The sequence below is a fragment of the Cyrtonyx montezumae genome, unplaced genomic scaffold (assembly GCF_038088225.1).
Source record: "Cyrtonyx montezumae isolate F1298 unplaced genomic scaffold, pur_monq_1.0 scaffold_8, whole genome shotgun sequence".
In the NCBI taxonomy this organism is placed as follows: Eukaryota; Metazoa; Chordata; class Aves; order Galliformes; family Odontophoridae; genus Cyrtonyx; species Cyrtonyx montezumae.
In genome coordinates this window covers 62,208,425-62,352,603 of record NW_027072089.1, presented here as the reverse complement: position 1 = coordinate 62,352,603, position 144,179 = coordinate 62,208,425, and the positions used below count along the sequence as shown (strand labels likewise).

General features: G+C 40.1%; 1 protein-coding gene across 2 annotated transcripts; it reads right to left on the bottom strand.

The window, feature by feature from the left end:
- Positions 1-45,110: 45,110 nt before the first annotated feature.
- On the bottom strand, positions 45,111-121,700 carry GALNT1 (polypeptide N-acetylgalactosaminyltransferase 1). 2 transcript variants are annotated; one of them, XM_065752860.1, is made up of 13 exons: positions 121,523-121,700; positions 102,587-102,758; positions 88,417-88,647; positions 83,521-83,695; positions 69,713-69,879; positions 64,330-64,537; positions 62,272-62,442; positions 60,230-60,347; positions 59,152-59,332; positions 51,520-51,659; positions 49,814-49,912; positions 48,897-49,031; positions 45,111-46,763 (listed from the first exon to the last, which is right to left on the bottom strand). In XM_065752860.1, exons 3-13 carry the CDS (start codon positions 88,553-88,555, stop codon positions 46,617-46,619), a joined length of 1,680 nt encoding a protein of 559 aa, XP_065608932.1. In that variant the 5' UTR covers positions 88,556-88,647; positions 102,587-102,758; positions 121,523-121,700; the 3' UTR covers positions 45,111-46,616. The 2 variants fall into 2 exon arrangements, with proteins under 2 accessions (XP_065608932.1, XP_065608933.1); XM_065752861.1 differs by having other exon boundaries at positions 102,587-102,753.
- Between the last annotated feature and the right edge of the window lie 22,479 nt (positions 121,701-144,179).

Sequence of the window (144,179 nt, the reverse complement as noted above, 5' to 3'; positions counted from 1 at the left end):
AACAGCTGCAGCAATTACAGTACAAGCATACCTGCGGGCATGCCTCGGCACCACGTTACTAGAGCTGAGCAAACAAATGTTTTACTTCTCTTTCTGTGTTGCAGTTTATGTTTTACCACTGGAAAAACTCAGTCTCCAAATGCTGTTCTGAGCTAAAAGCATTAAAACATTTTCTGGAAGAAAAAGTATACTAAAAAAAAACAGCTTTAGACTTTTGAATAATCTTCTTTTTTCTTCCAAATTTGACCCAAATTCACAACGCAACTTTGACTGAATGGAGTCTCATTTTTCAGCTAATGAATCATTTGAGGGCTTTCTTAACAACAACTAACAACAACTACTTGGAGGTAAAACTCGGAAAGGTACTAATTATGATTAATAAACATTACAGGTAAGACAAAATTAGGCAATGGCTAGTACAAAAGTAGAAGAATATAAGATAAAGAGAAAAAATAGTAAATGGGAAGAGTCGCAAACAAACAAAGCAAAGGGGTTCACCACTCCTTGATCCAGCGATGTCTTGGCGTCAGCTGCTGACCTTCAGTAATGATGGATCATTGGAGGTTGTGTTGGTCAGTTGACAGCTAATGATGACAGTACAAACTGTTACTTATAGTCTAAAGAGGCCAAGCTGGGTCTTCTGGAGTGACTGCTTCTGGCTTCAGGATCTCAGAAAAAACTCCTTTGTTCCCCTCTTCCAGGACCTGCAAATTTATGTCAGCAGATAAGAGGAAGCAGGGAGATAACAGCTTGTATCTTGCTTACACAGTATACTATGGTATCATCTCCCAGTCTCCTGTATCAAACTGTTTTCATTTGCTCCCAGGTCAACTCTTAAGCCAGCAAACACTCCTGGGCCCTTCCTTTTGAAGGCAAACAACTCCAAAGAGATGCTTTCAAACGTAAAATTGTCCACAAAGTTATGTTGATTGACTCATGTTGGTTTGACAGGCACTCCTTACCAGTTTCAGAAAACACAATGAGCAAGTTCAGAGTACACATGGCCAGAGATCCACCTGTCTCCATGCACTCACAGTGGATGGGAGCCATTCTAACGCACAGCAGCTTCTTGTCATAGCAAGGCTAAGGACCACTACAAGACCCACAGCATTGTTTTCCTTGTGACTGATATCATGCTGTCTCCCAGGTAATTTGGTGTAAGTATACTCCGTGCCTCATGTAGATATTCCCAGCAGAGTAGTACTTGAGTATAGTTATTTTTTAGTGGCTACAGTCACAGATCTTGACTCTTTCAGGTCATGACTCTTTCAGCTCCTGACTTTTTCAGATGTCATGTTGCATGACATCCCCCTTCTCTGCCCCTCCAGGTCCACAGATTCATTCCCTCTCTCACTCAGATGAAATAGCAGCTGCCTGGCTCATCCTGCCACAAAACCTGCTCTGCAATTTAGGCCAGTCTTCATGGTTGCTGTGCACCATGTTTCTGCAGACTTGAGGGAATCACTGCCAGCTTTCTATGCCTGCGGAGACACTTCCAGGAACTCACACTAAATCCTGCACTGACAACCCAGGCGTGAGAGTACCTTTCAGCAGCTCTTGATGGGTGCTGAAGCCAGCTCCCTTCTCTGCTGTGCACCACCTCAAGGTGGAGTGCGTGCTTTCATGAAGGAACCACCTCTTAGAGTGCAATGCCTGCATCATTTCTACATGTCTTTAATGCCAATTTTGCTGCCTACCATGATGTCATGACACAAAGAGGGGAAAAGATCTACCGCAGATTGGAGATGTGAGCTGCAGAGGAACAATAACACATTGAGAAGTGTTATTACTTCTGAGAAAGTCTCCTTAGAGTCTTCCTCTTTCAGCAAGAGAGGAGCGAGAAAGATAGAGAATATTTAATATTCCAGTTGTGTTCTGAAATGACTGTAATATGTCCTTTTTTCTAATAGTAGGATGTATGAAGTCATTATTGAATTTGAAAATATGAGATGTTCACTGAAAAAGCCTCAGATTTTAGGCAAAACCACAGATTAAATAATTGGAAGGATACTAAGATAGAGTTTGAATGTTTATAGGTTTTTGTATGGGTATTTGGGATTGGGAGGAGTGTGGTTGTTAGTACTTTTTGTTATAGTTTAGGGAAACAAACATCCCTTTCTTTTAATTGGAAAAATAAAAGAGTTAACCAAGTGATGAAAAGCTCATGGGTTCCTTTAGGGCACTTACTGTCCTACATAGGCTATTCTGAATGCTTAAATCCAAGGTGGAAAAAATCTGTTATTAAATAAATACACAGAATTAAATACACTGTACTAAAGTATTTTATTACGTTATTAACAGCAAAGAAAATGCATCTGGCCCCACAACAAAAATGTTTGGAGAGCTGTCATGTTCTTGCCTTTTACTGATGCCTGGTTGGCCGCTGGAGGCCATTGCCAGATGTCATCACAGGTTACAGTGTGACTAACACCTTTGTTCTGACCTAAGATGTTCCTTTAAGTGCATAACCTCAGGAGAAACTAAAATTCTGAATGTGAGTGAGGTAAGCATCACTCTTGGAACAATCTGTTTTCTCAAAGGTGTTTACCACCAGCCCCATGTTTTTGCACACCAGTTGCTGCTGCTCCTCTAGGCAGTAAGTCACTTCTCTGCCCTCCAAACACTACTTATTACTGACTTGTTCTCAACGTGATTCAATTAAGAAGTCAGAAAAGCAGCCACGTTTCTCACAAGGCAGTAAAGAATTTCTTTTGCAGTACAGTTTGCCATGTGTTCTTCTATCCTGTATGTAACGGAAATAATAGGATGCAGTAAACTACATCAGGCAATAAACATCTGTTACAATTATTTAAATGCCTTTGATCGGCTTCCTTGTTTAATTGCCTGCAAAGAAAGCTATTTAATACCCTTATATATTCTTTCCCTGCCAGAAACTCTATCCCTTAAACGGAAGATAAAGCATTTCAAAATGCAAACATTTCTTATGATCCTGCGTTACAGCTGCCATGCTGTAAAGTATATCCCACCATCAGGTTCCTGCGTTCAACATCATTACCTCCTGCAACTACACAGCACTGTGGCCATGGATGGTACAGCAGTGGGGCTGTGTGGGGTGGCCGTCTTGGCTTCCTCATCACACTGTACTCCCTGCAAAAAAATTATATCACAGCCCACTCCAGGAGCCATGAGATTCAGAGACGAGGCAGGGGGCCTCCAATGCCCAGTCACAGATGTCAGAAGGACTTATGGCCAACCAAAGCTTGCTGGCCCACACGTGGTGTGCCATCAAGGTGGCAACAGAAGAAGGGAGGGAAAAGAATATAAGAGTGATGAGATGAAGGAGAGGATTTTGTCCAGTGAAGTGCACCTGCTTCAGAGCAAGATGTTTGTTTTCAGTGCACTGGTAAGCTTGTGCTGTGGAAGTTATTGCATGCCATTACATACCCAGCAACATCTGAAAAGCTACATGTTAAAGCAGAAACCTGGTGACAAAGACATTAGAGCTTAAAGCCACCCACACAGCTCCCTTACTTCAGCTTATTCAAGTTACAATGTAGGCTTTATAAAATTGTAGACTATATTTTTACACAAAGTCCTTGTCTTCCTCAGTGAATGGCTAAATATTTCTGTTTATTTTTAGCCTGCTGCTATAATACACATTGCTTGTCCTTATTTACTTCATGTCTTCCAAATTCTGCCTCCTCAAGAATAAAATTTGTGTTTTCCTCATAGCTATTTCCACTGCAACAACTTGTGCTCCAAAAATATTAAAGATTCCTCTATAGTTTGGCTAGGACACCTAGGAATTATTGCCCTCATGTTGCACACAAAGTACCAACACAGAGGAAATTTCAGTATAGTCCTATGAAAAATGTATATGAATTTTTAATAACTAGGCTTAAATCCTGGTTCATTTTGTAGAGCATTGAGCTTTTTTATATCTTATAACATAGGCAAAGTTGTGGTCACTTCAGCTACAGGTAATGCCTCTCTTGAACAATAGTCCTATCTGCCTTACCTTGGATATACAATGGGAAGCTGAGAAGCATGCACGTTGTGGTTTTCTGTTCAAGAGATAGGAATCAAGTCTGTGGCCAAGCAAGATACAGAACCTACCTCCCCACAGAGGCGTCAAACATGCCCTCTGAGACCGTTTTATGACTTTCTGGAGTATCCTGTTTCATTCATTATGCATTTCCAGCCTTCTCCATCAAGCAAAGCCAGAGTCCTCCAGACAACAAACACTTCCACTATACAGCCCTGCTTCATTCCATTAGTTTATACTGCCTTTCTCTTGGGCACCCACTGAGGCAGCAATCTGAAGAAAAAAGAATAACAGAATGTGAAATTTTTAATTAAATTATACATTGCTAGGCACAGAAAAGACAAAATTTTAGTTATTCTGTATTGCTCTGCTCTTACTCTGGGAGACAAGGCTTGAGCCCAAAGCAGTCTTTCTGAGTCTTCTCTCATCCTAAGCTAAAGGATTTTCAAGTTTCAAAAAGACAGAAAATGAGGTTGTACAGGAGTGTATCAGAACATGTGTGGCCCTTCAGCCTACAAGAAGATGATCTGCACTGAGGGGATTTTGTACTCTGGGGCTGGGGAGTAGTTCTGCCCTAGTACCAGATTTGGATTATATGGTGTCCTACTAGAAGGAAATCACCCATGTGCAGAAGCTTCAAGTGGATTCCAGATGCATTTGCTGTCAATAACATGAGACCAAGAAAGGGATAAACCTATGTACATGTGTAAATATATGATAATTTGTCAAGAGCATTGAAAAACTGCAATGGTGGGAAGCAAGCTGGCAATTTAAGTTAGTAGATGAGCAACTACATAGTCCTGGAACTGCTGTGATATTCTATGACAATTCAGCAATGTTTTAACTGTCATTACCTTCACATACACAGCCCCATAACCCACAGAAAACCTCTTCCTCGGCCATCAACCAGTTGGCTTACTTTCTCTGTCATGAACACTTCATGGCAGAGGGGAGCTAGATGAAATATGCAGGGGAGGGAGAGGGGGGGGGAAACTGGTAGAATAAAGAAGCAGTACCAATCAGAATTTTGTTGTTTTTTTTTTTTGAGGGAAAAAAAAACACAACAAAAGCAGTTCAGCTAAGTACTCAAATAGCTTTCTGGGCAGCAAAAAATGTTTTATCCCTTGGATATGTCAGATGTCCCATAAAATGTCTTCTCCTATGTGCAGTAACTCCCACTGCCTACTCTCATTTGTCTTTGACAGCACCAGGAAGGAAAAATATGTGTGGTGGTCAATCTGAAAATATTCGTAAGCGGGTTGGCAAGCCAACACACAACCCAAGGCCCTGCCAGTTGCTGACAAGGAGATTCAGTGAGACCTGATACATGGGGTTTAAGTGGGGAATTTACTTTTCCAGAACTTATGTCCCTTTCAATTGATGTGGAAACTAGCCAACAGACAGGGCAGTTGATCAGAGACTGATGTCATATAACCTTGGGAAGGCAGACTAAAAAACTGGGCAGCTCTCAGTTCCCAGATGGCATTCCTTCAGTTCAATACCATGTGTGGTACCCGCATGGCTTAATCAGGGAAATACTGACATTATAACTATTAATGTCTACATAAAATTAATAAACCAGGTTAATTCCCTTGTCTTCTTGATGATAAACTTAGCTCAGCACAACACACTTGGAAACAATAACCCTTAATGCTGGATTTGTGCTATAATTGGAACTTGCATTTCAGGCAACAGACATTTTCAGGGGAGCAGTCTCCAAACATTTTGTGTGTATGTGGCACAGGTGCCACATCTAAAGATGCACAAAGGACTTTGCATCACTCTTTAGTCTGACTGCCTTTGGATCTCACCTAGGCATCAGGATTGGCTTCGTTGCTGATTGGGTCTCATGCTTTTCATCATAGCCCTAAGAAGCCTTGGGCTTTCAGGAAGAGGAGGCTCAAAGAGATTTCTCCACATTGCAGGACCTTGGCAGCCATGCAAGAGCCATAATCAGAGCTTGCCTGACAGTGCAATCAATAGCTCAAAAGCACACATTAGAGGCAGACTCAAATCAGAAAGAAAATAACTTGTCAACCAAAGCAAACTCTGTGAAAGCTACTGCTTGTGAAAACACAGAGGAACTACTGCTGTGATCCCCATCTGGTAGAAACGATAAATCAATAGATATTCAATTTGCCCTGAAAAAGGAAAGAGAAAGGTTTCCAGCATGAGCATGTCTATTATTTCATCAGCTATTTTGTTTGCACATTTCAGACGGAAACTTGGCGGGAGCAGTCTGGAGCTCTGAGTACTGTCAGTTTTGCTAGAGTGCATTTATCCACACACAAAAAAAAACCCTGATGAAGCAGGATCCTAGTCAGCTAATTAAATCAAGTTGCCATGTTTAGAATAGCTGCAGCCCCCCAAATGAGCAAAACCACATTCAGACAGACAGAGGCTCTAGACCAAATGTTGTTTTTCTTTCCCATCTGTTAAAAATAAAACCTACAAAATGACATGCCAGTTCATAAAAGTCCACCCCGCTGGAATATTAATCAGTACATTGCATCTGATATTTATCTCCCTATAAACATTGCCTGCCTTTGTGCATTTTCTGCTGCTGGAAGAACTCTAACTTCGCTATTTCATCACCTTCTTGAAAAAATAATCTTTGTTCCTTCTAAACAAACAGAACTTTATAGGTTTGCAATGGTTTCAGGCAATATGGTCTCTGCTCCTAAATGGAATACGGTGGATGTTTCACATCTGTGGTTAAACTGACCATGAAGAAAGGGAAGGATGCATAAAAGAAGAAAGCAAGCCACATTTGACTGTGGAGAGAGTAGAACAGCTCTGCCTATTTATTCACTAGGATTTGAACGAAGGGGAGAGAAAACAGAGCAGATTGCATCCTATTGGGAGATAAAAGGAATGGGAAATAAGGAAGGATGCAGAGAAAGAGAACACTGTGCATTTAGGGAAAGGGATTTGATTACTCATGAAGAAGCAGCAGAATAAAACTAAGGAAGTGCAGTGGCAGCACACAGAGGCAGGAGTTTGAATTTTTGCTAGCAGCAGGGGTCTTTGATATGCCACAAGTGGCCAAAGCAACAAGGAGAGATCAGGGCAGGGAACATCAGCTGAGCAAAAAGCACAGAGGTTGACTCAATCCAAGCTGGAATACGTGGTGATGTGAGCAGCAGAGAGGAGAGGGAGACTTCAGAAACTTAGGATAAAAAGTAGAACACCTCAATGAGTTTCAGTGGTATAAAATGGGGAACTGTTTATGTTCATCATCATGAAACCTCAGCAACAGGGAGAGCAATATATTTGTCAGTGGCCATGGGAAGAGATGTTAGAGGAGTGTGGGGATACCACATTATCCCATTATTCAGCCTTCCCCCCAAAGCCCTGCTGCAGATAAGAGGAAATGGTGGCAGAGGGCAGAGTGGGGAGAGATGCCAATGCCTCAGTGGTACAGCTGAGATGGTGCAGGAACCCACCAGAAGAGCACTTACCTACAGAAAACTGCACAGAACTCAGCACCTCCATCTGTGGTCTGGCTTATGATTGCCAGTTTTCCCACACCATGATCGTATTCCCTGGAGTAATTTTAATAACATGGTAATAGTTTAATCAAGATAGATAGCTACAATGACGTTAAGGCCCGAATTGGCCATTTGCCTGCTTTGCACATCTTCGCAACACACATACAAGAATTTCATTTGTATGTTACCATACCACATTGGCCAATATGTCACCAGGGAAAATTCACAAAGTAAGAGCAAACTAATGACCTTCACTAAATTTTAATGAGAGTTGGTCGTCTTACCTGAGTGCTTATTTCCTTGGTCAGGCATGGGTTGCCAAACACTTAGAGCTGGCTTGAAGCCTGTATTATGCCTGTAAATATTCAATCACCAGCCTAAGATTATCCATACTTCCTCATCACACTCCTAAAACATTCAACATATAAATTAGTTTAACAGAAAGCTTGGTCAGAATTTTGATTAGGAATAAAAGAAAGACATAAAAAGTCAATTGCCAAATAACAAAACAAAACAAAAAAAAAAGAGCAGATTGGTACCGAAGCTGCATGAAATGAAAAATAGAGGAAGGGAATAAGACTGTCAGAAATGCCTGTGGTTTCTGAGTATTTGACACACTTAAGACACTTACTTTCATTCTAAATCCGTGGTAACTGATCCCACCAGACCAGAGTCTTCCTCAGTGACATCATTCACCTCATCCAGTGGTGCCAATACATTTCAGCGCACAGCAGCTGGGGAAGGTTTTCTTCCTCACCCATAGAAGGAAGAATGGGGAAAGGAAGTCAAACCCTCTCTGGCAGGCCCCTAGCACACAGATGGGGCAGTGCTGACTCCCAGCTGCCAGCGAGGCGAGGGTCACAGCCTGCCCTGCTATGCTCTCAAGTGTTCAGCCCTCGTGGGGCAGGCTATGAGTCACTGGTGTTTAACAGAGTTCATAAATCTTGAGCAGACACCACCAGGTTAGAGACAAGATAGCATTTGTCCAGCCCTGTGCGAGATGCTGAGCACCAGCAGTTTTAATAAAGAAGCACTAGGTGGGAGTAAAACATCAAGCTAAGTCTACCTGAGGAGCAACAGCAAGGCACTCCCAGCCACGGCAAGCAAGTAGAAGGTGCTGCTGGGAAGAAGCATCTTATTCTGATGCACCTCCAGAGTTGTCTCAGTTAACTTTAAATAAATATGTCTGGAAGAGCAGTAAATAAAGCTGGGTGCACAGAAAAATAAGCAGAACTCTGACGTGATGCTGGGGGTTGGCCATCTGTCCAACACACAATTGCTGCAATTACAGGGAAATGCAGGGGTTATTTTGTGTACTGAACGTATTCCTTCCTTCAGTGTCTAGATGATGGTTGATGGTGCTGGTCCCCAGCTGCAGGTGGTACCTGTCACGTAGCCAGCATTAGAAATCACTGAGCAGAAGTCATACAGGGAAGGGCAGGAGGTTAGAATGCCAGCTGTGTTAGAATTTTGCAGGTTTTGTCTTAAATGAAGCACTTACCAAGCAGGAAGGTGCTTAAGGAAGGATTTGTTTAGGGAACCTACACCTCCTGGGCAGACTGCCCCTGACTAGCAGTGCTGCTGCCTCCTCCTCCTCCAAGCCCATTACCAAGAGAGAGCAGTGCTTTTCCACTTTCCTGAAATGACTAAACAGTTTTCTAATGAACCCTCCCAGATCCCAGGTGCACAGGAGAGGATGATCTCATCCCTAAGCTATGTTAATGCTGTTTGTAACACTCCCCCTCTCCTTTTCCCCTTCCTTCTTGCTGTGTTCAGAAGGAAGCTGTGTTTCCCCAGTGCACACAGCTGTCCAAAGGATATGAGAACACGTCACATACCATTACACATCACTACTTTCAAAATAATTTGCCACAAGGCCAAATACAGCAAGTGCTGGCAAGGAGACTTTATATCTGCTTCAATTTGTCAGGATTTTTTTTCCTAGTAAACCAAATCTTAGCAACTTTAGTGCTGTTGATGTGTCCCTAGAGTTGAAGAGAAGTACCCAGGACAGATTTTTGACAGAGAAACGCCGCAGCTCCCAGCAGCTTAGTCTTTATCTGTGTGGAGGTGCTCTCCTCCAAGGACTAACAATCGAGTACAAAACCCCAGAGTTTGTCCAACCTCTGAGCAGTTCATTAGCCAGGAGATAAAGCAGAAGGGTACTGTGGGTGCTTCAGCATCCTAACCCTTTTTCCTCACTATTTCATCACAGCAGGTGTCTTCCCTTGGGTGTGTGGCTACACAGACCATCCCATTAGTTCTCCTGGTGGACTTATTGGGGAGTACAAAAGACCACCACTACCCGCAGCTTTCCCTTCTGGTTCTCTCTCTCTCCCTGAGCACATTTTCATCTCTTCTTCTCCTTCTCTTTGCTGACAATTCTCTCTTGCACCAAGTCTCTTTCCCCACAGGCTATCCCCCTCGGCTCTGGCCTAGGGGCAGCCTGCTTGTGCCATGACGTGGGAGAACCACCCAGCCACAGAAAATGGCTCCAAGTCCCTTCCTCTTCCCTGAAATAAAAATAAGCCCTCCTTTGCATGAAAGCCAGCTGATGCTTAACCAACATCTCCTGTAGTATTTGATAGTTGGGACCCCACCAGCTGATGGACAACACTGAGAGGCAGTATTGGACAAAGGGTGGGGAGGAGACAAAGCAGTAATCCACCAAAAGCAGCAGCCCACAGGATACAGAACCCAAAATGCTAAATAAACATGCCTCCAACATCAGAAACAACCATTGTGTTTTTATTAACCCTAGGGCCAGACTTTCCAAAGAAGATGGGCAGGTAGGTAATTCGCTCTGTTTACTCTAAGTTCCATTGTCTTCCACCAGTGATAAATACCTATTTAGTTTCTCAGGGCATAAATGATGGTATGTACTGGCACAAAGCAGTGACACTAAAAGCTAGATCCATTAACTGATGCTTTGTGGGGAGGCGGAGGATGCTACCATGTATCTCACATTATCTTATAATGTAGGAAATAGAGAGGAAATGGCCTCTTCAATTCTCCAAAGCACGCAATTTGACAATTCTCAGCAGTCTTATCTTGCACAGAGATTAGAACCAGGCAAATAAATCAAAGCAGTGAAATCAATGAATGCATTCCGTTTTCCTGTTTGCAGAGAGGGGAGGGAGGCTGGGATAGCACCAGGCGGTCAGGTTAATGCATGCATTCACAGACCAGAATAACTAAATGAGTATTTGTGCACGCACGTATACCGAGCTATTGATTATACATAAGCCTATTTGCAATGATGGTTCCTTGGAATAGTTTGTACTACTGATCAGACATCAGACCTATGAGGTTAACTGTGCGGACCTGGATTAAAAATATTTGCAGCAGCCTGGCCCGCTGAGTTTCTTGACTGCATGAAAATTCCCCCACTGTAGAATACTGAGTATGTTCATAGGTCAGTGCTCACCTTGATACACAGTGGCTGCTGAACACAGGTAGCTCTGTTCTGCTGTCTGCCTGGTGCTGTAGCTCCATGAGAATGCAAGACCCCACCTGAAATCCCAACAGATTGCTCTCGGTCAAGAAATCAATCATAAAAACACAGGGGAAAAGTCTAATGGGTGGGAAAATGGGCACTACTCATGCAAAGATTCCAGATGAACGTCTGCTGGTGTGCATGTTAGGAAGTCATACCATGAAATTATAGCCCCCCTGACTTGCATTCCATGATAAACAAGGTGTGATAAACGCAAAGGGTGAGGCCATTGGCCTTGCTGCTCCTTGCTGGCTGCAGCTTCCTCAAGTTGACTCCTGGTCTGAAATAAAGGCTTTGCTCTTGCCATGGGTAAATACTTCTTCAGCAGGAGTGTACGGCAGCTGAATCTTATTGTCTTGCGCAGTGATCCTGGAGAACCTCGCAAACTTCAGCATATTCAAGGTATTGCACCTGGATCATGGCACAAAAAGACTGAACACAGCCCTGCCAAAAAAAGACTTTGGAGTACTGGTGGATGGGAAGCTGGACATGAGCCAACAATGTGCCCTCACAGCCCAGAAAGCCAACTGTATTCTGGGCTGCATCAAAAGAAGCACGGCCAGCAGGGTGAGGCAGGCTCTGCGCTGGTGAGGCCTCACCTGCAGTACTGCATTCAGATGTGGAGTCCTCAGTACAGGAGAGATGTGGACATATTGGAGTGCATCCAGAGAAGGGCCACAAAAATTATCCAAGGGATGGAGTACCTCTCCTATGAGGACAAGCTGAGAGCCAGGAGAAGAGAAGGCTTCAGGGAGACCTGAGAGTGGCCTTTCAGTATCTAAAGGGGGCTGTAAGGAGGGGACAGACTCTGTATCATGGTCTGTTGTGACAGGACAAGGGGAGGTGATTTCAAACTATAAGGGGAATGGTTTTGATTGGACACAAGGAGGAATTTTTTCACAATAAGGGTAGTGAAGCACTGGAACATGCTGCTTAGAGAAGTGGTAGGTGTCTCATCCCTGGAGACACTCAAAGTCAGGCTGGGCGGGCCCCCGAGCACCCTGATCTGCTGTAGGTGTCTGTTCCTTGCAGGGGACTAGAGGTCCATAATTATTTTGCCATCAATGGTCCCTTCCAACTCAAACAATTCTATGATCTTTTGAATAGAAAAAGGAAATCAGAATCACACCCCAGTGCAGTCACAATGGCATCAAGAACAGCTCATATTTGTGAGATGTAAAATAAAGTCTGTCAAATCCTTTGCAAGGAAATTATTTTAGGGAAAGCTGCTAAATGCCAAATAACAGCAGCACTGGTGTTTAACTTGAATTCAGAGTAGATGTTTTGTCCATTGAATCTCAGATCAGCCAACAAGCAGCCATCCCTGCCATGGCTGCACACTGGAGCATGCAGGGAAAACCTCAGTTGGCTGTTCACAGACACAGCCCTCCTTGAGGAAGAAGAGCTTTACAGTGTCACTGGATCTTTACTGGAGCAGGCAGTCTCCAATTAATAAGGCGTCACCCAAAAGAATGTTAGCTACTGGAAGCTACTAGGTAATAATTTTACCTAGTTCTAAAAGCCCTAACACATCCAAGGTCTGCATCTGCAAGCTCCTGGAGCCATGGGCGAAACAGTAGAGTGGTGTGATAAGGAGGATGCTGGTGGCAAAGCAGCACTCATTCACTGCTGAACAATAAAACTGGACTCAAATTTACCCACCTCATGCTTCCTTCTGAATGGAGGAGAGGGCTGGGAGAAACACACGGGAGCAGAATCCTGCTGAGGAGATGCACGAGGCTGTCTGCTGATGCTGACTTGCACCACGTTTTTGTTTTTTTTCCCCTAGTACAGTCTTCGCTGAATAAACTATTTCTTTAGATCTTTTACATGTGAAATCACTCCTCAGCACCTTTAGACTGGGTATCTCTTTTTGGGAACCAAGTATCCACACTAAGCACAGAACATCCCAAGCTGGAAGGGACCCACAGGGATCATCAAGATAACTCTGCTCCTCACAGCTCCAACCAAAAGTCATAGAACGGTTTGGGATGGAAGGGACCATTAAGATCACCCAGTTCCAATCCCTCTGCTGTAGGCAGGGACACCTTCCACCAAAACGGGTTGCTTAAAGCCCCATCCAGCCTGGCCTTGAATGCAGGAAAGGGACAACCACAACCTTGCTGGTCAATCTCTTCCAGTGTCTCATCATCCAAACAATCCTTATGTCTGAGAGAGTTGTCCAGACACTTTCTGAGCTCCGGCAGCTTGGTGCCATGCCCACTACTCTGGGAAGCCTGTTCCAGGCCCAGAGCCTGTTCTTCACCCTCCACCTGTTCCAAGCCTGTTCTTCACCCTCTGGTGAAGAACCTTTTCCTAATCCCCAGTCTGATTCTCCTCTGATGTAATAATGACAGACCAATTCACCTCCAATACCTAATCCATCTCCCTCTGACCACCTCCCTCTCTGACACTGCAGCTGGAAATTACAGCTTGGGTTTAACCATGCAGAATGCTCCACCACACTTGCTTTGAGGCTGTATATATACCCTGACTGCTACATAAAACAGCACCAGCAGCTAAGTACAGAACCGTGTCCACCTGTCATCCTGTGCTTTCACATGCTTTTCGTGGTGACTGTGTTCCTGTTCACAGACCACACTTCTCTGACTAGGAATAGCCATTAAATGTTCTAGATAGATAGATACAAAACAAACAGAAAAACATATTCAAAGGCAGAGTTTGGAGATACCAGCCAGAAATCTAAGATCTTACTATGGGGCCTCAGGCTCTATAACTCACAGCAATATAGTGGGTTTTTTTTTTCCTTCTTTTAGAGCTAGGAAGCGTCTCCATGGTCCACATGAGAAGCCATGCAGATGAGGCAAAAATGCAAGAGGGCTTTGAATGTTTTGTTCTTTAACTGTGATCTTCCAAAGCAGGATTTTTCTTAAACGTACTGCACATGAAGCATTGTCTTGAGAAATAAATTGGTAAATAATCAAAGACACTGTGGTTTATATATAGATAGAAATGGGAAAGTCTATTCCAACTCTTTAAAATGTTTGCCAAAAGAGTTTCCTATAAAATCACCTAAATGTGATGGGTATGTAACAATGTTTGGACTGTCACTATGATTTTTATATATATTTCTGATAACTCACTTTTTTACAGTACTGTCTTGAGATATCTTTTCCCCCAGAAAGCCCCAGCAGCAAAGCCAAGGGAGAGCCATCTTTCCCTCTAAGATGCTGGTGGCTGCAGATATGAGAAAGAGACCACTGACAAATCCTAACTAAAATCTGAACCTTTTTTGTGCCTTCTCAATCACAAACCTCATGACTTCCTCCAAAGAATTCTCATCTTCTCCCTTTACAAGAATGGAAGAATTCTCATGTGAGTGAAGCTCAGAGTAAATCTAATCAATGCCTTCCTCCCTTCCCAAACTCAGAGGTTTCAGTGACAGCTCTGGTCCCTATGCAACAGATGAGAGGTGGCGGTCCTGTTCAGATTGGATATTAGGAAAAGTTCCTTCTCAGAAAGAGTAGTGAGGCAGTGGTACAGGCTGCCCAGGGAGGTGCTGGTGTCACCATCCCTGGAGCTGTTCAAGAAATGTGTAGATGTGGTACACAGGAACATGGTTTATTGGGTAATATTGGTGGTAAGTGGATGGTTGGACTAAATGATCTTAGTGGTCCTTTCTAGTCTTAATGATTCTATTTCAATGTGTAGCGGGCAGTTTCTCAGCATTTAGTGCAAGCACTAAAGGCTTGCACTAAATCGAAGAGACCAAGAACCCACAGGACATCCAAATGGAAATACCTCATGGTGCTCTCCAGTCGTGATGGTGCTTCCAGGAGGACAAGTTTCCAAAGAAAGACAGGCAGGGAATTTAGAGAAAAAGAAGAAAACAATAAACAAATACAAGTAATACTGGTGGGAAATCTCCCCAGTATTTAGAAATACACTTCAAATATTAAAAGAAGTAAAATAAAAAAAACAATATTTGAACTGGAAGGTCATTACAGACAGACAGAGATCCATGATGTGGACATCAACTCCACATCAAACTGGGGAAACTCAGGTCTGCCACAAGCCCTGCCAGTGCTTCCCCACATTGGCACATTTGTTACTTTCCAGGTGAAGGAACAGAGTTGCTGCACTCATTTCCTCAGCAGCTATTTTCCTGGAACTCAGCAGAGTATTTCTTTCTGTTTTTCTCCCCAACAGAAAAGCATGTGATGTTATTTAATGTGACAAGCCAGCTTTCCCGTCATTTTAATTTCTTCTGCGGAGAACCACCCTGCACAGAAGTACACAATGCTGCACAATAGCATGTCAAAGGGTCTAAGTGGGGAGCAGGGAACTCTTTCAGAGCGTGCCTAAGAGGGTGACATGTAATGCAGCGTTTTCATCATTTTCTTTTATTTCCAGCTCCTTGTGAGGCTTCCAGCAAGTGACATTTTGTTTGATATTCACATCATTTCCCAATTATAGTTCTTCTAAAATTCTTGTGAACAGCTGAATAATTCCTGGCATGGCTTTGTTACAGCTCATTTCACTGCATTAGCTTCCACTACCCCTCCTCTTTAGAGGCTGAATCTGAAGATTTTGTTCAGATCTCCTTCTCTCTTGCAGCCCTTCCTCTACCCTTTTTCTTTTACTTCCATTTTGCAGTGTTTCTGTTGCAATCCAGTTCACTCTAATTCTCACAGCACACGATAGCTAAACGACAGGTTAAAACACAGGCTCATAACACAATTACCACAGCTGTTCAAGACTGCTTACCTGAGGCACACCTGAATAGAGAGAGTCCTTGGGAACGAGTAGAATGACTCTAAGCTCAAGCACACATTCACAACTGAAGAGCAATACACGTGGGGTAAGATATCCAAAAGCAATAAAAAATCCATTTTTTATCTATCTTCAAGAAGATGGATACTTGTTAAACATTGCCTCTGAAAACATTCGTATTCACCACTTACTTCATACATGCCTTGCATCCCATTGAACTCCACAGAACCCCTCTCTCAGTTCAGGCTTTTCACATTAATTCTTGTCCCCAGAGCAACAGAGTTTATTATCCTAAGCTGGAGCCCTGGTTCTACAGACAAATTGCTTATCAATAGGATTTATCTCCCATACCTCACTACAAATTTAGAAAGCAAATTGTGGGCAAAAGCAAAGTGGAAAATGATAAGCTCATGAAGAAGCGTGTTGTCATGAATTAATTCACTATCATTAGATCCAACAAATTTTGCACTATCGTGGAAACTGTTTCTACTGCAAGTGAAGACCAGTTTTGCATGCCAGGATGTCATCGGTGTTCAGTGGAGTGGAGCTTCCTGGATCACTTGCAGTTTATTTATTGTAGCTCATGGCATTGAAGCAGACCAAGGAAGCAAAGATGAAAGCTATCTAACACATAGTCCCTCAATCTCATCTCACGAGAAAGGGATGCTAGGAAGCAAATCTCAGGGCGTAGCCCCTGAAGGTCTCACCTCCCTATAGAACTTTGAAGACAAGTTGCAGTGATGCCTCCCCAGTCCCTGATAATATCCAAAAAGCAGTAACACATGCAATAAAGAACAGAAATGAGAGCAGAGCATGCAGGACAGAGCTGGTTTTTAGCTACTTGCTTGGGTTATTTTGTGCATTTTCATTCCAGTCTGATCCTAGCCCATCTGTGTGATCTGCAGAAGCACTAAAGATCTTATGTCAGGCCCCTTCCCTCTGAAGCTCCATTACCTGTGTGCAACACAGATACTAGGCCAGGCTACCAACGTCTGCACTTGAGTGATTTGAGTTTTCCTGAGGAGACTGTGGGCAGTGCTTATGCGTTGCCACCTGGACCCAAGAGGAAATAGCACCAGGTTTGTGAATCAGGAGCCCTCAGCTGCTCCCTTGGCTATGCCACTGCTCCTCAGCAGTGATGAGCAAACAGGATCCTGAATCTGCAAGCTAGATGCAACACTGAAGCTCACACCAGCCCTTCCCTCTCTCACTGCCCTCAGAAAATGAGATCCTCCTCCTGGAGGCTATGGCCCAGCTGCCACCTGAGCTGAGAAGTGGGGAGCTCCTTCCTTTCCCTGGCCAAAAGCTAGGCAAAGTTTATCCTGAGGTCACCTTTGCAGCAGGAGGCATATTTCTGAGAATGCTCCTGACCACAGAGTCCCCACCGTGCTTTGCTTCTGCTGAGTTGAGCCAAGAGCCTATAGATTTCTTGCTCTTAAAATACATTAATGTAATAAAAGTCAGAATTACGCAGGCTGGTGTTTGTGATTTACAGCCCTAGGCTAAACACAAAAAGAAATAAGAACATCCTGTGGCAACTCAAACAATCCAAGTCTGTTATGCAGGGGTTGAACTTTTTACCTTCAGTGGAAGAGAAGAACTATCAAGTCTATTAGAACCAAAACAAAGTTGACAGAGAAACATCTGCAGTACTTTTTTTCTTTTTTAGAGCAAATAGATCAACATTACTAATGGCTGGCCTCAGCAGCTGTCCTGTTTAATTACCAGCTGCTCTCGGGCATTATTGTCTAGTATTAATACTAATGAAATCCTTATTACATTCAGCATATCATGATGTCATGTCTGGCTTCTAGTCTGTCTTCTCTAGGTCTGCACCTAGAGCATTATCAGACCCTGTTTCCAGACTGAGCTGAGGATGTTTTTCAGAAAAGCTCCCTGTACTGCAGTTTTTACTCTATTATCAGCTTTATTCTGTCCAGAGCCTCTATTTTATTATTATTTCACATCCCCCCAACCCAAAGACACACAACAGTATTTAATATTTATACACAAGAACTATACCTGTGACCAGCTGAATTTTAATTTTAATCGGTTTTGGCCTGCAGATGGTTCTCATTGGCACTTACTGGAAGATTTAGGTGAACAGTCAACTCTAGCACCCAGGTGCCTTACCTTTAAGCACTCAGGAAAAATAACCCAGGTACAAGACAATAGCCTTTCATATCTACATATAAAAGACAGAGCTGTCCTTTTCTGCTAGCTTCAGAAAGTGAAAACGGGAGAGTGCCTCATCGCATTTAGATGAATGACTAAGAGCATTTCTGAGGGGAGACCTAGGAGCAGTCCAGTTCAGAAAGATGTCTTAGGCTAAGGATTATAATGTACTATTTATTTAAGATGCAAAAACACCAGGGAACAGTGTACTGGGATGCTAACTAAGGGTCTGCATACTCTCATGAGGGCAGTGTAGACTGTAAGTATCACATTAACATCACAGAAAACTGAGTATTGCACTAATCACTAGATTAAACAAAAAGGATACAACAGGAGCTTGCTTTTTCTTACTAGCATGTTTCAGCAGTCACCTATCCAGAGAAACTCTCCTGTGGGGATGAGAGAGGAGCCAGGTCTTATCTCTGAGGCTGAGACATTTTGTGTTGAAGTCCTCATAAAGATCTAAGAAATAAGCCCTGTTTTCAAAAGGGTAGTTATAAAAGGGGTCACTTGGCTTGCTGCCGTTGCTCTTGAGGTTTTTCTTAGAGAGATGGCCCGCCGCTGCATCCCTTTTTTCTCACCACCTTGATCCCCTTCCTCATGCTAGCAGCAGCTGCATAACTTCAAAAGGTGTTTCTTCCCCAGGGTGCAAACTGCATGACCCCACCCTGTCCTACAGGGCCGTGTCAGTCATGGAAGGTGCTTCCAGGAAGTCAACGTCAGGAAACGGAAGCAGACATTGGCGCTTTACACAGAAAGCATCCCTTCTTATAAGGATCTCCCTGCTTTTCAATTAAACAGGATTCAGAAGTAGTACTGATCACAGATACAATCTGCCACCGCTATAAGAACAGGTAAAAACATCACTTTGATGCTTACATTATGTGGTATGACCATAAAAGCAAAAGAGTGAATTCCTAGGAGTAAGAAATCAGGGAAAGGTGGCAAGAAGCCTGTGTGTAAGAGCAAGGAACTCATGTATAAACTGAAAGGAAAGAAGAAAGTCCACAAAATGTGGAAAATATATGCATCTGGGAAGAACATAGGAATGTTGACGGGGCCTGTAGGAATGCAACAATGAAGGCTAAGGCTCTCTTGGAATTAAACCTTGCAAAGGAAGTAAAAGATAAGAAGAAAGGTGTTTTTTAGGTATGTCATCAGTAAAAGGAAGACTAAGGAAAATGTGGACCCCTACTAAATGAGATGTGTGTCTTGGTAATGGGGAACACTGAGAAGGTAGAGATTCTGAATGCCTTCTTTGCTTCAGTTTTTATTGAAAAGATTAGCATTCAAGAATCTCAGATCCTAGAGGTAAGAGAGAGAGTCTGGGTAAAGGAAGACATTCCACTGGTCAAGGTGGATCTGATCAGAGAGGATCTAGCTGAAATCAATGCACACAAATCCATGGGCCTCAATGGGATACACCTATGTGTGCTGAGTGATCTGGCAGAGGTTTTTGTTAAGCTGCTTTCTATCATCTTTGTATGGTCCTAGGAAACAGGATTGGTGCCTGAAAACTGGAGGCTAGCCAGAGTCACTCCAGTCTTCAAAAAGGGCAAGAAGGAGGATCTGGGAAACTGCAGGCCAATCAGCCTCATCTCTGTCCCTGGAGAGGTGATGGAACAACTTGTTCTGGATGCCATCTCCAAGCAACTGAAAGAGAACGTTATCAGGAGTAGTCAACATGGATTCACCAAGGGGAAATCATGTCTGACCAACTCAATAGCCTTCTATGATGTCAGTGCTGTCTGGGTAGATGGGGAAGAACAGTGGATGTTGCATACCTTGACTTCAGCAAGGCATTTGACACTGTCTTCCACAACATCCTTTTATGAAACTTAGAAAATGTGGGATAGATGAGTGGAAAGTGAGGTGGATTGAGAACTGGCTGACTGGCAGAGCTCAGAGGATTGTCATCAGTGGTACAGAGTCTGGTTGGAGGCCCGTAACAAGCAGTGCTCCCCAGGGATCAGTTCTGGGTCTAGCCTTATTCAAAATCTTAACCAACAACCTAGATGAAGGGATAGAGTCCCCCCTTCAGCAAGTTTGCTGATGATATTGGCTGACACACCTGAAGGTTATGCTTGCATTCAGCAAGAACTGGACAGATTGGAGAGCTGGGCAGAGAAGAACTTGATGAGGCTTAACAAGAGCAGGTGTAGAGTCTTGCACCTGAAGAGGAATAACCACATACATCAGTACAGGTTAGGGAATGACCTGCTGGAGAGGATGTCAGCAGAGAAGGACCTGGGTGTCCTGGTGGACAATAAGTTGGCCATGAGCCAGCAGTGTACCCTTGTAGAAGGCCAATGGCATCCTGGGGCACATTTAAAAGAGAGTGGCCAGCAGGTCAAGGGAGGTAATCTTTTCCCTCCACTCTGCCCTGGTGAGACCACATTTAGACTACTGTGTCCTGTTCTGGGCTCCCCAGTTCAAAACAGACGGGTCTCCTAGAAGAAGTCCAGCAGAGGGCCACAGAAATGATTAAGGAACTGAAGCATCACCCATATGAGAAACGGCTGAGAGACCTAGCTCTGTTCAGCCTGGGGAAAAGAAGTCTGAGAGGGGATCTGATAAATGTTTATATATACCTAAAGGGAGGTGGGAGGCAAATGGATGAGGCCAAGCTCTTCTCAGTGGTGTGTAGCAACAGAAAAATGGCCTAAAACTTGAACATTGGATGTTCTGTACTAACATGGGGCAGAACTTTACAGTAAAGGTGATAGGAGCATTGGAGCAGGTTGCCCAGAGAGGCTGTAGGATGTCCTTCTCTGGACATATTTAAGACCTGTCTGGATGACTACCTGTGCAGCATATTGTATTGTACCTGTTTTAGCAGAGGAGTTTGCCCCTTCCAACCCCTGCAATTCTGTGAAACTGCATCATTGGCAATTCTAGGAGTTCATAAAAAGTATGGATGCTGATTACTGGGCCATGATTTACTTTTCTGAAGGAAAGAGGCTAAATTAGGGTAGAACACTAAAGATTTTATGATTTGCAAAGTGAAATTGAGTCCTCTACAGAATCAAAAGGAAAATTTGTGCCAGAATGAGACTATAACAGCATTTGAAACAAAACTTAAATTACAGCAAACTCAAGTTATGACAAATAATTTTTTGCATTTTGAGATATTAGCTAAACACAGTCCTATGAACAGCAAAAAATAAACAGCCTTGCTTTCTGTTTAGATGAAGGGATTTGAGAGCAGGTTTCAAGATTAAAAAGAAATCATCAATTATTTTTGGTATGTTTGTGGCTCTATTTCCAGATGACGTAAAAACATTACCTACAAGTTTTCAAATGGAATGTATATAGTTGCAATCATACATTCAACTCAAAGTAAAATTTGATCATGTCTTGTTACCAGACCTTTGTAAGCCCTATCTTACCAGAAAGAATATCCCTCTCTTCATAATCATGTCTTATTCATATAATCACTTTTGGCAGTACATGCAGTTGTGAACAGTTATTGTCAAGGATGAAGCACAGGAATAGTAATGTTTCATCAAAAGTCTCTGATGAACACCATGAGAACTCACTAAGAATTGCAACCACTGTCATAGAACCACATACATTTGTTTCATAAAAACAAGGTCAAATAAGTCTAATGACTTTGTTGCTCTGTTTTTCAAGCTTCAATAAAAAATTAATTAATTAATTAATTAAAGACTGCTCTCTGACGTACATTAACCAAATTATGTACCCTATACTGCCCAAGACAATTCCGGTTTGCTCAATGCAGCCTAAGCAAGTCAAAAGGTTTGTACACACATGAAGATCATTTGACAACTATTTTCCCACTGTAACTTTTGTTCTTTAACCAGCATTAAATCATAAAATCAATCACAGAGTCACAGAATGGCAGAGGAGTTCTAAGGGACCTCAAAGACCATCTAGTTCCTAATTCCTATGGCATGGGCAGGGTTGCCAACCACTAGATCAGTCTGTCCAAGAACCAATCAAGTCTTGCCTTGAACACCTCCCGGGTTGGAGCATCCACAACCTCTCTGGGCAGCCTGTTCCAGTGTCTCACCACCCTCTGAGTGAAGAATTTCTTCCTAATATCTAACCTGAACCTCCCCCTCTTTCAGTTTAAATCCATTCTCACTCGTCCTTTCATTATCTAGGTGCATAAAAATTATCTGCTTTGTAACCTCCTTTCAAGTGTTGGAAGACAACAATGAGCCTTCTCTTCCCCAAGCTAAACAATCTCAACTCTCTCATAGGTGGGGGAGGAAGAAATAATTTACTTGTTAAATTAAAGAAAGAACAATTTTCCTTTTCCTCTTCAGTGCAAGTGACAAGAAGTAGGATATTTACAGTTTCTAACACAATTACATTATTTGTATTTATAAGTGGATTAAGAAGTTATGAGCAATGACCACTGATTAGGACTGATCAAAGAGTATATGTGCAACTGGTTCTGCTTCCCTTAGTTGTGTTTTGTACTTACACAATAAGCACTAAGATTCCCATCTACAACATAAACAACAAATTACAGGCATTATGGAAACAAAAATAGGGAAGAGAAATAGAAGAACATTTGGTATCAATTCTCGTATTTTATCTCTCTCAGTAAACACAATCCCCCAGAAAACAGAAGATAAAGGTTTTCACAGTATTTGGCTCTATTTTCTGAAGTATAGTACCCAGACAAAAATTGCTAAATGACAGAGAAAGAAAAAAAAGTGAAGCTGGCAGCAACTGTAAAGTGCAACAAACCTGGTGAGGGCTTCAGCTGGGGAAAACTCAAATGGAACTAAATAGCATGAATCTGGAGCCTGCTGCATCTCCAGCTAGCATATAGCAGCAGCGTGGATTTCCATGTTCTCCCTGGTCCTGCATCTCTGATGTCACTATTGTAGCACCCTGCCTTGGTTCACTCACGCTCTCTTGTTAGTTCATAGTTTTCCATGCTTCTTTTTGAGAAGATGTGCTTTTTAATGTTTGCAGCTATGGAAGAAGTTGCAGGAGTAATAAATGGCTATTTATCTTGCTTTTTCCAGTGAGATAGGATTTTCTTTACATTTCTAAGGTCAGGAGAGCAGTTTTGATAATTATTTTTGTTTTTGAAGAACAGAGTCGAACACCTCTGCAATTACTTCAGACCCCATCACTTGTATTTTGCAGATTTCAGCCCACCAGTTCTGATCAGGTGGATGTTCTTGCTGTTTTCTTGGGACCTGTACACTCACGCTCTTGTAAGAAGTCTCACAACACTGCAGCACTCCTCAGCTGGCTGCTTATTTTTCCTGTGATAAAAGTGCAATTGATGTGAGCATCAACAAAGCTGTTCTCAGTCCACCTGTGAGGAAGAACTTATTTTCTCATTGGAATGCTGAGGTGACATCAGGTAAGATATGAAAATAAGACAGACAGGGAGGCCAAGAGGTCCTCAATTGAAGAACTCCAAAACAGATCGGTTTTGTTGCCTCCTTTCAGCATGAGCCCCAGCTGTGCCTTGCTCATCGGAGATAGAGCTTGCCAGCAGCAAGGAATCAGATGCCAAGGTGGGATCTGTAACTTCATCCTACAAGCCCAGCCAACTCTGACCGAGGCCTTATGGCCATCTGGTCTCAGATGGTGAGGCCTGAGGAGCAATGCTGCTTTTCTTCCCTACGGCTTCTGTGCAGGCTGGTAATCCTCCCCTGCAAACTTCTGCATTTGCTTCTGATAGCCATGAGGGAAATCTGTGCAGGTGGAGCTAGTTATGGCAGGCAGTGGGGCTAGGGCATCAACAATTTTCTGTCTTTGCGAATCAGGAAACCTTCCAAGGTCAATCTAGCAAAAAGGCCATGAATACAGCTCATCTCGGCCACATGGTAACAGGCCAAGAACCACAGCCCCTTCACAGTGGTTGAGTTTGCCGTTTTCATCACAGCTACCAGACCTGGAAGGTACAGCACTGTTGTCCAGGTGGACTAGAAAGCATAAAGCTTAAGTCTCACCAGCCTGGGGAGGGAGAGCAGATCCTTCCAGATCTAAGTGTCAAGCTGACCTCCCTTCTGCCTCAAAAAAACAACAACATCATTATGGCATGAGGGAAGCATCCTTTCCCCCACACAGTACTGCAGGTGTCTCTTTTGTTGTTATTCTCAGTATTAGTTCCCTGTATTAAGCCACCACATGAAACACCAAATGAGATCATAAAAAGCAGCCATGTGTGTGCAGCACAGTTAAAGGTCACTACTGTGTGCGAATTTACTTTTAAAAATAATTAATTGAACAACAGCCTGACATTTACCCTGTAAGGGGATTTTTGAGAGTTTGCTTGCTGAAGCCTGATGTTCACAGGCTGCAATGTTTACTGCTGGGGGAGTGGAAGATCATTGTTATTCTAGAACAAATAAAATGAAAATTGATCAAATTCAACTCTGAGTAAAGGAAAAATGCCCTATAGGCAAACCTTTCATCAGATTCATTCTGCTTTGCTCTTTTTCCCCTCTGTTCCATAGGACTGGTGACTACCATTAAGGCTGAACAAACATTTCCAACACAAAAAGTAATTTCCATTTGCATAGAACATCTTTCCTCGGTGCTGAAGTTTCACACACCATTTCTTACCTTAAAAATGTTTTCATTAATGCCATTTGCAGGAATATGAGCCTAGATAATGGTCAGGTAGTTTTTTCAAGGATAGAGAAGAAGGAGGAATAGAAGAAAGGAAATCACATGCTCCTCCTTACTTCATTTTAATTGGTATCTCAGTTTTAAGGGCCTCATTCCCCTGTTTCACAGTTGGGCCGAACTGAGAGACCTGTCACTGGCCGTTTATCCCTTTTATACACGTGGCTGCTGCACATCCATGGGCAACCAATTTCCTGCAGACATTGCACACCATTTCAGACCCTGTGAGGAACACACAACAGACAGTACTGATGACAGAACACAGCAGTTGCTCCATCAGAATTGTACTCAGGACAACTTTCATTAAGGATTTTGTCACAAAGGGAAGAAAAATCGTGTATTTTCAATGCGGACTTGGACCAGACTCCACTCCATTTTCAAAGCATATACTTGGCATTCACATTTCAGATATCAGATCATTTCATTCTCTGGATAGCTTTTAGTACATCACAAAAATAAACAAAATTTTTTCTTCTACAGTAACTTAGTTTCTTTAGCAATTCTCTAGTGCAGTGCTGTTTTGAAACCCCCATGTCCCTCTCTACCAGACCCTCCTTATCCACATACCTAATGGAACCACATGAGATTTTAGGAGAAGTCAGCCAAGCTGGTTGCTTCCCACAGGCTCTGTTTATGTCTACATGCCCAGTGCTCTTTTACTATCAGACCTATCATCTTACCACTGCTGGGAATCAGATGCACTGCTCTGTAGTTCACAGGATGCCCTCTAGAACCTCTTTTATAAGGGGAATTTACAGTAGGGATTTTAACATTCCTTTAAAGAAAGAAGCTCTTCATGTGCACTGAAACTAATCTTATGTTTTGGCAATGAAAACATCCATTCTGGTGTATGTTCTTATACTCATCAAGTTTGTGATTCTCAGCATTACAGCAATTGCCAGCCAAAGCTTAATTTTTCTTTATCATGTATCTCACCCAATCACCTGACTGTTGAGTAACATTCAGTTTAAAAGGAAATTCATACGCAGATTATCACATTGTAGCAGCTGGCATTATAGAGAGAGACAACACCTATGATCTCAATGTAAGACATTTTTCTTCAAACAGCATATGATATATTTGACATTTTTGCAAGATTAGCTTTTGTACAATTCACCACAGTCACAGCTTCAGTCTGCTTTCTGAACACATGTCAATATACACTGTGTCACACTGCAGGTCATGCGATGAAAAGATTCTGGCTTAGGTATCATTTAGTTAGAAGGGATGATCACAGAGGTACTGCTGAGCCTGAGTGGACCCTGCAGTCACATAAGACTGACTAGGAAATTGACCTTATGAGTTCTTAACGAGCTCTGAAAGTAATGGTACAGTTCTTACTACAGCCTTACAGGCCATTCTTAAGAAACAGATGGGTTGAAGGAAAAAAAAGTCATTTACATTCCCTAGAGACATATTATGAAGCCAGTTCAGCTAATGACTAGTTGGCCAGATGTGGCCTGGGACCACCAGCACATCTTGATTTTGGATACTCTGTCTGCTGGCCACAGCCATTTGTGCTTGGCCTCCATACAGGTGACACTCTGGGTACGGAGCCCAGCCATCAGGACTGGGGTTCTTCACCAGCCATTTGCTTCTCAAGTGCAGCTGGAGCACAGACATAGCTGGCAGGTTTCTCAGCCTCCAGAACCTGGATTTTACAAGCCCTTTATCTACAGATTTCCTCCTCTTGTTTACAGACTTTGATCAATCAAGTCAAGTTAAGTTTAATTCCACACATTTCTTATCCTTCGTTGCTCTGACGATGCTGTTTTGAATGCCATCTGGCTGCTTCTACTCAGCAGAACAAAATGCAGCATTGACATTCTGGTGCTAGAAAGGACTGCACGGACTTCATGTACAAGGGGGCCTCCAGACTCTTCACAGATGGCAGCGCTGACCATGGCAGTCAGGTGCAGCATGGGAAGTGGTACATCCCTCTCTCTCTCAGCAGGGCACTGGAGAACATAATCAGCACAGATTTCCAAATGCAGAGATTGGTAAAAAAGCTTGCTAGAGTGCTCACCTGCAAGTGGGCAGAAGTCTCTGATCTGAAAACAAAGAGATTGGAAAAAAATGCTGGCTTTAGCATCCAGTCTTGAAGACAGAGCAGAGCCAACAAAGATGTCTCCAAGAAATTAGTGCTGAAAATGGTCATAGTCAGCATCTTTCTCATAATGGGAGTGAACAGCAAAATAATCACATTTTTGTGATTTTTTTTCCTACTTGTCAATGGCAAAAATTTCAGAAGGATCCAAATGGAACTGGGCAGGCAGAAAGGTCCCAGATGTGCTGTATTATCAAGCTAAGGAAGGAAATGCATCTGGGGAAAAATTAGCTTCTATGCCTACACATGTAATGCTTGAATTGAAGAGTTATAACTTAGGAAAGAGATCTTTGGAGTCATCACTGACGACTCTCAAAAACTGCCACCTCAGCATACAGGAGCATTCAGACCTCCTTAGATTAGAAAACCTAACATGAGTTGGGCATTGTCAGGAAGGGCAGTGAAAGCAAGACAGAAAACACCATTTTGCCACCATGCAAGAAGTTGACTGCCTACATCTTGAAAATGGTATGTAACTTGCCTCTCTACACTGAAGTGTAGAGAGAAAATCATAGTGGAATTAAAGGAAGCTACAGAGAACAGTTTAAGTGATCAAGAAGATGGTGCAGTTGATCATTGAGAACAGGTGGTGAGAGGAACTTGAGCTCTCAGAGGACAATGTGGAAGAGTATGCAGTGCAGTATTGCTACCACAACAGAATATCACTAAGTGGGGGAGGCATGCTGAATGCCAAGTTCCAGTTCAGCAGATCCCACACAGTAGGAGCTAGGAAATGCTCAAGTAAATTGGCTGGAAATAAACTTAAAAATAGAGTTTGTGGTCACAGAGGACTGTGGATGTTGGTCATATTTGTAGATTCAGAAAGGAATTCAGTTCACAAATAATCCACAAGTGAATTCTATATAATTCTATATAATTAAACTAGTATAGTTTTTATAAATGTGACTGTGGAAGTTGAATAAGAAAGGTAATGGACAAAAACAAATAGTAGGGCTCACTTAATCACCTTGAACAGCACCTGCACTGTTGGACACAGACTGACACACTGTCAGGTCTTCATCTTTTTAGGACATTTTTTTGTTCTCCACTCATATCCCAGCTATAATCTATGAGAGTTTTGCAGTCATCTTCCATGACCCTACCATACCACAGAACAAATTTAAGGTCCTGGGTGGTGAATTGGACTTGTAAGCAATCTCATATCTAAAGACTGTGATAGATTAAACTCCACTTGCTAAGGAAGATGACATTCAGGCTCAGAAACTTCCGAGCACTTCTATAGTTTTGACTGGATAGTGCAGGTCCATCACACACAGCACAGAGAGGATCTCATTGGGTCACCATCAGCAAAATTTGAATTCAAACTATATTACCTACTGTTTACCAAAAATGCAAGACGCTCCACACTGTGCTTCCCTGTAATTGAATACTGCAGAGCAGAACATTTTTCTGTCAGCGTGTTAAAGACACAGTGTCTTGACCTTCAGATTTTAAGACTGAGACAGAGACAACTCATCATTTGGGAAAGAGCACGAACAAATTGGGATTCCTTCAGCTGCATCGAGGTTTATCTGAGCTTTTCATTTTCTTGATTTAGAGTATCACTTGGGCATGTACCATAAGGACACTGTCAAGATCAATGTTCTCACTCATAAGAATCTGTAATATAACCTCCCCACCTTTAATATAGCACATTTTTAAGGAGTGAGAAATTTAGACTACAACAAAAAAGCCTGAATTCTCAGTTCATCCACCAAAATCCCAGATCACTTTATAGTTTATTCATCTGCTTTGAGTTCAATCTGTCACAAAGAATAACAAAATTGAAGGATGGGGCCGCTTGTGATGGTTTACTAGATCTTTCCTAGGCCAGCTCTTAGTTGGAAGGTGGTGTACTACTCATAGTAAACAGCATAAATTTTACAGTGTATGTCAGCTGGTGATGTCAAAGATAACACATGAGGGAAACACTGATGCTTGCAGTGACTGGTGAATCCCAAGTTACTGATTGGAAAAAGAGATGTCTGGTTTTGAAAGGCCCTGAGAAATACCACCAGTAAAATCTCACAGAGTTCTGTGGTAACCCAAAATTATAGTGCCATGGTAAATTATGTCTGATCACTAGGATGTCTCACTCTCTAAGACCCTGTAAGCCACTAAGTCTTCTGTAATTTGTATTGGCTAACTGGAAACTATGGGCTTCAGTTTTATTATTGCAAAGCCTGTAATGGTTTCAGGAATTTTGCAGGTATGACTTATATGTGCCAGTCTATAATTTGCCATCAGCACGTATTGGTAAGGAGGTTTTGAAGGCATGCACGTAAGCATAGTATCTCAAGAATCACAGCTAAAATTATACACTTACTCCACTAAAAAGCCTGTTTGAAATTGCAACACACATAAACACTCCCATGATCCCACTATATTGACTGGTGCCCCAGTTAACAACGCCTTGCACCACCAAGCCTATTTAGATTGCTACAGATTACTTCAGAATGGAAGAGACAGCACTGAATACACATAAAAGGGTACTGAGTTTAGTTTCAGAAGCAGTAACCCTTTACCAAGACACACAGACACCTTTAACTCCACATGAACTTCTGATTCTTAAATCGCTTGCTTCATTCCAGCAGTTTTCTTTGCACAAGTTAATTAATGTTAACGATTGGCTAACAAAACACCTCACCTCCGTATTACAATAATACATTTGTGTGGGAGCATTATGGTGATCCCTCTCTAAGGTTCGCATTACACAAACTCCCCCTTTACTCAGCAGCCAAGACACCTTCTGTGGAATTCCTTGGGAGGTAAATGAAGGAGCAGATCATAACAGGCTGCTGTCTAATGTTATAATAGATAAACCCTTTTGCACATACTTACCTAGAAACCTAGACAGAAAAGATCTGTTCATTTCATCATGGCTTTTTGATGTGGTTGTGCATTACAGCAACCTGAATACTCACTTTCTATTTCAAAGACTCAAAGCAGTAAGGCTGAGCTGCAATTTTCTACTCCTCTGATGGAAATTTGGATCTATGGATTCTGTTGGGAGCAAGAGACTGTGAAATGTTAAATTAAGAATACCAGCTCCTCAGATTTTTTATTATTCTTATTCAGTTTATTTACAAAAATATGAGCATGTGCTGGGTGCTAGCTTCTAACCTCTGCTCCCTTCATGCTTAGATGAGAGATTCCATACACCTTCATGGCCTTGGAGATGCCTAGCTGAAAGTAAGTTCAGATCCCCCCCAGAAGGTTGAGCAAACAGCAAACTTTGTGAAATGTCTCTCCATCACACCATACCAGGGCAATTAAGTGTTGGATATTTCCTCAGCGCAAGTTTATGCTCACTTCTCCTTCTGTTAACTCTTATTTCTACACAGAGAATCTGCTCCTTCAGATACTGCATACAAGATCATTAGAGATAGAGAAATGTAATAGAGCAGCTTCTAAAATCTAAAGGCAGGAGGAAGGGGAGCTACATTCACAAGCAAAAACTACTCTGAACTTTATCTACCCCCCAAAACACGTTCTTTTTTTCCTTTTTTTTCCTTCTATTTCTACATGCACCTTCCCCCAGTTTGTTAAGCTTCCTTTCCCCTCTTATGTCTTTTTCTCTTTGAAGAATTGCCCCAACAGCTACATCAGTATGCCCTTGTAGTCAAACAAAGGGGTTTCTAGACAAGAGAGGAACATGCAAATGACAGGAAATGGTCTTAAGGAGAGAAGAACAACAAAAGCATCATCAAGAACAAAACAAACAAACAAACAAAAATGGTTTTTTTCCCCACTATAACTTCCTGTTATCAACATCCAGAGAATAAATTTGAGATTCATGGAGTCTGGCTATCCATGAGGATGAAGGAAGAGAAAATGCGGGATGCACATTAACTAAACGCATGCTGTCAGTCACAGACATTCATAAACAGGGTTTGCTTGAAGCCAATGATGTGTATTTGAGACAATCTCATGCTTCACTTGTTGGCATGTGTTGGCATGTGCATACCCAGGGAACTTGCCTCCATGGATGTAATGTAATCTGAACTGCATTTTAATGATACAATTCCACTTTCAGAAAGCTAGTGATAACTTTCGGCATCATTATTCAAAACCCTTTCTACCTCTGGAGACTCTCATTTAATAGGAAACCAGAGCTGACTTTTAGCTGACTACATTCTCTTCATGTCAAGCCAAGATGTCTTATCTAGTAAAAAGATAATCTACTAAAATTAGCCATCTGACTTCATTGAGATTTCTGAAAGCATTTAATTAAGGGTTCTTCCAGTTTTCTCTTTTCTGTGATCACACAATATTGATGACACCGGGTGATGCTCTCATTTTAATTTTGTCCCCACTTGCTCCTAGAGCTAGAAGTTTTTCTGATGGGTCCTACCAACAATACCCTAACTACGGTAATGCAAAATATGGCATGTGCTCTTTAATATGTAACCAGAAGAAGCAACCAACAGCAAACTACAGCTAAAGGTCTTTGAGACCCGAGAAATAGGAAAAGGCCATCAAGGGTTAACGCCTACCTCCAGCAGGCAACATTTCTTCTGAGACTGTGATATTGAGGTAAGAATTGGACAGTAAAGGCATTAATCAAAGGAAAGATCTTATTTCAGCTCTATCTGGTAAGCATTTTAACTCAAACATTGAACTCATTGTAGTGAGGAGCACAGTAGTCAAGTTGTAGCATCATCAGTGCCGAGTACATGGAGACGATCACCTCGCTGCTCCCGTTGACCTAAACCCTGAGAAATGAAGTTCCTTTCCCACATCCCTCAAGGTGGAACAGATCAAAATGTATCAACACTGTTTTCCTTGAGAAAACAGAACAAATAAAAAAATGCATTCAACTTGTTATGCAAATACATTCTGGAGATGAGCAAGTCTCAGCTGCTGGGAGGTGCGTGCTGATTAGCAAAGCAGCGTGGCTGCAGAGGGCTGGCTGCCTGCTTCCCAGCTGGCTCTGTGGTAGCCAGCTCCTGGCCACAGCAAGCAGCTGACTCTGCAAAGCAGCACACCTCACTCTGCCAGACGCATAAAAAGTCACTACTAAAACCTACAGCCGAATCAACCACACGACGTTGATTAGCATGAGAAATTAGCAAAGGAAGCAGCAAAAAGATTATGCTCAATCTGTTTGCATGTGTGTTCACTTGCATGTGTGTGAACAGTGACCAAAAAAAGATGCCCATTCAATCACAGCAACATATACAAGTGGATTTAAAAGCTTACAAACAAACATGCCAAGTGCATTCAGTGAATGCAGCTGTCTGCCTGTTTGGTTACACTTCATTTTACAGACTATTTGTTTACACCTTTAAAGTAGCCATATGCACAGAGAAAAAGCTGATACTAAAAAAAAAAAAAGTTCTCTATTTACCACCACAACTATTCTTTCTTTTAAGGATTTACTACACACAAGGCAACTGTTTTAAATGCATGTTTTCCAAGAGCCTTCCACTCCACGCAGTTTTCAAACCTCAGACACTAAAAGGAGTTGATGAAAGGAATAGCTTGACCTTGGACAACCGAAGGAGAGTGAAGGAGCTGAACATGCTACCAGTGTAGAGTCCCTCTGGAATGGAAGTATTTAAGCAGGATTGCACCTCAAATGAGATGAAAACACACTAGCAATAAGGACTTCATCTGACAAAGTGTCCCACACTGGTGTACGTGATGCATTTGACTGGTGTCAGGTGACCCAGGCAGAAGAATCATAGAATCACAGAATGGTTTGGGTTGGAAGGGACCTCAAAGACCATTCAGTCCCAACCCCATGCCATGGGCAGGGCTGCCCCCACACCCCCACCCTCCCCAGCTCAAGCTGCCCGAGTCCCCATACCCTCATCCTACGTGGCCTTGAGCACCTTCAAGGATGAGGCACCTACAGCTTCTCTGGGCAAAGAGATGATAAGAAGAGAAGATGATAGGAAGTCTCCAAGGTTAGAAGATGATCAGAACGATGCTTGGAAATAAACCAGAGTACAAAAGAAACCCAAAGAGTCATCCCAGGGAGGCTACCCAGACCTTATCTCTTTGTAAGTCAGTTCAATATTTGGAGGTTGCACACAACCTAAAATTAAGTTCAGACTCTGATGCTGCAATAGTCTGTCTCCAAAATCATGCAAAAGGAAGTCAGCTCACACTTAAAATGAGTTGGGCAAGGTACAGTGAGCTCCACAGGTCAAGACAATATTACCATGTGAAGTGGGGGGGGGTTGGGGAAAGAAAGAAAGAAATATATATATAAATTTGCCTGGAAAAGGATTACTTCATTTTTGGCACATGCAGAGTGGACAGAAACACTCATCTGAAGCACTGAGAGCTAAGGGGAATTGACAATCTGTCCATAGTCTGCTGCAATATGATCTGAACAGCAAATAAGACTATTAACTTTCAGCTAGACCCTGTTACAATTACAAGTCGGTTGCCAGAAATAAGAATGGTAAGCAGTTAAAAGAAAAAAGAGTTCCAGGCACTGACAATGTATCAACGTTCAGAATTTCAGGCTTTATTGTGAGGTGTCTGTTCTGTAAGAGGAAAAAATGAAACTTGACACAGTGGTGGGTGAACCACCATAAACATTAACAACGCTGAAAATATTTCTAACTGTGCTTGGGAAAACAGTACCTTGTCTTTACTGGATAAAAGTAAGTATAGTACTACTTGCACATTGCTGCAATAGAGAAGCAAAATTCCAAGTGTCTGAAGACATAACCCCCCCCCAAACTCGATCAAGTTACAGAATGACAGCTACAAAATTACATCTCACAAAGCTTCACCCTCCAAGTATTTCCCTTCTAGGATGACTATTTGAGTGAGTCAGTTCAAAATACTGGAAACATAAGCACTGATGATTGGCACTTCAAGAAAGAGCTGGAACATGCAAAAAAAAAAAAAAAAAACCAAGGCAAATTTCATGTAACAGGAATTGCATTAAATAACGAAACAGCAACTGATAATGAGTGTTAGGCTAAACTGTGTGCAGTGCAGCTTAATTCAGATTAAGGGTCTACAAAACAGTGTTGTTTTCTGACAAACAGCGTTTCAGGTGAAGAACTGGCATGGCTGGGATGCTGGAAGAGGACATCAGAGGAAATGTGATTTTATGGATAGGCAAAAAAAAATCGAACACAGTGCTTCATAGAAAGCGCTTACTTTGGGCTCTAGGTCCTGCCACCACTTTCCATAACGTGGGCCTGCTTCTGTTGGAGGTAGCAGAGGCTTCAGGCAGCAACCAACTCATGAGCTACCACTCCAGAGGAATGCTTGTTGGGTGATAAGCAGCAGCATCATCCCAGTGTCAGGGTAGGAAGAATGTGAGAGGAGATGAAGCTCTCAGTTCCCAGAGGGCCTCAGGCAACAACTAATACAGGTTCAACAAGTAAGTGCACTGGGGTAAGCAGATAAAGACATTTCAGTTGCAAGCTCAGACAGTCAAGCACAGCAGCTCAGAGCTTACCTGAAATCCAGTGCTAAACTTCGGTTCAAGGTTGGGAGCTTGTATCATGTCACAGCAGCCTATGATGCCAGGTTTAGCTAAGAGATGTGTGCTGTGGGGACCACTGGCCATTTCCTTCAGAGCCCTGGGATAACAGTTCTGCTCGCACTTTACCTTTGCATTGTAGGGTAAGTTCTTTGCTATAAGAAAACACAGGATATAGGGCAAGGAAGGAGAAAGAATGAAGAAGTGCATCCTGCCTATTAGGAAAGTCAGCCCCGTAAGATTCTATGGTTCCTTCGCCAAATCTCACACGCAAAACCATCCTTAGCCTGATGACAACACTGCTTGACAGAGCTCAGAAGGCACACAGGGAACAAACTGCTGGTACCAGCATAAAGCAAACAGATGAAGGAGAGGCAAAGCAAAAGCACTGCCCATGAACAGAGGAACAAGGCTACAGGCCCAGTTGTAGCTGGTGGCCAGACTTCAACTAGGAAGTTAGAGTCACAGTGGCTCGAGACCAAAATACCCTCAAATAATCCCAAGATCCCACTGTGGTTTTGGTTTGTTGCTGTTTGGTATAATATTTAAGAAAAAAAAAAAACCAACAACAATTAATCCTGCTTTAAAAACAATCAAACAAGCAAACAAACAAAGAACACATCCAGTAAGAACACAGCTATTGCACTCTAGATTATTTCCATAGAAGTTTTAATCTCAAACAGATGACAGTCGTTATGTGAAGCAAATGCAAGTAAAAATCCTGAGTAATGGACTCTGAAATCTGATTACTTTAAACAGGCTACTTAAACAACAGCTAGCATACTAAATCCACACATGGACACTTAAGAAAGGGCAGGATGAAGGCCGAACATTTCCCAGTGTGAGGTGGTACTGCCCCATCCAGAGTGATGAAGGCTGGCGGCATGGCCACATGCTCTGCTCTTTCCTTGCCTCTCCTGTTCAATCGTTGGCATCATCCAAGCACAGTACAGAATCCTCCTGCAACAAAACAGCATGCAAAGCTAGATCAAACATAAAAAAGTCACAGTCATGCTTTCAAAGCAGTTTCCCAGCTCAGCTCCTTGGCACAAACACCCTGCTGCCAAAGGAAGGCATGTATAGCCATTTAGTCTTAGCTTACAGGTTCACAGTAGTAGTATTCCTCGGTTTGAAGCAGACCATGATATTTTATTCATATCCTCTACTTCCCTCCCAACTGGGAGCTTGCTTGCCTTCTTCAGCTCTGATATAAAAAGTCAAGACAATTTTAGGCTATTTTTTGAGGTACAATAAAATACAACCATAGAAAGGAAACTTTCCAGGAATTATCACTATTTTCATCCTGAAGAGCAGTGTGGAAGCCATGTAAGACTGTAAGACCTAGGTTTAAAGTGAAAAACATGTACAGTCTCATTTTCAAGGCAGTAGTTCTGCACCAAGTAGCTAAACAGGTAAATGGGCTGTTGACTTTGTTTTAAACTCACAAGGATGCTGCGGATCCTGCAGTCCTCCCACTTACCCCAACAGAAAAGACCATCACTCATATATTTCCAGTTTGCTTTCCCAGGGGAGCAGAGGAGAGACCAATTTTCTGCAGTGCTAATTACTACCTGGAGTTACCTCTACTCTTTAAGTTAGATCATCTGCTATGCAAAGTGCAAACCGTCATCTTAACTTCAAACTAGTGTGCTCTTTATCAAAACATGGTGCCAGTTGCAGGCTGGTTTTGCATGGCTAACTGCAAGTGGTTGCACTATCACCTGCACAGCTGTTTAATAGAGCTCCAGATGTCTGCTTCTTCACTCTCTGTATTCCTATGCTCTTTGGACAGAGAATGCATGAGTGCTCTGGAGCAGGACAGCGTCCCAGCACTTTTAAGCAGCTGTGGCAGCATTTGGCAGGACTGCTGGTAATTGCTTCTAACCTGACAAGATCCTATTATTTCAGATCACAGAACTTACAGCATTATTAGGAACACTAAATAGGTCAGAATTTCTTGTGTATGTTTTTACAGGTGCCCTTTGCCTTGTACAGTTGTATTCACAGCAACTTATGGACCCAGGTGGAATGACGGAAAAAGGGGAAGACCAAAAGCCTGCCCAAAACAAACACTTCCAACCCATTATAAACTATAGCAAAATAGCTTTCTGTAAGATTAGATCATTTGTTGCTGTGCAGAAGGTCTTGCTTGCAATGCACAGACAGATCTTCATTGCACCCAGCAAAAAAAGACTATTCATCTTAGGAGAAACTCACAGAATCACAGGTGTTGGTAGGGACCCCTGGGGATCACAGAGTCCAACCCCTTACTAAAGAGAAACTTCCTAGAGTATGCTGCCCTGGCAAGCATACAGATGGGTCTTGAACATCTCCAGAGAAGGATACTCCACCACCTCTCCAGGCAGCCCATTCCAGTGCTCTGTCGTCCTTACCATAAAAATTCTTTCTCATGTTTGCTTGTAACTTCTGATGTTACAGTGTCTGCCCATTGCCCCTTGTTCTACTGTTGCTCATCCCCAAATAGAGTTCATCCCTATTGACCTGACCTCCCACATTTTAGATATTTATTAACAGTGATGGGACACTACTTCTACCTAACTTCTGCTCTGCCTGGGCTTAATTATCTGATGTAAGCACAGAGCTACATTTTTGGCTCTTGGGAGAAGGGGAAGGAAGGGGCAGGATGACAAGACATACTACAATGCCAATAAAATGGGACTCAAACCAAACAAGAAAGAGTGAGCTCTTTCACAGTTGTCATCATTTTGAAAATACTTTGTCAGTTCTTTACAAAATGAAGCATTTCTAAATATTCAGCTGTGGAATGCTTTCTGTATTTTTTCTCCTCCCATGAACTAGATTATTCATTCTGACAGCTGCAGAATGCTGACTAGTTGGGATTTTTGTGCAGATAAGTAGAGAGAGGATGAAACAATCTTTGGCTCTCTCCTTCCCCACCCTCCCTTGGTTTTCTTTTGTTAAGCAAACTTACTAACCTGCTCTATGCATGAGAGGAAAGGGGATTTTACATCAGGAAATCCCATCAACCATTGACTGAAGGAAGAACACTGGCCTTTCAAATAAAAGAGAAATATGGCTTCGGGGGGCTTTCTCCCTTCTGTCAATGAAAATTGACAAGAAGAGAGTCACAATGATGGTCCACTCTGGATCAAATGCCTTTAGGAATCAAAGTAAACATCTCTACCTGAGTTCTGGGGATCATGCTGCTTTGGCCATACCAGTACCCCTCAGCCTTGGAGTTCCCACCTCCATGAGGATGTCCCATGGGCACAAATGATGTTATGAGGGTGACAAGGAGTCACAAAGAACAGTGCAACACCTCTTTAGTTCAGTGTTTCCCACTCATTTCTAGCTGCCACCGTGCCCTAACAGTCTGCTGCTCTGTTCTCACAGCACCCTGCCTTCGTGTCTGCAAGAGTACCCCACTGTCCATATGCCTGGGCAGTGCCCAGCAGCAGCCAGTGCAGTGTGTCTGTGGCAGTGACAACACTGAGCTGGTCTTTCTCACTGAGCTCATCGCTCCTCACAGGAGTGACAGTTTCCATCTGCCTGGAGGCACTGTGTGAGCTCAGTATCTTGTTTCACAGGAAAGAATTGAAAATAATAGGTTTGAGTTCAGATGAAATCTGTGAAGATGCATCTTTTCCTAGTCACGATTCAGGTACATTTTTTGGCTTTCCTCCCTTAAATAGTTTTTTTTTTCCCCCCTAGGACTCGCTATATGTAAAATTGTTAATTATTATAATCAACACAAGGAAGCTCAGGACAGCATTGCTTCTGTGCAACTTCCAGCTTACAGTGGTAGCACATACAGCAAGAACTGAGCAAGAAGATAGTCTGGCTCAGATTTTCCAAGGAAAAAAGATGCTGCTTTCCGTAAGAAGTACTAAAAAAATAGTCTTTGAGATATTCAAAGCAGCAACAATATTTCACTGCTCATTGAGTATTTTACTACCCCTTTAACCATGAGATGTTACTATAATATGGTTAATACCCCAAGTTAAGTTGTAGATCCTACGAGTATATCTGCATCTCGGTTGTATATATACCACAGCTTTTTATTTCTAGCATCCATCGTGGAGCAAATAACTCTCTCTTCATAGTGGGTGTGCAAATGTGACTAGCACCATCAAAGATCCCTCTCAACCACTTGATAGATGATCAAACTTTTATAGAAATGGACAGGGGGAAGTGAACGCACATCTGGGGTGAGTCCAGTTCTGGGTTTCTATGTCTTCTTATTATCAAGACAGAGGTATGGAAGCATCCAGTGGTTGTGTTAACAACATGCTCTACACCAATAAACTACTTGACAGAGGGTTTCTTCTCACAAACGGTAACTTCACAAATATCTTACCAGTGCTACGTGAGTGTTAGATGCTCACACCACCTACTTGAGAGGCAGCAGGAAGACTGCCCAATAATACAGCCTCACTGTAGTGATAACTCCACAAAGGAAATGGATGTTTCTCAAAACAACTGATGGTGCATAAAACAAGTTGATTATTCCTTTGGCTTTTTCAATTAGTACTATAATCTTGCATAGGTCCGTTTAAAGAACCCGATCCCACTGACAGACAAAATTTTCCATGGTACTACCATGAAGCACAGCTTTCAAGGTGAGCAGTTTAATGAGAAACCCAGGTAAATTTACCTCAAATAAATTAGTTATGATTGTTACAAGAAGAAAATTACGCTGTCCTTTTATCTTCTCTATCTTCCTGGCAGAATTTGTCATTCTGATAAGCACCTTCAAAGGCAAGGAGTGGGTAAGATTCATCTAAATTCCTTATGAAGTTTTGGTATCATTGAATGAAACACACCAAAGGATAGTAAACAAAGCAAACAAAAACAAACTACCCTTAAGACACCAAAGTCCATGAAACTGAAGGACAATACAGTTTCCTTCAGGCCTTACAGTTTTCACCAGCAATATTAAAGACTTCAGGAGCAACACTCTGAAAATCATATATAGATAACACTGTATAATCCTTTTTGCAAGATCTTGCAGGGAGAAGAGCTGTGTGCTACTAAAAGAACTGCCTTATATCTGTGTCCAAGATCAAGCACAGGGGAAGTGCCCCACAGTGTTCCAGCTTTGCACCAGAGGGTAGGAAAGAAGGGACATCACTGAACAGCTTCAAGAGGGCAACAAGAGCCATCATTACAGTCTCCACCAAACTACACTGATTATCACCACACTGCCACCATTGCTATGAGTCCGATTCTGCCATCTCTTTGACAGAAGATGAAGACTTGTAAGTCACTGCCTGGTCCAACCAAAATCACATCTAATAGACCTCTTACCCAACACAGCACTGATGCAATGAAAACATCTTGATGTCCAAATAAAACACAGTTAACAGATGGACCCAAATGGCCCCATTTATGGAAGACAGCACGTTCCTCTAGTATTTCTTATGCAATACTTAAGAACTTGAAGGAAGTCAGCCCATGTACCAGGATATCCAGTGCATGCAGTAAATGAGCCACAGGGAAATCTGAGGCTTAGTGCACCAGTGTCATTTGTCAACCACTTCTGCACCAACATAGACTTGGCTGTGGATATTACACCAGCCTGTGAGATCGTGTTGCCAGCTGCAGGTAATGTGCCAGCAGCACTTTGCAAGAGGCATCACTTGTTCAGAATATGCGGCCTCCTCTCCATTATCAACCAACAAACTGGTTCTCCTCTAAGCAAATGCTTCACATGGAAGCATGCTTAACCACGTATCCAGGCAAAAAAATAAAAATTAAAAGAAATTTTTAAAAAGGAACAGTAACTCCCACTCCAAGGAAACATTTCAGACAGCAGTTTGCGATCTTCCAAATGCAACCATCCATCCAAGCTACTGCAAGCCAGGTGTCTGCCTTGGGATGAGAAAAAGGTGGACTGCTGCCTGGTGGTAGGAGGAAAGGCACTTGTGGGCAGGCAGTTTCCAACACAGTACAGAGCAGATGAGGGTGTTGGGAGTGAACTGACAGAGCTGTACAAGCTCTCTAGCTACTGCTCCTGACGGATTTAACACAAAACAAAAAAATCCCTTCTCTATAAAGGGGTCAAGTGGAGCCTTTTGGGAACCTGAGGAAAGCCATGAACTAAGCGATGCTGGTGTTTATTTAAGAGCATCCCTAACATTTATCACAAATCTGACTGGACTGCACTCAAACAGCCTCTTTGGTTTCCACGGGAATGGAGTTCAGAGATCCAACTTGACTGAAGTTCCAGAGAACTGCAGCATATCCCATGGGACTGGTCTCGACACATGCAAGAGATTCAGTAGGCAAGTCATTAGCTGGAAACAAAACAGGCTTTGTCAGCCTGGTGTTTTGCAAAACCCCTGAATCAGACAAAGCTATTATGATTTCCTTCAAGAGGTGTTTCAGCACTGTGGCACGGGGCTGAAAGGCACTTTTTCAAGGCAAGAAAACCACAGAGAAAAGTACAAATGGGATGCAGTGCCTCCTAGCAGCCCGAAGCCATGAAAAGGAGTCATAACAATAAAACATTTCATCTCACCAAGGGTGTTGGCACCCACTGTATTCTATGCACAGAGCAAGACAGGCAGGGCTAAGCATGCCTGCAACAGGTAACACAGAGGTAAACTGGCCTCAAGCAATAGAGAGCCCACACTCCTGCTGTAGGATGAACCCCACCTATTAATTGTCTGAGCTCGTTTAGTGTTTTGTCCAAACTACTTCACAGAAATATGTACACATGCACAATCTGCAATTAAATAATCCTTATTTTTTTCTTCTAGTGGTTCACATTCAAGATCACACACGTACAGATCTAGTCCAGTTCAGAAGAATGATTGGCTTTGACACAAAAGGCAATTTTGAGAAGTAGTACATTCAAAACACCATAAATACGGTTAGTACAGAATCTGTTCCTGTGGTTTTCAGCATTTGGGAAGGAGAACATTTTTGGTTTTAAGATTCGTCTCTAGTTCGTTCATATTTGTACAGCCACATCTGAATGGAATTACACATGCAACTTGATCTCACTGTCTCAAGGATACTTTTTTTTTTTTTTTTTTAAATCTAATTTTATTTCACATGGGGAGAGATTCTCTACCCCGGTAATGAAAATGACACTTTCCATTCCCATCATCTCCCTGACTGAAAAGGCTACAGGAGATGTTGAGAGGAGTTCGTCAGCATTCAACAGGCCATTAGTTACCATGTCACAGCAATTACCTGCAGTGACAGCTGTTACATCTGAGATCCTAGCATATTTGCCATCAGAACTGTTCATTTGCACAGTGTCCATTTAATGAGCATAGGTCTGATTACCACTTCGCTAATCTATTACGTGGTTAGCTACTTGAAAACATTTTCAGACCAAAAAGATCCATTAGAGACTCGCATGCCCCGATTAATCAACTCATGAACATCAAAACCATGACAGAAAACAGCAGCCAGAAAATTCCTCCTGTTTTCACAGAATTTGAAATGAGACCTCTGCTGTGAAACAATCCAGATCTCCTCATTACGCAGCCAAGGCAACTACAAATCTTGTTCTCAAATTGTTTGGTCTGAATATTCCGAGTTCTGAAGTCACCACACCAGTGAAGGCTGGGCTTCTTTCCCACTTCCTATGGGCTGGACACAAACCCAACAGTTTCTCTTGGACCACTTTACAGCATAGGTGCTTTCCTTTGCCAAAACTGAGACTGTAGGAAAGGCTTACTTGTAGAGTTCATAGGAAACAGTGGTGAAGTCTCTTGAAAGAAAAACACCAGTTAATCTTTTTCCTATCAGCAGTTCACCTCTGGTAATGCAAGCTATCCATGGCCAAATGGTTCTAGTCCCAGCAATAACAATGTGACATAACAGAGAATATCAGAACAGTAAAGATTCTTAAATTACCGAAGCAAGAATTCAGGCTAGATTTGAAGTTAAAGCTGGATTCTTACAATCAAAGAGACAAGGAAACCAGTAAAGATGCTTTTAAAGGCAGGTTACTGTCTATATCCTGAGCAGAAGCTATGGCAATTACTTGGTTTGTTGTCAGAAACAGCAGCTTGCTTTCATCTCAGAGGCTGGTTTTGATACGGACTGGCGTTGCCCAGTTGAATGGCTCAGCATGAGCTCAGCATGGCAGGGATCAGCCGACATGGCATGAAATGTAAGCAGAATGCTACAACTGCATTCCCCAAGATTAAGAAAGAATGAGTAGTACAGTGAGTTAGTTTTTATCTCAACACCTTCAGCCTCAAGATAAATTTATAACTAATTATGTCGCTTCAATTGCCTACATTAAAGCTCTTTTTTTTTAAACAAATAAAATAATATTTTACTATTCAAAGCACTGTACACCATGTGTAATCACCCTCACAGAATAACACATCTGGTCAAACCGTTCTCAATTATCAGGGGCTAAGAGTCAGACACACAACTGGCAACAATTTGCTATAAGATGCTTGTATGGAATTCTATTACAGACCTGAAAGTAAACAGCATTCTGATGTTGATCATTTTAACCTGAACCTAAAACAATAGTATTACAACAGAGCTCAAACACAATGCAAGGTGTTGAAGGTATTAAAATCTATTTGGTGACTAATGGCTATTTCCAGCATTTTCCTACTACATAAACAATTCTTCCACGTTCTCAAATTATGGAAAGTTTAATATCAATTTCCCAGTCTTTTGAAGGATACTTGTCTCTTCTTAACTGGAACATATTCCAGTTAAGGACACAGAGCATAAGAAATCTGCCCTGCCAAGGCTTTACTCATCTTTCCGAATGCTTTACATTACTTCAACAAACAGAGCAACAAAGACAGATTCTGCAGAGAGAAGACTGTCATCTTACTTTCGCAGCTAACTGGGAACATATTCTCCCTTCTGTTAACAGTACCTCTCCAATTATACCCAATGCAGTTACGATACGGGAAGTTAAGCTCTTTTATACATCACCACCATAAAAATAAAGCCACTAAAATATAACTTCATTTCGTACTGAAAAAAAAAGCTAGCAGAGTAGTTATCCAAAGGTCATACTACAATGTGTAATACACTCCAATTCAGTTAAAAGGCACTGGTATTTCTCAATAAATGTCTTTGCACAGCCAAATGAGGAAAAGATCAAGAACAGGACACTATCTTTACAGTAGACATAGGAAATCCACACTAAATATAGTAAAGGCACATGAAGAATTCTACATACTCTATACATGAAGAATTTACTGATTCTCTCCAATATACAGCTACTGATCTTTTCACTTACCTTCCATGCATTTGCTGTCAGTGTCAAACAGGACATCCATGTTCTGTTTCACCTCCTACATCTGATCTGAACAGAACAGCCTTAAGTGCAGAGGTGCTGGACACCAGAGTCTCCAGAGCCCAGAAATTATTCATATCCAATATCATAGCATATGTTACATGCTACAGAAGAACAGAATGCTACTTTTCAGAGCAGGTTGAATACAATAGTTACAGAGATCCTAAAAATTTCCGAAGACTTCAATATGAGAGGAGGGATTAGACATAAAGGAATTAAGTATTTAGGGTCTACTAATACTTCAAAATGGAGCTGGGACACACACAAAAAAAAGTTGTCTGACAGTGGAAGACCACCACTGGGAGACTGCACATCTCCCGGCTCCACCGATAGTTGCCACAGCTTCAGGGCAAGAAAAGCAAGAAGAAAACTGGGTGGGGAAGCTATTCTGTGATTGTGTTTGAAAGATGCTTAACACCACGGCATGTTTGAAATGCACACTACTCAAGGGACAGTGACTCTTTCTAGAAGCCACGCGCTGTCTCCCAACACAGCCTCAGCAACTGCTGAGCACACGGCAGTGAGATCAGCAAGGTTAGCCCAGGCAACCACCCATCAACCAGCCTCAGTCAGCCCCATAGGACTGTGGGAGTGAAGGGTTTTGAGCCAAGCACCCACAGGCTGCAGGTACTCTGCAGTCTGCTGCTTTCCCCCCGGTGTTCAGCGGGTAACCATTGGTTAGGGATGAGTTGTAAATCACAATGAGTACTTCAGTCTTCTAAACGTGATACCTTGACAGAGGCTTTAGTTGCGCTATGATTTTTATCATAGTATTACTAACCTTCACATGATCTGCTGAATACATGTCAAAATCCATCGTTATGGATTAAAAAATTACAAAGCATGGTAATTACATTTTCTTAACAGGTCAAGTATCAGAGAAGCAATCACAAGAATTAAAAATACAAACTGAAAGTGTATTGGTTTTTACATGTTCACATAAGGTCCAAAGCACTAAATTAAGGAACTTTAAAAACATACAGAACTTCTACACTGCTCTTCTGATTTTCCTATTTCTCACTCCATGAAAGCTTAGTCAATCTGAATTAAAACCTCTTTTCTGGCAGATTTTAAAGGGGTGTAACTCTGAGTTTGGGAATTACCACCTAACCTCATTCTTAATCCCCTGCATGGTCCCCCACCCTGCTTCTTAGCAGAACTAAAACCCAAAACACAACCCAAAACATTACACACTGATACAGCATCAGACTGCAGCCTGTATCACTGTGGGCTAACACCTGGTCTCAGGTGAACGTAAACTTCAGAAACAGTATAAAGACACGAGGGACCTCAGACAATCTAAGGAGCAAGGAAGTGTGCCAATCGTCACTGATGACTGTCACCATCCCATTTTCTTCACCTACTATGCTAAAGGGGAAACAGTTTCCATATAACCACTATTACAGACTTTCTGTTTTAGTCCTTCAGGCATGTGTCAACACCTTCCTAATAACTGTATACCATGCAATTACTTTCATTAATCCACTTCTACCTCATGAGATTTGTAAAGCTTTCCAAGAGGGCTACAAAAGACACCTGTATTTAGATAAATATAATTCCACGTCATCTCATCCTATGGATTTTAAATAGCAGCATAACACAGCAGTTTTTTTCTTTAAAACGTTCCTGTTGTGCACATGAAAACCCTTGTGTACTACTGCAGAAATAATGGAGATAACACTGCCTAAAGCAATCTGGAGCAGCAAATATAGAACGGCAGTAACAGTCAAATATAATTCCACAGTTTTTGCAGGAGTCTAGATTTAATTCGCTTTACAGGACAGTTGGCCAAACAATGACATTTATCATAAAAATATCATCTCCATTAAGTAAATCTCATTTTTCTTTCCAAAAGAAAATTCAACATACAGCCTGAGCATTCAGTAGCTCATTTTCATGATCAGCCCACACAGATCTTTCTTAACAGAACAAAAAAATTCAGCTAAAAAAAAAAATTGCAGACCCATGTAATGGTACAGTCGTATTGCTTTTGGCTATGTTAACTTAAACCCATACCAATTTAGCTATCTTCCTTTAGGTTTTATTAGGAAAAAAACAGCAGATCAACATTACAATTCAGAATCTAATCTAGATATGCACTTGACAATGAAGCACATCTGAATATGGAATGAAAAAGGATTCCAGAAAACCTTCAGTTTTGCCTATCTCCTGCTACCCACATCATGCATCTTTTCTTCTGGCTTTCTGACGACTGAAATCAAAAAGGGAACAAAAGATTTACTGCTATGAAAACAAAACTGTAGTACAGCAGTATGAGTTCTGGGTGCTAAGCATATTCCATCAAATTAACTTAAGGACATCAAAACGTACTTCAATCTTCTGTTTGGCCATGAAAGTCCATGAAAGCTGACTGACCCAAATACAAACTGAAATGTCAGGTCTGGACAAAAAAATAAAAGTTAGACAGCATGTTAACCTCCAGTTTTCAGACAGTAATAAAAAGATACAATTCCAACAGCCAAGAAATTAAAATAAAAATGTTGATCTGACATTCAAGAGCTAAGTTTATTCTTATGCTCATTTTGTTTGCGCCCAAAATAATTTTAGACCCACCAGGGAAAAAAGTAGTATTTATGGACTATCACACAATTGAAAGAAAAAAAAAAAGAATTGTTTTGACTTGGTTATCATCCCCCACTGAGGTATAAAATCTACATATAAATTTGATACTTCACTATAACAAATTGTACTTTTCAATGTTCTGATTTAGTTTCCATTCAACCCTGTTTACATTTTTTTTTTCCCTTAAACCACAGAATTCTTATTTCATGTTACTGAATCCATTTCCCAGCTCTCTTTTGTGGATCTGTATTTAGTAGTCTGGTTACCACTGCTAACCAGGAAAAAAAAAAGTCTTGGAACTTTCTTCATTACAACAGCACTTTCAGCAGAGGTTACTGATGTGCAAGCAAACTACGACGATATGCAGCTCCTCAGAAAGAATATTTCATTGATTATGTTTCCACTGTGCAAATGTTCTCTACGTGATTTACTGGAAGAAACTCTCTCAATCTTGTAAACATCAGTGGGCACGGTCTCACTAGCACGTGTGGTAGTTTCACATCCTTTCACAGGAAGGCTGGTTCACAGCTACAGAAAAGCTGCAGGAGTTCTAACAGGTGGCGAACTGTGGATTCTGCGGAGAAGTTTCCTTCTGTTGCTACTTAACAGTGTAGCCAAAAGATTAGCCGAGGTAGCCCAGTCAATCCTTTATCTTCTTTAGAACCTCTCAGAATATTTCTGGAAGGGTGACGTTGCGAAGTAGCCACTGCTGAGAGCGGCTGCCGTTGCAGTCTCTGATGCTGGGGACCTGGCTGTCCTCTTCGGTGGCTTTGTCCAGGCACTGATTACTGTTCACATGCAGCAGGGTTAATTTCTGGAAGGCAAAAAGGAAGGAGTTGCACAAAATCACCAGGCAGAACCAAGAATTGTAATATTTGTTATAAATCTCCCATAAGTAAACAGGAGACAGACAAGACCTCCCTTTGCTTACCGACCCCAGAACCCAATTATAAAGAATACCTAAGTATGCTGTTCTATGTTGTAGGTGCTGAACACATTAATTTTCAAGAAAAAGAGAACAGATTGAACCTTTAAAATGACGTTCTTAATGAAGCAATATCCACCATTATTTAAATAAGACTGTACTGCTGGGAGTTTTCAAGGAGTTAGAAGCTCAACTCTTCAGACATACAACCTCGATTATTAGTTAAAGCAGTAGTTTGCAGAAGGTCAGACTGAACACACTGAATTCTTTTTTCTCAGTCAGGGACACTAAACGTAACTTCAGCAATCCTTCATACAAAGCAATCTTTCCATTTAACTCAGTATTGCCCTTAGGGAAAAGTGGAAGACTTCGGAAGTTGCATTTCCTGCTGCTGTACTACAGACACTGACTGGTGCATCAGCCTGCCCATAGTGCTGACTGGCATCAGCATCAGGACTACCTTTCTCTCTCAGCAGCACATCCAGGACACTGGACTGACTGAAGAGTGGTTGAACAGGCAGGCCATACATGCACAAGTAGCAAATAAAAACAAAAACAGCACACTGACAAAAGAAAAAAAAAAGAAATACACCCTGCACACAACCTGAGCACTTAACCTTCCACGCTCAGTGCAGCAGCTGAGAAAGGAAGGAAGGAAGCTGGAACACATTTAAGCAGACAGATGACTAACACAGCTTGCTTTTTTCCTTTTCCCCTACACCCACTTAACAGAGGCAGAAGGAAAAAGCTACGAACAAGTCATCCCACTACACAAGCAATTGTTCTTGCTAAGTATTCTCTATGTTACTTTTGTGCTTTGTTAGCCAGCTTCCAGTGACACTTTTTGTAGATTATTTTATCAGTGGCTAGGGACAAGCACATGAGAAGCCAGTTTTACAGGCCACAGCAATCACTGCAAGAAAGAGCACGTGCTCCTTAAAGCATACAGACATCCACATGCTTTGAGGAATCTGACAACCCTTACTAGTTTTGTTTGGATCAAAAAGCTACTGCATAAACTACAGGTAAGCATTACAAAAATCATTCCCTTCCTGAAAGGAAATGAAGGAAAAACAACCAAAAAAACAACAAGCCACACTGACATGGAAGATGCTAGTGATCTTTTATCTGGATACTATCTTCTTCAGAACTTGGTTACTTCATTTCAAAATAAATTAACAGATATTCATCTTAAAGCTATGTGATGCTATCTGTAATTAGGTGTTTAAAGATGCAACAAAAAAAAACAACAAAAGAAAACAACAAGCACTTACTCTTTCATGAATCACTATTATTACATAAATGTATTACTGTATATTACTCAATATATTTACTTCAGGTGAGTAGACTATGTTAAAAAAATGAATTTGAGTTTAAAAATTTGAATTTCAGTATTTCAATCAACACTTGAAAACTGTGATCGAGTACAGAGCTTGTACATCAAATTAATGACCAACGGACAAGTGTACAACAATTTCTAGATCTGTCAGTTCAAATGTGGGATTTTAAAATGTTTGCACGACATGGAGAAGATAATTAAAATAAAGCTGTCTGAAGCATCTCTAACTCAAACGCACTAAATGTAAATGTAAAACCTCTCTCATAATTTTGGGTGTTGATTTTTTTAATTACGACACCATTTCCTTTTAACCTCGTGAGACCCAAGACACCAGGTGCTAGTATGGATGACAGGAAATAATTTCTGCTATCTACGTGATCGGTAATAGATAAAATTAAGGCAACCTTACCTTCACAGAATATTGCTTTAACAGTTTTTCTTCAGAGTGTCTGGAAGCACACTGAAAGTATTCATCTTTTATGGCCCTCTCAAAAACTCATTAGGTATTTGATCAATGCAGATACAACTTGATGAATTAAGGACAAGGGGAACACAATCCTTCTAACTTTGTTTACTGATTTGACTGTCAAAAAGCAGTCCCACAAAGGAGTTTCTTGATGTGTAGGATCATGTAAACACAGAAGTTGCCTACTTTTAACATCACAAGTTATTAGAAGACTTACCACTGGATCATATTCCCAAAGCTGATTTCCTTTTAGATGGTGGCACTTGAGCATTGTTACTGGGCCATTAAGTTTGGAGACATCTAAACACAAATCATCTGTTCGAATTTCTTTGTTGGCAGTATATGAGAAAACCTAGACAGAAAAGTAATGCCAAAACTGAAAAACAACCAACACTCTACTGAAGAATGCACAGGTATGAGACAGCATGGGGGTGGTAGCAACAGGAAGGAAATGAGGAGGCAGGTGTGAGTGAAGGGAAACATTTGTGCATTGCTTCATTAATACTCCCTGAACTTTGTATTTTCTTCAGCATGTACAGAAACGATTTTACATTTTTAGAGGACAAATACAAACAATACATGAATAAGTTCTCCAAAGTGACATTTTTAAACTGCAGGCTGTTTCCTGTATTAGGAACAGCACAATTCCAAAGCTAGGCAATCTTTGTATGCTGGAAAAGACTTGATCAAGAATTACTAACGAAACAAATAAAAACAAAATGAATGTAAGAAAGTTTCAGAACTGGCACTCAAGCACGCTGAAAATAACATTTCAGGTGAAGGAAGACTTCAGTCTTCTGTTATAGTTTAACTAACAAGGCCAGCCAACAAATGTTACCAGAAGATGGTTTCAGAGAGCCTACAGGAGGGGGAAGTGTGGCTTACAGCAGTCTCCTCCCCTTGTTTCACTTTTTACTTTGAAGTTTATCTAAATCATATTGCCATCAGTCCTCAAAAAACAACAAGTAAGGAATCATCAACACATCTTCTCATGCATCCCTTGTTTAAGGGCAGCATCTTCAAGGTTACTAACAAGGTACAGCTTACATAAAATTTAATGATCATTCTTGAAAAACTGTCCTGATGAGCAGAGTTCAAACGAAATCAATTCATAATAACCATTCAAAAAGTCACCTGATTTCCACCCATTCCGTGGCAATTAAAGATTCCAACTTTCTCATTTTCTTTTCTTGCCATGTTATCCAGACATTGATTTGTCTCCACATTTCTTATCTGAGAGTGAAAAAGAGCACATCACAAATGGCTGTTATTTTTAAGAACTAGGCCCCTAACAAACCACATCAACACCAGTTCTCTCTGCTGTACACCCACAGGTTATCTGCATGAATTGTAAAATACATGAATAGTACTACATTGAGAAAACACTAACCATGACTCAGGCTCCCAGGCAAATGTTCAAGATGCTTTGTTACACAGTCACGTTTCTTTGCTTTCACTTGGGGATCTTCCTACGTTACGGACACTATTTCTCAAAGGCTCAGCTACAATGGAATAGACTCAAATCTACCTCTAGCCCAAAACTGCCAAAAGTTTCAAAGCACTCTCCTAGGTACAAGTGGGTTTAATTCCACTTGAAGTCACAGGAAGAATGGTTCAGTTTCTTCAATTCTTGATATACAGTCTTCATACCTGTATTACTATTATTATTATTATTTGGGCCCCTCACTGCAAGAAGGACACTGGGGCCCTGGAGCGTGTTCAGAGAAGGGCAACAAAACTGGTGAGGGGTCTGGAGCACAAGTCTTATGAGGAGCGGCTGAGGGAGCTGGGATTGTTTAGTCTGGAGAAGAGGAGGCTCAGAGGAGACCTTATTGCACTCTACCACTTCCTGAAGGGGGGTTGTGGTGAGGAGGGGGTGGGCCTCTTCTCCCTGATAAATAATGACAGGACGAGAGGGAATGGCCACAAGTTGCACTGGGGAAGACTTAGATTAGATTTGAGGAAACATTTTTTTTTTCTGAAAGAGTGGTCAGGCACTGGAATGGCCTGCCTAGGGAGGTGGTTGAGGCACCGTCCCTAGCGCTGTTCAAGAAGCGTTTAGATGAGGTGCTAAGGGATTTGATTTAGTAGTTCAGTGGGTAGGGATGGTGATAGGAGGATGGTTGGACTAGATGATCTTGTAGGTCCTTACCAACCTAATGAACCTATGAACCTACTATACAGTAAATTCAACGAATAGCAGTCTGCTGTTATCTTTTATTAAATAAATATTTTTTCTTTTACAAATACAGTATAAAATTACTGTACAAGAGGTGGAATATTTGACTCAACATGGCTTGTAGAGGAAAGTATGTCCCCCCTTGTTTAGGGCATCATGTATGCTACCTCTAATGTCATTTTAAACTAAAGAAAAACAGAAATGCTCAAAGATTAAGAATTACTAGGATTTGCTGGTCACTTAAGAGGATTTCTAGGGTAAAGTTCAGAGTATTTATTATTATTACTTTTTCTTCAAAGTCTTTGTTTGGCTTGCTATAGTTTTTTTAAGCAAATAACTGCTGTACATGAAGAACTTTGTGTATAAAGTTAAGGTTAACTATGCATCTCTGAATGAATAGTTCTAAAGGCCTTTTCTGTGAAATTTAGTATGGTAATAAAGTGTAAATATTCCAGTTACCACAGCATATAACAAAGTCTGTTTTTTTGCTTCACCAAGGTGACAGATGCATCATTTTCCAGGTGATGGGAATACATGTGCATGTTAATTGAACTTTGCTGGAGGGTTAACGTGTTTGCTTTCTCAGTTCAGAACAGAAACAACTCACTGCGCAACTTACTTTATAAACGGTAGACAAATATGCCAGATAAAAAAATCTTACCTCCCCCAAAGAAAAATAATGGCGTGGAATTTGGGAATCAGGATAAACATTCTCCAGGTACCAGGAAAAAGGCTTACACTGAAGCTTGCGTCTCAATCCAAGCCGTGATGATATGTCCCCATAGTCAACTTTAGTAACTCCTGGAGGTTAAAAAAAAGAAAAGTTGCATTTAATGGTTACTAGTGAATTGTATATAACTTCATCTAATACAAAAGTGATCGCTATAATACACTGTTTGTGTGAAAGACTTCTTAAGAAATAACCTCTACATAAAACCCCTTTTTTTAAATATAGCATTATGTTGCTTATACTTATCGCAGAAGACAAATTAATCACTACCTGTGACTTCTTTCTCCCAGTAATTATACAGAAGGTGGAATCACTAACTCTGTACTATGCATGACAATTTCTTACCTGTGGTTTCTGGAAGAATTTGAATGCTACAGCTTAGTAAATTATCAGAGAAAAAAGGCTGAAACTTATAGTCACTAATGCCATTCTATCCCCATTATCAACTAGGGTGCATATCTATGCAGCATAACATAGCAATTTCCTTCTGCAAAGCAAGGAGAATTGCATTTTAATTTAATTCTGTAAGCCAGGTACCTCCTGCTGGATTCGTCATCATTCATCTAACTGCAAAAAGAAATAGAAAACAGCCTTCATATGGAGAACTAAGCCCTTAACAGTTCACTATTTATCCAATAAAAAAAGCAGCAGTTGCAGGAATTGTGTTCACCATTAGGCCTGCTACTAATTTTTGTAGTGTTTTGCCTGACTTTATTTTCTTTTGTCTCTCATTTACCAAAGTGCTCCATTCTTCCTGTATCTTCCTTTCGCTTTACAGTAATTTTAATTCCTTCTGAAAATTAAGTTGTTCAAATCCCATCAGAAAATGGGATGAAGAAGGTATGCATGGTCAGTAAGTAAGTTTTTTTTATTTTATTTTTTTTTACTTCACCAGAATTAAACGCCATTGTTATTAACATTTTAATAACATTAAAGTTAGCTAAAAATTATTCTATCTCACATTCTATTTGTATTTTCCACACTATACTCCAAGCACACAGGTCAAAAAGATATATTACCAAATATATTAAAAAAAAATACCCTCCACAGACTACAAACACAGCTCAATTGACCACTATGCCTAAAACGGTTCTCCAGTAACATATACTTTTCAGAAATCTCTGCACTTACAGAACAGTAAGTTACCTCAAGAATCACTGACCTTCTGAAACTATGCTTGAGACATTGTGCAGTTGATACATCATGTTATTAAATCGACCTGCCAGCAGATGGTGTATTTCTACTCAATTAAGACAGATACCTGCATACTACCAGCTGCTTGTAAACATCAGTAAAAACATTTCCAATTTCTAGAGTACTGAAATAGGAAAATGCTAAGTCAGAATGGCCGAATTAAAAACTTCAGAGAAAACATTCTGGAGAACTACACTAATAATGGGGAAAAATGAGTGAAATCTTGTTTGTTTTTTAATAAAACTGTGAATAATGTGAATGAAAGCTAAATAAACGTACATTAAAGAAATAAGTAAAAAAACAACCGAAAAAAAAATCCCTGAACACTACCCTCTCTGAACAGAAGTGAAGATTTCCTGAACACCAAAATGAGTACTTTCTCAAGACACTGTAAAGTAAGGAAAGAAAAGCTGCAGTTCCTCCATCCTTCACTCACAGGAAGTGAAGCAGATGGATGAAATAGTCATCACACCACTTCCATAAGAACATAACAGAATTCAAAACTTACTAATCAACAGAATTTGCTACAGTGACCTTCAGAAAAAAAAAAAATATATATATAGTTTGGGCTTTGTCACTTTAAAAACGGCACAAGGACCAAAGTCACAACCATAAGGAATTAAATGCAAAGTGACACTGGATAGTTTACAAATGGAAAGTAACTTCAAATGTCACCACCTAAAAGAGATGTGCCAGCTGATTTTTGCTCCAGTGCGCTGAAATAAAAGGTGTGCATTATATCCATTATAACCACTTTTAGTGTGACAGAACTAAAAAAAACAAACCAATCAACCAACCAGCCAAAGTACTCCAAAGCCATGTCTACACAAAGTCACATACTTGCACACAGACCTGAGCACTGGATAGCTGAATACGTATAGTTTGCCTTAGGGGCGGTCTTTAACAAGGCCAAATTGCTTTGCTTTCCAGGTGAGTTATCAGACTCTTCACTTCTTCCAGTACCCTGAGTCTGTATTATTCACAACTAGCTGGAGGGTCCCTATTTACACTATACAGCACAGCAACGGTTACTAATGGGTAACAGTTATTTGGGGGAAGAAATAGAAGTGAACTAGGAAGACTTCAAAAATCATACAAAAAATTATAGGTATTTCTGAACTATTATTTTCTGCATACACAGTTAAAAATTTATATATGCACTCAAGTCTTACATATGCCTTCAAGTGTTTCTGTACTTATTTTTAAAGGCTCAGCTATATATATGTATGTATGTATGTATGTATAAAACCACGAAACCAAAATGAGGTCACATCTTCCTCCCAGCTAACTATTATGCCAGACTGTACAGGCAGGTACATAATGAGGAAGACAATCACGTTCATCACTTGTTTTTCCAAATACTTTGGTTTTATTTGTGAAAATAATGTTAACAGTACTTACTATAGTCCACTGTTGACCACAGGAATTTTTTTCCCCATCAAAACACAAGAACAAACCAAAACACCATAAAGTTTATTGCATTACATTAGAAGCCTGAGTCTTCCTAGTGGTTCTTATTATTACTCATCTTATTCTGCTTCTTATTATTACTCAGCTTTCTAATAGCTGTGACAATAGCATGCTTTTTACCCAAATGCACTTAAAGTCATACTCGGAGATAAATACTGCTAAGGTGAACACATATCAAAATTCAAAACCATCAACATCAGTCTTCAGTACAAATCTAAGATCTAGCTCAGCACCTGCTGGGCCCTATCACTAATCTTGGAAAAAAATTTTCATAGAATCACCAAGTACAACCATCCACACAGCATCGGTATTTCCCACCAAACCATGTCCTTTAGTACAACTCATTGTGTTCAAGCAATGTTCAGATGCTGTACTACAGGACACGTTATGCAATTTTGTATGCAATACCATGCTACTCTGGATCAGTAATAAAGTAACAGTCTATCCTGTTCAATCAGATCTCTCTGGTATACTTACACTTGGGAAAAAAAAAGTTATCAATTTGACAAATCCAGACTCCTCACCAAGCAGCCATTCCTGTAATTTGGTTACAAAGCATCAAAAGAAATAGAAGCTACTCAACGCTACCACTATTTTCTGAAAAATGCTTTACTCTATTTTTGAGAGAAAATCCCCACACTTTCCAATAGACTGGGAAGGGAGGGAAGAGTCCTACAAAACCATTTCAAAACTACTAACTCCACCACTATCCTTACAATAGAATAGTATAGATCGCCTACCACATTCACATACACATAATGATGTCTAGCAGTAGAATACTCCATCAGAAGGTTTATTTTCCTTTTGCCAACTTGTGAATACTTAAACTTTTCAGTGGCCATGTTGCAATAGTTCTGCCACCCTCAAGATTTCAAGAGAACTGAATATTTGCTTTCCAAGTTTAATGTGGCAATATATTCACGCTAAACTGCTTTGAAAGACAAGAAGCATAATGTTTTCATCATGATTATAAACCACTCCATCGTTTTCAAAAGCACAGTAAGAAAGCAGTTTCATTCAAAACCAGGCTTCTGTTTCAAAAATAAATAAATAAATACATAAAAAATCCACAGAACTTGTTTTTATCCAGTATTATAAAATTCAACAAGCGGTAATCATTTTAAACCAATCCACATAGTCACATATTTTCATCTCCAGTTAATGCCAATAGGAAATACTGGCTGAAGTCTGGTACATACAGAACTGCTCAGTTCATACTTCAAACCTGGGTTTAGCTACATCACAAAGACCTACCATCATTGACTCAGCATCGCCATTACCTATAAACAGAAATCTTATCCCAGACTTAACAAGCCTGGCTAAAGACAAGCACACAAAGTGATGAGAAACCAGGCCTACTGATCCAATTCCCAGGATAACAACTATGTCTGTCAGACAGTTCCTGCTTGCATAATTCTACAGCACTACCAATTGCTCTGGTACAATCAAAGACACCTTCTGGGTGAACTTTTGGTCAACAAGATGATCAATTTCCATTCACACTAGGAGGCTCTCCCCAAGCTCACTAGAGCTGCTTGCTGGGATGCCTTCAGCATACAAGCCAGGGTACAAGAGGTTGCTTGATGCCTCCCATGTACACTGAGACCAAGAGGCCACAGGCCCAAGACAGAACCTAGACTCATGCAGTTTTACACTGTGTGATTTTCTTGTGTAATCTGTATCCTCCTTGTAAATGTGACATATCAACAAACACTGTAACTGCCAGTTTACAATTAATTAGTTGACAAGCAGGTAGCTGTGGTAAGCCAACATAATACTCTGGAGCTGCTGCTACAAGAAGGGCATCTTCCTTGCTCAGTTTCAGATTACTGCTGCACTTCCTGTGCTGACACAGGTGCTAATTAAACCAGCAGAAAGACAGCCCACAGAGTAAAATGTCCCAGGGAGTTCAGCAAGTAAAACCAGCTGATATAAAGGAGCAAAAAAAAAACAAGTCAAGAGAGTAAGGCACCACCCTTGCAGCAAGCTGTTAAAGCTGACACTGCCATCTCATGAAGCCTCACTTTGGACAATCCTATCATCGTATTTTGGACTAGAGAGACTAAAGAAAGAGCAAGACTAAAAATCAGAGAGAATCTGCAACAGAGGCTGACAGGAGCCAGGCTATTCACCTGCACATGTAAGATTCCAACTGGAAATGGGCTGTGAAACAGCACCCTGCTGCAGCACACAGCAGTAAGAAAAGCTGTAAGCTAATGCAGAACAACTGCAGCAGTTAGTGTCATTAATGCTGTGGAGAATAGCAGCTGTGCGCAAGGAGACAGGCTGGATTTTGGCTGAGCAGCACCTGCTGCAACACTGTCCTGCCCAGGCTCCTTCTGTACTTGTCTACTTCTAAGCAGAAAGATGGCTTCTAAAATGCATGAAAGCTTAAAAAACAAGTCATTCCTATTAGGTTGTATTTATTAGAGGGTAAAAAAGATTAAAGACTTACTTTTCAAGAGTACAGTTTTCCATTTAACTACATCAACAGTAAAAAAAAAAGTCTCTGGAGTTCCTATCAATCAAATGATAAGACACTTCCCTACAGATAGTTCAGATCATGTGAAACGGGAGAGCTACCTGAGAATCTTAGGTTTGCATCTCTCTGTGGTTCCCTCTCCCATGGGAGCAGAAAGAAGGTATATAAAGAAGGAGAAAAAATTCTTGTTAATTTGACTTAACCACATCTGCCAGTATATTATCGCCTTCAAAATCCAGTTTCCTCATCCATAACAAGAAAGGCACAGGTGCACAGAGGCTTGCTTGTTTTCTTCCCACATATGTACCCAGGCTTGCAAGCAAGCACCAGCTTAAACATCCTCATCTTGCTCCATCCAAGAAGCTGTGACACTGTCACAGTAATACTGAAAGCACACACTGCACTAACAGAGAGTTTCACAGGCTGTACAGTCTGCCAGAGAGTCACTACATCATCATCCTGCCAGAACTAAGCATTCAGTTTTTACATAAGAAGGAAACTTGAAAAATGAGAGTATGGCTAAATGAGTTAACACAGAAGAAATTCACCCAGTTGGGTTAGAAAGTTGTACTGAAAATTCACAGCAATACTTGCTGTCAACAGGTAAAATCAGCAGTCTTCCTAACTCAGGTAAGATAGTAACAGAATAATGAAGGTAAGGGCTTTGTGAACTTCCCTAGTTAATACTCCATTCTAGTTATTAACTTCTGGTTCTGACAACTTGCATGGATTTGGAGGGGAAGGAAGAAGATATGAGCAGCACTGAGTATCTATAGGTTCATACTCTGACAATAAATATTGCATCATAGCTACAAGTGAGACACAGTACAAACCCTTTCTTTTTCACACCCTCAGGCAAAAAAACAATTTCAGAATAATGCAACAGATTCAGGTAATGTGGTCCCACGATTCTTGAAACACTTGGAAATTCCAGTGTTAAACTTTAGTGTGGCATCACAGGGGTACGGGTACAGAAATGAGACCATGTGCCAGCTGGCTGATGCAGATGCTCTCAGAGCAGTTTAGAGCTCTTGGCAAGAACACATCCACTAATCATGCAGGTTATTAGTGTAAGACAAATTGTGCAGGCGTGCATCTTTCAAAGGAAGAGAATATACAGTGCAATTACAGATAACTGCTTAAGTTACTTTCACCATTTCAAAACTTTTACTGATGGTCTATTTCAAATGGATTTTTGTGTTCCTTTTCTCCAGCAGGGGAATATATGTATATATGCAATATGCTGTAAACCCACAAAAGGAAACCGCATCAAAACAAGAGTTCTAAATGAAAACACTAACTCCTTTTGTAGCTTCCAGTTACCTCACGAAAAGGAAGGACTACAAAGATCATACATAAAATAACACAGTGTTACCATTGCATTGACTAACTCAGCTTGTTTTCAAGAGCTCATCTTTATAATTAGTTCCTACTCAGTCAAAAAAAATCTAGCTTGGCAAGGAGGCAAAAATGCAAACTTAGCCAAAATTAATTGCACTTATTTATATACAACTTACCTGAAAGATGTGACGTTTGAATTCATAATGCTTAATAACACAAGAGTAGCTATTAGATTCTGATTTCACCTAAAAGGCTGTGACTAGTACCAAGAAAAAAAAAAAGAAGTACTTCAAGTTTGAATGCCTCTAATGCCCCAAATGCCGTTTGTGTCTGTTGCTCTCTGAAGTCTGCCTTTGTCTTTTGTTTAAAAAGACAGACAAAAAAAGAAGCTGTAGTGGAAGGTAATAATTCAATATTTCCCAGCCTTCTTAGATTTTTTACTAAGAGAAAACTTCAGGAAAAGAAGAGTTCATAGGAAATTTGCTCTCATGTTACACGTTCTCTTGTGCTCTTAACATTCATTTTAAGAAAGATAATTCGTATCACCACAGTCAAATATATTTGCAGCTTTGTTTCCACGCTCTGGAGCATGACATGCCAACTCATACCAAGCCAGATGATGTTAAGCTTTGCCCCTCCCTGACACAGAAATTCACTTACATCCATTTTGATTGATTCAACCTTGGATGGCCAGAACACAGAAGCCAGAGGCCAAACTCCATCACACTGTGAGATGCATTTGGACAGCTAGCTTTTAGCATTGCTGTTGAGCTCTGATACTCTACTGAGCTTTAACTCCATTGAACAGGAAGCTCATTCATAAGTCATGTTCATGTTTAAAAACAAACAAACAAAGACTTCAGCATCTTCAAGGTACATCTCTGGATAGGCTAATAACATTACACTTTTAATTAAAGTTGTCCTTTTTGTACATCTTTTATGAGTACTGTTTCATGAAATTAAGCAAAAATATTTCTAGCTAGATACTCATAATACTCATGTTTGTTTGTTTTCCCAGAAGTAATTAATTTTAATTCTTAATAGACATTTCTCCTCATAACTGAAGACTTGCTCACCTGGGGAAATGATATAAAAAAAGTTTTTGAATTCATCCATCCAGACTTCTGCAAGCCGTCTGTTATTTTTGTTGATTATCTGCCCTGTACCTCCTGGAAAAGTATATGGTGTTGCTTTTCTGAACACATGCCCAACATGCGAACAAGTTACAATTTCCAAAGTGCCACCACACTGCCAAATCTGAAAGTGAAAGAACAGTTACTGCATGGTTTAAATGGCTAGAAAATGTTTTTTAGATGTTAATTATTTCCTGTTAGTCAATTTGGAGAAAAGTCAGTTGATATCTAACATAGAAATACTGTCTGAGAGGGAAAAGTTTGTTTCCTGCTTGACAGGAAAGGATGCTCAAAAGCCTAAGTAGGACAGGACAAGAAGGAGTGTATCAGGCCTCACAGCAAGAGATTACTATAGGAAATTGGGCCAGCTGGACAGCAAAGGAACAGAAAGGTTCACATGAATCACAGGAAAGTAACAGGTGATTATCTGTCAACAAAGTCCAACATAAAACAGATTCTCCATGTAAAAACAACAAATTTCTCAAGTAACATTTTGGAAAATATTTTCAATTTCATTTTGGAGCCACTCATTTGTTTAGAGCTGACAAATAAAACAGAAGGTAACAGTGTTATTTGTTAGGAATGAAAGTGAGAACGATACCGGTAAGGTCCACAACTAAATGAGAACATGCTATCTTTAAGGCCGGTCACAACAAGAAGAGAAAACAGCAGAGCCACTCACATTTCACTGACATGCTAAAGCATACACTGACAATATTACCCTTACGCTCCTCAAGTGGATTTTCTAACTGAATTCCTTGTAAAAACAAAACAACTATGTATTTATTCAGGATAAACACTCCAATTCCACTTTTGTCACAAGACTGTCAACTATTCACCGTACGCTTTTGTTCACTGACAGGTACCGTTTTTGCATGTCTCCACTGGAGGAACTTGACAGGAAGCATACTGCTAGCTGCAAAAGGAGAGGACCCCGTCACAGCCATCTGATCTCTATTTTACAGAATGTGAGACATACTGCCAGTAATAAAACATCGAGAAGAGATGGGCTTTAACTTACCCTGAAAGAAATCTCTAAGTTTTCTCCACCCCAAATATCCATTCCAGCATCGTATGTTCCAATTTCCTGAAAGTAATCTCTGTCTATTGAAAAAAGACCTCCCGCCATTGTAGGTGTCCTGAAGGAAAAAAAAAAAAGCATCAGTCACTACAAAGACATACTTAAATACATTTCACTTTTACACTGACAAAATGGCTTTTTACTTCTGCAGCTCAGAACATGCTCCTTCTCTACCATCCAAATTCAGTTACCATTGATGTATTTGCTAGCTCAACACTTTCTGGAGAAGGAAGCAGTTACTGACTGTTCTCATTGTTTTCTCACTTCAAGTTTGACTTTGAATAGAGGAATGGCCACTAGTAAGCTGCTGCCATTCCCGCAGAAGACTTCTGCCTCCAGTGATCATAGCTCTTACAAAAGAGAAACTAGCTTCTTACAAGAAATATCCATGTCTGTCAACTACTCTTGAAAAATTACAAGAGGCCATGAAGCAGCCTGCGTACTGCCACTATTATTGCTTTATACAAGAAAGTCATACAATCAGAATTACATCTAGACCTTCTTTACCTCCCACTAATAAGGAGCTAGTAAAGAAAGAATGCTAATTTCTTATATTTTAGCAAAAACTCCTATATTTTTATTTTCTTTTAGTCGACAAGCATGCGATACATGAACTACACAACTGCCTGCTGATAGAGTTTGATAGTTCAAGTCCACAAATGACATTTTTCTGGCATAAATGATTTCCCACCACCAGTCATTTTTCTTTATGCTTTTTTCTGAAAGACAAGTTAAATATAAGTTAGGCTGCAATCTAAAATTTGCATGGCTTTTTCTGCTAAAATGGATATTGGGGAAAAATATAATCCATTAACCACATCCTGAGAACACCCATCAATTTCTTCATAATAGAATACAAACAAAAAATACCAGAGATCACATCTTCAACCTTTTATTAAGTTAATATTGCCCACTTTCCTGAGCATTAACACCAGGCAATGTAAATTTGGAGTTCTATTCAAGTACACATTACACTCAAGTTATTATGTGTTCCTCACCTTTACAAACATGACATACTAGAATAAATTTGCCTCCCTTCCACACATTCTTAATATGTTATGTTCATGTACACACACATAAGTACATATACAGGCTGTTCTGAAAGTAATGTCTCCTATTTATTTCTACAGAAACTACCACAGATGCAAACAGCAAAACAACACTATTTGGTGGAGCAAATTCTCAGCTACAACACTATTTTCCAACAAAATCATCACCATTAACTATCCTTTTTGTCATCAATGGACAAGAGCCTGCATGTCACACTTATACCAACCTTCACAAGAGGAGGTGACCTCAGCTGCACTGACTGCTGCCACTGCTGAAATGCACCTCTCACTGACTCACTGTGCTCACATCCACTGCTTGGTCTCCATAAATGTTCATCAAGTGAACATGAATGTCAATGGATGTAATTTTTCCCCGCGTAAAGGAACTCAATTCTATACCTTTGCTTCACACGCACTTCTGCGTCAGACACTGTTTTGTCAGACTGCCCCTCTGCTGCCACCTCTATCATTGCATCAAATTTTTATGGCATATTGACAGGAAGGTTCAATTTCTACTGCCATAGCACCAACATCCACCTCTGAGATCATGGGCTAACATCATAAAAAACAGGATGCATTACTTTCAAAGCAGTCTTCATAGACACAAACAAGAAATAAAAATTCATACATATTCAAAAAAATGTTTATTTTCTTAGAGGAAAAAAGGTAAGTAAAAATTTATACACCACAAAAAACAGCAAAAAGCTAGCAGTTAGCTGGTAATTAGCAAGAAACATAGAAATACCGCTTCAGTGACATACCAATAGCTTTCTTCACTCCTTTCAAAAGGTACAAACAGCCAACTCATGTAAAATAACCTTTACGTTGCTCCTTCAAACAGATCAAAATCTTGCAGCAACAAAATTAATTGATTACCTGCACACAAGGTTAATCCAGAAAGAACAACAGATAAACATTTTAACCAATAATTACCTAACAGGAAGAGTTCGATCTCCTTTCCGTCGATCCATCTCTCTCTGAGGAACTGGATACCAACGAAAATTCAGCTTCCAGTTGAAGCCACCATAGGTCATATCAGAACCAGCCATATATTCAAAGGTGTCATCACTAATTACATCAATGATGGGACACACAACTGTTCTCCTAGAAAGGAGGAAGAACCAAAATCTAATAGTACAAGTTTCAGAAAAATGTTGGTTGTTTTCTTTCTTAAACTCAATTTTTAACACATAGTAAGTTTAAAATTTCAAATGCCATTTATCAGCAGTTAAACAATAGATTACTACCATGAATGATAAAAAGCTCTATCTTGCTAATTTGAAATAACTCATCCAAAGGAAAATGCATTTTTCTGACCCAATTTTGGCAATACTAGCTTTAAAAAAACAAACAAACAAACAAAAAAAAACAGTATGTGTATTATTATCAGTAATAATTAATCACCTTCTGTAGATGGAAAAAACCTGATCATAGATTTCTCAGCATCAAACAGTGACTGCATTAAAAGAAGCTCTGGTTTCTAGTTAAGTGGTCAAAATAACTTGCATGTTTTTAAATTAAGACTCAACTCATTAGCTCTGGGGAAGTATTCTAATATGCCATCAGGACTACAAAATGAGCTACCACATCAAAATCAACAAAGAAGCTTCATTGTCTACCACTCTGACATCATTAAGGCATATATATACACAGAGATAATAATTCTAATCATCTTAAAGATACTTAAATAACTGCCCTCAAGTAGGCTTCCACTCACGAAAGCTTTGCAACTAAGTTCAAAGGACTCATTTAGTTGGGCTATTTGCACAAATTGCAACAATAATTGACGTACTTCTCACAAAAATGGTAACAAAGGTTAGAAGCTTAATACAGCTCCATACAAAGGCTCTTTATTAGTTGCAGCTTTTTCATATAATATTGTATTTTGTAACACTTAAACTTACGTGATTTTTACCTACAATCGTAAGAACAAAGATCTGTAACAATATGCTCAGTAGCTAGCCTATTTAAAATGCTGTTCATTAATTACTAGTCTGCAGCTATGAAATTACTACTCAAGACATATGCTTTGTAAAGCATACCAATTTCTCCTACAAAAAAACCAACAAAAAACAACACTCAAGTTTCCTTCACACTAACATGGGTATAAACAACATGAATACTGACTTAAATTAGGCTCAAAGCTATGCTACTGCAGTGTAGATTAGTATGATTCATTCCACTAACTATTCTAAGTTAAGAAAATACACCCTATTAGACCAAGTCATATCACAGAATTTCACTCATTCACAAGTCAGTCAAAACCCATACCAAGAAACAAAGAAATCGTGAGAATCTAAATAAAGCAAACTTGACAGATACTTCTAGTTATAGAATCATAGAATAAAATCAGAATGGTTTAGGTTAGAAGAGACCTGTAAGATCCAGTTCCAACCCTCTGCTATAGGCAGGGACACCTTCCTCTAGACCAGGCTGCTCAAAGCCCCATCCAGCCTGGTCCTGAATGCTTCCAGGGAGGGGGCATTCACAACCTCAGTGAGCAACCTGTTCCAGTGTCTCACCACCCTCACAGCAATTAATTTCTTTCTGGTATCTAATCTAAATTTACCCTCTTCCAGTTTAAAACCATTTCCCTTCATCTTGTTGCTACCTGCCCTTATAAAAAACTTACCTTGTTACAATCAGGGCTCTATTTCTTCCTTAAGAATACCTTCCCAAATTCATGAAGGAGTGAGCCAGGTAAAAAAGCTCAAATTCCACTACTCTCCACTCCATTCCAACTCAGATCTCTCAGTTTTTAAACACATTAGGCAAGGCATTCCAATATAAGCTTCATTTTAAACCATGTCTCACCTTTCAAAAGCAGTTCTGAATTAGCCTTTTAGCCTTATACACCAATGAGAAGCACAGGACTTACTCATCCTTTCAGAAAGCAGATATTTGCTTTTAAGTTACATCATAGTACTTAGAAACTTCATAAAAACCTTAAAACAAACTCACCAAACAATGGACCAACAGATGGATAATTACCTGTCAGCTTTGATCCTCGCCAGCAGAGGTTCGAGCCAGCCTACAGTACATTCACAATGAGCATCTAAGAAGGTGATGACCTGGCCTTTGGAAACAGCAGCCCCCTTTAATCTAGCTCTGATCAAACCAGAGCGCTGTTCCATTCGAATCACATGGACAGGTACTTTTAATTTTTTTACATAGCTCTCCAGTGGTCTTTTCAAAAAATCTGCAAGGAAAAAAAAAAAAATCAAACATGGAAAATGTCAGTTACAGAGTATAGCTTTTTTTCCTCCTTTTTTTTTTTTTTTTTCAATGAAGAGAACTGAAATAAGGTATTCGCTTGGTTTTCTACTTTTCCCTCTTTTCTCAGCTATTTTTCTCTGCTGCTTATTCTTCACTTTGTACTACTTCCTTCCACCCCCACGTTCCTCCACACCCTCAATGCATTTTACTTGCTAGAGCGGGAAGTTCCTTCTCTTCATTCAGTCATCATGGGAAACAAAAATGAAGAGTGTAGAATACTTACATAAAAATATGATGGGATAGACAAGCTTTTATTATGGAATAAGCGTATGCATACATATTCTGGGACGTAAAATTATCCATCATGAAAGTAACAAAAATGAGCCAACTAGCTGAACTATTTATCTCCTACCATAATATAACTTGCAGATAATTTCTTTGCAGAGTTTAAAATATGACCAGTGCATTTTTCAATTCTGCTTTCTCTAGATTTTTCTGACTAAGATCTAAGTTATCGCTGTAACTCCTAAAAACAAAAATGAAGACAATCAGCTATATGTAAATGAGCATCTATATCACAAACCTGCTCATCTGAGGATCAAGTTAATCAAAATACAACAGCCATTACTGACTAATGACTAATAAGTGCTTGTAAACTCAAAATTTACTGCAGTATAAACAGCTGTCAAATTTCCCACCACTCGGCATTGTCTTTGTCCATCATGAATAATTAAGACTATGAAAAACAAGGAAGAACAAAGAACGGAGAGGAAAAAAGCAATTTATAACCAGATAAACTTGTGTAATAACATAGAACAGATTTGAGATCTTCAATAAAGGCAAAATAAGCGCTCTTATAAAAAACACAGCTATGGAATGTATTACATGATACATTCAAACCATGCAAGAGTTGTAGTAGAGCAGTGCACAGCCTAGAGTAGGATTTAATGTAAGATAGAAAGTCCTTCATGCAAGACAATGTGTGACACTGGAGGGAGAAAAAGCACTGCATGAACTCTTGGGCTGTCTTGTAAATCTCATGAGGCAGAGCTGCCCCAAGGATGATTACCATTCCGTACTACTGCTCTGGTGATCTAATTCCCACCTCATTTTTCCCTCTGCATTGTTGGACTGTCAATAAAACCCACAGAAATAAGTTTTTACACATCTTGGACGCTGGTCTGCGCTGAATGAGGTGGATAGATCTTAAATATTTGCCTCCAGAGAAACTGACTACAAGTTATTTTTTTATTGTGCATGTTAACAGAGATTCAAAAGAACGTTAGTAGTAAAAACTGAGAAGTTCAAACCCATTTTCACATCTGAAAATGGTGCAGGCCTGTTGAGGTTAAGCACACATCATTTGACAGATGCAGCCTGTATCAAATTAATTTCCCCTCTTTACTATGTAGCTTTCCAAAGTCACCAATTTCAGAGAACAAGCACTGTGGAAATATTTATAGTTTAATGTATATGGCTTGCATGACTACACAAAGATAATACGACAGTGAAGCATTTCTCTCTATGCTAATCCAAAGGTCAGAAAACGTTCCTCCGCACATTTTTATAAAAAAATAAAACCTAAAGCATACTTAAATAATCTCTTAATGCACATAATAGATTTTGGCCTACCAGAAACGTTAAGCTTTAGAGATAATTTTATATGCAAGGCAAGTGGCTGTGCTTATACTAAATCCTATGTTAAACACTCAAATGAAAATATTTATGCACTACAGCATCAGATGTCCAGGAGTGACCTGGGATGACAACTGAATAAGTTTTTAGCATTGCCTCATGCACTTCAAGCAGAGTGAGGTTTTGATAATACTTGTAAAAAAACAAAACGAAACATCTATATCAGAGACGTATTTTTTCCTCTATCAAAATATGAATAATTTTACTTATTGCTATGGGCCATTTAAAGAGCATCTTTATGGCAGTACGGGAACTAAGAAAGCCAAGATGACAGGAAAAAAAGCAGATCTATTCAGTTAAAGCAATTAAGTGTGTAAACTGAAAAACAATTGACAATACCATTATTGAGTCACACCTGCATGAACATAAATTAAACATTAAGTTTCAAACTAAATATTTTTATTAAGCTACAGTATAGATTTACAGATTTCTGATCATGCAGTCACAGATCAGAAGCACAAATACATTTAAGACTTTCTTTTTTTCTGACATTTAGTTGAAATACATTGCTTTACTATGCATCTGTATCCCTAACTCCTGTGATTCCTGTCTGGATGTAACCTGCCCTGCACAGTGGGCCATTCAATCCTCGACCTAGTTTTAAGTACTGACTAATTCTGATTTCTTCTGCTAACATTATTTATAAAGCAGCTGACAATTATTACTTGAAAATAAAATATGCAATTCTGATCATCAACTAGAGAAGAAATGGTACAGCCATGCCTTGTTTCTCCAAAGCTTTTTTTTTTTTTTTGCAGTGTAAATAATTGTGTGATATTATGCAAATTCATTTTTGTAAGAGCTTGACACTGGCAGGTACAAAGTGTGCTTCAGGCAGACTGAATGCTTACTTCATTCTAATTAAATTGACTCTGATGTTAGAATTCAAAATACACTATTCATGCTGAACAGTTTTCTTTTTCTGGAAAAAAGTCTGCCATTTTAATTCAACACAAACAGAATATGTAAGTAGCATATGCTAAAGCCTTCATATTTTCAGGCATCACATACCTTCTGTTTTACTTAATGTAAAAGAACATTTGCTGGAAACAGTTTTTGGAAAATAAAGCATTAAAAAAGCAACTTTCAGGAACTGTTGAAAATAACTATAAATAAAAGGTGCCTAAGTGATCTCAGATTTCAAAAGTAAAGATGCTCAATAGCATCACAAAAGAAATCTGAAACGTTATGTCTTTCAGCCTAGAATTATCTTGCTTTTGTTAGCTACCTCAAACAAATCAGGAACACAAAATATATCTTTAAAAAGCCATTTTTAAAGTGAATTATAATTCTACTTCATAAAGAGGACACAGCTAGTGCTGAACAAAATTTGTTTTGCTGGCTATTAAACAGAAATTAAAGAGACAAAACATTAGCAATACCTGTCTACATTGTTTTAATATTAGCTTACTACTCTATTTCTAGGTCACATTGAAAGCTGACCTGTCACTATTAATCATTAGCAAAGATATGAATTATTGAAAGGGACTGTGTAGGCAAATGAAACAGAGCAGACTTGCACTAAACTTCGTTTTTCTAGCATGAGTCTGAGCATAAAAGCCAACCAACCAAAACAATACTCCCTCTAATTTCACTAAGGAAACATGTACCTTCACAAGAACCTGATACAGACACTCAAAGCCTAAACATCAGCATCTGTTCCCCAGGAATAATCCTCAGTGTGCCGAGCAGTTTCAAAAGAAAGGTGGAACAAGAGGTTTAATAACTACAAGAAATTGAGGGGAGCTGTTACCAGTTCCCTCCAAGTGAAAAATTTGTCCCTTCTAAAAGCTGAAAGTTTATCACAACTCCCATCCCACCTGGAACACATTCATATGGTAGCCTCACCCTTTGCATAGGCATTCCTTCTCTTCTACCAGAGTGCAATTGCCTTTCAGGCCCCTGTTGCATTTTCCAATTTGCACTAAAATTTGTTAAAGAGGTTGAAGCTACTGAAAGAGCAAGTGTGAACAAGAAGCAAGGAACACATACTGATACACATGCAAACAACTTAAGTGCATGAGCAATGTATCCCTATGAGAAAAGCTCTGTCACAACTCATCAAACTGGTATTATCTTTCTTTCCCCTGCTCACCTTTTTCACAACAAGCTGTTCTCTAAACCTACACAGCCTAGAATTGGTCAGGCAATGTGTTACATCACCATACATACATACATACTGAATTAAAAACTCATACTTTTTACTACACTGGGTACGAAGTGTAAAAACATACCCCATAAATTCTTCAAAATCTGTAAATTCTTCAGCTGTGCATCCACAAAAATTCATGCTAGCTATTGCAATCCAGGTACCCTAATGCTACTCAGACCATATGGTCTACAATCCAGCATCTATTCTTGCACATAGGTCTTGTTTGTTCAGATGTTCGGACCCATCTTACTCTGAAGTTGGCCTTAACATAATAAGCAGAATATGTATTTTGCAATATTGGAATCAGAAGCATCAAACTGAGATATCAGCATGCTGGTTGCACAACCCCTAAGTTCTCAAACTAAAGCAGGGAAATTACTGCAGATATAGATAAATACAGATAACTGCCAACAAATGGTGGCTGCCAAGATTTTATTTATTTTAAAGAGTACCCTCCTAGCTATTAATCTACAGGAAATACACAAAAATATTTTACAAGGATTGTTTCAATATACGAGTATAGAAATACTTGAGAAAATATAACACTCTCTCATATATACATACAAGAAAAAAATATCCCTCAAGTTACAATTTATAACCAACACACAAAAAAATACATAAGAAAGAAAACAACTTATCTAAAATAAACTACCAAGTACTGTCTGGAATATTATCTGTATTCCTACTATATTGTAATTTACAAAGCTCATTGGCAAGCAAAATATAAAGTTATTTTAAGAAAAGGAACTTCAAATTTTACCCATTAGTTTCATTATACAGAGTAATGAAACACAATATAAGCTTTATCCTGTATTACAAAATTTTGATTTGGTGCACTGACCAAGAATTGGAATCTCATACAGAAGGGAAACTGAACTGTAATTTCCCATAAGCAGAAAAGTCGTATACTGATCTCTCTGAGCATCAAGTTTGACAGTGGTACTGAAAGTAAATTGGGGTGTGCATGAAAAGGAAAGTTGCCTTTGCTATTACTCATCACATTGTTCAAGCTTTAAATGCCCCCAAGCCTTAACAATGTGTTCAGGTTCCAAATGCAGAACAAGGAAATGGTAGCAGCATAAACACAAACTCTGTAATGTCAACAGAAAAGTAAGCAGACAAATAAACTTGTATTAGTTTTTCGGAGCAGAATGATCCATCTGTCATGAAAAGGTGCATTCTTTACTACTCTGTCACACCATTACAGTGTTTTGCTGAGCAGAACCAAGCCAGCAGAACTTAGCTTTCAACTTTTGAAGTGAAAAGAGCAACAAGCTGCAATATCTTTAAGGTATCAAAGTTCATCATTACCTCTTTCACTGGCATCATCAACAAGTACAATTTCTTCCAGCATGTGTCGTGGTGACCGGTTTATCACACTATGAACAGTTCGTAGAAGTGTGCTCCAAGCCTCATTGTGAAAAACAATGACAACGCTTGTTGTGGGAAGGTTGTCTGCATACACCTTTGTTTTACAGCTGTAAACAAACAAAAAAAAAGCATTTGTCACAATGAAGTTAGAAATAAATCTGAACTTGCAGTCCTAAGTAAAACCATGCAACAAATTACAACATATCAACTTCATATGAAGAGTGACAAAAGAAGTGCACAAATTAATATTCCCACGTTAAAAAAATCTTTACATTCATGTATACATCATACATCCTGTCACTCAGAAATGGAACCTTCATAGAGTAACCAGTACTTGAAATGATAGACATCCACATTGCCATCACGTACAGATGACAATATTTATTTCCACTACTAGTTCTGTGAAGCATCACGTAACAAACACACTAACTCAAGGTGCTAATCTAGGCCTGCATTCCCTCAGAGAGCAAGGGGAAACCTTAGTACTATTACCGGGATAGAGGTCAAAAAGGAAAGAGAAATGCACAAGATGCCAGACTAGAAAGAAACATGTAAATGAAGAATATACTTTTTTGAACAACAAAAAAGTAATTCATAACTGTATGAGAATTAATTGTGGACATATTTGATGTTTGGAAAAAAACTACGTGTGCCATCTATAACACTGTTGAGTGAAGTGTATTTCATGATTTAATGAGTATATATTACGTGGAAGTTGTCTGTCTTTTTTTCCCTCCATCCATCTTGTACACATCGGAAGCAGTATAAGAGTTGACCAAATTAATTTATGTGACACATACTACACTCTACAGTTAGCATGGAAGACCATAGGTTTAGCTCTCCTAGTAGAGGACATAGAGGATATTCCTGCAAATCAATGTACATAATGTAAGTAACCCTATACCCAGCCAATCTTCCTGCATACTCACAATCATACAGACACAAAGACATGATGGTACTAAATCCTTTAAGGATCAAAGTTAAAGAGATACATACAGATCTCAAACATGAGAAAAAAAGTGAAGTAGAAAAAAAAACAACTTTCTGCATAGCTTCACTGCAACAGAAGATTGCAGAATCACAGAATTGTAGGGGTTGGAAGGGACTTCTAGAAATCATCTAGTCCAACCCCCTGCCAAAGCAGCTTCCTAGCCCAGGTTGCACAGGTAGGCGTCCAGACGGGTCCTGAACGTCTCCAGAGAAGGAGACTCCACCACCTCTCTGTGCAGCTGTGCCACTGCTCCGTCACTGCACTGGGAAGTTCCTACACATATTTGTGCAGAACTTCCTATGCATTAGTTTGTGACCATTTCCCCTTGTTCTATCACCACACACTGTCCCTTTGCCTCCCGCTCCTTATGTATTTATAGACATGGATTGGATCCCCTCAGTCTTCTTTTATTTATTTTTTATTTTTATTATTTTTATTTTTATTTTCTTAAGGCTGAACAGACCCAGGTCTCTCAACCTCTCCTTATAAGGGAGGTGTTTCATGTCCTTTATCATCTTTGTGGCCGTCCACTGAACATTTTCAAGGAGAACCTTTTTTGTACCAGGAACCCAGAACTGGACAAAATACTCCAGGTGTGGCCTCACCAGGTCAGAGTAGAGGGGGAAGATCACCTCCCTCAACCTGCTGGCCACACTCTTTTTAATGCACCCCAGGATCCCATTGGCCTTCTTGGCCACCAGGGCACACTGCTGGCTCATGGCCAACCTGTCATCCACCAGGACACCCAGGTCCCTCTCTACAGAGCTCCTCTCCAGCAGGTCATCCCTCAGCCTGTACTGGTGCATGTGGTTATTCCTCCCTAGGTGCAAGACTCTACCCTTGCTCTTGTTAAACCTCATCTGGTTCCTCTCTGCCCAACTCTCCAGCCTGTGCAGGTCAAACTTTTATTAGATTCCAACTCATTGCATATATTCACTCAAATGTAATCTGATTTTCATATTATTAAAATATGCTGAAAAGTATTTATGACTATCACCTGTGGCCCTACTTGAACGTTTCAGAAGTAGACAGTGCATATTGTTAACCTTAACTATAAAAACAATACTGAAGGAACCTGTCAATACCGGATTGTAGTGTCAGCATCTACTTCCATCCTTTGGAAGAACTGGTGACACCATAAACACAAGCCAAAAGCAGGCTCACAGCATGAATATTTTATTCACTGGTTAGCCAGAGAGCTCTAAGCAAGAGCAGCTCTCATAACACACAGGCTCTATGGTACTGACAAAAACTCTCAGTGAACCTAGATCCCAGATAAGATGAGGTATCGTTTAAGTCCAGGTATAATTTAAGAAGCAGCTCAAAGAGCTTCTGTGCAATCATGCTTCCCTTCTGAGAACTGAAATAGCAGTATCTTTGAAACAGGCACTATCTGTCCTCAATATTAGACTTGTCTACAATCACAGCTGACTTTAATTATTCATTACACTGAAGTAAGTGTCAAAATCTTTAGAGAAAACACTCATATGCCAGTGCTTTTTTATTTGATTCATGTATAAAGAAAATTTGTGAAGCATGTCAACTGATACAAGTATTATTTCTGTGGTATCGCTTGAAAAATAAAATAGTTTTTGGCAAAGATGCTTTGAATTTCAGATGGCAAGTCCTTTACATGGGCCAAATATTCTTTTATTTTTCACTTGTTCAGCCCATTTTGTTGCTTTAAAACCAATTTATCAGTATTTTATTCCTTCTACAGCACTACTCCCTAGACCAGTGAATGAAGCACCAAAGTGTTGACTTTCAACCTCAGTAGAAATGCAACTCTTCCAGGTGATCCTACCATTTTTAACAGAGTAAGTGTAGAAAAGCTGAGAGAAATCTGTTGCCCGCTCTTCATAAAAAGCCATAACATCTCATTCAACGGAACTAACTTCCTGTGGTGGCCACAGGATTTGTCACTGCAATATTACTTTTCAGATCTCCAGCCTCCTGGTTTCAAGATTTAATTTTACCAAGCTCCAAACAAATGAACTAGTATAATAAAAGTTAGACACGTACATTTATAAAACAATAAAACACTGCACTGTCTTTAGAATAAAGACATCAGAATCTTTAAGACCCATCTTTGTAGGGAAAACTTTTGGCCCTAATGTGTCTGAAAGGCATACAGAAGGTTGATGGGAACCCTGTCTCATGCATTTCCACTGTCTGTGACCTGTAGAAGCTGAATGTTGGCACATCCATAACAACAACTTCCTATTCTCAACCACCTCCCTATTCCCAACCACAGAGATGAGCCCTTTCCAGAGGGTCAGTTTAAGACTGATGTATGCTGCCCTGTCTACTAACATTTAAGAGACTCTCATGAGTGGCAGCACAAGTTTGTTTCATAACAATATCCCTTCTACCTGCCTTTCCATTCATATTTTGTCAATATATTTGTACAAGTATTTGTGACTAGATACCAAAAAAGAAGTTATTAATTTTGAAACTATTGTCACATACTACTTCCCCCTAGGAATGTACCGCAGCAGAACACAAGACAGAAAGAGAACAGTTGGCTCAGAGCATCAGCCTCCTATGTAAAGCTCACATTTTATCTTGAGTACAAAACGTTTAAATTAAGAATCCTTTTTGTCTTTCATTAGAAAACAAATTACACCAGAAAGGGATTACTACTGAATTTAAAATGCAGCATTTGTTTCAACCAACAGTTAAGCAACATTAGTAGCAGAACATAACCATCAAGGGTATGACACACAGGGCATGAATTAAGGGAAATTTGAATTTCAATTCTCTACTAATACATTATGTTCCTTTAGTTGAATCATGCCTCAAATAGTTTTAAAATTGAGTGCATAATATCAGAAAGGCATACCATCTCCAGTAATTTAATGAAGATTCCAAACAGCAGCTGAGAATATCTGCTTCACCTGAAATGCATCATCCTTTCCTTAATCTATGGTGCACATCAGGCAAATCGTTGGTTAATGCCACTCAGTATATTATTTAGATTGTGGAAACTCCACAGAAACACTAGATATTCTAAATGCAAGGAATGACTTATTGCCTCATTACTTCAAGGTGTAGAAAAAGAATAGGACAGACTATTTCAATACAATCAAGACAAAAATCACCTTAATCTACATTTGTTAATGTACACTTTCCAATGAACAAAGCAGTGGAAATGTTCTTTATTCCGAACCAAGTCTCCTTTTCAGAACTGCAATGGCCAGCTTCAGCCTCATTAACTGTGTATTCCTCCCTTATGTTTCATTTGTTGCACTCACATAATGAGGAAATGCAAGTGGAAAATCAATTAGGAAATGAGATTCATCCAAGATCTTTCACGTCCCATCAAAATCAAATTTGAGGAAAAAAAAAATGAAGTTTACAAGCATGGTGTAAAACACTTTGAAAAAAGTTTTTAACACAGGAGCCACAGGACAGTAACATATGACTCAGCCCTGACCACTGTGAGAAGCATATACATCGGCACTGTTCATAGAATTTCACCTTTTTTCAATTCTGTGCCATATATTCAGAATTCTAACTAGTTGATTACTTGTATGTCTGCATTTCCTCAAGAGCAAGAGGAAGGCAGCACACTGTCCAAATCCTTCACTCACCCAGATTTGTCTAACGTACTAACAGCAAAAAAAGGATGACAGATCATAGCATATCTATGGATAACACTGCTAACAGGCAACTAAAGCAAAATAAAACTAGCCTGCTGCCCTACAGCCTAATTTCAAAATTTTAATCTCATGACAAAAGTTCCTAAAGTGGAAGGGAAGAAGCAATTATCATTTATGTTTTTCTTCTCTACCATCACCTTTTCTGTATTTGAATCATACGTACAAGCTCTGTATATTTTAGACAGGGAGATGCATATTAAATAATCTCCAGGAAGATTTTATTCAGTGTATTGCCTACAGCCACCTGAAAGCAACCAGAATACATCTGAAAACTGTTTACTCTCTTCTCTTTCAGCTAAAGAGATAAACAGTCTGTGGGAGACACTGCAATAAAAAAAAAAAAAACAACACTCAGAAATACAATTATTATTTAACAGAATTGCCTTACTTTAGTCGTAAAATCTCAGATTTTAAAGGCTCTTCAATCATAAACTTGCAAGGAAAGAACTTCCAACTCCTATTAATCTAATTATCATAATTCCCATTCCATCTGACAAAATAACTTTGGTCAAGAAATAAACACCACTGTAATACTCCGAGAAGATGCATATCCTAAGACTACAGTTGAAGCTTTAGTTGTTGGTTAAGAATGACAGCCAATATGAAGGACATTTCTGTGAAAAGAATTAATTGCACAAAGTTTGGGAAGGTGGTCTTTTAAAATTTTCAATCTATACAAAGAAATATTTGGTATACAAAAACCTACAGTTTTCTAGCGTTTAATTTACCTCATCAACAAAAAAGAATCCTCTAAACTCAAAATGATTAGAATGCTCTACACCCACACCTGTGGAATAAAAGATTCTAAAAAGAAAAATGAAAAAAGAACAACATAATTTTATCTTCAATTAAATGTAAAATGGATCGTTCGGTACCTTATGGAATGCAATTTTTCTAAAGCATCTGAACTGCATTCACGATGCCATTAGATTGTAGATAAGCACATTATTAACAGCTCTGCCAAAGCTGGTACCAAAGTACTTAGTGCCACCAACAGCAAAATTCCAGACAACTCAGGAGCTTATTTTTCTCTATACCCTTGGAGTATTAGCAATGCCTGGGCCTTCAGGATGCTAAGAATGGGGATGAGCATGTTCATTTTGCATTACCTGTATCACCACAACCATTTACTCTCAACTAATTTACAACTAGCAGAACAGGAACTCCTATCGCTTATGTTAGTGGAGGAACGAGGGAAAAACCACTGGTGAAACAGAAGAAATCTACTACAGGATCTTAAACAATCCTTCATTTGAATTCCTCTGAAGTGAAATTCTTCTGATACCCATCCTGCTTTGCGTAGTGCCCAACACCAAGACCAACAAGGCCTACTTTTCATTGGACTAATGCCACCTCCTTCAATTTACCACTGGGATTTTCAGAGACGCTTAGATATTATCTTAGAAATGCAACTCTGCAACCAACTCGTGATAATATTTGGCATTTTATCAGTACTATCACACTATATTCATAGAATATAATTTTGAGAAATTATCCTTACAACTCAAGACTGAGTGCTATGTGCAATACTATCATATCTTTAAAGTCACATGTACAATATCAGAAGCAATCCACTTGCACACCCTTTGAAGTCATACTGAATCTTATTTGGAAGTAATGTAATAAACTGGGCTTTGATATCCTGATAGATATCTCACATTTCATAAGCTGAAGAGTTGCAGCCAAAAACATCTGCAAATATGGTAGAGTACTTGTAGGAAATCAATTATATACTACCACGATGCCTAAGCAACAGGAGACTACGAGGACCTAAAAGAAAAATTTAGTAGAGCCAGGCAGTACCGTAGCCTTAATTTGGTATATGTGACATCAATTTTATGCCCAGGTTCCACTAGCTTTCCAAGGGAGGAAGGCACAAGCAATACAATAATTTACAATTGTTCTGAAATATTAGCAGCAGTTACAATACCGATGCAATCCTTGTTTTCCAAACCCACTGCACCCAAACAAGAGCGTATCAACAAAAGATATAGACGGAATGCAAGCACAAGTATCTGCTGTGCACTTCACAGTTCAGATGGGAAATCCCACTGGAGCTCAGACCACAGCTCATACGTGCAGTATGCTAACGCAGTGCCAATGCATATTTGAAAGGAACAACAGAGGGGAGTGAGGGGAAATGTATTTAGTCATCTTACTGATTTAGTCCAAGCTTTTGTCTTGCATAGAACAAACAACAGTTAAAAATAAAAGCTGCAGTTATAAATAAAGTGCATCTCAGAACTTAAGTCTGAGAAAGGAAAATTGCATTACAGCTGAGGTTTTGAGGAAGCACTACACAACACAGGGCCCTGAAGAAACCTGTTTTATACTAGTGGCACAGTTTAAAAAGCATAATCTTTAGTATTAAAATGTACTCTGGGAATTAAACATCAGTATCCATAGACTTGAAAATACACTAAAATTCTATTGAAGACACTGAAGTAAACACTAGATCACTAGAGAAGTATGAACTCCATAAAACATCAGACTTTAATAACGGCCCCATCTTGCTGCAGTGCAATGAATCCATCAGCACTCAGTTGTTTACCTGCCCGTTTGCTTAAAGTTACAGTCTGCAACAAGTTAAAGTAACAAAGCTGAGGCACAGCCCTGCCCACTGCAAGCACTACTCCCTCCCTAAATCACAGGTGAAAAATACATTAGAAATAACACTGAGTCACCCTGAAGCTGCTGATACTGACACATTTCTGGCAGAGAATAACATCTCCGTAAGCAGAGGTGGCAGAAAGTGCCAAAACACTGCAGTAACAACCACCAACATTCAAATCAAGTGGTGCATTTCTGGTAAACAGTGACTTAGTCTTTCCCGGACATCAGCAGCAGCCTCGCAACTTCATCACAAACAAAAGCATTAGTAAATCTGCTTCCAATAGGAGTTTTTAGAATAACCCATTGTGACCGAAGACAAAATAAGATGGTCGTAACTAATGTTGACAGGAAACTACACAGCTAAAAGGGTTAAAAGCAGTACTTCTGAGAAAGGTGGAATTGCTGACCAACAGAATATGCCACAGCTCTTTTTAGCACACGGACCCTGCATTCAACCACAGTCAACTAGAATAAAGTTTGGGATACGGCTGCTCATCCAAAAATGGATAATGCGTATCTAAGAGTGAGACTGTTCAATCTTTATGTATGTACACACACACTTGGATAGCTGTGTGTATGTATCTGTCTATAGACAGAAACAACAACCTGCAGGAGGCATGCCCATTTCTGAAGAAACAACTTCTTAAAACTTTACTTAAAGTTTCTCCAGGAAAAAGATTTATAGCTAATTTCTTCCAATGTAAACATTTCAAACTGCTCATTCTGTACCAGGTGGTAATAACCTACAATGAAAACAAAAGCCAGATGAAAAATGGAATACGTAAATAAATAAATAAAAATCTGCTTTGAAAGAGAACTGTTAAATCTTCAGTGCATCACAGGCTTTCAAAACTACAGTGTGGTATGGCTGAAATATATACTTCTTTTCAAGGGATCAGCAAGACCTCTTTTACAGATGCCAGGCTAATTGAAGTCTGGATTTTCAGCTTGTAACATGAACATAACATTGAATAAACTTCTGAAGTTTTCCACCACCATCCTGACAAATTAGCTCTTTTTTATTACCTTTTCATATTACCGTGATCCAAGCTAAATGAGTAACAAATTTCACAAAGAATATCACAGTTTATGAATCTATTAAACCCCCATGATTTTATGAGGATTTTTGCACACATTTCCCATTGCAAAGCCTTTCTTCCTCATACTCCACATAAGTACCCTAAGCAATAATCTCCCCTTCCAACACCACAGTTCCATCCCATCACCCCTCTTTACAGCAGATCTGGCAATCACACAGTTGCTGGGTGTCACCATTCCTTCTGCTGGCTGACCAACAAAATTCCCCAGCCCTGGGGAATGCAAGCCTCCACTAAGCCAGTGAGCTGCAAGGCCACACAATTGTTGGATCAGCATCAACAAAAGCAGTGCTGAGACTTCTGGCTGCCCCCAATTATACATAATATACAATTTACATCTGATGATATACAACGTGAAGCTATTCCTTTGGCTCTTCTCCTGAATTAAAATCATTAAAGTGAGCACTTCTTTACAAGGCTCATACAGTTAAGACTTCAAGCGTTAGCATTAAGAGACAAACTATAAAGCCCAACAGATGTATTTGAGTTCCAACAGCTTACTGTTGCATGCATGCCTTTACTAGTTTTACCATTAATACATATATATAAATAAGCTATTTTCCTCACACAATGGCTGTTGGAATTTGCATCACCTTGTGATTCAACTGCAGTAACAAAGCATACAGGCCAACCCCTGCAGTCAGATTTTTAATTTCTCCAAACAAGAATTCTGGAATGTTCTCACTCGAATATTTCAGGCTAAAAATTGACAAATTTTGAAACCTTACATATGAAAAACAAATTGCAGTCTCAGAACTGAAAGCATTATATTGCATCATATATTTAGTGTACGTGATGCATCCATAAGCCTGGATCTATATGCAGTCCTTTCCAAGCAAGGAGATGAAAGGATTAGTTGTACAAATGACTTGCTCAGAAATAAGCGAAGCACAATAAGCCAACCATAAACTCCACAACATTCCTGCAAGTTAGACTTAGAATAGTTTTTCATTATGGGGGAGAGAAGGAAGAAAGACAACTTCATCTAGATTGTAAAATAAAGCTTCAAAATAGGAGCTGAACAGGAGCAAAAAAAAGCCTTCAATAATAATTTAAACCAGCCACGTTACTGTCTTAGTTAAATGTTATGGGGAGATCAGCTTCTTAATTTCCTAAGTTGCTGAAGCCCAACTCTGTATGAATTTAAATCTATTTCACACAAATACATAGGTCTGGCTAAAAACTGATTACAAACGAATACTATCTGTACCACTCAAACATCTGCATCAATGCTTCCACTGTACAGAGAACTTGAGAAAAGGAGGTGATACGCAGCACTTAATGAAGGTATAGTAAGGCAACATAACACTTAATTCTGGTTATGTTACATGAAATGTGGAATAAAATGAAAAGGAAGGTATTTTATGCCAAGTTGTACAGAATATGCAGCCTTGAAGAAAAGGCATGAAGGCACCGAAAGCTCTCTACATCCGTTTTTGCTGCTAGGGGAAGCTCCTCTTCCTTCCAAGAGATCCCAGCCAGCATAATACAGCATCCCAGTGGAAGCTGCTCTGGGGAACAGTGGGAACCTTAATGCAGTGCAGCACTGTGTTGCTCAGCTATGCCTTTTTTCTAAGCAACAGATTGCTTTCAGCCTTAAGCACCTGTGCCTGTTTTGCACACTATTCCAGAGCACAGAGGCAAGAGCTAGGATTAAATTCTCATGCCAGGGACCCAAACATCTCCTTAAATGTTTTTTACATTCCACAAATCTTTAAGATCTGTGAGACTCACAGGCCTGAAAACCTCAGCCTTTGAACACAGGACTCATTTTTTCGTTCCCAAGCAGCTTCAAAATTGCCTGAAACAGAACTGAGACCAAAGACAAGCCATATAACACCACACAAAGTTCATGCATTTAACCACACCACTCACCAGCCTGAACACCAATCCCACTTTGATGACCGATTCACAGACCAGAATAAGGCACATTTACAAGAAATAATCTATTAACAACTTAAAACCCATCTGCTGATCCCAGCTGCTTGCTCCCCCACACCAGCATCCCTCCAGAAATGGTGGCCCCGTCCATTATATCAATTATGTGCTACAATGCAGATTTGTGGAAACATCCAAGTGTAAAAATACTACTACTGTTTTGATATTTTGTTTTTGCTGTCGCTTCTCTATTAACCAATCAGAAGTGTAAGTCTTCATTGTTGAAGACACAAAAGACTACCAATTCAGTTGCATCTCTGTAATTTTAAAGGCATCTATTTGCTACAGTAATTTGATGACAAGTAGTAAGAATAAGTATCAAGTTATTAATATGACTGGGGCACAGCTCAGCAGAACTCAGGTTTGAATTCGTGTGGATATCTGATACAGAGGAGTTCCAGTGAGGTGGACAAGCACCCAGAAGCTAAGACAGATCACGTAGTCTTTTCCTATTAAGAAACAAATTTCTTGGCCAAAACAAACATGCTTAGCCATGGTGGGTTACATACAGAGATGAAACAATGAACACCCAGATGCAGAAGCACAAGACAGAACGCGGACTCTGTTCAGCTAAGAGCTGCCTTAAGGCTGTGGAGGACTAAGCACAGATCGTGGCAGCACTAGAAATTAGTGTGAATGATAACAGACTCCCTCGGTAGCTGATCTTTGTTTGATAGGTTGTGACATTAGTATTAAATACATAAGCAAACTGACTCACCCTGACACACCTAATTTTCAGTAGCTGGTTTGCAATCCTTTGAAGTCCTTATTTCAGAAGAACTGACATCGGCAGAGAACTGTAGGACCTTCCCCCCACACTCACCACATACAAAGGAACCCACAAAAAGAAGCAACCCACAAAACTCACAAAGAAGAAAATGACACACTTGAACATCTCAGCTTGAGCATATCCCACTCCTTCAAAACTTGACTGAGAAGACTAGTGACAGCTGAGCTGTAAGCACACCAATGTGGTACGGCATGGTTAGAACTCAGCCACTCTCCTTCTCCAGAACCATTTCCATACTAGCAGGGATACAGGCCAAACAAGCTGCAGCAGAAGCAACCCCCGAACACTGCAGAAAGCACTTCTGACCATGTAAATATTTTGATTAAACAGATAAATATTTTTGTAAGACATGCACATAACATTCAGGCATAGTTTTCACAATTCTGAAAATAGATGGCGTTCTGGAAAAGTGATACTAACCCCTCATATAGATTAAGATGCCCTCGCATTGTAAACACAACATTCTCGGGTTTGCTCAAGAAACTTGAACACTCCCCAACTTCTTAACAAGCACGACCTCAGAGAATATATACTGAGAAACTCATGAGAACTGTTTTGAGGGACCATTTTTCTGTCAAAATCTACTAAAAGTATGCACACGAAGTAGATATTAGCTATAAAAACAGAAAATAGAGCTCTGTCCTGAGACCTTGCCTACGATTATATGCTAACATTTCATTCTCCCACAGAAAATACAGTAATAAATTCTTTGTCCATCCAAACGTAAGCGGTAGACAAATGTAACGCGACTAAATTTATAACTCACATCTTACTGCACAACACAGTAACTGCAGAGCATGACCATGCATGCAAGGAAAGCGATTAGAGCTGAACATGCTTTTAAGATTGTAATTTGACTTCTCTGCAAAAGGTTGAACGATGCTTCACTAATAAAATTGTAATCATTTTTAATAATTTCTCTTTCCATTTTCGGTTAATTCAAGGCTTAGACTTTAAAGATTATAATCAAGTCAGTGTTTTAGATCCACATGTAAGGAATGTGCTTTCTTAACTTTGTACTTACACTACAAAAATAGCAGAACACATACAAGCAAGTTTTCCAATACAAATGGTGATAAACAGATGTTATTTAATTTCCTCCTTAGTTCCAAGATAATCATGAACGATTACTCGTGTTTACCTTCCAAATTAACCAACTGCTATAACTACCAAATCCCCAAAGTTTTGATAATTCATTCCATTTAGTTTTCCCAAAAAGAAAAAAAAGCAAAAAATAAAAAACCCACCAAACCATACAGAAATATCACAAATTAGCATTCCAGCTGTGACAGAAGTCTCCAAAGAACCTGATGATATTCCTTGCTGCTAAAACATGATTAGAATGTTAATGAGAAGCTCTCACCCACTGTTAGCTGCCAGTTTACAAAGGGAATTTCTTATCACAGAGCAGGTGTGATACAAGGGGCACATGATGCATATGAAACTGCAGGAATGCCAGGAGATCCACTGCTAAGTTCAAACTATGACCAGAGCAAAAGTGTGAAACAAGAAAAAACACACACACACAAAAAAAAACCCAAACAACTCCCAGTTTCAAAAAGAAACCCTATGAGTTTATGATTTTCATTCTTTCACTATACTGAGAAACAGCAAGTAATGACCATAAAATCTGATTGATAGTACCACTAAAAATCAACTGAAAGTTCATTCAGGACCTTTTTTTGTTTGTTTTTTTTAACTAATTGAGCTGGACTGTTTTTTAAAACACCAGCATACAACAGAACTCACACATTACACAGAATCACTTGAATCATTATTGCAGGCGAAGTTACACACAAAGCAGCTATTTATCACCCATTAGAAATGAAAAGTGGTCAGATCTTCATCTAACTCTTAACATCATTCTGAAAGGTAGGAAATGAAAAACAAATTAATCCAGCATCTAAGCTTTATGTATACGGAAGCAAGAGCTGACCTTCAAAAGAAACAGATTTTTCATAGCACATAACTCTCAAAGAAGAAAGCAGATAACTGATGGGCAAAATCTTATTCTACAAGCTCTGTTCCACTTGAGAGTCCCTTTCGTAAGTAAAGAGGGCTAAATGCAGGGAAGTCATCAGCTACCCATCCAGAACAGTCCTAAGAGAGTAAAGTAATCTCAGTTTTATTTAAAACAAGGCTATGATTTCCTTTTTCATTATGACTCAAATAGCTTTGAAAGAATCAATATTTCAGAGGTAATATCAAAAATAAACTAGATGGATATTAGAAAACATTATAATGCAAGCTTAATGATGCTGTGAACGTTTCATTAGGTAAGGAATGTTTAAAGTATCTATTTCTCATCATCACATCTTTTTTATTTCATATGACATAGAACTTTAGTCTGCCTCATTAAAAGTAAAGCATGAAGTTCTCAGAGATTTCTTCCTGAAACAGCAGTTCTTAAGTTAACTTTGTTTTCACTCAGCCAGATTCATTCCCCAAACAGCATTAATACTTGTAATCAGATCCACTGTTAGATAACACTGAAGGCAACCGGTCTCTGCTGTTCAAGGTAATTTCACGTAAGTACTATACATACAGGAAATAGTCCTATTTTAAATGTGAATACCTTCCAGGACATAAAACTTGGTTCAGATCACACTTCACACTCTCCATTTACATACAGTTTTAATACAATATAAGTCACTTACCCTTCTAACCTGACATCAGGTAAAGACCTGTTGAGTGCAATCATTTCACTTGCCATTAAGTTAAACTGATTTATTTTAAACATTTCTTTCATTTTTTCTTGCTCTTCTTTTGGAATGACCACAGGCTTCCCCATCTCTCCAGGTCCTTCATGTGGTTTTTGTATGGGTTCTGGAACTAAAAAACAAATAAAACGTTGGTAACTACTTCAGTGTTTGCTTACTTATATTTTATTTTACACATTACACTGTTCTTACTTAAAAATGGAGTTCTAAAAACACCAGATTTTGTAATGAAAACAAATCTTTATAGTTGAAAGCTTAATAGAAATAGTTCAATGCTGCTCTCAAAATCACAATTGATTTGAAATAAAACAGTAAGAATTTGTATCTACTCATAGTCTTGCTCTGGAACAGACGTTTATGCAAGTGAGTATTCAATCTTCAACAAAAACTATAATACCAAACTTGTTTAAAACAAAGGAAATTGAATTTAAAGTTGATGACAGAGAAAAAGGAGAAGAAAAGGGATTAAGTTTGACTTTTTTTTAATTATTTCTTTTAAATAAAAGCACTTAATAAGGCTATTTGTTGAAGTTCTTTACAAGTATTCATTTGCTTTCCTCCTGAACTGTTTTAAATGTTCAAATATTGAATTTGGGATATATTCCTACAAGTTCAGTGCAAAATTTTAATTAAAAAGAGAATAAATCAAATACTAAGACCTAAACAGAAGAGCAGGAAATATTTTAAAAGTTAAGTCACCCTTAATTAAAAATAAAGAAAATAAAATATCTAACATATTATCTTCCATCCTTGCTGAAACACTGAAGACTTAGCATAGAAACACACCAATACTTAAAATACATATATACACACCAGTAAGTGAAATGTGTTGCTGGTTTGCATTCAGCATTAACCAGTTACAGCCATACTGCTTTGCATGAGACATTTTCTTTTTCAAGTATCTGAAACACCTGCACTAAATCAGTAGCTTTTAGCAGAGAAAATCCTCCAACCAAAGTACTGTTTTCTTTATACCACATTCCCTATGACTGTAAGCTGTGCTACATACTACCAGAAGCTCCCAGCTAGCCAACTGTACACCAAACAAAAATAAAAATAAAATCACTCTGTCCAAGTACATCCTAAACAGACTGGATTTAAGCACATGCGTTAACCATGCTCTAGAGCAAGTCAGCTGTTTTGCCTCTGGACTTCAGAAAGTACAGCTTGAACTTCATTGCTACAAAATTATCTAGACTTGCTTATTTGCAATTGTGTAAACTTTTGAATAGGAATTTGAGCATTCTTAGATGGTAAGTAAGATAAAACAGTAGTATACATTTAGGCAATTGTTAAGGCTTAATAAAAACAATGCAAGTACGTTATCATCAGTGCACTTAAATTCACAGCACACACTTTCTGCTCAGATGAATCCATATAATGACTGTTTGATGGACTTCAAATCTATCAGAATATTGGTATGTAAGAAGGCTTTAAAGCATTATACTTTAAAAGACTAACTAAACTGAAGAGTTTTTCAGCACTCCCAAAAGTTAAACTCCTTATCACAGAATATTCGTGATTTAGAATAAAAAATTCTGTCTACACTGCCAGTTATGAGAAAACTTGGCTACACCAGCTCAACAGATGAGGCAGATTAACTGAAAACTCGGAGATGCTAGCTTAACACATCTATGACCTGAATCTAGCTGTACAAATTCCACACATGCAGCAGAAGAGTGCTTAGGTTTCATTAACAAATACACTGTACTTCATTTCAAGTTTTACCTAGATGAGATCCTCTCTCCTATCTCCTGTAGGAAAAGCCAGAAGCCATTAAACAAACCCACAGGCATTTTACAGAACATAGTAAATACAAAGGCAGGCCAACTTGTTATGCAAGCATGGAGATAACCTTCCAAGAAGAGTTAGCCAGTGGCTCTCAGCCTCCTGCATTTATAGTCACCTGTTTTCTCACAAAAGCACGAAGTTCTCATAAATGCAAACAAAAAACATTCTCACATGGTGACTAATATACATATTGTTAAAAGAAAGCCCAAATGAAGTGCTCATTTGTCCACTAGCTATGAAAAAATACACCTTTACTCTGAAGGAATGATGATATGTACTGGTGAGCTAGTGAACTGGTGTTAGGCTATACTTAGAAGTTTCAGCCACAGTGGAGGGGATGAGTAAAAGTTCCAACCTGTGACTAAATCACTAGCTCATGTAATCCCTGCCGTGGTTCCAAACTTTCTGTCCTTCGGTGTCCCTTTAGCTCTCAGGACCTGTATGCCCCAAAGGCCATTCCAGCTCCCCTTTCCACCAGCATCACCATCTAGTCCACTTATGGCCTGGCACAAACCCTTCCCCTTCACAGTTCACTTTTTTTTTCCCCTTATCTCCACACAGGCAGTATTTCAACTAATAGCCTTCCATGCCTGCCCCAGTCACTATCACCCATGAAGCCCACACTCAGGCCCATCTTACAGTTCCCTATAACCACACCTCTCCCCTGACCTTCCCCACAGGCTTGCCAGTGATCACCACAAAACCCAATACCCTGCGGTCACATTCTCAATTGCCCTCTGACTCTGGCAGACTGAAAAGAAAAGCAGACAAGGCCTTCTTGCTAATGAGCATCAATTCAGCTGTTCCTCTGAGCAGCAAGAACTGCAGTTAGCAAAGAAAGTATTCACATTCATTTAGTGTTTCATATTTTGTGCAGTTTGCAAAATATAACACTGTTATAAATATGACCCAATATTAGACACAGCGGGTGAAGCTCATAATTTAAGGTGCTAGTCTCTTATACCATCAATACCAAGGGGAAAGATTTTTCCTCCATGCTAACTTAGAGCATAGCTTTAACTCCCATTCAGGAAAATAAACTCCTTCCATTTTCTGCATTAGCAAGCTGAACTAAGCTGGCCAAAAGTTCTCCCCAAAATTCCCTGCTCCTACTGAAATATCTAAAAATCATTTTTTCCAACTAGGTGTCACAGTTTAAAATAAACTTAGTCTCTTCAGAAAGCTTACATTTCTGTAGATTCATTAAATGCCATGGAATACTTAAGACAAACTGCAGAGAAGAAATTGTACCAACTGTGACACAGACAACAAGACTATTAAATTCAAAACATTCTGAGTAGGAATAAATCCACTAGGATCCCAGTAAGTGAACTACTGGAACAAGTAATAATATCGAGGATGAAACATGCAAGAAGGTTAAATGGGAAGTATCACAATACAAACTACTAGTACTATTTCCAGCAGACATATTTCTGTGCATACCTTAATAAAATTCAGTTGTAAAAAAAAGTACATAACAATATACAAAATTCTTATGAGCCAATTATAAGGTGCTAAAAAGATACAGTATTTTATCATACTAAAGTTAGGGAAAGTCCAGAATGAAGACTGTACTCAATGCAATTAATGTTACGTGAGAAAGGTCATGATACCAAGCAATACAAATTGCAGATCTTCCTTCATCTGATGGAACTGAAAGTCACTGGAAGAAAAATACACTCTAAATATAGATAATTGTTAGATTCTAACTTTTCACTTGGTGTACACTGTTCAACCTAGCTCTGAGAGCAGACTCATAAGCTTCGGCAGATGTGAGAAATGAACATTCACTAAACATGCAATCTAAGGCCTGAGTATCTAATTTTGCCTTGGATAGATATGATATGGAAGTCTTCCAGTAAGTATTTCAACACGTAACTTGCATGAATAAAGTTAACTATACTTAATGTAATCAATAAATCAAAACCAGTTTTTATGTATATAAGTGTCAGTTGCTGTTGGTCAACAGAAAAAAAAATTGCAAGACAGCTCAAAAATATCTGTTATCTGTTAAGCATCACAAAAAACTTTGTGAGAATCCAAAACGTGGATCAATGCCCTAAAGAGATATTATTGATCTTATCTGCAAGAAAACTTTGCACAGAAATCATCAAGTTGCAATAAAGATAATACTTTCTACATGTTGCTAATTCATTTTCACTTTCATTTCCATTTACTAAAAAAGAAATCTGAAACTAAAAACACAAGCAGTGAAAACTGAAGCTGCTTCTGCAAAACTTGAGTAAACTAAAACCTCTCTGAAGAGCTTGCATGTACCTGTGAAAACAAGGTTAGCATTACTAAGCGCAGAAATTCTACATTCTTATACATTGCTGATCTCCCTGTGGAGATTTTCCAGCTCTTTTGAGCGTGGCAGAGAGGGAAGAATATTTCTTAAACACTTCGCTAATGTTATTCTGTATTAGAATAATATTGTTCTTAGAACATTTCAGAAAATTTAACAGGGAGTTCAAAGTTTTCCATAGCAGATCTCAAAAGCTTTTGTCCATTTTTTGACAGGGAAGCACTAATTAATCTCTGTTACACTTAGATGACTGGACTTAATATTTAGCATCACTGCATGTGTTTCCCATAGCAGCAGTGAAACAACTACAGCTATTTCAGTGGAAGAGAGACTGTACCACAAATGCAGATGTTTCAGAAAAACTGGAGGTGGCAGCTGCCTGCAGTTCTGAATGGCCAAGCGAAGATACCGCAAAAGTGCATTCTGCCTTCACCAGTTCTTCCTCCTACATATCAACTATTCATAAAGCAAAGGATCATCAAGTTCCAACTCCACGGCCACAGCAGGGCCACCAGCCTCCAGATCTGGTACTAGATCAGGTTGCTCAGGCCTACATCCAACCTGGTCTCCTCCAGCAACAGAACATCCACAAACTCTCTAGGCAGCCCGTGCCAGCACCTCATCACTCTCTCTGTAAAGTTTCTCAATCTAAACCTTCCCTCCTTGAGCTTAAAACCATTCCCCCTGCTGAAACAAATACTGAATGTTTAAAACAAATGTAATTTTAAACAACTTACCATCTCCAGCAGGCAGCCCCCGTTCTTTTTTCTCATCACATTTGTTGCATTCACTGAAGTAGAGCAATAGAAACATATCCAGAAGGACCCAAACCAAAGAGGTGGCAAGGACCACCTTGCAATATGCAAATTTTTTCATGGCACTTTAAGTCAAATACAAAAAATAAAAAAAATATAAATAAAAATATCAACAGGTTGCTTTAATCCAGTTTGAGAGACCACGTTCTATATCTGTAAAAGAAAAAAGAAAGAAGTCACAAAGTTACCTGAGGACAGCAACTAAAAGCAGAAGTTCTTCCAACATTTTAAAGGTAATCTAAGTTAATTCCTGAATATTGTATGTACCAAAATGAATGCTCTGGGATGATTAAAGCAATAATACTGCAGTCTTTTACTACAACAACACCCATCAAACAAAACATTAAAATGAGTAACCAAAAGAGACTGCTGAGTCACTGTAAAAGAGTTTAAACATCTAGAAAAAAAATAAAACAAAAAAGGAACCTTCTGGATCCTTAGGAAACCAGAACAAGCTACATGAATGAAAACAGGAACATCTTAAGAAGCAATGTAACAATCAGGGCCGAGCAAAGCCACAGGCCAATGTTGCTTATGGCAAATACTTCTGGCAAAACAATGCAAATCTCCTTTTTGGTAAAATAAACAGTACGCAAAGTAAATAAAGTACCCACAAGTCACTTATAAGGCATTCAAAGCTTAACACTTTAGTTGACACTTAAAATTACTTTGAAGTTCAATTATAGATCAAACTCCTATGCATTTTTCAACATGCATATATTAACATTTTATTTTATCCTACTCAAACTACAAGCAAAGTTTGTAACAAAAACTGCTATTTGCATGAATAACAAATCTGACAATTTTTTTTCTTTTCTTTTTGAAGGAGGCTGGGAGGGCACTAGTACTTTACACAAAGAACTGCCAAACAATCTGTCATTAGCAACTTGGTGATAAAACAGTAGATGAAATAACCACTAGAAAACGTTGAACTACATACATTAAGAAGAAATCCTAAAGTGTTCCCCCTCCCCCCCCACAGATGCAATGACTCTGAACTCTGGATTGCAGAGTTGCACTAGAAAGTTTTGTGTAACCAGCGTGATGATCAGCAGCAGTGAAAGAAAACATTGTTATGTGTCTGTAAGATGAGAACAGATAAAAAAAAATAAACCATCCCTTTGCCATTACACAGTACCAGTCTTCTCACCTTGAATATGTACTGAATGTATGAACATCCAATCAAAAGGAATATAGAAGGATTAGAAAAGACAAACGAGATGAAGGCTACAAGGAATAGCAGCATTACAAGATGTAAGCGATGAGACTAGTATTCTTTCAGGCTGGAAAAGAGGTAACCTAAACTAGGTAGCAGGTCTGTAAAATCAAGAATTGTGTGGGGATGGTAAACAGAGATCAGCAATTGTCTGTTTCTTTCAATACTAGGAGGAGGAACAGACAGGAGAGTTTAGCAGCAAGAGGCTAAAAAACAAAGAGAAGACACGCAGTGGAACTCCTTGCCGCAGCTCAGTGCCAGCAATGCAAGTCCATTCATCAGCTATTAAATACAAAGTCTTCACCTCTAGGCCAGGCGCTCCCTGTCTTCAAATAAATGCATGTGCTAGGAGAGAACAGTGAGGAAATACCATTACAAGTTCTTCTATTCTCTTCTCTATACAAAAACTATCAACTATTTTCAGAAACAAAATACTGTACAGACAAATCTGTCGGACATAGTATGACTACTTAAAACTCTCCCGAGAATAGTCATCTTTTTCTCTGGTTTTGGACACCATAGAAATAGTCTGGAAGGAAAATACAGTTATACTGTTACTCTAGATGACAAAGAAAATAAATGCCAGTTAAAACTAACATGCTTTAAAAGAGAAGAAAAATTCTTATATTCTCTGACCATGGAAAGATATTCAGCTACAAAAGTAAGCATAAAACACACAGGAGCACAGGACTTTTGGGTCCTCAAATTAGCAAGACACTGGGAAGAAGCGTCTATACTATCTATACTTTCTTCCATAAAAAGCCCAACCAGATATGGTATTTTATAATGCTTAAGCTGCCATTATATCTGCCTTTAATGCAAGAAGAAAAAAAATCCTCCAAGTTCAGTGAAACGTCAAAAAGGCATTTTGAATCTTCTGAACTCTTCAAGGAAGTTATTAGAAGAGACAATGGTGCAAAGTCCAACACGCAGAGGATAGCATAGCTATGTCCCTTTCCTGTATCTTAAACAGAGGTTCTCATCTCTTTGTCCAGTTAACCACATCTTAGTTAAAATCTACAGTCAAAATGCATTGTTTGAAAGCATTTCCATTCTGTTTACCAAAATATTTCAGGTTAGAAAGAACCAGGGAGTGCTATCTAGTCTAGTCTCCTATTCAGTGTGGTAGAATTTAGACAGAAACACAGTGAAACAGAGCAGCCCAGGAAGTCTGATGAAGCAGCTACCCCTTCATTATATCTAAGCCATGAATCTGAAAGAGCATTTTTAAGAACATCAGCAAAAAAAAATAACCTTAAAAATAACAGCTTATTCAGTAGGATGGCAGTTCTAGTGACAATGAAAAGGTTTAAATACTCAGTAACTTTTCTGCCTGGTCTCCTTTGTTGTTGGCCAGGTCTGCTATTGTGTGCCTCAGATCTCAGTCCAGTGGCAGTCCGTGGGAGTTAAACTTCATATACAGAACAGACATTGAATCAGGGATCCCTTAAGCCTCTTAAGACACGTGCAGCTCCAATGGTGCCAAATGGGAGGCATCTGATAGCATTGAAGGAGCAGACTGATCCCACAGCAGAGCCACACTACCACTTCCAAGGCCATGGTGATCCAAAGAGTTGCATTAGGATCAGGAAGCAAGCCACCATCGAGGACAGAGAGGATATAAACAAATACTCCTGGAACCTACATCCAACACAAAGAACAGAAAAGCCATTCACTAACAGCACACCATATCTGACCAGCAAGGCAGCTTGCTTTAAGGAGATGACTGATTTCACAAACAAGGGAAGAGCTGTGAATGCTGTTTATCTCAACTTTAATGAGAACCATGACAGCCTTTCAGAATCTTTGTCAGAAGTTGGAACATGTGAAATACAGATTAAGTAGAAAATAAAATCTTTTTCAAAAGAGGAGGAAGACACCTGATTCTTTTGGATCTGTTTTGAGCAGAGGGTTGGACAAGATAACCTCCAGCCACTCCTTGCAAACTTAAGTATTCTATGATTCTAACAAGATTAATCAGGACTTTGTGCCAAAATGGCAAGAAAATCCTCAGAGACACCGAGTCCACAGCCTCTCTGAATAATGGTTCAGTGTTTGACTGACCTCGTGGTGAAATATTTTTCCTTTAAGACAAAGTGGGTCCTCCATTGTTTTAGTTTATAATTACTGTCTCATCCCCCTGCCATGCACCTCAGAAAAGAGCTGAGCTCTGCCTTCTCAGCAGCCTTCCTATAACCAAGAGAAAATTATTAAGTCTTCCTGAAATGACCTCTTATCCAACTCAAAAAAAGCTCTGTTCCCTCAAATTTTCCTCAGCACTCTCACCACTCCAGCCACCCTCCAGAGGCCTTTGGTTGAGTCTAACTAGGAACAGATGGGAAAAGGAGTGTTCAAAACTCTAACAAAGTACTTGAGATGTGGAAGAATCTGTGCAATAGCAGGACAAACTAGACTGAGAAAAAGAAGTGTAGTAAATACGCAGTTGCCAACCACTAAATCAAGTACCACGTCAGATAACACAGGGCCCCATCCAACCCAGCCTTAAACGCCTCCACGGATAAGGCATTCTTAACCTCTCTGGAGACCCTGTTCCAGCTCCTCACCATTCTCAGAATGGAACTTCCTCCTGGCACCTAATTAAAATCTCCCTTCCTTTAGTTTAAAACCAATCCCCTTCATACCAGCACTATTGATACATGGGAAAAAAAAAAGTCTATTTTCCTCAGGTTTATAAACTCTGTTTAAATAAAGGAAGACTGCAATGAGGTCTCCCCACAGCCTTCTCTTCTCCAGGTGGAATGAGCCCAGTTCCTTCAGCCTGTCTTCCTAGGAGGGGTGCTCCAGACCTCTGATCACCTTTGTGGCTGCCCTCCGGACCCTCTCCAAAAGTCTAACATCTTTCCTGTGTTGCGGATCCCAGACTTGGACTCATTATTCCAGCTGGGACCTCACGAGGGCAGAATAGAGAGACAATCATCTCCCTGTACCCGCTGGTCACCCTTCTTCTGATGGAACCCAGGATACGACTGCCCTTCCAGGCTGCAAGCACAAACTGCTGGCTCACGTTCAGTTTTTCATCCACCAGGATTCTCAAGTGCTTGTCAGCAGGGCTACACTTAAGGAAATCTTCCCCCCAGTTTGTATGTGTGTCTGGGACTACTCCACCCAAGTGCAAAACCTTACACTTTGCTTTGTTGAACCTCACTGGGTTCAAAAGCCCGACAGGGGTCATACAATTTAAACAAGTAACCACAACAATAATACAAAAAATTTATAGGTTTACTCAGTAGCAAATGCAATTATTAATGTAATAAACAGAAGAATTTTGCAAAAGTACGCATTCCTACTCCATTCAAAACACTGGCTAATAAGACATGAATTTTTATGCCATAGAAGTAAACTAACAGGAGTATTAAAAATGCCTTGGAAAGAGAAGAAAATTCTTGATAAGCTACAGCTTCTAAGCGGAAGGAGGAAAACTAGGTACATACAAGTCTTGTTACTTCTGAAGGTCAAGCATGTTTCCATCCCACAAAATCCACAACACACTTGACAGCATGGGAAAAGGTCAACTTTAAAACTATTGCTTGTGTAGCGTATTGTTTCACTTTACCACCTGTTTTTTCCAAACAGTTGACCTGAGAAAAAATGCTTAGTCTTTTCAGTATGATGCATGACTATTCAGTCAGTTTTAGCTTTGGATCAACTTAATTGTTTATACTAGCTATCAGTCTTTAATAGAACTGTTTGTAACAGAGACTCAGCAGAGGACTTCATTGGCTTTACAGAACTAAACCAGGATTCTGGACTAGATGCAGCATCTAAGCCAATGCAAAGCTGATCTAAAGTTTGATTTCCAAACGTCCAGGTATGAAAAAACATTAGCTGTCACAAAGTAAAGGCTCATCAAGATTATAACAACATAACTTATTTCTAAAGGTATTAATATAAATTTAAACTGTATGCAAAGTGAATAACTGAACAGCTTTTAAGGAAATATTGATGGTTACTCTAATTTTTAGCTTCTCAATCTATTTAATAATGAAGGAGAAAAGACTGGTATACTGTAGGCAACCCATTAGGCACTGAGACTATGTCTGAATTTCTGAGGTATAATTTATTAAACAAGAGAACCAATTGCAAATTGCCAGTGTAACCATTGTATAAAACTCCACATACACGAACTATTAACTATGTCTATGCAAGTTGCATGCTCCTGTATTTACAAATAGTAAGAGATGCTAAAACTAGACTCAGGTTTCAGAATTACTCTTGCTGTGCTGATACATTTTCTACTTTGTTTCTGGTCCATGATCTATAAATGGGTCGGTTTGAGGACACAGTGTTATTTATTGTCAATATTATGGAAAAAAAAAAAAAGAAAAAAAAACATTCAGACCAATAGGTCAGCCCAACACCTGTGGAAAACAGCTCTATTTTAGAGGAGAAATATCTCCGCAAAAGGATAAAAAGCAGCAGGTACATTTCATAAGGAAAAAAAAAAAAAGATGAGATTGGGGATGATAGATCTCCCTACAGTTCACACAGATCTCATCAGTATGATGCACTTGTTTGATGGATTTTGGAAGGTTTCAGTACAATTCAATAAAAGCAAGTTTTAAAACAAGTAATGAGAAGAAACAGATCATACTCATCTGAGCAGTAAGGGAAATTTTCTTTTAAAAATATATCTGGTGCTGGAAAATCTAAGAAATGTAGCTCAGCAGAAAATCAAATTATATACTTGCTCTATGTAGAAAGATTGCACTTGAAATTCCTCAGAAGAAAATTTTGAATTGAGAAGTCTTTTTTTTTTTTTAAATTAACCTCTTGAAATAAAAACACCACTTGTATTTCTAAAACAGCTGAGGCTTGAACTGAAGGAAGAATAAGAGAAAAATAGGAATAGCTGACTATATTTGAGAAGTTAGTAAGAACAAATATGCTTATAAAAGTAGATGCTCTTATGAGATGAAGATCAAGCTCTTCATATAAAAGAACAATGTTAAAAATACAGCAATCGATATGCACTCAGTCTGTAGTTCAATCAATGTCTGAAACTAAGTTACTGCGCACATGAACCAATCTTCTGATTCCCCTAATTTAATCACCTCAGTAGTCTAAAAAGCTAAAACTATTATCATTAGTTGTAAATACATACATGTAGAAGGAAATAACATTCCTAAATTGAATGGGAAGCTTTCAAAACCAAACTCTTCTTTCGGACACTATGACGAAAGTAACTTTAAAGACATACTTGAAAGGGACAAGTATCACAACAGCTATGCCATAGCTACAATTATTTAACTTCTGAAAATAGTTTCTGGTTTCACAAATTAGAGTACCTCATTTATTCAGTTACGTTCATAAGCAGTATGCATTATCTTGATTAAAGCTTCTCCATATTTGCTTGAGAAATGAAGCATGTTGCTTGGCCAACGCTTGCACCTACTCCACACTACTATACAGTCCTTCCTGATTCTCTTCCTAATTAGTACCATTCAAATAATAATGATTATCATTTGCAGATTAGAAATAACGTGGTATAGACCAAATATTAATTATATAAGAAATATAGTTTGCTTCTATTTAAGATGGATTAAATATGTGAAAATGAATTGTCAACAAGAACAGGAAAGTACAAAGGATCATACCCAAGATGGACTATAAACAATTGAGATTACCTAATCCAATAAAACTCACAACTGGCAAGTGTAATTTCTTCTGCAGGATCCTGAAATAACAGCCATGTCAAATTTTGAAGTACGACAGGAGAAAAGCCAGGTAGTATGTGAATATCACACAATAACTAAATGATTGGGAACAGGCATAAGCACAAGACTATTCAAAAGGTCAGGAAATGGTGCAGATTTACATTCTCCCTACAGATGGGTTGAAGATAAAATAATAGATTATTTATGAAGTCCTCAAACTCATGTCTTTGAAAGGCTTTCCTAACTTACTTCTTTTCTTCCCGCCAACGGGTGTTTGTTATACTATCTTTAAGCCTCACCTTGCTTACAGAAAGAACTTGCAAAAGACAAGGTTTCTAAGGACCAGATGAAGAATATTTTGATCAGATAGAAGTTTAAAGCCAGGTTATTCGACTTTCGGAGTTGTATTCTTTTCTACCACAAGATTTGGTACTCAAGAAAAAGAAGAATACACACAGTTAGGAGACAAAATATTCCCTATCAGAACATCACTGTAAATACTAGTAAATCTCAAGAGGATGTCTAAAATTTGGAAATCGGGAATGCAATATAAGTACTGAGACTATTGCTGTCATACAAACAGCAGAGATGCACTAGACTCCTACTTCCATGGTTTTAATGGAGCTTTCAAATCACTGAGGCAACAATTGCTCTAATTCTTCTGTCTGCTCTCCAGGTTGAAGGAAAGTGAACTAAAAAGAGACAGATTTATTCAGAAACCTTTCACACGTTTTCATTCTTTCCTCAATTGCTTTGTAATTTTAAATGTACTTCTACTACACCCAGTGAACAATCAGTATACATTTCTTAATATGCCAATCCTACACAAATTTATCTTTTTTACATTACAACTTCAAAAATTAGTTCAATTTAATTATAACACATAACAGCATGAATACACAGATACTGTTATCACCTTCGAGGTACAATGCAACATTTTTTCACAGGCATTCAGCTACTAGGTACAATAGCAGCAGCAGGTTAAGTTCAAGCCATAGTCATTCAAATCTTTTCTTTCTTACATTAAACAGCAGATATAGCCTGTCCTGACAGCCACAGAAGAGGCAGCCCTATTAGAAAGGCAGATTTATAAGCCAACACAGTTGTTTCTTTTCTTGAAACAATCACAGTCTTAAATTGGGCTTCTGACAGCTTAGATGCTGACAAAGGGAAAACATCCCTCTTCAGAGCCATAGCTTCATCACACGCACTCTCTGGGAGGGCTACTGAGTGCGCTTGACTTAAGAGTAACAGCCAGAGGATACAGGCAGCATTTTCATCATTGAGTACCGCAGGCAGCATGAAGGCAGTAATTCATTCACAAGTGAAAAGCTTTTGTTATCAACAACAGCAAGCGAGGGTTTTCATTCCAGCACTAGCAATGCACAAAGCTCATAAATCCCTGACAGACAACAATTAGTGCCTGAGATGTATCAGTAAGACCATCAATAAGCTTTCCACTCCCCTCACAGAGTGCTAGAAGGCTGAGGAGGTACTTTTCTTTATTTTTGGAAGACTGACAGTTGATGACCTTGTTGTAAACTATAAACTGAGCTATAAACTGACCCCAGCTATTGATAAGCCTCAAAAAACCACGCTGGTCGCTCTTCCAATGCTAAAACTACAGGACTGGGAAACAGAGTTCACGTCAGCACAGGTGTTCTAGGTGACAGCTTCCATTTCCTCCAGAAAAAAAACAACTTTGTCATGTAGACTATATACCCTGTAAGTTTACCGTTACTCAGAGTTATTAAAAACTAAGTGATCTTAGCTTGACTTTCAGAGCCAAACGCAGGCTCCAGAGTTATTTTCAGAAAGTAAAAGCTTAAGTATTCAACACTTACACTACACAGCTGTAGCTTCACAGTGGCAGAGAAAGGTTATTAGTATACTCATCAATTGCAGACTGTTACAAAGACATTTAAACACCTCCATATATTTTAGATCCTCAGGACTGTGACACGATCTAAGACAGTATGAAGGCTTCAAGCCAAAAGCAGCAACACTTGGCCTTCACTAACACCAAATGCACATAAGCACAGAAGAATTTCTAATAATCAAGAAATCCCACGTTCCAAAACAACTTTTAAAATCACCTGCAAGTGCAAGATGAGCTATAAGCAAAACTAGCAAGCAGACCGGACACATTTTAAAGTTAAAATTCCCACTTGAAAAAAAAGATTTACTATTGAGAACAATCTTCTTTAAGAAGCAAAATAAGATGCAAAAGATTAGACTATATAGGAGTAAAAACAACTGGAAGTTGTTCTATACTCTCAACATTTGTATCTTTCATTTTCCTTCACGATGTGTCTGTAGTCTGGAAAAATCAAATCTGATACCAAAATTTGTTTCAAGTTCTACATTGAAGCGTCAAGTTCGAAACTCAGTTTTTACCAGCTGAGACTGAGCTGAAGTGAATGCTATCCTTCTCAGTAATGACCTTTCATACAGACATATCAAATACTCGATAGAATTTTCTGCAAATGATTTCCTTCAGTCTGCACACTTGAATTCAAAATAACAGGTAATATTTGCTTCTGAAATATTTTGTGGAAATGTGCAGAGACTCTTCTCGACACCAACAAACAACGCAGAGTGGAATTTAGATTACATTCTGCTACTAATATAGAAGTTACAGAGGAAGTAAAATAGAGGACCAACTCGGGTGTCAGTGCAGAAGAACTACAAATTCCAAGTGGAAATCTTAGACTAATCAGAAGTCAGAATTCTCTGTTGCCAAGCTACTTACACATTCTTAAAAGATGGTCAAAGACCCGAGCAGCCTACGAACAATCAAGTGAACAAACCTTTCGCAGGACATTCTTGAATTTATCCTCATATGTGAGGAGTTAAATCTTGCAAGCCAAGTCTCAAACATTATAAAATATCCAGCCTCTGTATGACTTAAAATTATTTAGATATCTATCAAAAACTAAGCTAGAGTGGAATAAAATTGCTCATTAATTCTTCAAAAGCTTTTACACATAGCATAAAATCACACAGGCAAATAGTCATCATTAAGGATGAATCACTAACAGCCAAGAACTTGGATTAAAGATAAGCAGAGTCAGCTGATCAAGAGAAAAGATTATAGATTTCTGGAAAGATGGGATAAAATGCAAAAAAACAGAATTAACTGTCTTTATGGGACTAACTGCAGAAATCTCTAACCTTGAAAGCTTTCTGTCATAGATTAATAATACAAAAGGGGAAATCTGAATAAATACAAAATATACTTGAGGAACATTTTTCCCCTACATGCAGTATTTGTGAAAAATACTCAAAAACTTGCAAACTTTCTAAAATAAAGGTATATTTGAAAACAATAAAAGAAAAAATGGTGTTAAATAAAGAGCTATCATCCTAGAGAATCTGTTTGAGTCTTGCCTAGAATAACTTGCTGACAAATCAAATGCATGCAGATACAAAGTTAAGAAGTGCTGCATAATTACAAAAAACAGTTTTCCACCAAAATAAATGAATAAATGAACAACCCTCTCAAGAAAATTTTTAAAAGGTAACAAAAAAAATGCTTCTTCTCTAGACAGGAAACCTGACCAGGCATGGAAAAGAAGAAAAATTTAGAATTGTCCAATTTTATGATATTTTCACAAAGCCATTGCAGTGCTTCTCATGAAGCTTGTCATCCCATTGCTACAGACACGTGTGAATATGGATTCTACATAGAAAGCAAATGGCAGTACTTTACACGCAGGTCCATACAGCTGTCAAGCATATATTAGCACACACAAAGCCCTTTCCACACTACACAGCTGTTCTGTTAGCAGTTAACTTCTGCTGCCAATAATTGTTTTGTACTTAAATAACTAGCACAGTATTGCACTAAGGTTAAGATTCTTCTCATTCATTCTTCCCTTTTCCTCTTAGTCACTTTTTTTTTTTTAAATAATTCTGTCTTCCCATAGATTTCTTGCAACACACAGCATGTTATTTCTCAGGATTAAGTTCTTCACTTCCTCTGTCAATCAAAGCAGATGTACACATGGTATAAAAAGACTAACCATGAGATTTTCTTCAAGATTTCATGAAATTGTTCAAGGAAAGTGTTTTTGAAGTAGGCAATCTTTGTACTTCAGGGTCCTACTTAGTATTACAGTTCAATGAGAAAAGAACTGTCAGATAAAAAGCAAAATAGGACTGACAGAGGAAAGTTCTGGAAAACTTTAAAATTTGGAATTGTTTTTAACTCTGGGCAGAGATAGAAGGAACTGAAAAGTGGTTAGAGTATTTTGCAACACACCCTGATATAGCAATGGCCCCTGCCCCAAACTAGAGTTCTGGGTGCTTTGTCCCCATAACATCTTGGTCTGCAGCACGTGGACTGATATTTCTACAGGATCAGAACATAATCTCCATAATTCAGACTTCAGGTAAGCCAGAGTTCTATTTACTGAAGCGCTTGTGAACCCTAACAGTACGAAGGAATTTACAGAAGTATCACCGCTGCCCATGTTCAACTGCTGTAAAGGCTAGTTTGAAGTTGGGGGACATTTTACACAAGAGAATTTTACTCTCTCTCCTTTCCACTGCATTTTGCCATGTGGCATTCAAGCAAGTAACTGCCTTTATCCCTCAAGCAGGCACCAGCTCTGATCAATTTCTCTTTCTGCGAGCAAACATTCTCCTTCCCTCACTGCTCTTCCAGCTACATCTCCAAGGCTGCTACCATACTAAAAAAGAAAAAAAAAAGATGAAACAGAGTCAGGACAAAAAGACAGACTTCTGTTGCTGCCACAATTGAGGTTGTTCAACATGAGAAAGAGGCAAGAAAAATAATAATAAAAGAATGAAGGTAAGACTCCACCTCTCTAAAAAAATATATAGCTGCACATACGATTCAAAAAGCCCTAATCACACAGTACTCACCTATGAACTGAACATGGCTTTTCATCAGGGTTTAAATAATTACAAATGATAGATCTAGCCACCAATGCTGCAACTAACTACTGGCATGTGCCTAGCTCATTATAAGTCATTAGCAGGCATAACTTCTGCAGTCTCAAAGTGGAAAGGAAAGAACCCAGACTGGGCCAGGTCATATTAAGTTCCTAATTCTAATAAATCAATCTGTTTTTGCATTAGTAGACCCTACAAATATGAATATGTGAAAAGCTTGATGCATAGACTAAAAAAGTCCAACAGAACAGCCATTGCTTCTTGGTAATTACAATACATAGCTAGACAGAAGAGTCAAATAACTTAATTGCAGAATACAGAGACTACATAGGAAAAAAAATGGAACAAGGAAGGACAAGAAATCAAGCTTAGTAAACTCATGGCCAACAGCTTTGTCCCACCTCAACTCTCCAGATACACTAGATAATTTCAGTGAAATAACAAACAAGAAAATGTTTAGACAAGAAAACTTCACTTGCCAGTATTTCCAGACAAACTCAATGCTGGCTACATTGACATCTCCAATAGCAATATTTTAAGCTTCTTTACACTCATTAGAGTAATAACTCCAAACAAATAAGTAAAAAATGCACTAGTTAAAATCAATTTGCTGAAACTTAAAACCACAAAATATAAACATATAGACCAAGAGCATGTTGCTTAAGCCCAGTCAAGCGTGACAAAATGTGGGTTTTTGTTTTCAGAATGAATATCCAACACTCTGGACACCTCTTTAAAAGAAGATACCATTATCAATAAAGAAAAATGTAACGAGCAAGAGGCCTACATTAAACATGGATATTGTGTTTAAAGAAACTCTTGAGTAGCACTATTACGATGCTGTAATCACATCTGCAGAGGAAATTCCAGTTTGGTAATCCAAAGGTTAAATAGGACCACTGAGGAATACAGCACAATACAATGAGGAATCCACTGAGGAATATAATGGAAATGTTTTGCAAATTCAGCTATAATTTAATTGGGGACTGCAGTATTTGAGTAATATAATTGTTTCATACGTTAGTTTGTAATTTAAATCAAATCATAACTGTATAGTCTCCTTCAAAATTCTACGTGCCAATTTATTTGAAGCTACAGTAACCTTTCTTCACCTTCCCTAAAGAAACTAGAACCTAGTGCTGTTCAAGAAGCGCTTAGATGAGGTGCTAAGGGATTTGATTTAGTAGTTGGGTAGGGATAGTGATAGGAGGATGGTTGGACTAGATGATCTTGTAGGTCCTTTCCAACCTTATGAACCTATGAACCTAGATGTGCTTGAGAAGGCTGTATGAAATGGGTCAGACTGTTGTTAAAGATGCACCAACAGGCCAGCCTCCTGCTTCGCAAAAAGTTTATGCAACAAGGTAAACCAAGGAACAGATACAACAGAACAACAATCAAAAACAGTCGTGTCTCATCAACCACATCAGTTCTCCAATACTTTCCTAGGCCAAAGAAAGCAGAACAATCAAGTACTGTCCAACACCGGCTACTTCCACTCAAATCTGTTACTTGACTAAACTCACCATGAGAGACAACAGCCACAGAGCAGGGGACCAGTCTACAGGGAAAGCAACAGCAGTGAAGCTTCAGCTAAAAACACCACAATGAACCCAGAAGCAGAAGCAAAAGCTATACTCCCCTCTTTTTCATTTCTTTCTTTGTTGTTGTTGATGCTAAATTTCTACTCTGAGTAATTAATAACTATGTAGCAGTATTAGGTACGAATTTTGTCAGATTTCACTCTCTCCCCTAAACTGATGACTATTTAAGACACACTTAGCGCAAAATGGTTTGTAGGAATGAAAAAGGGATGCTTTAAGAAAACTGTGTCTGTAGGAAAAAAAAAATAACAAAACCAAACAGGCTTAGTTGCTGTTCACAGCTAAGTATGCTTCTGTTAGAAGCTACAGCCCAGAAGTTCCGCGTTTGAAGACTGATCTGAATTCTGACTCATTGGCCTAGATCTCTCTTCAAGATTTCACATCGAAGAAGTAGAATTTAGAACTAATTGTAGTACTTTATTCAGATGTAGAATTTTTCTCTACTAGCAAAGAACCATAGTAGCTGATAAACTGGTATTGTGCAAACAGTTAAATTAATTGGTACATACAACTGACCATGTCCACAAAGGACCCAAGTGAAAAGAAAAATAAGAAAATATGTGATGGCAAATGAACGGTATATGCGTAATCTCCATCCCCTTCACTCTTAAGATGTATCCAAAGTAGACAAGCGTTACTGAAGCATCAAAAATTCCTGAATCCCATATCATACTAACCTCCTCTGCAGGTTTACAGCCATCTGGATGGTCTACAAGCACTGGTGGTGAAATCCCACTGCACTGCAGTCAAGCGCTTGCGGTAGGAACCATGGAGTGGCGAAGTGATCTAGGTCATTCTGACATGAACACAGAATCACAGGTCTTCCATCCACAAGGTCTTAAGGCTGTTCTAGAGAAGAACAGAAACTCAGATAAGTTCCAAATTCAGTTCTGGCAGAGCTTGAGGTAAAAGGGGAAGGTCATAAAAGCTTTCCAACTATTCAAGACTTCAAAATCCAAAATTTCGCACGAGGAAGAAAGAGCCAAAAGACTGCTGCTAAAAAGAGCCTGTGAGGAAAGCAACATATGCAGAGCAGAGTGGAGAGGTGGAACAAGTCATCAACATCTTGTAGCCTTTCAGATGATATGATTTGAGTAGGAGGACTGCCTGTCCTCCTAAATAAGCAGTTATCTATTTTTGAGTTCTATATATGTCGCCCTCTATCCAATCATGAACACTTAGCACAGCAAACGGGGAATTGTTCTCAAAAAGGCTAGAATACAGCCTCTTCGTGGCACACATTCACATGAGCAGCTCCCTAGCAGATCACTCATTCGGGCTAAATTTTTCCAGATATATTCTAACTGGGAGATGTAGTTTTTCTTACATTCTTTCATCTCTCGCCCACAATTTAAACATTAGCATTCATAATGACAGCTTGGGGAGAGAGGGGGAGCATTATTAATCTAACACAGCCCTGATCCTTACAAGCTAATATATTTTCAAATAAATCTTAGAACGTGACACCTGAAAAATGATGTCAGAGGCTTTCCAAGCGATAGAATTTTAGCAGTACTAGAAGAAGCAATTCCTTCAAATGTCTTCCTTTACTCAGTTAATATAGCAGCATCAAAAGGAAATTCTAAGTAGTTGAAAAGCAAACAAAGTACCTTAACAGATGCAAGAAAGAAAATTTTTCAATTTTTAATGCAAGTGTAACTCGTCTACACTTAGGTAATAATTGCCAAGTATTATGAGCTTATTTGCTGCATTATATATGAACCTATTAAGTTATTCAAGTTCATTGTTCCACCTGCTTAAACTGATAGCTCTCTGTACTGCCTATTCCAATGCAAAAACATGTACAACACAGAAGAAAATTAAGGTGCTAGCACTATCAAAACGTAACAGTATGGATGAAATACTTCATAAGTTAAGCTATGATTGGCAATAAAAGATGTTTGTCAACTGCTTATTCTAAAACATTACTGTTTTTCCTGCTTCAATATAGGGATATACTTAACTGTTTCCTTTTTATTTTTTTCATATCAAAGCAGAAAAGACAAATGCTTCAACTCAGTTTTTCTATGAATTTAAGAATAAATGACTACAATATTCATACTATTCCTATTCTATCAGTGTGTATTTAAGCAAGCTCATATTCACAGAAGGAGCCTGCAGGCTAAGTTTTAAAAGAAATGGCTCAATTTAAAAACAAATCTGGGAAAGAAAGAAAAAAAAGGGGGGGGGGGGGAAGTTTCAAAGGCTAGAAGAATAAGGGCTCACAAGAAGACACAAGGCACACCCAGCAGAACACTCAAAACCTGGCTGCTGCCTTCCTAGAAGCGTTAAATATTACAACATCATGAGCTTAAAGGCTTATGATTTCCCTTGATCTTTTCTTCGGGTTTCAAAAATACTAATTAAACCAATCATTCTTTCTACACATATCATCTTTTCTAAATCTCCAGGCACATTAACCATACCTACAGTTTTCTTGAAATTCAATGGCCAAAACTGATCCAGCACTTTCCAATAAGGAACACAGAAGGAAGTTCAACTCTACATGTCCTAGAGATTATACCACTTCTTATTCATGCCAACACAGACACACTCCTTGTCTAAAGAGGTTTGAGCAATGTTGCATCGTGAATTTACAACCTATGGCTTTGTCCTAGACTGGAGTGGACGATGGATTGGAAGGAGCTGCTTCAACACTTGTTCTCCCTCTTCTGTTATTTTTTCCTAAACGTGAAACATTTCACTTATTCTACTAAATCACATCTTATTCTTTCAAGCTATCTTTTCACTCAGGATTTTTTGGTATTGCCATCTCAACTTTAGATGCACACCTGCATTTGTTCTCAAATGCCAGCTGTCCTGAAATTTCATTATCCAGTCCATGAACAAGAACAATAAACTGAAACAACTACGAAAAGAAAACCCATAGAATATCTTCTCCCTTCTGAAATGAACCACTGAAAAACAACACTAGCTTCTGCTAACCTAATGATTTCACACACTTCTTAAAATAGCCTTTTTTTTTTTTTAATCTAGGCTACGTTTCCTTAGTTTGCTCTGTAAAAGCACTACATGTGACTTTCCCTACTCCACAAACTTCCTGTTGCAGACAAAGTTAGGTTGGTTTGATTGTGCCTCTGAGCTTCACAATAAGGTTTTGAAATTTGCTTCCCTAAATTGCATATTCAAAGAGAAGACTGTTTTACCTGCAACTGTATCTCTTTCATGTACCTACTCTAGCTGAATTTTTTCATTAAATACTGTCAAGAACAAAAATTAATGTATGCATACAAAACTAGCTGATTATTTTCCTATGGTTCAGAATCAAACCAAAGCCACTTTAGCCAGAAACAAGAAAAATTAAGCTGAAGCTGCACTGTGCTTTTTATTTCCTTGACATAATATCTAAGTAACCCAGGAAGCAGCAACGACCTATACACACTATTGATGTAGACAGGCAAGTGGGTTGGGAATCACAGACACAAGAAAATGCAGGTAACACGTCCAGTGCCACGGTGGTTAGGAGCACTTACGTTAGGGTACCAGTTATCAGTGTTCCATGCCACGTTATACTGCTACATAACCTGAAGTTTTGCTTCAAACCTTGCATACGAATAATCTACAGACTTCAACTGAAGATTTTTATTTTCACATTACATTTAAGTATTTAACAGAAGCGACTAACGACACACATAAAAACAGAGCACACAACATATGCACCATAGCTTTACTCTGTAATTCTCCACGGTTTTACTTTATACAGCATGAGAAATTGTTGCCACTAACAAAGGTTCATTCGGTAGATTTAAACATTCTTTTTGCGTGCAATTTTTCAGAAAAAGATTCACTGACATCATTTAATCAGCAAATTTATAAATGAATGTATGCTTTCAAGTGGTGTAAAGTACATGCTGCTATCATACTATCTCCCCAGAACTTAGAAGTAATTGTCAAAGAAGCAGTCACTTCAATTAGGCCAATACCTGAAACAATGCCTTTGCTCTCCTTGGTTGTCAGTAGGCTGTTCACCAACAAAGCAGTCATTCTGGCAAGCACAGCCTTGCAAACAGCACAGCAACGCCTTCCTCTCACAGGCCCTCTGTCTTCTGTTGTTTGAGGACACTGCCTCAAAGCAACTTGAGCCAGCCCACAGCTTTTTCTTTAAGTAAATATTATTTGTTATAAGTCAGCTGGAAAATACACTCCCATCCTCAATCAACACTACAGGAATGCTCATTTTCACTTTGCTGAAAGTATTAAGCCCTAGGAAAGCACAAGTAAAAAAAAAAGCAAGACAATTAACTATCTTCAGCAAAGTGTCTGCCATCACACTCACTGACATTACTAGGAAATCTGTCTGGACTTTAAGTAATACTACTTCCATAGCTATAACAGTACCGACTAGGAATTGCGTAACTTTAAAAAGCTATCACAGCTGCTCTCCAAAAAGCCCAAGGAAAAACAAACTATGTGCACATCAGGAGCAGCACTGCAGCTTGTTGGGATGGATGGCGGAAGATTTTCTTAACTTTCAGGACACAGAAGGTTAGCAAACCCATGAGCACAGCCAGTTTATTTTGACAGCACATATATATACGAGCCTTAAGCACAGCACATCAGCGGCCCTGCAGCATGCTTACTCTCAGCAGGATCACGAACAAAGAGCTGTGTGTTGGCTGCGGGGAGCTGGCAGCCCCTCTGCACCTTCCCTTGCTCACCGGGAACAGTGCCTGCGTTGTTCCACATGCTGCAAATCCCGAGTCATACGGGGGACGTGGGACACAGCACACAACAGAGGGCACCTCTACTCCCCCAGCTGACAAAGCATTCGCTGGGGATGAACAGAGGAGCAAGGAAATAAGATTTACAGCAGCCCTGCTCTTCCTGTTGCTCAGGTGAGACCAGGAGCAGATGGCTGGCTGACATTACAGACAAAGCACCTCTTGCAGACTGACTCTAGATCTCATCAGCAACTGCTTCACCACAAAAGTCACAGGAATCCTGAGAGGCGTGAGGTTTAAATTCCACGTGATGCTGTGTGGAGCCAGGAGCCAGACTCTATGATCCTTATGGGTCGATTCCAGCCTAGGATATTCTACAGTTCTACAATACAAGCAAAAGCCAAATTTATGCAGTGCTTCACAACCTTTACAAAGGATTCTAATACTGTATTTTCCCATGAAGAGTACCAAGCAGCATAGTCCCCAGCGTAGAACCACTGTTTCACACATCTAATTGTCTGCTTAGATGCTGCAAATTCATTCCTCCCAGCGCTCTGGTATAAAAGACAATCTGCTTTCTATTCAGCTCTGTACCTTAATTGCCAGAGAAATATTAATATTAAAGAGTACTCATTCTAAACCACACTGTTTATGACTATATACATAGCCAAGAAAGGCTGTTTACGTATTTACTAACTCAGGAACCAAATCTAACTATAGAAAGATTCATAAGAGAATACTTCCTATTTCACTTACAAGATGTAATTAGAAGTTGTGAAAGGGAAAACAGTATTCTTGTCCACAAGGTTTTATGAAGCCCCACATTATCACCGTTGGAACATTAGTCCCCTAGGATGTCATGGAAATATTAGTCATCTGTTCAAGAGGTGAACAATCAGCTCATTACTCTGAAGTCCAAAATAACACAACCATTGATTAGAAGGACTTTAACTCAAGGAACAGTAAGTTTACAGAACATAAAAGTAAATCTTGAGAAAAATCTATGCACAAAGCACAGAAATAGTGCACTCTTCCCTACAAAGGGGTCGTGGATCCAGTTCTTTAGTATTACAGTGAAAGAAATCATGGAGAGGGAAACACATGGGAGCGGAGAAGGAATATTTTCTGCCTTCCACCAGATTTTAAAAACTCCACTAAAACAGTCTGTCAGTGTCAACAGCAGCAGTCTACATGCCCTAAAACAACAAACTGCTTAAGTGAGCATATGTCTTCATACACATAAACACTAACCCTCCCACAGAAACTCCAGTTTTGAATACCTTCATCTGTCTCCCAGCAAAGTTATCCCGCATGCAACAGTATCAGAAATCTGGCTGAGCCAACAAATGAAAATCGTTTCCCATTTACAAAGCAGGGAGATCACTTTAAAAATAAATAAATAAATTTATTCCACTCTTCTTGCAGGCAGGCAGACTAACATTTACGGGCTTCAGGTGAGATAACGGTCCCTTTTTTCAGGAAGTTCAGCTTCCCACAAAGGGGAGGCAGGAAACATTAGATGATCAAGCTTCAGAAACAATGGATGCACTCAGAAACACTGATGTAAGCTTCTTTTCTGTCCATCTCTGAGCAACCAGTAACAGGTAGCTGCAGCTGAATGCTGGGAGCTATTAACACTGTCATCACAAGGACAAGGAAACAGCGACAACAAACCCATGAAGAAGCTCTTCTATAAAAAGCTCTGCTGCTTCAATGCAGCCTTCAGCAGTGCTGCAATCCAGCAAACAGTTTCTCAAATGGTGATGCAAATCTTAAAAGTTCCTTCCTAGAAATATTCCATTTCCTTTTGTTTACTAATTGCTGAGCTAACCAGCTGTCTGCAGTGCCTCACTCTTTCTCTATTCTTTTTCTAAATACGTGCACATATCCAAAAGATACCTCAGTATCCAGGAAGAAAAGTGTGCAGTTTACATACACATCATGCCTAAAAATCAAGAAACGAGCACTAAGAATCAGCAGTGCAGCTCAAGGAAAGCATCGGCATGTTCCGCCATCCCCACACATCTCACTGACACCACTACATCTACATACAATGTTAAAGCCAGTTTAACACAGACATTAACTGTTATCCAGAAACATTTACAACGTATATCACAACCAAACGAGGGGAAAGAACAGGCAGGTAAAGGAACAGAAAGACTTCATTTCAGCAGCAGCCTCTTCATTTTAACAGACTGCTATTGTGTTACATTTAAACAAGGCTGTTGCATGGTAATTCTCCCCTATTTTCTCCAATTCTTTGTTTTCTGATTTCCATCTCGATTTAAAGCACCCTTTCGCAGCTGCTGTGGACCAGGACCGCTGTGAATTAGACCACAATAGTAAGAAGGAAGGATTACTAATCTGATACCTGGTAGGCTGCCTCAGATTCTGAGAAACTTTCACTACCAGCAGTCTTCACCAGCTCCTCTAACAAATTCAACCACTCTGCATTTTCTCTAACTGGAAAAACATCACTTTACGTATAAACACTTGCTTCACTAAAATGCTGGGCTTGTTCAAGGCTAAGAAATATTTTTTGTTTAAAAGTTCTGTGAATGGATGCAACAGCAACAATCCACTCAGAAGCTTGTCCTAGGGTACAGCAGATGTCAGGTTGACATGTGAGATGTCTAAGTTTCAAATCAGCCCTAAAACAGAAGTCACTGAAGATAAAACAACCAAAGTCTCAGCTAGGCTATTTTGTATGGGAAGATGAGATAGAGCAAATGATGACTTGCACAAAAAATACAAAGTGCCCATAACGCTTAGCATAACACCAAGAAAAGCAGGCGGGACATATTTCAGGTGCCTCACGCTACACCAGAACAAAGCCTTCCAACTCATTGGCATTTCAGCTCCACTGTTTGATAAAAGAGTTAGCTGTAACAAACCACTTAACACAGACTTACACGAAAACTACCAAATAACCTTTTGGACACATCAGGAAACGCACTGTTTTTTGAAGACACTCAAATCCAAACCATCATCAGGAACTAGAGAAGCAAAGCCAGCTGAAAAAGCATTTTTAAGACCCTCATCTGCAACTGAAAATATGCTATTACCTTTTGGTAAGGCTCCCAACAAAACAGAAGTCTACTCATCAAAATACCTAAGCTGGATTTCCATGATACAACGCATGAATATCTAGCTCTGAATTACTCGGATATAAAATTACTAAGAACCAACTTCAGTAGCAGCTCAAGTACTCTACCAGCTTCTAAAAAAAGGAGCAAATGCTAAGGACAGTTATTTACATCACAGGATGTCCTACAAACCGTGTATACTCATAACCACTGATTTGTCAGCACTGTTCTCAGATGCGCATAAAAAAATGCTCCACACTTCAAGAAATTAAGTTCTGAACAAACTAAATAAAAAGGTTAAATATAACTCTTTCAGCAACAGCCTTATCAACCTTCCGTATTTCTAGGAAAAATAAAATGAATACAGAATGGAAAATTCAATTATATTTTTATACCATTTCAACAACATTCCACTTACCAAGAACAAAAGCAGCAAACAAACTTGCAAAAGACTAAAATTCAGTGATATCTTCAGCATACATAACAGAAAACTACAAGCACATAGAGAATGCACAAGTTTAATTTCTAATATAATTACCTTGTCTGTCTGGTCTAGTCTAACAAGTAATATTTTGCTGAAGAGATGCCTTATCTTATCCAGATACATCAACAATCTCATCCATCTCCTCAAAGACAACTTCAGCCTACCCCAGCAGTCTAACAACACACCTCATACTGTAAACCAAAGTGCAGCATATGCCATCAGTACATTTTATTGCAGTATGTAAGTCTCTCCTATTTCACGTAAAGATTCCACTGGTATTTATATTTATATAGCTAGCTTTAGTCTGAATTATATTCAATTCTCCAGCGTTTTGAGCAATTACTTCAATTCTTTGTTGCATTTCCAAAAAGCACAAGCAAGCCCTAAAAGGTGAAGAACACTTAGTCTTTTGTCAGTGAGTCATGAGGGCCAAGAAAGGAGGTCAAACTGATTTTTTTTTTTCTACCTGAAACTGGCTAGACAGGTTAAGCATACCAGTCAAAACATTATCTGGCAATAGGGAGATTCTCCCCAGTCATTACTTCTACATTCTATTAATAGTTCTGGGATTTGCAAATTCCTTTACTAATTAGTTTGCTGCACAACCATAGCTGACACTATTTGTCAAAACAGCTACTGAGATTGCTATTTGGCTATTTAAGCATTTTTGTTACTCTCTAGAACAAGGGATCTACATTTTCTTCTCTCCAAACTCTTCAGCTCCTCCTTCTGACTGACCTTCTGTTGCCCAACTTCCATTCACTTATATCTGGAGCCCCTGCTCGTCCCCCTCAGGGAACACATTAACATGGAGCCCTTCCATTGCAGTTCAGCAGCTGCCGCAACCTAAAAAATTGAGCAGGGAGATGTCACTGCTCCTTTCACATTGCCCAGTGTAGAGATTGGAAAGCATACCTTTAGGCTCATCAGTGGGATCTTCTCCCAAAGCTCTCACTTCAAAGTCTGTAATTGCAACTTCCCCCACTCCCACTCACTTTTAATCACTAAAAAATGCTCGATAACATCACTTACAACAGCCTGTCCCATTTTTCCTCGCCTCATACCATTACTCAAGCCAGTATACTTTTTTTGAAATAGCCTTCAACAAAGCAGTGTGTACAAGTAGCTGCCACAGGTAAGAAGTAAACTTTCTACTGCAGTAAGGCATAATTTATACATAACGGAGGAAATGCTGGCACAGTCAGTGAATTGAACTTTGGTCGCTTCTCCTCCATGTGGTACACAGAAAAAATCCAGATGATTACACTCCCTTGATTGCATCACCTTACATACCTTCCATATATGAACAGTACATTAATCTTATCTTCATCTTGCCTACAGTATGCTTTCCTGCTGTTCTTTGTTTTTTCAAGAGAAGAACAACAGGAGACAGCACACCTACCAAACAGCTTTATGAGCCAAATCTCTTTTAAGAGAGCAAATTCCAAACGAATCTCATTTAAATACAGATATTTTCAGTAAATTCATATTTATAAGCTCATAAGCAAGCTATGAAAGCTTTGTGCTGGAGAGAAGAAACACGACTAACTATTCACTAACATAAGCAAAGTGGCTTAAGTTGTAGGACTATATTCTCCTAGAAAAACTAGCCTGTAACAGCAGCTGGCTGGGTTTGTGGGATCTGTTATAATTTAGAAGGATCAGCTGCAGTAAAAGCAGAAGCACACCAAAAAGTATCTTATGGAATGTTGATGCTTCGAAACAAAATTAGTCCACCTGCAAGCAGCCCGTGCTAAAACAATCCTGCCTTCTGTAGAGAGCATTAGTGCAACCTTTTTCTGCTTCAGCACTGAGGGGTTCTCCAAACCCCTGCCAGCTTGCTATTTGTGGGACTTTTGCCCTCTGCCTGTGACTAAAAGCAGCCTAACAAACCAGGGGTGATAGCCCATGGGGGAAAAGCAGTGGAGGACTGAAGGTGAGATCAAAGTGCATCAAATGGCAACTCTTCTCCTGCCAAAGAGATTCTGATGCCTTGATGAGGCAAGCATTCATCAAGAATTGTTTGTTTTTACAAGGAATACCACAGAGTATGAAGTTACCTTATTTTAAGTATGGCAAGAAAATAGAGAAGTTACAGGCAAAGAACTTGATTCCAGCCAACGTTGGGATAGAGCTAGGGAAACATCCCCTTCCATCACTTGAGGGCTATACATTTAATGTATACAGATGCAGCCAAAACAAATGCCTTCACATTTTTTAAATATTCGTCCTGTGTTGAAGTTTTTTCATTAATTCTCCCCTCTTGAAAGACCAACATTAGAAAAACAGCCTTTGTGAAGCTGCACTCAGAGCACTGTTTTCTCCAAAAGCCTTCAGTTACAGTAGGTTAAGGTTTTCAGACATACAGTTTTAATATAATAAGTCCCTTCTGAGTACCTTCCTAACACACATACAGTAGAATTCATAAGTTTTGAGAGTTTTCAGTAATGTTGTTCTATAAAGATTGAAGCTTCTATTTATGAATACTTAATTTCCACCAGCAGAAACAGATAATCATTTTAGGAAAGGAAAATGATTCTTCAACAATTGTTTGCATAAGACTGGATAAACTTTCTCCTGCTTGTGCCTGAAAGTGACCACTCAGCACACAAGTTTTGTGATCCCAAAGTAATAGGAGCAGTTCAAGCCACTACCACAGAGCCAAGTCCATCCTTTTTTTCTCCCAACAGGAAGAGTGAGACTAAGAATTATTTAAACAAGAGTTGAACACAGTGGTCCAAGTGACATTTCTTTTTCAATGCTGCCAACCATAAATCGATTTCAACTTACTTCAAGTGATGCCAGTCATCACTTTTCTCTTATGTGAAGATTGGCTCCTGTTCCTGACATATCTTTACTTTTTATGTAATGGCTTAATACGTTTTTAAAACACAGAATAACTCATTAGATCACTCAGAACACACGGAAAATATCCAGCAAGCTATGAAAAGAACTCGAATGAAGAAGTAGAAAGAAAAAAGAAGGAGAAATCACAGGTTACTGACAACCACTAAGCTGATATGATCCAACAGTAGCTGATAAGAGTCATTTCCAACTAACAATTATCCAGCACGAGTTACAAGCGATCAACACAGCAGCAGCCTCTTAGAATAACAAGAAATTGTTCTTGTTTCTGCTCCATAGAAATAGATTGTACAGCTCACCTCTGTGGGCGGAAGTGGTAGTGAATCACAATTTCATTAGCCTCCACAACGAAAGATGGTCTGATTACAAGAAAGTTGGCATCAAACACATTTACAGTCTCAGTGCTATGAAGACACGGAGGTCAAGGATTTGATTTAGAAATCAGAGGCTGCCCCGCATGCTATTGAAGTCTGAGCTCTTCAGTACAGAAGTGACAACAATGAAAGGCTGTTCACTTAAAAAAAGAAAACATTCCTTTGTGGTTTCTTTGTTTAAAAATGCTAGCAGATTAGTGCAGAATAGTGACTGCAACTCAGTGCTATTCATTAACTCTAGTGAAAATAACATGAGGTACGTTCCAAAGAAATAAAAGTCATTGTTTTGCTAACAGAACTTGAGAAGTTTTATGACATTTTCAACAAAGGGGAAAATGTGGATATCTAAAGACATCTCTTCTTTAAACTTTCAAATATACATAACACTCACAAAATGCAGAAGAACCTATTGTTTCAGCCTGAAGTCCTCAGTATTTGGGAAAGCACAACTTGTGGGAAAAAAAAGGGACAGTCAAGATGTCTAAAGCTGTGTAAGAAAGCTTTGAAATAATCCAGAGCACAAAAATTATATAGTATTGTATTTCTGTGAATCAGACCACAGCTGAAACCAGGACAATTGGTTTCTAACACACAGCAGATTTCAAACCCTAACTGTTTGTAGCAAAGTGCTTAGTTTCCTGGACATGGAAAGACAAACTAAAGGATGTGATTCAACAACTCTGCAAAATGCAAAAGCTCCTAGAAGAAAGGAACATTAGGAAAGAAAGAAAACAAGTTACATTTCGAAACAAGGGCCTCAGTTTTCAGTGTGCTTCTTTTATTTTTTATTTTTTCTTTTCATTTTTTAAGATTATCAGATTCAATGCATAACTAATACCTAAAAGAAACCAAATTACCACATACTATTTTAGAGAAATAGGAAGCTCTTATGATTTGTAACTGCAGTTTAAAACCAGGCATACAGCACAATTAGAGCGCTCTGATAGAGAAAAGTTGCATGTTGGACCTTCAAACATAAGGTTGTTTTAGCTGGGGATTTAGACAGGTCTGCTTACTCACTAGACATCAAACTGTTCATAAGTTTTCAACATTTTCTCTTTCTATTAGATGATGCCATAGCAAGATCATGAGAAATAGTACTTGAATACATAACATTAAAAAAATAAAAGTAAAAAACAAAACAACAACAAAAAAACCAAACCACAACCTCCACCTTTCAACAGGGGAACCATAAGCGTAAGCATATAAATTTTTGAGTTTTTTCAGGTGCTTTTGTCACATTAAATTCCAGTTCTGTTGTATTGCATTTAGATATCTTTCTTTCAACTGTACTTTTACAAGACATGATGGATTACTTAATATCTTCTGCAGTAGTCTGCTGGTGCTGCTGGACAGTCTCAGTACAGACTTTGCCTCATTCTTTAAACCAACATTTTGTACAACAAAGTATTTCAACAAGAAACATACAAATAATCTTAGAGATGCTAAAATATTAATGCAGTCCCTTGCAATTCAATGCATCTATTCACAGCTGAACTTCAAATAGATATTTTAGAGCATGTAAAACCTATAACAAACATGTTTTTCTAGCATCATGTGACTAATACTCCTTAAGCTCTCTGCCTGTCACTGGTATTTTGAAGGCTAGGTTATCAACCACTTGCTTCTGGGACTCCGCATAGCCAAAGCGGTCCACATGCAGATCTGTGCTCTTTGAAAATATTTTAGTTCAATACTCATAAAAGCAGTGATGCCATACGTTAGAACTAACTTGAAGCTGGAAAAAAAAAAAAACCCACACGTTTTTTGATGAGTATGCCATCTAACCTACCAGCAGCTGCTCCATTCTGTTGTGCTTCAGCAGGAAACTCGAGCTTTTACAAGGAAAAAAGGATTCCTGCGTATCATTCCTATCACATTATTCTCCATATTCACTTGGGTGCCCAAACAAGCTCGAGCAGAAATTGAAGTAAGGAGACCATGGAGCAGCTTGGAGCTGTGCTAATACAGCTATATTACAGCACTTTTCCAAAACATTATCAGCCAACAGCTTGTTCTTTGAAGAGGCCAGATACTGAGATCAAAACTAAGTCTAAAGCAAATAGGAGTCTAATCTAGCGTACTTCTCCATCCTCACTGTAACTACTTTTTTTTTTTTTTTTTTTTTTTTTACAGATGAAATGATAACACAAAGTACTTGGCACTGGAGCAAGGTGTGAATCGTGTTAAGAACTTAAAGGCCTACCAAAATTTGGAGGAAGATACAAAGCATACATCATTTTAACCTACACTAAGGCTCCTGGAAGTGGCACTGTCTCCTCCTGCTCCCTGAAGTTACTGAATAGCATGACTCAATACTCAACATGTTGTTTTCCAGTCTTGCAGTTCAGGAAATCTTCCTCAGAATCCAAGAGTCAGAAGTGTCAGTTTGAAAAAGGACTTCAATTTTACAACTCTCCTTTGCAGGCAAGGAGCTTTCTGTGGCAGCTCCATTTTTCTTGAGATATTTATTTGAAATAAATGTACTCCAACTCTAGTACCTCTCTGTGCTCTTAGTAGAATATTCTTAGTACAGTTTGTAGATGTTCACGCTATCTCCAGAATCTGAAAACTGAAAATAGCTTTACTAAACTATTAATAAATAGAGATACTTAAATTAGTAAACCTTGGATCTGTAAGCTCTACAGAAAAAAACCCAAAAACTACAAGAAGGCATTGGAAAAGGCATAAAGAAAGACACACCATTTCCATTGGGTGTTCTGGCAGAGTAATCCTGTTATTCCAAACCTCTCTCCAGTACAGGACTGTTCTGGTATGCGGCCTTCAACTGTTTTTCAAAGATAAAGACAACAGACGTTCACCTCACTCACACAACAGTATGGTCATTAGACCTGAAAGCAACAAAATGGTCTTTAAAAAAAAAAAGTTCTGCAGAAACATGTCCTTAACTGTCAGTAATTCACCAAGCAGTGTCCCAACCAGCACCAACTGAAGCCATCTCTTACGAAGCGCTGTCTCAAGACAAAGCCGAGTTCTGCCTTCGGAATTAGAATTCAGCTTCTTTGTTTGAGAAGTGCATCGATTCCAATTACTTTAAGTACATAATGAACTGAAAATTAAATAAATTAATTACCTTAATTTTAACTTAAATTTGAGTCCTTAAAGATGCTTTAAAAGTGCCTCTAACACCGAGCATTCGCCCTTTGATGCACTTAGTGTAGAAATGTCACAAACAGGATACAGACACAAGATCACACACTGTTCTCAATGCTCTTTTTATTCAATCAAACTGTTGAACACCAAAGTAAAAGCACAACTCTGACCACCCATATTTAGCCCATGATGAATATGCACTTAAACCATCTCAAGACCCAGAAGTCTGTCGTCCAATACCAGTTAGCACAGCTAAGAAACGACCACATGAAATTACACCAGACCATCACCCACTTGTGGCAGGGGTGAGAAACAGTTTTATTCTTGATTCTAGTCAGCGTTCATCTGGGCTGCTACGGTTACACTCATTTTAGAGTCCTGTTGTGGAGACACCTGACGAAGACCAGTAATAGATACTTTTCTCTTTATAGAGATCTGGGGTCATTTGTTTAGCTTTTTCATTCTGCTTTTCAGTCAGCTGCTTCACTTGGCTGCAGGAGTGCTTCCAAATCTCCCCTGCTTGTTGACGATCTATTTCAACCTGTTACCAGTGTTCTCCTCTTTGGGTCTCCTCCTCACAGAACCTTCCAAACAACTAAAACCTGCTTCACTCCCCCGTAAGGATCTTGCTATCATCACTTTCTAATTCTCAGCATAACCCTGGCTGCCATCCTCAAACAGCACTGAAGTATTAGTAACACACAGAGCAGCCTCAGATGGCACAGGGAAAGACAATGATGAGCTGTGGCTGCAGAAAAGTAAACACTGAAATCCTGCAGGCTCTGCAGGCCTTAACCACACTGTGCCTGCAAAACAAGGCTAGCACTGCTTCTTCTTGTAGAACCACCTAGCATGGGGTACTCTGCACTGCAATAATTGCTTCTGCGGGTGCATCCCACCAGCTGCATCTGAGCCTCTTCCAATGCAAAGAAGAGCGAGATCACAATGTACTCTCCTTACTTGCCTTCAAGGAGTTTTCAGAGGCAGCTTGGACATTGGGCGTCACACCAACTCAGCAGATCCACCTAACTGGGATTACAAAATTTGTCACATGACTCTTATGACAGGAACTACTCAAACTTAACAAGAAATACTATGCGTCCCAAATACAATAACTACGACATCTATATCTACAGTAAGAAATCCCACTAAAAATAAATAAATCAGAGATTCTATTGCTTGTGTAACTTATCCAATGAATGCATAGCACTAATGAAAACAAGGTAGACACTTTCCTCCTTAGCTGAGGATGAGTTTCACAACAGCTGTACAGCATACAGTCTGAGCTCCCGCAGCACCAAGCTGCTGATGCTTTCTCTCTCTTTGCAAACCTAACTTCTTCCAGGGAAATCAACACAGAGTTGAGGAGCACCAGAGCATGCAGAATAGCAGTTCTCAGCACAGAGGGATCAGTACCCTCACCTCCACACATGCCCTAAGTGTTGGATAAGATATGATAAAGAAGTAAAAACACAAAAGCTGAAACCCAGTGTGAGTTGCCAAGGCCATTAAACAGCAATTCTAAACACCAATTCAAGTAGAAAACAAACAAACAAAAAAAAACCAACATTCCAAAGCTCTCACTATTTGGGTACTACCAAAATCATATACCTCAGGGGGAAAAAAAAAAAGCTTTGAAGTCATTCACTCTGCAACTAGGTTCTGCACCACAGTTGCATACCATTTAAATGAAGCAGAGAAAAGGAGAAAAGGATGTTTTTTTCATGCTTGAAAATAAAGCTCCAAGTAACAGAAGCAATGTCCAATGAGATCAGTAAGTGACCTATAGAGATCACTTTGCCAAGGGCACCTTTTCAGAACCAACCAGGTCTCCACGCACACCAGCTTTATGTGATAACTGAGGCCATCACAGCTTCTTACCTTGACTGCTCAGCTCCTCTGGCTCTTCAAACAACAAGAAATCAAAAGTCACATCCCTGTGAGAAACCAAGAACTGCCACTCAGTAACCTGCGGTGTTCCGGAACTCAAGTTCAAACCCAAGTGGACTGCACCTCGAGGAGCTGGGGCTTAGCACAGCAGCACACACACAAGATATTTATGCAGTGTTCAAAGTCACAAGCTTCTAATGTAATTGAAAGTAAATGCCCCTTAAGAATATCCGTATTTCATAGTACAAAACCATATTTAAACAATCAAAAAGTGAGTAATAGAGCAGTTAGCCAGCTCTTTAATACATTAGCTAAAAGTATATCAATTACATTGATTTTTTATGATGGGCTGACTTCACATAATGGACTAAGCTCACTAGAAGGACTGTAAAAAAGGGAAAATGCTCTACTAGAATTAGTGGAAGATAGTGTCAAAATGCTTTTAAGACAGGCACGCAGTTAAAACATTTTATTTGGGGATGTTAAATTTAGCATGCTACTCTCAAGAATGGATATGGTGCTAAAGCAGAGTAAAAGCCACAATCACAACCCTGCAGATGTATTTTGCAGATTCCTGTGATATTCTGCTTTAAAGACTGCATTATTCCTAGCTAAGAAGCAGGAAGGTTGGACTAGGAGTACGGAGGCAAAATTCAGCACTGCAGAAGGTTAACAGCAGGATGCTCCAGGGACCCACAGAGCGGGCTGCACTTAAGGGCACTGATTAAAGTGCCCTTAAGATCTGAAAAGTAGAAAAGTTAACAGTCAGGGCAGTGTCAGCAGTGACAGAAGACTAGTAACGAACTGGGAGCTAATCGGCCCCAGTGTGCCAAGTGACACAACGGCGAACAAAACTCAGCATTCAGAAATGCAGAAGTGGCAATGAAAATCAGACAACTGCTACGACAGTGAGCAATTTAGTAGTGAAAAAGACTTAGTGCAAATCACAAGGTTGTAGGCATCCCTGGGTAATTCCAAAAAGACTTGTGCTCAGTACGAAAATGAGAAATGCTCAGATGCAAGAGAAGCAGCAGCAAGCACTAGCAGGACTGTAACACCTTCATAAAGCTACTTGTTCATTCTCAGCCATTACCTGATAAAGGCTACTCTCATTTTACACCACATGTTGAAGAACCTTGAACGAAGAGGTCAGAAATTATTACTGCTAATATAAAGAATAACAAAGCAAGGCAAGAAAAACATATAGCTGTTAGCAGAATGCACAACAGCCAGAACAGCTTACACTTAGAAAATTAAGATGCCACTCAGTGAAAGTGGGAAGCAGACCCTCCAGAGCAACGCTTTTTGATACAGTGCATAAACACACTTTCAAAGTCACCACTATTGTGCGTCTTCATAGCCAAGAGCCCACCCCCACCAAAGGAAGGACAGCAAGTAAGGATTTTGCTCCTCTACCACTGAGCAGCGGTGTAAGGCCCACAGAGGGACAGAAGCACTCAGTATCCCTCTCAAGACTCGCCACAGGCCTACAGCCAGGGGGACGCCGAGTAGCTCCAATGCACAGCCCCAGTGTTACAAGCAGCAGTGGGGGCTTGCTGGTGGGGAAAGGATGACCTCTCACCTTAGGGACAAACTTCAGTACTCAAGGTCATAAAGAGCAACATGAACCACAGTGGGAAGCATACAGTATAACCTAAAGCACACCACTAAAGACTCCAGAACTCTTGTTCAAAGAGATCTGTTTATAAGTACAATGAAGTCCCACACCCAGAAGTATCACTCCAGCTCTCAGAAGGCAACCTACATCCCAAAGGCTTTGTCTGCAGGTTGCACAAAGCAACAGGCAGGGACAGCAGCAGAACCCCAGCGGCCTTGTGAACCAAACCTGTCCAAAGTGGGTAACCTGGAGCTTACAGGAGCACTGGAGAGAGAGCACTGAGACAGAAAACAGGAAAACACATAAGTCCACAGTCAACACGCAGTGCTACCCACAGGCACGCAGCACCAGCAAAGTGCTGGCAGGACAGCAGCCAGGCCAAAGCAGCACCTCAGCCATGCAGCACCACACCCCATTCCTGAGGCAGACCCGGCCCACATTACCCAGGAGTGGGATGTGCTGCAGAGCAGAAGTGGAGCAGCACCCCTCGGTGCCACTGGGCTACGCAACGCCCGTCACATGGCACCGCTACAACATCTCCGTGACTTTCAGTAATGTCACAGTGTGCCGAGCTCTGGACTGGGGAACCAGGCAGCTCTGCTCATACAGCTCAGGGCTGCGGGAAGCCAGGCGGCACCCAGCAGCATCCCCACTGCTGTCACTGTCACCTTGATCACAAGGGTGGCTCGCTCCCGGCGTCCTTGCCAGGTGACGTCCCTGACACTGTCTGGGGACATCACACCACTTGGGAAACACCTCTCTCCGCTGTGCGTGCACACGTGTTACAGACAAGGGGAGCTGACAGCACGCTCCGTCCTGACAACACCACTCACAGGAGGATACACCGAGATCCCAAAGCACTGGGAAGCCGAGAGCCTTCTGCGGCATAAGCAACCCTTTGTGTTGACACGGGAAACGGGGCACCCGGGCTCGCTGCCCCTGCACGGAGCCCAAGCGCACCATTACTCGGGGGTTGCTGAACGGCTTCCAGCCGTGCAGCTCACAAACAGCATTTACACGAACCGGGGATGCCGCCTCACTCCGCCCGTTGCCACAAAAGTTCTTGCACCCAGCAGCCGCCGGGCTCCGTTCCCGCACCTCTCTCCGTGCGCCTACAGACCGACAGCTGCCCCGGGCTGACACCGCAGGAACCCCGACCGAGGACAGCGGGCAGAGGAGCGCTGCTGGGAACGGAAAGAGGTAAGAGCGCTGCTACGCTGGCACCGCCGCACAGAAACTAAGTTCCTCCGGACACCGCTCGGGTGAGAGCCTCGCTTTGCCTCGATCCTCTCCGGTTTCGAGGAAGGAGAACGAGGCTGAACGCCCCAAACGCTGCCCGCTTACGTAACGGCCCCTGACGGCCGGAGCAGGGCCGTGCCGCGGGGCAGGCACGCCGCCGGGGATGGAGGCAGGGAGGGCGGGCTGCAGCCCAGCACGCGGCGCTCGCCCCGCGCTTCCCCCCGCGCGGGCCGGAAAGCGGAACCCACCGCCCGCACTCACCTCGGTGACGCTCGGGGCCGGCGGGAGACGAAGGGCGGCGGCGTGGCTGCCCCGGCCCCGCTGTCACCGGCCGCCCGGGGCAGAGTCCCGCGGGGCGAATCCTCGGGCGACGCCGGCGGCGGCGGGATGGACGAGCCGCCCGGCGCCCGCTCTCCGCCGCCGCCTCGCAGCGAGTCGATCGGCGGCCGGCCTCGCCGCCGTCGCGCAGTCGGGTCGCTGCCGGCGGCGGCCGCTACGGCCGGGGCACCGCCGGGCACGGAGCGCCGCCGGCAGCCGCCGCCGCCGCCGCCTCGGGCCCCCTCTTCCTGCGGCCGCCGGCGGCCGCGCTCGGGGCGCAGTCACGCGGAGCCCCGCGGAGAAGCCGCCGCTTCGCTCGGCGCCTCGGAGCCCGCCGCCGCGCTCCCGCTCCGCATCCCCCGTCCTCCGCGCACCGGCGGCGGCGCCTCTGCCGCCCGCTCTCCCCGCACGCTTCGCTGCCGCCCGAGCCCCGCTTAGCGCCGCTTCTCCATCGCCGGCGCGGGGGCGGGCGCAGGGAAAGGGGCGGGCGCGGCCCCTAGGTGGAGCCCGCGCGCCCGCCCCGCCCCGCCCCGCCGGAGCCCGGATGTGCTGCGGGGCCGAGGGGATGCTGGCGGTGGCTGTGTCCGCGTCTCTCGGCGACTCTACCCCCGCCTGCGTGTCGGCAGTGGGTGTGCCGGCTGTCACCTGGGGATCCGCGGGCATGTGAAAGCATCCCGTCGTATACACAGCGAGCCCCGAGTACAGCCCTGACTACGGGGCCTGCTGCTGCAGCATCGCGTTAGATGTGCATCCTGTAATGGTGCTTATAGTATAATGCTGCTCCTGAAGACAGATGAGGCAAATACTTGGAAAGTGTTTAAATTCTGGGAGCTGCTTTATCTTTCCCTACTCATAAACTTAGCTTCTCTAAGCTTGTAGATCAAAGTTTGTAAGCTCTCTTTGAAAAGTCTTAACTAACAAAGTTTTACTGAAGGAAATGCTGATTTTCCTTGAAAAGTAAAATTCCTTTCTGAAATAATATACGGCTTTAAGGAGTTTGTTTGCAGAGCCCAAACTCTTTGCTTTACAGAGCTCAACAACTGGGTAGTGCTCATTATAAAAGTATCTAACAAGTTCCTTGTCAGAAACTGTGTATTTTAAAAACAATTTAATTACAGAATCATAAAAGTTGGAAAAGACCTCTAGGATCACCTAGTCCAAATGTCAGCCCACCCCCACCATGCCCACTGACCACGTCCCTCAGTGTCACATCCACACGGCTCCTGAACACCTCCAGGGACGGGGACTCCACCACCTCCCTGTGCAGCAGTGCCACTGCCTCACCACTCTGTCTGGGAGGAAATTTCTCCTAATATCCAACCTGAACCTCTCCTGGTATGACTTAAGGCCAGTTCCTTTTATCCTAACACTAGTACCTGGGAGAAGAGGGTGAATTGCCTTCATGGTGAGAGAGTGCATTTTGAAGAATGCTTGTAGTCAGGTGACAGAGGAAACGTGCATGCAGAAATAGCCCATGGGACAAAGAGCCATTCTTCATGTAGGCCCCAGCCCCACATGGCAGTCACATGTGTGCTTGCTTTCAGTGAGCGGAATCGGATTCCTTCTTGCACTTATGCATTCGTGCTGCACAGCTCAGCTGACACGTTCACTGGGGACTGTTGTTGTGACAGGCAGCTTCCCTCGGAGAGGTAATGCACAACCGGCACAGGGACTGCAGAGCTGCCCTCATTTAGCATTTATAGGCTGAGGAACAAGTCTGTGTGTGTTTATACACAGCCAGATAACAGAAGTACTATCAGGCTTTCCTATGCCAGAACTGTGTGTTTCCAATTTACACTCACAGTTTTAGCAAGAATGATTTATTGTATGCAAGCAGTTTACCACATGCAAGCAGCTTAACACTCGTTCCTTGATGACTGCTGATGCTGTAGGACGTATCCCAAATCCCTCTGTGGAATGTCTTTATGCCACCTCGATTATCTATGCTATTGCACTGCAACCAAGTCTCGGAAATCCACGTAGCAATAAATGCCATCAATTTCATGAAAAGCAAAAGTCAATGTGAAACCTCCACATACAGGCAAAGGCACGTCAAGAAGTGAAATAAATTCACTAAGCCATGCAGATAAAAAGATGTAATTTTTGGAATAAGTGTACATTCAGAAGAGCAGTCTGAAAGTTAAGGACTAGGTTTATGGCTTTTGTATTAAGAGAAGTACATCGAGAGTCAAGTTTATGGATTGTGGAGTGCTAGTAAATCAACTTTGTAAGATTACTGTTGGAGGGATCTTTTCCAATACATACATATTCGAGTCATGAGAACAAATAAACAGATTTCTGAAATCTTTGTGATGGTTTGCAATTATAGCCGATGCTATCCTTCTGATTTCATGAGACTCAAATTACACAGCGCACGATGCCTGGGGGGGAATAACATGAGATTTTTCTGGCTTTGGTTAGATATTTGTCAAGTCAGCTTAAGGCCACACTGTACCACTCCTCTCGTGTGCCAGTAACACCACAAAAGATCCATGTGCAACAGACAGCCAGCACACTGCAGAGGGCACCTCCTGTGCAGCCAGCTCTAATGGGCACAGACACTTGAGCAGGTCTCCACCCCACCTGCAGATACAGAAATACAGACCAAAGGGAACAGCAGGGCCTGTGAGCTTTGCAGGAAAATCCTGGAGCTGCCAGGGTCAGGACAGATGAGAACTGCAGTTCAGGCTACCTGCAAGGTGAACAGATACAGAGCATGGCCGAGTGCCGTGGTGACATCAGTGATGAGCCGCCTCGCTGAAGAATCCTCACAGAGCTGGGATTAAGGTGTTGCTGAAGCAGGTCACTGTGTCAGGGTTGGGCAACTGGCTGCAGCAAACTCCGAAGCAGCATTCCACTTGAGATGAGAGCAAGCAAGGCACCAAAGTGAATTTAAGGAAGGTCGTCTTGCACTCCTGCAGTGTTTACATGGTGTTTTTAAAAGATAATCATAGAAATAAAAAGCATATTTATATGCCAGATACAATGATCTCTAGAAAAAGAAGTATGTAAGCACCGTCTTCATGTCAACTTTGGGGAAGTGTTTGTCCCACTAGAGCTAATTGCCAATGAAGAAACTGGTGTTTATTGTTCAGATTGCTACAAAGGGGGTCATAAAATAATTTTATTATAGCAAATGTCGATCTGTATTTGCATTATTTCCATCAGATTGTCTTTGTTCTACAAGCTGTCTGCAATAGCTATTCTTGGAAGGTCTCCAACAAAGCATTCTCTTTGGGGCTACTAACTGCAAATAAGATTAAAGCTTAATATGTCTGGTAATCAGTTTTCTTTTAAAGAGCACAATTTGATTTCTCATGGTCAGCTGGGATCCCCCATATCCTCTTCTCTGTTTTTCAACTTGCTGCTCTCAGTAACCCCCTCCTCTCCACAAACACCCATCTGCCCGCAGCTGTACTTTCACACTTCTCCTGAACTGAAAGGCAGTCATACATGACTTCTGCTCCAGAGTCCAAGAACTTCTGTCAGTGTAATGCAACTTGCTTTTGTTTGTTTGTTTGTTTTGCCTCCAGCCCAGGCAAGAACAAAGTGTTTTATGTCTTCCATTTGTTCCAGTGTCATGCAATGAATTTAGATAGCTAAAGCTCATTTACTCAAACCAAGTGAACAGGAGCAGGTAATCTCTCTACTCCTCACCTATACCACTGATTTGTTCCAACAGAGCTGCAGCTGTATTGGGTGAATTTGTCTTGACAGGAATGAAAATACCCTTTTCGAGGAATGGCATGAGAGACATGAGGTCTGGGGGGGGGAATGTTCCTGCCCCTCTAACTCTGCACAGGTGAGGCCTCACCTTGAGCACCGTGTCCAGAAGTAGGGTCCTCAGTACAGGAAAGATGTGGACTTCTTGGAACATGTGCAGAAAAGGGCCACAAAAATGATCTGAGATGGAACGCCTCTCCATGGAGGACAGGCTGAGAGGGCTGGGGATTCCTCTCCCTCCCCGCCCCCTCAAGCTGGTCTTATCTCACACCTCACTTGTAAGGATGGGGGGAGGAAAGGGCTGGGATCTGTGCTGGCTCCCTGGAGCAGAGGGTAGAGCACTTCCTCGTTTCTCAGGGTACAAGAATCCCAGTACGCTCACTTTCCACAGGTACTCCCTGAGCCCAAGAGTGCACAGCTCTTTAGTGCTTTGCTCTTTTTCTGAGGAGATCAGGGATGAGAAGTCTCCTTCACCCCGTTCCTTCTCCAGTGTTGGACTGGAACTATGATGCTGTCATATACATTGGGAAGAAGTTAAGAAAGGAAAAACAGTCCAAAATTGGACTGTGGAAGTCTAACCCTACGGATATTACAGCAGGTTATCAACTCAAATTACTGAATTTGTATCGTGTCTAAACAGGATAGCAGCTCTGCTGTGTTACTGCCATCTGGACCATACTGTACCACAGAGGAAGGTCAGGAGTTGCAGGAGACAACAAGCCATTAAGAAAAAGCACGTTGTAAACGAGGATGCTATTAGCAACACTTATCATTTCTTCAACATTCCTAGAATCTATCTCGGCTGCATAGTATAATTTTCCTGTTCGATCTACTGGAGCCCACCATTTGTTTCAGTCCCTCATCAGAAGTTAGTTTATCAAAATGCAGTCCTCAATCTTTACCTCCGTTAATTCTCCTATTGAAAACAAGCTTTAGAACAACGATACAACACGCTGGTGTTACTTGTCAGTGGTCCAAGGTGAGTTAAACCAAGCCTGCTAAAGAGCAAGTTTACTTCCAGATATTCCATTTCAAAGAATATAAACAGCAGTATTCAAAACGCTTTTAAAAGTTTTGGCAGGTAGAGAAGTACTTCCAATTTCATCTACATTAAACCTGGAGCATATTCATTACTCTTACATAGCATGGTGTTATCCCATGTGTCATAATTTGATAGTTATGTTAAAGTTTGTGTTACAGGGAAATAAGAGTGCTGTATATCTCAGATATTCCTGGCACAACAATGAAATGTTTCAATATATTAGAAAATGTTTAGTCCAGTGAGAATATCCACAACTACGAAATGTGGACGTTTAAACCACAAAAGAAAAATAACTATTACATTTCACTCAAATATACAAGGTGACCTCACAGGCTGAGGATTTATCACAGACAGCTCTAGCCTTTACTGAGTAAAAGGGATTGGTCCAATGCTGGAAGAAATATGAATGAGATTTCTTCCAAGAAAAATAAAAGCGGCCTGAGGGCAACATAAAGGTATAGTAAACCTCTAAAAGATGAAGTCTCTATTTTACTTTTATCAGAGTAGCTTTATGCTATGGATAAACAAAGATGAGGTATAATTTTATGTAGCCATTAGAAAGTTTATAAGCCTGGTTAATGTGACTTTTCTCAAGCAGTCTTAAAAACAACAGTAAAACCAGCAAATAATATGTTTGCTTGATATACTGTTGAGTCTACATGATAGCAAGGCTCGTCTAACAGCATTCTTCCTGCAGATGGGATCCCAGTGTTCCTATTTCAGCAGGATGTTTTGGTCATTGGCTTAAAAAACAGTAAGTGATTAAAGCAAAAGCAGATACTAAATGTTTTCACATATGAGCCTATCACAGATTTCTCACCCAAATGGCTCCATCTATCCTTCACAGTCTGCCAGCACTGTTAACACACCGGGTCAGCAATACCAGTTTTTGCTAAACATGAAACAAGGCCATGTGGGAGGTGCTGGGGGTCACCTAGAAAACAGTTCCTTGAAAAAGATGGGGATCTTCTGAAAAAAGTCTGCAAAAGTTGAACCCACGGGCTTAACTTTGCACCTCCACAGTGCTAACAATAATTAGACTCGTATGCAGAAGAGAAAGGAGAGGGAGTTTCCTACAGGCAGGTCTGCAGAACACAGGTGCTATCTTCTCAACACACCATAGATTAACCAGAATAAAATGCTGAATACATCAGCGTAGAGATGCACTGCATCACTGTGTTATGCTTTCAGTGACATCTGAATAGTCCATTCGCCTTCAGCAAGTTCCTGGTGGAGGCAAATATTGGAACTTAATAAACAGTTGTGTTAGGAAAGTACTATTTATTATATATATGGTTGTGAAGCACAAACAGCAGAAGAAAGCAGGAACATTTCTTTTCAGTTACAAGCTTCCAAAGAAATTATTGGCAGATAAAGGAAGGTAGTGGATTGGTGTGGTAAAAGCACACTACTTACTCACTCGCTTTCCAGGTGAAACAAGCCCTTAGCAAGTACCCGGTAGGTTTTTCCATTAGTCTGGTGTTCATACATTAAAGCGTGCATTGCTTAGCATTTCCACATATTATCTCCAGCCTGAAGACTGCACCCATAATCTAGATTCCAGTTTTATTGTCCAATTAAAGTCTTATAATAGTCAACACCCACTGCACTTCAGTTATTAAATTATGCTTACTGCTTACCTAAATGACGTTACAAATGAATCACAGCTGCATGAATGGCTTATTTGGGTCAGGATACAGGTTCTTCTAGCTCAGTATCTTACCTTGACACCCTTAGAAGCTGGGTGCCCAGGAACAGAATTCAGTTCTATGACAGATGCATAGTGGCACCTCCCCCGCTTCCAGATGAACCTTGGGTTAGTTTCTCTTTTCAATACAAAGGTGATTTGCAGTTCAGTTCTTCGCTATGAGATCTGCAGAGACAATAATCCCACAGACCATTCTCAGCTAGGTCTCCATGTGTGTTTAATGGGAATGAATTGTCCATACTTAATTGCTGCATAGGAGCTTTGTGAGCATACAGGCTGCTGGCAAAAGCAACAGACACATACTGTCTCTGTATCTTAATTCAGTTTCTCCCCTGTGATCATGCCCAGACTACAGGAAGTCATAGACTCTGCCTAGGGTTTTGATTTCTAGAACCATTGTGTGACATGTGTGGAGTCAAATAATTTATCTGAGGTATAGAGAGGCTTATTTGTAAAACCAAAGAATAATTCACTGGTCAGACTTCTTTGTTAACAATTTTCAAGTATTATGAAATTGTCTGACACTCCTACAGTTCTTATTCTTAAGTCCTTCCACTCCACAACGTCAAAGCATAAAACCTTTTATGCAGCATACCTTTGGGCAATGGGATTCTGATAAATTTTTGTCTTGCAGTGCAATGAGGATCTTTGCTATTTGCACATTCACTGCTTTCCTTCCACGAACACACTCATTTAGACAAAGTGGGTAAAAAAATCACCCCACCTGCAACTGTTTTAATGCTCACTGTCCGATTCCTAAATCCTGCACCAGCGCTGAGCACACCATAGCTAAGCACGAGGCCAGCATGGAGGGATTAGAGGAAAAAAACTCAGCACCTCAAGGCAGTGCTCGGCAGCAGCTGTTTCAGCCCTCCAGCTACAGCAGCTGCCACAGCCAACCAAGTGCTGCTTGGAATGAGGAAAATAAGGAATCGCTGCTTGAGCTGTCCATCTGCTTCTCCCTTGCCACCTTGTGACTTGCCTGCACATTTCAGCCCTTCCTTTATGCGGTACAAATAGTTCTGCCTGGGTAGTAATGTTGTGGATCCAAGAGTAAACCTGCATTACACAACACAGCCACAGAAACCTCCCCTCCCTTTTCCCCAGATCCTTTTGCTGCTAAATTAAAATAAGCCACATATTTATTTTTTTAATATATGCTCAGATTCTAGCACAGGTGGACAGTACAGAAAGATTATTTCATCAAATATAACAAGCAGAGAGACTACGCAAGCAGTGAGATACACCCTCAGGAGCAGATGAGAAAAAGCTAGAGCATATACTCTACAACCAGGACAGCAGCATTTAAAGTAAATGTATGTATTTAATTTGATATGAATCTATTTTCATAACTCTTTTTCTCAGTCAGTTCTAAAACAAGGCTTAACCCTCCAGAGTGCCATTTCTGAGATGGTTTCCCATCATGCAAAAGGGAAAAGCCTATGAGCTTTCCAGTTCACACAAGCAGCAGATGTGTGTGAGCAGAGAGCTTCGTAAGTAGGTATTTCCAGATTGCTCAGATAAAGGACTAAAAATGATGCCCACGTACCACCACTCCCCGTGGGGCCCTGATGCCCACTGGGGTGAAGAGCTGATGGAAGAAAGCCAACAGCAGCATTTCCCTTCCAAAATAGTGTTTCCCTTCTGAGCCCTCCTGAAGGGCTGACAACCCACGTGGGAACGTGTTGGTCTGGGCAGGTCAACGGGATGCAGAGATGGATGATGGACATGGAAGACAGCGGTACCCGCTGGGTTTATGATCTGCCTTCCAGCTGCCCTGTGCCACAGCATGTTGGCTTGTGGCTGCCAGCAGAGTCAGGGACTAAGCACAGCAATGGCATTTCCCCAGCACTGTTTGGAGGTTGCGCCTTTGCATCTCAACAAAGTCTTGTTCCTCCTCTAACTACCTCATCCTACACAAGAGCTGAGCACTATGACACTGGGAGTACTGGCACTTAGCTGGCTAAACAAGCTGTATGCCCACCACCTTTTTCACCCAAAGGGCTTGCAGATGTTGCTAACACAGTTTAGTCCCACTCTTAGTAGACAAATGGCTACACTTACACCACAGGCAGCAGATGCCTTACCGAAGCCTACCTAACTTCGTAACGCCCTGCAATGCAAACAAGGTAACTCTCGCTTATGTGGAGGCAAACTGAGGAGCCTGCAGCTGAAAAGCAAGGCAGTGACAAAGAGCCAGAAGTATCTAAGCTCTTACCTCTCATTTCCAGCCAATAAACTGTGCTCTGATTTGTTACACGTGCCTCATTTTTCAGTAACACATATCACTGTTTAACAGTAATACTTGCTTTATATTTGAAATATCCTTTTGCAAGTTAAGAGAAGGCTCAGTGACAACTGATTTCTTCTAGGATGCACTCCTGCCTTGCAAGGGAAGTGTTAAATCTCTCTAGCTGAAAGACCATCTACGGTCTGCACAGTTACTGCTTCATTGTATGACATCATCCCTAGCACACGCACAGCCCAGAATTATTCTCCCTGAAAACTGTTTTCATTACCCCCAGATAGTTAAACATCACCTAATGGCAGATCAGTAACTGATGTTTGTTGTCAAATTGATTTGCAAGTTTATTTCGTTAGTACTGAGTTATCTTACCTTTTGTGTCTGCAATAGAGCTAAAGGTGTATCTTAGGATACAGGCAGTAAATTCTGCTAGCCTATTTGCTTTTTTTTCCCTAAAGCGGCAGTTGTTTACTTTTTAGAAAGCTTGCTTCTTTTATATTGCAAACAATATTCATTTACACAATGCTACACATCCTCTGGTGTTACCTCAGCTGCGAAATACAATTTTCCACTCAACCTTTGATGTGGGACTCCAGCCTTGTGCACAGCCAACTTCTCTGCCAACAGCAACGCTCTGTCTCTGCAAAGGAGTGACCTTTTAAAGCTACGTGGTTTTATTCATTCAGTATCGCTGCTGCAACCAGCTGAACATTATCAGTGTGATCTGAGGTCTCTCTGAAAGCAGGTTTAATCAGAGCCCCTCATTCAGTCTTTGGGAATATTCGTCAAAAGGACAATGCAGGCTTAAAACTGATTTCTTGCAGGACCCCCGAGTGGCTGCTGTAAAGAATAAGGAGATGGCATCGATGCGAGTCCCATGAAGAAACTCGCTTGAACCTCAAGAATGGCAGAATTCCCTACAGCTGAATGGCATGCAAGCTATTACCTGAGAATACGTGCAATGCTTTGATGGCTTTGCTGCTGCCTTTCTTCTCCTAAGTTTTGGAGTAGCTTTCCCCCCCGTTCCAACAGCAAAGCCAGCACCTGTAGTTTGCTAGTCTTCTCAGCTAAGCAAGCACACTTTGGCTATGGCCTTAATCTGAATAGCGCTGTCTGTAATGAACCAGGTAACCTTCAGGGCATTTCACTTTTGCACATTTATTTACTTCTATATAAACCATGTTTTTTAAGGCATAAAGCACAGCACTTCTAACATGCAAAGGGCAATGAACTCCTGTTTGCATATTCAAACAGAAGAGGAAATGTTTCTCTTAACTTCTTCTAGCCTGCTGTCAGTCAGCCACAGTTTACATTTGTACTAAATTAGCAGATCTTCCTTCCCTAGTGTGTCCACTATATTTTTGTCAGGGCTCTCGCTTCTCACATTTGCTCACCTTGTTACATCCCACAAAACAGCTCCTGATGTTTTAAATGGTGCCTTCATTAGTGGTGGTGTTTTAGGGGCACTCCCATGGAAATTTGATTATATTTTTAGATGAATATAGAAACAGAGAAGAAGGGAAATGTACAAAATTGATTATTTTTCTGTTTGAAAACTAGTTTTCCTGCTGTTCAGGACAGATGGAGAAGAGAAAGATGATACTTAATGAGGTGGGACATATTGTACTTCTTGACAGCAGCGCTGATCCAGAATACAGTATTTTTAACATGAAAACCAAAGCAGTAGATAACTGGCCTTTCAAATACTGTTTTGAAGTGAAAACCAATATACAAATAAACTCATCTCACCTGATTTTCTCATTGCAATAATAGACTAGTTTGGTTTTATTGGCTACATTTGTAGTCATTACCGCTGCCTCTTCCTCCTACTTCCTCCCCCCTCTCTCTTTTTTCCTGAGAAAATAATCAGAGAGTGAGATGCTTGCAGAGTAACCCTCAAGACAAAAATATCTTACAAAGCATGTGCAGCTTCTGAAAATTCTTCCCTGGCCTGCTGCTATAGTGATATGGTCATGCATTGTAGGCATCACACTGAGGTCTGGTCAGCGTGCGTCATGGTTTTGCACCACCAGAATAGAAATACTGTTCTGACTAAATCACTGTACTCACAAAGTTTGTAAACGTTCTTCTGGCAAGGCTGAAGTTGTCCTCTGCCCTAAAACTAAAAACTGAAACCATCTGGGAAGAAAAAATGGTGTCTCCATTATCTACAACTGAGATCACATATCAAGTATTGCTTACTAATAAGTACACAGTTGTACTTCACCTGTTCTACTGATTAAATCCAGCATGCAAGAAGCTTATTTTAGAAACGTGATTTGGTAAGCCTGTAGAAAAGAAGGCTCATCCAAAGGTGGTGAAGCCAGTTGGAAGAGTGCCATTGACTTGAAAGGATTTTAGGAGAACCCAACAGGAAATGGCCACATGCCTTTGGCCATCAGTGCTGAAGCTTACAAAAGCTGCATTTCTCTACCTTTACTGTCCATTCATAGCAGCCAGACTTACCTTGACCATCACTGGTCATCAGCAGGTTGGGGAATTTACTAGCTATGATCTACAGCCCTTCCTCTCTCTAATATCCTCATAGCTACATGATTTTGTCCTGTTCAGTACAAATTGGATGGGGTCTGCAGCAGTATTAAAAAAAAAGTAGCTTTTGAAATTTCACAAAGCCTACCCAGAATATTCAGACATAATATTGCAATAATTCTAGTTTAATTGTTGTCTTCTGACACATGGTTTTTGTGCTTATGTATTCAAATTATCATTTTCAAGCCAAAACCTAAAAGCATTTTGCTATAAGTAACAGTAGATGATAATGTAAAAGCTAATGGAGATTGTGCTTACCACAGAATATGGCAAAAAGGAAAATAAAAGTCCCAAGAAATTTACCATCTATGGGAACATAAAATGCAGTGGGCCTACTTCCAAAATTAAATTAACACTTCTGGGCTAAGTATTTGTGAGACCAGTTACATTTTGCAGACAGAAGACACAAAATTGCCCCTGGAGACTGGGAGAATAATTCTGCTTAACAGGAGGCACATACCCACCCTTATTATAATCAACAGCAAAACTTCAATGACAGTAGGAGAGCCCTCTGCTTTTCACATGCACTCACACACACCTTATATAAAAGTATATAAAGTCTTGTCTTTTCTTCCAATACATATATAGACATTTGTGTGTGCATATATATGTGACTTCCAGTTAAATAAATACATGTTAAAATCTCTACATATGTACAAAAATCCAGCCTATTCCTTTTGCATACCACATTTTGTCATATAAGCATAGGTAAGACAGCAAAGCAAGTGGGCAGGTAAAAGAGGGAAATATTTGTGCCCGGCTTGCCACTTCATTCTCACCAGACACTCACAAAATATGTCTTCCAACTTCAATATTAGCATCACATCTACTTGAATAAGTGGAGTGACTCCTCTCTTTGGAGGAATTCTAGCTCCCACTAAGGTCACTGAAGGGCTTTCCTTTAGGGCTTTCCTGTTTCCCAGAGGAATCCAAGCAGGCCCTGCCTCATTAAAACAGAGATGATTCAGATAGGACCGTGGCAATCCTTCTAAGTTGGGTTTTGTAGTTTCACAGCTTAAAGGACTGAATCATTTGCAACCATCAATAAAGGAAAAATCTGCTTCCTGCATAGATTGTTTCAGACACAGCAAAATTCCTTCTTTCAAAGATATGACACCGTTTTAAACAGTACTTTGTGAAACTAGGAATTGACGTTGAACACTGCTTCAGGAGCAGGTAAATTAACAGTCTGGCTAGGTATTCTAACCTAAAAATGACAAGACATCATACAACCTGCAGAGATGCCCTAGCATCTCACCATGCTGTTCAAACTATGTTCTGATATTAACACAGAGCTGCTACAAGACTGAGGTTTTAATTGTTTCTTTTAATACTAAACTGAAATTCGTCCAAACATTTCTCAATCAAGATAAAGCTATTTTATCTTTTAAGTAGGAGACTGAAAACTGCCCACACGCCTACTACATCATAATTGCTCCACCAGTTAAAAATACATCCCAGATTGCTCTCATTTAATCAAAAGCCAGTTTTCTTAAGTTACTAAAAAGATCTGGCTTCTTGACATTGGCTATTATCTACATTAAACAAACAACCAAAACATAAATAGCTCGATAGAAAAAATAAGGGAAGTGTGAAAAGCAAAAATATTTTAATATAGTTGGAGCAGACATCTTTGTCAAAGAAATAGGAAAAAGAAGGCAATTTTCAACAAGCATTGGCAGAGCAAGCATTGAGAAAAATCAAGAAAATTAGATTCCAACATGGTAGAAGTAAGATAGGATCAACATTTTACATTTTGTAACATCTGTTTACAGTCAAGATTATTTTATTTGAAGCACTATAAATTAGCAATTGTTTATCCACAGTAATGGACTCAATTACTGCTTCCTCAGATTATGCAATGAGCACATTCAGTAACTGAGATAATTAAGCAATAAACATATACTTTGAGCTACAGCAAAGCTTTGCCAGCGTTAATTCCAACAAATCAGAAGACATGCACACATTGCAATGTCATTTATTTGCAGTTCATTTTTCAGTACTTTGTCCTTCACTACACACTTCTCTAATGCTGATGTACTACTGCTTTGGAAATAATTAAAATTACAGCCTGACCACACGCAGTTTGAAAAAATCAGCGTGCAACTTTCAACTCTACACAGAAACACCTACGTGTCAAACAAGGTTCTGCAGCACCAGAGAAACCTCTCCATGCAAACTTACACACTTATCCCAACCAAAACACTGACAGACCTTATTTGATTACACAAAGACGTGTACAGTAGAGGGTTACATTACAGAGATTTAATTAAAAAGAACGCTCCCTCAAAATCTCAGTTTAAATGCTGTCAGTTATACCCAGCCTTTAAACTTGCCTGAAATATTCTTTATTTCCTTTATTTCTTTGTGCTGTTTTTTCCCCAAGGCCTGACATTTAAGTTGCTCACGGCTGCTTTTAGAAACCTAAACCTCAACTTTACCAGCGTCTGCATGAGAACAAAACTGCTCCGTGTGACCAAACTTGCAGTGTATATGATCGCTCAGAAGCTGCTAATTGAGAGAGACAGAACGTCACTGTGGATTAATGCGCCTTCGTTCACTTTGAGTACCTGAGCTGAATCTAATCTGCAAAAAAGTGACTAAAAATCAATCTAATCTGACAGTGGTGAAATTATTAGGTATAATTATATGCGTTCTGGGCTCCTTAGGTGGAGAAGACAGATTCCTTAGAACCTTTCTGACAAAGAAAGGGGTTCTGTCAAAACAGTAAAGAAAGCATTTGTTTACAATCATTAAAGATTAAAAGTGATAAAGACAGTATCTTCTGTTCATATCTGTGTTTAATAGTTGCTACAGGAAACAACACACCTTCATATCAGAAGTGTGCCGGAGGAAGAGGAAAACCTTAAGAAGAACCCAGATGCATCTCTTTTAATTACACAATAACGTGCATTACATTTTTAGTGATGGGCTCCTCTTCATTACAGGAGATGAGATTTCACAGCACAAGCAAGCTAAGATCACTTGCAAAATTCCCATTTGCCAAGGGCTGTATATATCCACCTAAGGCAGACAAGTGAATTCAGACCTTTTCTGACATGACCAGAGAGTACAACAGACTGGAAACTCTTTTCTCTCATTCAAGTTTGCTGAGCCATATTGAACTACAAATGAGAAGATAAAGACACTACAACAGGCTGACTTTCTTTTTTTTAATCTCAGCAGTAATATAACACTAAACTGCGCTGAAAAAAAGAACTTAGTTTGTTTAAACACTAATCAAGCCTATTGAAAAGCTTCAAATGCATTTGCAAATCTTTTTCTCTACACCATGGCACACTCATCAGCACATTGTTAACAAGGCTCTTCCTTGAAATCTTTCCTCAAGTGGTAAAACGCATTCGTTTCAATATTCCAAAACTGAAGGCACCAATGATGAAATCATTGTATTCGGAATACTGAAATGCAGAGTAAAGCCATGGGTCAGAACTAGGAAAGTACTACTGTGATTAAATTTGAAAACACTATTTGGTGAAAGGAACAGAATTTCTCATGTAAAAGAGAATCACATTCGCTGCTACTGCCACATTTTTTGGACATTTCCACAAGCATATAGACAGTGGTGATCCAATTGATAAGAGTCTATCTGGAATTCCAGAAGGCTTAAAGAAACTAAGCACCTCCAAGAAATAATGAAGGTTCTCACAAAGACTAATAATTTGACAAATATATATATATAGTCCTTGCAGAGCTCTGGGCTGGGACTAGTGCCGCTCATTGGATCTATACACACATAAAGGTGACAAAAGTTGCTGACACTACCTGAGTAGTTAAGAGTAGAGAAGGTGAGGGCTCATAATGAAGAGCTATATACAGACTTCACGTGACTTAGTAATTAGGCAATAAACCAGCAGAAGAAATTCACTATGAACATATACACATGAGAATAAAGCTATTTAAATTGCAAATGGACAATGAGCTGACCATTATCAGCTATGAAAAGAGACCCTGAGGTCATGACAAACAAATTATTGAAACATATGCGTAACGCTCAAAAGCATTCAAAAAGAGAAAATCAATTATTGGAAAAGGAATAGAGAATACAACAGAGAACAATTTGCAACTACAGAACATACCGAGTGCCTGCATTTTACGTATCGTGTGCATTTTGTGCCCTCCCACTCAAAGAAGGTACTGAAGAGCTGAAAATGTTCCAATCAGCACAGAAAGCAGAATCCAAGTATCATCTCCTATATAGGAAATATTTAAGTAAGCTACAGTTCTTGAGTCTGGAAAAAGAAATATTTAAGATGGGAAGGGTATGTCTTCAATGTCTCTCAAGAACCAAAAAGCATCAAGTAAGAGCTAGAAGAGGGTCAGGCTGAGGACAAAGAGGTACATCCTCAAATGCACGATTCAGCTCAAAGAAGTTCTGGTTGGGGGATGCTGTAGCTTGTTCAAGGGTCACCAGAGAGAAATGCACAGGATCTACCAACAGCCACTTTAACATACAAGAAGTTATCTTTCGATCACTAAGAGCTGGACTCACAGGTGGATGTAGATTGGTAGAATACCAAGAAGCACCATCCTATGTCGTTGCCCTGTTCACAGCCTTTCCTCACAATCTGCTTTCAGCTCCCAGTGAGGATGGAAGATTGGGTTAAACAGCCTGACCGCATAGGGCCAGCCTTACATTCTTCTTTGTGGGAAAGCACTTGCTTTTATGAGCAATGACAGAATTGACAGAATCACAGAAACCAGAACTGGAAAAAATCTTCATAGGTCATCTAATCAGCTCTCCTGTCCCTTGGCAGAATCAGCTGTACTTGATTCTCTGTGGCAGATTCCCATATTCTAGGTGATAAACTGGTTCAACCGCAGAGCTCAAAGGGCTGCAGTGAATGGGACTGTAGCTGGCTGCTGGCCACTCAACAGCCGTGTTTTCCCCACGGCTCATTTTTAGGTCCACTTCTGCTCCACAATTTTATCAATGCATGGGTGCAGGCTTGGAAGGCATCCTCAACAAGCTTGCTTTTGAGAGTAAAAAGAGAGGTGCTGTTGACTCTCTGGAGGTAGGAGGGACCTTGCAGAGTGACCTGGATAGATTGGAGCACCAAGCAATTGGCATTGGCATGAAGTTCAACACAGGAAAACGGCTGGAACAACTCAACAGAAAGAGATGTGGAGGTGGGTGCTGGGGACAGCAGGCTCATTTTGGGGTGCAGTAAACACAGCATAGCCAGCTGGTCAAATAGGTGACTTTCCCACTCTACTTAGCATCGCATGGCCTACCTGGATTACAGCATGCAGTTGTGAGTTCCACAATTTGAAAGAGATATTAATGTTCTTGAAAGCAGACAGATGAGAACAATACTGGTAACAGGGTTGGAAGACATGTCCTATGAGGAGAGGCTGAGGGCACTCTGGCTGCCCAGTCTGGAGAGGAATGAGAGAAATGACCTCACTACTCTCCTCTGAAGGAAGCAGGATGAGGTGCTGTGCTCTGACCTGGTCACTGATGACAGGACAGGAACAGAACAGAGCTGCCAGGGGAGGGTCAGGCTGGGCATTAGGAAAAAAGTCTTTACCATGAGGGTGGTCAAATACTGGAGCACTCTTCCTGGAGAGCTGGCTGGTGCCCCACGTTCAAGAGACGTTTGGACAACACCCATACTAATAAGCTTTCACTTTTGCTAAGCCCTGATGTGGTCAGGCAGTAAACTGGATGATCTTTGAAGGTCCGTTCCAATGGAACTATCTATCTATCTGATTTTACTTACCAAAACCTGGGGGGGGCGGGGGGGGAAATCCAAGCTCTCACACAGTGAAGTCAATCACTCATTGAAAGAAAATGAATGAATAAAACAAACAACAGCATTCCCTACCAACCTGACTGCACCACAGAAAGTATCAGAACAAATTCTTCTAGTAGGATCATCACCATTAAAAATTATATGTAGAGTGCAGCTAGCCCATAAAGAACAGCCTATACAGCGTGGTAAACCAAGATAGTTCACAACAGGCACACAGAAGTTTTCTCCTTGTTCTTTTGTAGAAGTCTCCTCCAGTCTCCATCTCTTCCTTATGCCACACACATCCAAAACTCTTAATCACTGCTCACAGATCAAGCTTCCTAGACTTCGGCTCTTCTTCAAGAACGATATGAAAGGTTTGGAGGGAGTCCAGCTATGTAATGCTCAAAGCTAGACACAACATTCAAATTGAGCCTAACCAAAGCTTTGACAAGTGAAAGGAATACAGCATGTGCCTTGCAGGCTTCCTGTTGGTGCCACGTGCATGTCTCCAGGCACTGCAGTACTGATGATTCATATTCAGCTCAGGTTCAGTTCATTCAGGCTCTCTGGTGCCTTCTACTGCAACTCTTATCCTCTCACTTTCAACCCCAGCCCACGATTTATTATATAGTCCCAACAGTTTTTTGTCTAGTAGAACACTTTTTTTTTCCCCTAAAAGGCACATCACAAAAGTTACACTGACGCCAAGCAGTAAAAGGACATTTCTCTTGCTAACCTCCCACATGGACCCTACAGATTTCCCAGGATCAACAGATTAGTTCTTAAACCGCTGACTGTAAAAATAAAGTATAAATTAATGCTTGTCAAAAACAAGTGAACTGTATTTTCCATGAATTCCAATTCTATGCTCTAGCTACAGCCTTCTCTAGGTTTGGTATCATCTGCAAATTAAGAGGGCTGGAGTTTTTCTGTTGTTATTTTTCTATCGCATCATCTGGTTTGCACAGCAGCACTCAGCAGACTCACTCAGACCTTGGGTACAATTTCATCAGTTTTGCACACGTCAGAGAGCAGCTTATCTAGCACCTGAAATTGTAGTTTGCATTTGGAAAAAGAAAAAAAAGAAAAAAGAAGACAAAAGCAAGACTAGCAAATAACCTCCAAAACAAGATGTTATCGAGCATGTGGCAGCTTTCAGTTGTTGGCTTTTTTTGTGGGTCTTTTTGTTGTTGTAGTACTTTGTCATTTTTGTATTACAAAAATAATAGTAAGTGAAGAAAGCAAGAAACATTCAGGTTGCTCACTAACATTTAGAGATACTGTCAGAAATATTAATTTACTTAAATACTAGCAACCAGTACAAGTGAGTGCAACACTGCTCAATAAGTAGAAGGGGTAGAACACTAGAAGGCTTGCTCTAACTAGCACAGATGTGAGAGCTAATTCCTGTGAGTAATTTATTCAGCAACTCCTGTCCTGTTAATGAATTCCAGAGGACATTTATACTGCTGTAAATGTATCCTTCATTTAGAAATATTAATAAATTAGTGATATGACCCATCTCAGTCTGCAGATTGCTTGCAAACTATTTGCCATCCCATCAAGATCTTACGTTCACAGATCAGATTACTTAGTTAATCCACATATTTTCTGGTTTACAAACCTGCAGCATTTTCAAGCTCCTGCATTAAAGATTATGCAAATGAGCATCACACCATTTTTATCTTCTTCAGCTGAGTATTTTGGAAATCAGGAACATGTTCACATGCATTAGCAACAGAAAACGCTCACCATGTCTTCTGAATACAAACTAAACAAGGAAATTCCTAACCAATTTTTACCTTCAGAAAGATGAGACTCAATCCAATCAGATAAATCAGTTCATAAATTCTTCAGGGCAGACTTTAAATATGCTAAATATCACATAACAAGTAATTACCTGGGATACACATGATGTAACTACACAATGGCAAGTTTCCTTATTGCACAGTTTAAGCAAACAGAAGCGTGTTCAAATCAAACACCAGGTCATCATTTTATTTCCCATTGTTGCACTCTACCCTGCCATTATGAAATCTACATTTAATGTAATCTCTTGGTTTAAAGCATCTTGCCTACAATGTATTTTGGTTAAGCTTGCCAGAGCTGGCACGCTACCCATTTTAGTCAGAATTCCACAGTTCACATAACTCCACTGGTAAATGGCAAATGTGTTGCCAGAATAACTTTACTAAGTAAGTAGCAAAAAAAATTCAAATACACTACAACTAAAATCTATTCAGAAGGGTATTTTGAATATCTTCTCTTACTGCTCACTTCTGATACATCAAGATTTAAAAATAATCTTGGGCAGGACAGGGTGCTCGGAAAAATGGCACAAAAGGCATTTCTAAAGAACCTGTTTCTCTTTTTATCTTACTACAAATATAGAAATGGCTTTCTGAAAGCATCTAACAGGAAGATTACGCTGAATGTTAGATATTTGATGTGTGCTGAAAAAGGGCTTTAATATTACAAAACTAGATTCCTTAATACAAGGTTCAAATTTCTATTTTAAAGGCATTTGGCATTATATTTAAACAAAGCTAGTGCAGTCCCTGCAGCTGCAAATTGCAGGGAACAAATGCAAATCACAAGAGTTCACGCTGCAAGCTCTGAAAAGTCATCAAAGCCTCCAAGTACTTTTAAAGAATAACATCTAAAATGCCACAAGACCTCACAAGCTACCCTGCAGGAATCCATCGCTTTTTATCTGATAGAGCGGTGAAGCTAAGAACTTCAATCCTTTCTTTTTCCAGAGCCTCTGTGAAAATGCAAATAAGCACCCACTAGACATGTATGCCATTAAATATATATACATAGACTAAAAATTTAAATAAAACTTAACTTAGGAATTACATCACAAGTTGCACCACGCCACTGAAGATGGATAAATTAACAGTTTAACAAAACAGAAAAGTTTTGTGATTCTGTTGCCAGAAGACAGCCATGGTAGGAAAAAAACAATCACCTGGTATTTCTCAACTGCCACAACTTTGTACAGTGAATTCAACTTTAAATAATATCTCCCATCTAGCTATCCCTCTTCTGTTGATACAAAAGTTACATGCAGAAGGAGGTTACGTGAGAATTTTTAAAACCTTCATTTTAATTCAGTAGTGTACAAAGGGGTTATGAGCACGTTATCACCATTTTAGATGCCTAGTAATTTTACAGATTGAAATCAGGTTACAAAATAATACAATGTAATGTAGAAAGCTCAACCACCAAAGCTGCAGATGATTTCCTTTTAAACCTCTCATTTTTCTAGCAGCACAGAAGGAAGACTAGTAGGAATGGCACAAGCCAAGCAATCAAGTGAGATACAAATCAATTACTGAATGAGTTTTAATTTTAAAGCTTGGAACAGAATAAACTAACAGCTAGAGCAAGTGGTCTTCTCCTTTTGGTAGAGCAGAAGAGTACCAACGTGTTTAATTCAAAGGCATTTCCTCCTGTGCAATCTGAATGTGGCCATCTGACGATATTATGCCACAACATCCATGCCCTCCACTCTACTCCTGGGCTGCCCCAACTCACACTGAAGATTCTTCTGTAGGATTTATAAAAAGCTTTTGCTTTCTTCTTCCCATTAAGAAGAAATGTTTAAGTTGTCCAATCCTGAGGCACCACCTCCCTTCATGTACCTCAACGCTACTGGAGGTTGATGAGAAAGCTGTCTGTGGTCAACTTCCATCAAGTCAAAGGGCACGGGGGGAAAGGTGGGGGGGGAAAACACAGGATAAAAGCCTCCAAAGGAAAAAAACCCAATTCCCAAACCCTGAGAGTTTCTTCCCTAATTCCTAAGACACCAAAGTCCTTTTTTCCTCACATATTATTGAGGAAACTACAAGAAAACTTTCCCCTCCACTGAAGTTATTACTAACAGGCAGGTGGGAACTGCTCTCATCAAAGAGCATGCAGGGTTATTGCTGAGCTGGATTTGATTTTCTTATTAGTGAGGCAGTGAACAACAGCAACAAAAAATAGATCTTGCAGTATGAGTGCAGGAGATGGTGCTCACCTTGAACCAGGCTCAAAGCAAGCAGCAGGAAGAGCCACATCACACTCAGCTAAACCAGCAACCACAATTTGCACTTCTTCAGGCAAGCCTTCACCTGCAGGACAAAGCAAGTACCCACTGAAGCGTGCAGCAGGAACATGGCTACACACTGCACGTCATCACAGAACAGCAACATTTTGTTTTCCACAGGGTCAGGTGGGGGCAGGAACTCAAGGCCTGAGCAGAAGGCAGCCCCACAGTGTCTGAGCCCAGTCAGCACCTTCACTCCACCACTCATCCCCTGAGGACACTCTCAACAATGACACGGCCATTACTGCTATCTTCCAATGAGCTATGGGCCTGCTGGGATTCCATGGCATTTGGTACCTTGTCAAATTGCACTGCACTCAATACTGCTGCAGTTCCCATGAGCCTTCTAATTTTGTTGTTAGTAAATTGATTGATAAAAAAGGGCACAGATAAGAAAGTGCTTGACTGCATACTATTTAAAAACTTCCACTGATGCAGCACATTAATTCTCTGCATTATTCACACGCAACAACTACTCTACAGCAGCATTAAAGATGCTCCTCTCAGTAAAAGCATTCCAATGATGCTTTCAAAAAGGGCATGCCCAGTGCCTGATAACACAGCACGTGCGTGGGAAAAAGAAGGGACCCAGCCCTGGGAATCAAAAAAAAGGCTGACTAAGACAAGATCAACACTAAACACGCAGCTGAGCAGATTTGGCTTTGTTAGGGAATGCAACTCCCTTGCATATTCCCAGTGCCCCTGCTAACTTCCAACTCACATCACCGTAACGTTACAAGGCTCTGCCTTTTGAAGAAGGAAGAAATGCAAAACACGTAGCACACATCAGCCTAGAATAATCATTAACAATAAAGACAAATGTAATGATGTCTCTCAGTCTGCTCTGCAGTGCTGCTGATGGCCTCAGACAGAAAGACAGAAACTACATCTGGGAATAAGATAGTTCTTGGAGCTTGTACACAGCCTTAACTATGCTTCTGAAAACAAAATCCCGTCCTGCATTTTTGTTTTATACACAGGTGCCTGGAGAGCAGCCTGAAAGCACAAGCAATTGTCCTCAACTCTCTCAGGCTGCCTCTATAGCTTTTGTTTTACACAGCATGGCCTGCCATCCCCACTGTGACCAAACTCAATGCTCATTACAGCACCGTCTATAAATGTGACCTAATTTTTCTGGCTGAGTGTCAACATCTTGGACCTCTGCCTCTCCAGGGGCTTGCACTGGGTCAGGATCTCACACAGCTGCCAGTACAAACCTACAGGTCAGGTGTTGCACAGAGATAGCTAAATAAATAAATAAAGGTTGTAAGTTGAACAGCACATTGAGTGCAGGTGCATGAACGCATAAAGAAGCTAAAAATCACTTTATCGTCTGCCAAGCAGCTTGAGAGCTGTTTGCAACCTACCCCAACCAACCAGTTCTCTGAGGTAAAAGGTACAAAATGGCATCGGAAATAAGAGGGCTCCCAGGGCCCTTGGGAACATACTCCTAAGCTCCACACATCTGTTGTGATAAACTGCT

Coding starts and splice junctions, on each gene's coding strand:
- GALNT1 (XM_065752860.1), bottom strand. CDS start 88,555: ATGAAAAAATTTGCATATTGCAAGGTGGTCCTTGCCACCTCTTTGGTT. Junction 60,348..62,271: donor GATCGAACTCTTCCTGTTAG/GTAATTATTGGT, acceptor TTTTTCCTTCAG/GACACCTACAATGGCGGGAG. Junction 46,764..48,896: donor TTTGGGAATATGATCCAGTG/GTAAGTCTTCTA, acceptor TTTGCCTTCCAG/AAATTAACCCTGCTGCATGT.